The 133,334-nt window shown below is 42.3% G+C and overlaps 4 protein-coding genes across 4 annotated transcripts; 2 read left to right on the top strand and 2 right to left on the bottom strand.

The window, feature by feature from the left end:
- Positions 1-54,436: 54,436 nt before the first annotated feature.
- LOC117557235 (zinc finger protein 232-like) lies at positions 54,437-57,425 on the top strand. The gene is made up of 2 exons (XM_034232960.1): positions 54,437-54,721; positions 55,520-57,425. The coding sequence occupies exons 1-2, from the start codon at positions 54,535-54,537 to the stop codon at positions 56,857-56,859; spliced, it is 1,527 nt and encodes a 508-aa protein (XP_034088851.1). The 5' UTR covers positions 54,437-54,534; the 3' UTR covers positions 56,860-57,425.
- Positions 57,426-88,932: 31,507 nt separating this feature from the next.
- On the top strand, positions 88,933-102,983 carry LOC117557234 (zinc finger protein 260-like). Its single transcript, XM_034232959.1, has 2 exons — positions 88,933-89,417; positions 100,907-102,983. The coding sequence occupies exons 1-2, from the start codon at positions 89,231-89,233 to the stop codon at positions 102,271-102,273; spliced, it is 1,554 nt and encodes a 517-aa protein (XP_034088850.1). The 5' UTR covers positions 88,933-89,230; the 3' UTR covers positions 102,274-102,983.
- A 1,681-nt stretch (positions 102,984-104,664) lies between these two features.
- LOC117557228 (myosin heavy chain, fast skeletal muscle-like) lies at positions 104,665-115,460 on the bottom strand. The gene is made up of 39 exons (XM_034232950.1): positions 115,239-115,460; positions 115,020-115,160; positions 114,784-114,940; positions 114,664-114,691; positions 114,476-114,575; positions 114,274-114,366; positions 114,120-114,183; positions 113,946-114,044; positions 113,750-113,853; positions 113,500-113,638; positions 113,269-113,387; positions 112,903-113,052; positions 112,642-112,812; positions 112,263-112,551; positions 112,066-112,154; positions 111,901-111,988; positions 111,679-111,796; positions 111,470-111,593; positions 110,970-111,106; positions 110,624-110,879; positions 110,296-110,538; positions 110,051-110,227; positions 109,827-109,972; positions 109,648-109,738; positions 109,162-109,551; positions 108,912-109,038; positions 108,704-108,822; positions 108,420-108,616; positions 108,037-108,220; positions 107,763-107,928; positions 106,725-106,849; positions 106,317-106,625; positions 106,036-106,239; positions 105,800-105,925; positions 105,541-105,711; positions 105,351-105,455; positions 105,155-105,250; positions 104,914-105,045; positions 104,665-104,768 (listed from the first exon to the last, which is right to left on the bottom strand). Exons 1-39 carry the CDS (start codon positions 115,443-115,445, stop codon positions 104,748-104,750), a joined length of 5,802 nt encoding a protein of 1,933 aa, XP_034088841.1. The 5' UTR covers positions 115,446-115,460; the 3' UTR covers positions 104,665-104,747.
- An 11,476-nt stretch (positions 115,461-126,936) lies between these two features.
- On the bottom strand, positions 126,937-127,884 carry LOC117557227 (protein ANTAGONIST OF LIKE HETEROCHROMATIN PROTEIN 1-like). The gene has a single exon (XM_034232949.1). The coding sequence runs from the start codon at positions 127,882-127,884 to the stop codon at positions 126,937-126,939; it is 948 nt and encodes a 315-aa protein (XP_034088840.1).
- Between the last annotated feature and the right edge of the window lie 5,450 nt (positions 127,885-133,334).

The raw sequence follows: 133,334 nt of genomic DNA, 5'->3' as shown, positions 1-133,334 counted from the left end.
AATAAATGTTAAGGTAAAATAAGATATGAATGAACAACACAAATAAAATAAGTTACATTAATTTGTTATTGGCTATGGTAGGCTATTGGTTATGTTCACATACTTATTTGATTACATCCACTTGTCTAAGAGGACAACAGAGACTTTCGACCCAAACCCAGCTGTTGACTTGTGGATGCAAGCAGCTAATCGCAGACTCAACCAGAGAGAAAGAAGTAGGCCTACATCATCAGCTACCATGTCTGACAGAGAGGAAGACAGTGAGGAGAACAGTCAGGAGGGTAGTGATGACAGCTTGTAGGATTACTGGTCGTGCTAATGTTGTCTTGTGTTCACCTCTGCATGTGTGTTCTGTGTTCACCTCTGCACGTGTGTTCAGTGCCGTGTGTCTGGCAAATAAAGTCAAGACCCCCTCAAAAGTTACGGTTTATTTCATTTTAAGTATGAGCACCAAGCAACATCTCCAGGTGCTCCTTTGAGAACCAGGGCAAAAAAGTTATGTGCACCCCTGTCTATAATCACAGTATAAAACACAAGTGTTTTGTTAAGTTTTAAGCCTATTATAGTTTATGGGTTTCACTGTTTAGCAGAGGGGAGACAGTTGTCTTCACTCATAGCTGGTCGTGCACAGAAGGTGGCCCCTGGCTCACGTCCAGCCCTGCACACTAGAGGCCATACCCTTTTTTTTCACAAATATGGGTATGAAGGTTTGTCTTTGTTTTTTGTGTCCCTGTGTGAGCATAAAAACACCACCTCAGAGAGTGAAAGCGAGGGAGCGGGGGTTTTCCCCTCTCTCCCTGGTAAGCTCTCTCCTTGGTAGGTTCTCTCAAACTTGGTCAGGTCACAACTGAAGAGGGCAGTTGAAGTTAGCTTTCAATGTCACAACTGAAGTGAGCAGTTGAAGTTATCTTTTAATGTCACAACTGAAGAGGGCAGTTGAAGTTAGCTTTTAATGTCACAACTGAAGAGGGCAGTTGAAGTTATACGTTTAATGTCACAACTGAAGAGGGCAGTTGAAGTTATCTTTTAATGTCACAACTGAAGAGGGCCAGTTGAAGTTAGAATTTTATGTAAGAAATGTAAAACTGTGAATTGTGGAAAAAACTGTCAAAAAGTGTGGACCATTTCTTCAAATAAAACCATCCCACCCATTTGGACTGGGGTAACCTAACTGAATTCTGCGCTGTCCTCTTCTGATTTAGGGTAAGATTGCACGGCTGCCACACTCATATTTAGGTAGGGTCACACCTCAATACAGATACTAGAATCCTACGGGATCGCTGCAGCAAGATGTTGGAGATCTTCTACCAGTCTGTTGTTGCCACTCTTCTTTGATGTGGCTTCTCTTTGGATAACTGGACTTAAACTCACAATGTAAAATATATTTGTTTAAATCTATATCTTAATTGTCCCAATATACATGGCATCAACATGCTCTTTACAAACAACATAATAATCATGCAACGAAAGGCCAGCAAGGCAATCACAACAAATAAATAAATACAATTCCTTGGATATGTCTTCACGTTATTATAGTCTTGAAAATACATCTATCTGTTAGCTATTGTTCCAGTCAAATGTCTTTGTTTTGAGTCCAATGTTCCCACTTTCTGTTGAGTTGTGTTTCTTATAATCTCAATTCTTGAATCAGTTTTTCCATCAAAAATATTTCTTTCATGATTGTTACCCATTGGTTTTTCGTTGGTGGTGCTTCTTTACCCCAATTTCCTAGTGAAAGCTTTCTTGCTGGATATTAGCAGGATTTGGATCAACTCAGAGCTATATAGAGAGAAGAGTTACGACAACGGTAGTCAGGAGCATCACTTCCTAATGTTTGATATATTTAGAGGGAGGGGAGGAAGGCTTCAAAATTCTGATTAGATTCATTTCTACAATTTCTTTAATTCATGGTGGTTTCAGTAATCCCCTGGTAATTGAGGACATAAGTAATCTAAATAAGTAATGTAATCTTTATGACTTTCAGAAAGGACAGGAGACCGACAGGTGCATCAATGATTGTCAACTGACAGTAAATAAATGGAATTCAATAAACATTGAATAGCATGCATGCAGTTTATCTGTGCCTTTTCCTCCGTGTTGTCCTGGCATATAGTCTCCCCCATGGTTTGCTGTGCTGCCGGGGGATGCTCCAAGCGCTCAGAGAAAGGAGTACACATGTAAGGTTTCCCCACTGACACAGAGAGGAGGAAAGAATGGCTGGCTCAAGTCAGAAGGAGCAATTTAACTATCACAAAAGACAACAACAGCAACAACATATGTGAGGTAATCATATTTTTCACAAAACGAAGACCACACCATCGGGAAGCTTAACGTCTGTTTAATCAAAAATAAGGAACAGGGAGAGGCTTGCAAAGCTCTGGGAGTTGAGACTCAGGCTCAGGGTCTCATTGCAGGTCTTCAGGCTCCATTGAATCCCCCTGGGGTTCTTGTGCTGAGAGAGGAGAAAGGGTTAGATACATCTAGCAACCTATAGGATGGGAAATTGCTGACCTATTTTAAACGTACCTTGTGTTTTCACTCTCACTTAAGTCCTTCTCCCTTTGCCATCAATCATAATATGATAATATGACTCTGCTAAACACACTCACCAATCAGTTACGTTTTAGTTTACTGTTTAGAAGTCTCAAATATCCACTCTAAATCCAAATAAATAGCGATGTATCACAAAAATAGCTCTCTTCCTTATTATTGTGTAACGTTAACTATATTATACTAGCTTGAACTCCAAGATGGATATCCTCATTTCACCACCTCCACCCACTACAATCACACGCCCCAATTTTATATTTAACAAATATGTAACTCCCTCCACCCCGGATAAAAGCACGTTAAGAAGCCCCTTTTCTCTAATTCCACAACGTTGGAGGAAATAACATTAGGAGAACGGATTAATAGGCTGTTCATGGTTAACGTGTGTTGCTAACTTTATCCGGCATTCTAGCCTAATCTGTTATCTGTAAACGTTAAATATACTGATTGAAGGGATAATCCACTAACATCCTTTAATACACATGTGTAGTTAATTTGATTCAGATGTTCTGATAATATGCGCAATATAAATCTTTAAACGTCTTCTTACCTTCAAAAGTCCATCACGAACGGTCTATTATGCTGCAACCATAGACTGCTAGCCGCAGATCCTCTCAATCGTTCCCCGGAAGTCAGCGGCAAGCTAACTTCCGGGGAACGATTGAGAGGCTCCACGATCCGCCATTGCTGTAAAAAACTGGTCCATTGGAGTGAACGGAGATGTCGTAACTCTTCTATTATATGGCTCTGGATCAACTATCTGTCACTTGCAATCATTTCCTCAGTGAATTTACATACATAGAGTACCAAACTACTTTTAGAAACCGTATACCCTATTCTTTGACATATTTCCGTACATATAATTTCCCAAAACACAATTACAGTTTTTTTCAGTGGCGAACACTAAAATCTCACATGAAGCAAAATGATTTAATCTCACCCTCAAAGAGCAAAACCTCGGCTCAAATCTCCAAAACTCTAAACACATTTTCTGCTCTGCACCAAATTTGCAATTCAACTTGGCACTTTTTGCAAAACACTGCACACGGTTCTCGAAGTAAGACACAGCGATATGACATATTCACTTGTTTGCCATTTCAACAAATACACATGTCAAATGACCCTGAACACTAAACTGCTTTATTGTTGACTGAGCAATCAGAATGTAAACACTAGAAAAAGCTGTAAGAACTTTTTTACAACAACAATGGATATATGCAGGGGTGCACTTAACTTTCTTAGTTGGTTACTCAAATGAGTACCAGGAGACAATAGGGGTGTAACAGTTCACATAATTCACGGTTCGGTACGCACCTTGGTTTGGGGGTCACGGTTCGGTACGACAAGAAAAAGCAAAAAAAAGTCCCAATTGCATAATTCCAGGTTTGTTTTTTATTTATTTTTTAACAGTAGTGCAAGGAACTCTAACATTTTGAATAATTAACTTTATTACACAGTGAAAAACAAACCAAAAACAGTACCACACACACTCAGATGGCCGTATTATCTATAATGGCTGATGTCAAACAAAAAAGGTTCAATAAGCTGTAAAACTAAAAAGAATGTCTTGAAAATATTACAAAATAAATAATATGATAGTGTTTCAATCACATTCAATCACAATCAATACAAGCCGGGTCCTCTACTATTGCATAAGGGCGCAGTATAGCCGTTGAAAAACACATGCCAAAAGCTTCCGTTATTTATTTTGGTCTCTCTGCTTTCGTGTCTCTTGGCTTCTTAAAAACAGCGGGGATCAGCTGTTGAACTGCTGTTGTCTTTTGCCGGGCTTCAGTGATTGCCAAATCTGGGTGATGCCTTCTGATATGATTTAGCATGGTTGGCGTGTGTTACCATTAGCATACCGCACCGCTGTCGAACAACGCCGACACACCGTCCTCGTCCGATCCACCACTCACACTCCATCGTTATTGTAGTCCACAGGGAACCCGAAATGTTCCCACACAGCTGATTTAAAAGAAGCAGGTGGGTTCTAGCTCCTGTGTGTTATCTAAACTCGCAATACTAACTTTTCAGTGTCAGTGGGGGTGTGGTATTGAACGTTGACGGGAGGGGTGGGCGCTAGTGGAGCGCGCGTGTGGAACTCGCGCCGGAAGTTGTGGCACAATTCCGTTGTGCACATCGACGTTAACAGCCCCGTCTGTGCGAACGGCGACCGGCTCTGTCGTTATGTGCACTCCTGGATATATGGACAGCATCAAGAGGAAGAGGCAGAGAGAGGATGAGAGAGAGAGGGAGGATGAACTGAAGGCAGATGAAGAGTTATTTGCAGCATAACGGTTGGAGCTGTATGACCATCAGGCCTCTAGGTGATGCTTCTTCTGCAGGATGATGAGGAGCTGTATGACCATCAGGCCTCTAGGTGATGCTTCTACTGCAGGATGATGAGGAGCTGTATGACCATCAGGCCTCTAGGTGATGCTTCTTCTGCAGGATGATGAGGAGCTGTATGACCATCAGGCCTCTAGGTGATGCTTCTTCTGCAGGATGATAGAGGGGCTGTATGACCATCAGGCCTCTAGGTGATGCTTCTTCTGCAGGATGATGAGGAGCTGTATGACCATCAGGCCTCTAGGTGATGCTTCTTCTGCAGGATGATGAGGAGCTGTATGACCATCAGGCCTCTAGGTGATGCTTCTTCTGCAGGATGATGAGGAGGCTGTATGACCATCAGGCCTCTAGGTGATGCTTCTTCTGCAGGATGATGAGGGGCTGTATGACCATCAGGCCCTTCTAGGTGATGCTTCTTCGTGCAGGATGATGAGGAGCTGTATGACCATCAGGCCTCTAGGTGATGCTTCTTCTGCAGGATGATGAGGAGGCTGGTATGACCATCAGGCCTCTAGGTGATGCTTCTACTGCAGGATGATGAGGGCTGTATGACCATCAGGCCTCTAGGTGATGCTTCTTCTGCAGGATGATGAGGAGCTGTATGACCATCAGGCCTCTAGGTGATGCTTCTTCTGCAGGATGATGAGGCTGTATGACCATCAGGCCTCTAGGTGATGCTTCTCTGCAGGATGATGAGGAGCTGTATGACCATCAGGCCTCTAGGTGATGCTTCTTGCAGGATGATGAGGAGCTGTATGACCATCAGGCCTCTAGGTGATGCTTCTACTGCAGGATGATGAGGAGCTGTATGACCATCAGCCTCTAGGTGATGCTTCTTCTGCAGGATGATGAGGGTGTATGACCATCAGGCTCTAGGTGATGCTTCTTCTGCAGGATGATGAGGAGCTGTATGACCATCAGGCCTCTAGGTGATGCTTCTTCTGCAGGATGTGAGGAGCTGTATGACCATCAGGCCTCTAGGTGATGCTTTCTCTGCATGTGAGGAGGCTGTATGACCATCAGGCCTCTAGGTGATGCTTCTTCTGCAGGATGATGAGGAGCTGTATGACCATCAGGCCTCTAGGTGATGCTTCTTACTGCAGGATGAGAGGGGCTGTATGACCATCAGGGCCTCTAGGTGATGCTTCTCTGCAGGATGTGAGGAGCTGTAGGACCATCAGGCCTCTAGGTGATGCTTCTTCTGCAGGATGATGAGGAGCTGTATGACCATCAGGCCTCTAGTGATGCTTCTTCGTGCAGGATGATGAGGAGCTGTATGACCATCAGGCCTCTAGGTGATGCTTCTCTGCAGGATGATGAGGGGCTGTATGACCATCAGGCCTCTAGGTGATGCTTCTTCTGCAGGATGATGAGGGGCTGTATGACCATCAGGCCTCTAGGTGATGCTTCTTCTGCAGGATGATGAGGAGCTGTATGACCATCAGGCCTCTAGGTGATGCTTCTTCTGCAGGATGATGAGGAGCTGTATGACCATCAGGCCTCTAGGTGGTGCTTCTTCTGCAGGATGATGAGGAGCTGTATGACCATCAGGCCTCTAGGTGATGCTTCTTCTGCAGGATGATGAGGAGCTGTATGACCATCAGGCCTCTAGGTGATGCTTCTTCTGCAGGATGATGAGGAGCTGTATGACCATCAGGCCTCTAGGTGATGCTTCTTCTGCAGGATGATGAGGAGCTGTATGACCATCAGGCCTCTAGGTGATGCTTCTTCTGCAGGATGATGAGGGGCTGTATGACCATCAGGCCTCTAGGTGATGCTTCTTCTGCAGGATGATGAGGGGCTGTATGACCATCAGGCCTCTAGGTGATGCTTCTACTGCAGGATGATGAGGGGCTGTATGACCATCAGGCCTCTAGGTGATGCTTCTACTGCAGGATGATGAGGAGCTGTATGACCATCAGGCCTCTAGGTGATGCTTCTACTGCAGGATGATGAGGAGCTGTATGACCATCAGGCCTCTAGGTGATGCTTCTTCTGCAGGATGATGAGGGGACTGTATGACCATCAGGCCTCTAGGTGATGCTTCTTCTGCAGGATGATGAGGAGCTGTATGACCATCAGGCCTCTAGGTGATGCTTCTTCTGCAGGATGATGAGGAGCTGTATGACCATCAGGCCTCTAGGTGATGCTTCTACTGCAGGATGATGAGGAGCTGTATGACCATCAGGCCTCTAGGTGATGCTTCTTCTGCAGGATGAGGAGGGCTGTATGACCATCAGGCCTCTAGGTGATGCTTCTTCTGCAGGATGATGAGGAGCTGTATGACCATCAGGCCTCTAGGTGATGCTTCTTCTGCAGGATGATGAGGGAGCTGTATGACCATCAGGCCTCTAGGTGATGCTTCTATCTGCAGGATGATGAGGGAGCTGTATGACCATCAGGCCTCTAGGTGATGCTTCTTACTGCAGGATGATGAGGAGGCTGTATGACCATCAGGCCTCTAGGTGATGCTTCTTCTGCAGGATGATGAGGAGCTGTATGACCATCAGGCCTCTAGGTGATGCTTCTACTGCAGGATGATGAGGAGCTGTATGACCATCAGGCCTCTAGGTGATGCTTCTACTGCAGGATGATGAGGAGCTGTATGACCATCAGGCCTCTAGGTGATGCTTCTTCTGCAGGATGATGAGGGGCTGTATGACCATCAGGCCTCTAGGTGATGCTTCTTCTGCAGGATGATGAGGAGCTGTATGACCATCAGGCCTCTAGGTGATGCTTCTTCTGCAGGATGATGAGGGAGCTGTATGACCATCAGGCCTCTAGGTGATGCTTCTTCTGCAGGATGATGAGGAGCTGTATGACCATCAGGCCTCTAGGTGATGCTTCTACTGCAGGATGATGAGGAGCTGTATGACCATCAGGCCTCTAGGTGATGCTTCTTCTGCAGGATGATGAGGAGCTGTATGACCATCAGGCCTCTAGGTGATGCTTCTTCTGCAGGATGATGAGGAGCTGTATGACCATCAGGCCTCTAGGTGATGCTTCTTCTGCAGGATGATGAGGAGCTGTATGACCATCAGGCCTCTAGGTGATGCTTCTTCTGCAGGATGATGAGGGGCTGTATGACCATCAGGCCTCTAGGTGATGCTTCTTCTGCAGGATGATGAGGGGCTGTATGACCATCAGGCCTCTAGGTGATGCTTCTACTGCAGGATGATGAGGAGCTGTATGACCATCAGGCCTCTAGGTGATGCTTCTTCTGCAGGATGATGAGGAGCTGTATGACCATCAGGCCTCTAGGTGATGCTTCTTCTGCAGGATGATGAGGAGCTGTATGACCATCAGGCCTCTAGGTGATGCTTCTTCTGCAGGATGATGAGGAGCTGTATGACCATCAGGCCTCTAGGTGATGCTTCTTCTGCAGGATGATGAGGGGCTGTATGACCATCAGGCCTCTAGGTGATGCTTCTTCTGCAGGATGATGAGGGGCTGTATGACCATCAGGCCTCTAGGTGATGCTTCTTCTGCAGGATGATGAGGGAGCTGTATGACCATCAGGCCTCTAGGTGATGCTTCTTCTGCAGGATGATGAGGAGGCTGTATGACCATCAGGCCTCTAGGTGATGCTTCTTCTGCAGGATGATGAGGAGCTGTATGACCATCAGGCCTCTAGGTGATGCTTCTTCTGCAGGATGATGAGGAGCTGTATGACCATCAGGCCTCTAGGTGATGCTTCTTCTGCAGGATGATGAGGGGCTGTATGACCATCAGGCCTCTAGGTGATGCTTCTACTGCAGGATGATGAGGGGCTGTATGACCATCAGGCCTCTAGGTGATGCTTCTACTGCAGGATGATGAGGGGCTGTATGACCATCAGGCCTCTAGGTGATGCTTCTTCTGCAGGATGATGAGGGAGCTGTATGACCATCAGGCCTCTAGGTGATGCTTCTTCTGCAGGATGATGAGGAGCTGTATGACCATCAGGCCTCTAGGTGATGCTTCTTCTGCAGGATGATGAAGGAGCTGTATGACCATCAGGCCTCTAGGTGATGCTTCTTACTGCAGGATGATGAGGAGCTGTATGACCATCAGGCCTCTAGGTGATGCTTCTACTGCAGGATGATGAGGAGCTGTATGACCATCAGGCCTCTAGGTGATGCTTCTTCTGCAGGATGATGAGGAGCTGTATGACCATCAGGCCTCTAGGTGATGCTTCTTCTGCAGGATGATGAGGAGCTGTATGACCATCAGGCCTCTAGGTGATGCTTCTTCTGCAGGATGATGAGGAGCTGTATGACCATCAGGCCTCTAGGTGATGCTTCTTCTGCAGGATGATGGAGGGCTGTATGACCATCAGGCCTCTAGGTGATGCTTCTTCTGCAGGATGATGAGGGGCTGTATGACCATCAGGCCTCTAGGTGATGCTTCTTCTGCAGGATGATGAGGAGCTGTATGACCATCAGGCCTCTAGGTGATGCTTCTTCTGCAGGATGATGAGGAGCTGTATGACCATCAGGCCTCTAGGTGATGCTTCTTCTGCAGGATGATGAGGAGCTGTATGACCATCAGGCCTCTAGGTGATGCTTCTACTGCAGGATGATGAGGGGCTGTATGACCATCAGGCCTCTAGGTGATGCTTCTTCTGCAGGATGATGAGGGGCTGTATGACCATCAGGCCTCTAGGTGATGCTTCTTCTGCAGGATGATGAGGAGCTGTATGACCATCAGGCCTCTAGGTGATGCTTCTACTGCAGGATGATGAGGAGCTGTATGACCATCAGGCCTCTAGGTGATGCTTCTTCTGCAGGATGATGAGGGGCTGTATGACCATCAGGCCTCTAGGTGATGCTTCTCTGCAGGATGATGAGGAGCTGTATGACCATCAGGCTCTAGGTGATGCTTCTTCTGCAGGATGATGAGGAGCCTGTAATGGTATTACCATCAGGCCTCTAGGTGATGCTTCTACTGCAGGATGATGAGGAGCTGTATGACCATCAGGCCTCTAGGTGATGCTTCTACTGCAGGATGATGAGGGGCTGTATGACCATCAGGCCTCTAGGTGATGCTTCTTCTGCAGGATGATGAGGGAGCTGTATGACCATCAGGCCTCTAGGTGATGCTTCTACTGCAGGATGATGAGGAGCTGTATGACCATCAGGCCTCTAGGTGATGCTTCTTCTGCAGGATGATGAGGAGCTGTATGACCATCAGGCCTCTAGGTGATGCTTCTTCTGCAGGATGATGAGGGCTGTATGACCATCAGGCCTCTAGGTGATGCTTCTTCTGCAGGATGATGAGGAGCTGTATGACCATCAGGCCTCTAGGTGATGCTTCTACTGCAGGATGATGAGGAGCTGTATGACCATCAGGCCTCTAGGTGATGCTTCTTCTGCAGGATGATGAGGAGCTGTATGACCATCAGGCCTCTAGGTGATGCTTCTTCTGCAGGATGATGAGGAGCTGTATGACCATCAGGCCTCTAGGTGATGCTTCTACTGCAGGATGATGAGGAGCTGTATGACCATCAGGCCTCTAGGTGATGCTTCTTCTGCAGGATGATGAGGGGCTGTATGACCATCAGGCATCTAGGTGATGCTTCTACTGCAGGATGATGAGGAGCTGTATGACCATCAGGCCTCTAGGTGATGCTTCTTCTGCAGGATGATGAGGAGCTGTATGACCATCAGGCCTCTAGGTGATGCTTCTTCTGCAGGATGATAAGGGGCTGTATGACCATCAGGCCTCTAGGTGATGCTTCTTCTGCAGGATGATGAGGAGCTGTATGACCATCAGGCCTCTAGGTGATGCTTCTTCTGCAGGATGATGAGGAGCTGTATGACCATCAGGCCTCTAGGTGATGCTTCTTCTGGCAGGATGATGAGGGCTGTATGACCATCAGGCCTCTAGGTGTATGCGGTCTACTGCAGGATGATATGAGGGGCTGTATGACCATCAGGCCTCTAGGTGATGCTTCTTCTGGCAGGATGATGAGGAGCTGTATGACCATCAGGCCTCTAGGTGATGCTTCTACTGCAGGATGATGAGGGAGCTGTATGACCATCAGGCCTCTAGGTGATGCTTCTTGCTGCAGGATGATGACGGAGCTGTAGGACCATCAGGCCTCTAGAGTGATGCTTCTTCTGCAGGATGATGAGGCGCTGTATGACCATCAGGCCCTCTATGGTGATGCTTCTACTGCAGGATGATCAGGGGCTGTATGACATCAGGCCGCTAGGTGATGCTTCTACTGCAGGATGATGAGGAGGTGCTGTATGACCATCAGGCCTCTAGGTGATGCTTCTTACTGCAGGATGATGAGGGCTGTATGACCATCAGGCCTCTAGGTGATTGCTTTTCTTGCAGGATGATGAGGAAGCTGTATGACCATCAGGCCTCTAGGTGTATGCTCTAATCGCAGGAATGATGAGGGGAGCTGTATGAACATCAGGGCTTCTAGGTGATGCTTTTCTTCTGCAGGATGATAAGGAGCTGTATGACCATTCAGGCCTCTAGGTGATTGATGCTTCTTACTGCAGGATGATGAGGGGCTTGTATGACCATCAGGCCTCTAGGTGCTGCTTCTTACTGCAGGATGATTGAGGAGCTGTATGACCATCAGGCCTCTAGGTGATGCCTTCTTTCTGCAGGATGATGAGGAGCTGTACTAGGACCCATCAGGCCTCTAGGTGATGATACTTCTTCTGCCCAGTGCATGATGTAGGAGAGCCTTGATGACCATCAGGGCCTCTAGGTGATGCTTTCTTCTGCAGGATGATGAGGGGCTTGTATGACATCAGGCCTCTAGGTGATGCTTCTACTGCAGGATGATGAGGGAGCTTTATGACCATCAGGCCTCTAGTGATGCTTCTACTGCAGGATGATGAGGGGCTGTATGACCATCAGGCCTCTAGGTGATGCTTCTTCTGGCAGGTGATGAGGAGCTGTATGACCATCAGGCCTCTAGGTGATGCTTCTCTTCTGCAGGATGATGAGGGGCTGTATGACCATCAGGCCTCTAGGTGATGCTTCTTCTGCAGGATGATGAGGGGCTGTATGACCATCAGGCCTCTAGGTGATGCTTCTTCTGCAGGATGATGAGGGGCTGTATGACCATCAGGCCTCTAGGTGATGCTTCTACTGCAGATGATGAGGGGCTGTATGACCATCAGGCCTCTAGGTGATGCTTCTGACTGCAGGATGATGAGGGGCTGTATGACCATCAGGCCTCTAGGTGATGCTTCTTCTGCAGGATGATGAGGGGCTGAGGTCAGGCCCAGATAGGTGGTAAAATGAGTCATTTTTGGTTGACACATCTGTAACTATGTGTTGTGCATGAATGTAGCACCTTCTCTCTTTTGGAGAACACAAAGTATAACAACAGTATACTTGTTTTTCTGCACATATTTGTGTAGACTTGAACAATCTTTATATGCAGAATTCTCTAAATACAGAACGCCATAACAGAGGAGTGTGCTTTAGATAAAGCACTATGGTGTGTAGTTGGCTGGACAAAGTGTCTTGTACTATAAAAAAAGTGTGTGCCATTTGGTGGAGAACTTTGGTGTTGGTAAGTGTTTCTGTAGTTGTGGGTGCAGTGCTTCATTTTGCAGTATACATGCGGTGTTTTGCACTTTGTGTGTATGGTTTTGTGAATTTTGTTTAATGGTTTGAGAAAATAAGCCCTGCTTTAAAAACAATATGAGAAGCATCATAAGAACCGTAACACTTCTGTTGAACTGCATTGTCTCACTGAACCAGCCCTAAAAATCACAAACTGCCTATAAAGAAACCCAAGGGGCTTCCTTATAGTTAATAAAGTAATTAAACAATAACTTGTCATATAACCTTATATTACCACAAAAGAGTCAATAAGTAATATTAACCCACTATTAAAGAACATGACCTTATAGAGGGCATTACAACCACAACAGGTGACTGAAACAAGTCATACTATAATCAATGACTGTAATAGCTTACTAGGGGGACACTACAACAGGTGTCACATCAAAGGGGCCATAGTCTTATCACCCCCTATTGAGCAACATACTTATGAGGGGGCTATAAAACAATAAATAACAGCTAAATAAGTCATACAATCAGCATTAACTATATTGGTTTTATCATTGAAAATAATGATCTACTAAGGACACTCTAACAGGTTTCACATCAAAGAGGCAATACAGTCTTATCACCCCATATTGAGCAACATCCTTTATGAGGGGGCAATAAAACAATAAACAAACAAGCCATAAAAGGGTCAGGGATGTCAGAGTGACAGGTGCCACATCAAAGGGAATTGGAGGCGGGACAATGGTTTATGAGGGTCATAAATCACTCTCTCATCAGGTACTTCATCTCATTCTGACATTTGCTGCTGTCTTATAACTACTTAAGACCACCATTGTATTGAAAATGGGATCTTACTAAGAGAGAGCAATCCAATATTTAAATGATACAATTAAATTTGTTGGGTATCCTTTTGATGAACTGTCTGTTTAAAATTAATCGAAGCATCAGACTAAAAAAGCGCCAGTGCCAGTGCCTCACCAGCCATGAACATCACTGCAAATCACTGCAGAAGCTTATATATAAACATCTACGTTTTTTGTGCCCCACCACTTTTGGAGATATAAAAACGCCACTGTCTGTGTATCTTAAAGGTTTAAGTATTGTCTAGGGGAAATCATAGCCGCTTTTATTTTGAAGTCCTCTGCTCCGGAAGTGACGGTCCCACTCTTTCTAAAGACCCTGACACATCAAGCAGTCACCAGAGAACTCGCCGACGCCGACTGTTGCGTCGCTGTGTTCTCCTGCATCTTGGCCATGTGTCGCACTGGAACACACCGCAAAGACTTCAGCCGAGCACGTACGAACTGCGCATGCGTGAGTGGCAATAACTCTCCTTACCAGCAGGTGGCAGTAGTGTGTATTCGTCATTCAAAAGAGGCAACAACCGGAAGACAAAGAAGAACTACAGACTGCGTGATATAAACAAACAACAAATAGTGTGTGCGTTCCATTTTCACTCTCGTCCATCGAAAACATGTTTCGTGCGGTACGGGAGCTAACAGCCATTGGAGTGTTGCTTGTGGAAGACGTTCTCAAGCAACCGTTTCGCTTCTCATGCACTGATTCGCTAGCTGAACAGCCAATCAGAGTGATTTCTTTGTCCGACTGCCTGTGGCCGACGCACGGCCGATTCAACATGTTGAATCGGCCATAAAAGGCCAAATAAGGCGTGTCACGGCCGACGGTGCGGGACACTCCAAATTGAGTTTGGGCGACAGGGCACGCTTCGTCGTCCGACTAACGAAAACGGCCGATTTCGGCCTGGTGTGTCAGCGCCTTAACGGAACCAGATCGCCTCTCGTCAGTGCTCTCGCTACATCCATGGTTCTCTCTCGGTGTTCCTGATATGAGGAAGTGGTGTGTGAGCAGCTGATCCATCGTCTGTGTGTCTGGATGAACCTCTGACTTTTGTGCTCTTTCTTCTGAGCCTTTAGCTCGGACTCTAGAAGCTAAGTTAGCATGCTAGCTGGTAACACGCTAGCAACACAGAGTGAGAGAAACGGGAAGTGGTGATTTAGTAAACATGAGTGTTGTGCTGCTCTCGTTGGGTGAAGCAGCGACTCACTGCAGCTGCTGAAGACATCTTTGTTCTGTTTGAAAGAACGATAGCAGAGTACGAGGAGGAACTGTCTCGTTCAAAACAGGAGAACGAGAGACACCGGAAACTACTGGACGCTGTTTTACAGCCTCAGCTTCACCTTCACCCCTCGATTCCACCGGGTCCGTCTGCATCGTGTCACGCCGCCGCAGTTTTCGTCCGGCCTCCTCCTGTGTCATACCCTACCGGGCGCGTTTCAGAAGCATTTCAGAAGCGGAGCGTCTTGCCTGCCGGCTCGCAGTTTTTGCTGATTTGGGCATATTTCCTGAACAGGCTACTTTGTCAAAGTTAATAATAATTTGCTACAAAGTTAATAATAATTGTAATATTCCAGTTATAAATGACATGGATCAAAGATATGTTGCTGTATTTTAGTGGTAAAAATTAATTCATCATCATAATTATTCTATATATATAATTTACACAGTGCCTGTAAACCGGAGGAGAACGCTGGCATTTCCTCCTACTTGAAAGACTACGGAGGGATAGGGTCTGCAAAATTAGTTTATTTTGGGGATGGGCCGGATGCTCTGACCGGTCCACTACCTCTGCAACACCTCTGCAGTAGATAGCCCTCAGTGTCGCTATTTCCATCCTCGGTGGAGAGAATCACATCAAATAACTGACTGAGAGACGGATCAGCTCTCTGCTCCATCACTAACTCACTGCGACGCACAGATAACGAGTCAGGAACAACTACAGAATCCATCTTACTCACCTCTTCACCCTTCTCTGATTCCTCCAGTGCACAGCTCATAGCCCGTGTCACAACACAAGCTACACACACTTCAGGGAAGCACTTTTCCTCTGGGTTAACAGTCACAGTGGGTGAAAAAGTCACTATAGAAGGTGGTGGACCCTCAGCCAACACATGACTGCCAGCCAGGCCGTTCCAAAGGATTACATCCACACCTTCAATCCGCAGTACAGGACGGACCCCCATGATGACCTCACCCTGCACCAAACCAGAGTCAAGCACAACAGAATGCAGTGGAACAGGCACAACATTCATTCCCATACCTCGCATCCGGACAAAGTCCCAGTTCCAGAACTGTCCGGAAACGGCAGCACAGAGCTCAGAATGTATGAATCATACGCAGCAGTGTCTCTCAAAATGTTAGCGGCACGCTGATGTTACTTCCCACCAATGACATGCAGCTGTCTGATACAAATGCAGAAAAATCAGGTTCCCTCAGCTTGCATGGCTCGCTAACCCGCTGACAGGGAGGGATGACAGGTAAAGGTTTCACAGACACAGCACAAGCGGCAGAGTTCAACTGGCCCCCATTATTCCCCCTTCTGGCATTAGCTTTGGGACAGTCAGCCTTCCAGTGCCCTCTCTCCCAGCAGAAGTTACAGATTTCCAATGGGTCAACCCGTGGCTGACTTCGCATCGCACGTTCAGCAATACCCAAATGTGCATGAGCTTTCTCCTCCCATCTACCTGCTGCACGATACATTCCTTCCTCCTGGACCCTGAAGTCTCGACCGCCCTCTGTGTATCAGAACGTAGTCATCAGCCAGTGCAGCGGCCTCTGCAGCAGTCTTCTGGGTACAGAATGTTTGTATTGTTCCAACACAATCATATCTCATAATGCAGCATACAAATTCACATTTAGGGCATTGCACCATCTGCTAAAAAAAAGTACCAGATCCCTGGCAAACTCAACATGGGTCTGTCTTCTAGACTTCTCCCAGGATCGGAACCTCTGGCGATATGCTTCAGGGACTAACTCGTAAGCCTTCAACACAGCAGTTTTAACAGTCAAATAAACCTTGCTCTCTGCCACCGTTAGAGCAGAGTAGGCTTCCTGGGCCTTACCTGTTAGCACACACTGTTAGTGTTGCAGAAAGGTACCGCAATACCCTGCCGTTAAAAACCTTACAATTCCTCCGTTTCATTAGTATCGGTATTTTAAGAATGACATTGTTTTAATAAGAGCCGTCTTTCCTGTGTGTTCAGCCCTCTGCTTCCACTCCCTGCAGCCGTGCCTGCAGTCCCAGCCCTCTCATGCACACTCTAAGTGCCTCCCCTCTCTCGTGCACGCGCTAGCTGCCAAAGCATGTGAAAAAATGAGAAGCATGGCTGCAAGTGGGAGCGCTAATGCCGCTGCGCCTCGGCTTGTTGACAAAAAAGACGCCATTGTAGCTTGTGGTAACGGTATATGTTTAAAAGGTTTAGATATCCCTAACGTGATATCGCTCCCTTACGTGGATAATAATAAAAAAATAATTACTATTTCTATTTATTTATTTCTTCTATTTTGTTTCCACTATTCCACTATTTAGGGATATCTATCTATATATATATATATATATATATATATATATATCAAGCTGTGCATCTGAACGCGTCTTCAGCACATCTGGAAACATCTGCAGTCCTCGGCGTTCTAGACTGACTGAGGAACACTTATGGCGCATTTCCACTGCAGGGCCTCGCACGGTATAGTTAGGCCTTGGTAGGTCAGGCTCAGCCGGGTTTGACACGGCACGCTTAAATCGTGCTACGCGCTGCAGTGGAAATGCGCCATTAGAAACCAATTTTCTTGGCCAAAAATCTTAACAAGGCAAAGGAACTGAATACAAAATGAAAAATAGCCTGCCAGGTTTGGCAAGGTTTAGTCTGAGTAGGGACATAATCAAGCCAGTTACAGTATGCTGCTAAACAGTAGGGCTTTTAATGTTCTATTTTTGTCGGAGACCTCATTGTGTTTAATATACAAATCTATTTTGACGAAAAAGTTGTTTGAGATGATGTTTAATTTGAGTTAATACGGATTCTTGTCATTTATTTTATTGATTGTTTTCATTGTTTAGAAATTTGTGTTATGACTGAAAAAAAAATTCTGGTGTTAGAATTAATTATCTGCACAATAATTACATTTAAGACAGTCTCCCTTTTTTTAAGAAAAGCATAGAAAAACCCAATTCTTGACTTGGCATCGGTATCGAAACCAAAATGTTGGTATCGTGACAACACTACACACTGTAACAATAAGGTACTATCAACATCAGACCACTCTCTGCTTTCAGCCACACGCTCAAATAGGGAGAAAAAGGTATCTGGATCTCGTTCACTAAACTGAGGAACAACCCACAGATTACTGGCATCGTCAAACGGAGTATTCGCTCTACCAGAGAAACCAAAGGCACGGCAAGCACCTCCAGCAGTTCAATTCAACCTCTGCTCCTCTAACTCAGGCCTTTTAATTTCTACCTCTCCCCTCATGTTTTCCACTGCCAGTTTCTCCATTTCTGTCTGCAACAGCAACAACTCCTTTCTCTGCTCAAAGTCAGCATCACGGCAGCCAGACACATCAACACTGTCCCTTCTAGGATCCACAGTGTACATTTTATTTTTGAACAGCCCCAAATCCGTCAGAATGAAAGTCAGGATGCAAAAAAAGTAAGGATTTCAACAAAAACAAATACTTTAATGAAAAGTCAAAATGCATAGGTTTTCTGAAAAGGCCAGATTGTACAGATTTATGAAAAATTCAGCATTTGGGGAAAAAGTCAGGATTTTGAGAAAATTATTCAGAATTTTGTGGTTTAAAAAATAAGTCAATCTTCTGAGGTCATCTGAAAAGGCCAGCATTTAGACATTTTCTGAAGAATTTATCATTTTAGAAAAATTCAAAATTTGGAGAAAAAAGTAAGAATTTTGGGGAAAAGTCAGAATTTTGAGAAAAAAGATTCTATGTATTGTCAAGAGGAAGATGAGGCACACGAGACCCAACAATGCAGACGAGCTGAAGGCCGCTAGTGAAGCAACCTGGGCTTCCATCACACCTCAGGAGTGCCACAGACTGATAGTCTCCATGCCACACCGCATTGATGCAGTTATTCATGCTAAAGGAGGTCCAACCAAGTACTGACAGCAGGAACATTAACATACTTTTCAGAAGGCCAGCACTTCTATATTAGGACATCTCTTTTGTATTGGTCTTATGTATTATTAAAATGTTCCGAGATGCTGTTCCAATTTATTGAGATGCACCTGTATGAGTCCAAGTACAGGTTTAGCAAGGCGGTGAGAGATGCTAAACTACTAGTCTGAGAAACTCCAACACCAGTTCTCAGCTAACGACTCTGCACACAGGTCACAAACTGTTGACATTGCCATCTTAGGCTAGGAATACCGTGAACATAGTTGACAACATGACAAAAGAGTAAATAACACTGTCTGCGTGTATTCCACCGGAAGTTAAACTTTTATTTCGCATGTCCATTTTATCATGGCAATACAGGAAGTGACTTTTAGTATAAGAGTATAAAATAAACAGATTTATATCGTATGATTCAACATGAACGGCCGATGCCTTGCTAACCGGCAGTGTTACTATGTTTTAGATCAGCTACAGTACTGACACTCTCCAGGGCATTTGGGAAAAAAAGTAATTGACAGACTATTGAGCCAAAAGCAATACACAGTGGGCGGGACATAGAAAACAATAGGCAAGCATGTAAAATAAGACGTGGATAATTCTGATACTCTACAGTTTTTCTGAATATGTGTTTCCTGTTTTCTGCAGACTTCCAGCAGCTGGTGGTGGTTAAAGAAGAGGTTCCCCCTGAGCAGCAGGAGTGGAGCTCCAGTCTGGACCAGGAGGACCCAGAGCCCCCCCCACACATCAAAGAGGAACAGGAGGAACTCTGGAGCAGTCAGGAGGGAGAGCAGCTTCAAGGGCTGGAGGAGGCTGATATCATCAAGTCCACATTCACTCCTGTCCCTGTGAAGAGTGAAGATGATGAAGAGAAACCTCAGTCCTCTCAGCTTCATCAAAGACAAACTGAACACCTGGAAACAGAAGCTGATGGAGAGGACTGTGGAGGACCAGAACCAGCCAGGAACTCAGATCCAGAGAGACATTTACAACCAGAGACTGAGGACAACCCTGGAGACTCTTCTGAACCTGAGACTGAAGACAGTGCTGATTGGACGGAGACCAGAGAACCAGGTTCAAACTCTCAGATAAATAAACAAGACCCTGTCAGTGATTCAAGACGTAGTGCAGGAGAAAAAACATTTGGCTGCTCCATCTGTAAGAAAACCTTTAAGCACAGAAGAAGTTTAAAGAGACACATGAGAATCCACACCGGAGAGAAACCATTCAGCTGCTCAGTCTGTAATAAATCTTTTGCACAGAGTGGACATTTTAAGGACCACATGAGAATCCACACAGGAGAAAAACCATTCAGCTGTTCAGTCTGTGAGAAAACATTTGCATGGAAAGGATATTTAAATCTGCACATGAGAATCCACACAGGAGAGAAACCATTCATCTGCTCAATTTGTAAGAAATCTTTTGCAGTGAGAGGAAGTTTAAAGGACCATATTAGAATCCATACAGGAGAGACACCATTCAGCTGCAGTATTTGTGACAAAAGATTCACACAGAGGTATCGGGTCAAAATCCATAAATGTTTTGGTCGTCAGTCCTCACAGCTTCATCAAACTCAGACTGATGAGAACAGAGAGGCAGAGCCTCCAGCCAGCAGCTCGGCTGAACACATAGAAACAGAAGCTGATGGAGAGGACTGTGGAGGACCAGAACCAGCCAGGAACTCAGATCCAGAGAGACATTTACAACCAGAGACTGAGGACAACCCTGGAGACTCTTCTGAACCTGGGATTGAAGACAGTGCTGATTGGAAGAAGACCAGAGAACCAGGTTCAAACTCTCAGATAAATGAACAAGACCCTGTCAGTGATTCAAGACGTAGTGCAGGAGAGAAAACATTCATATGCTCAATTTGTAAGAAATCTTTTAAACGGAGAGGACATTTAAAGAGACACATGATAATCCACACAGGAGAGAAACTATTCAGCTGGAGTGTTTGTGACAAAAGATACACCCAAAGTCATCAGTTCAAAAGCCATAAGTGTGCAGAAAATGAAACATTTGGCTGCTCTTTGTGTGAGAAAAGATTAGGGACTAAGTCAAATCTTAATAAACACATGAGAATCCACACAGGAGAGAAACCATTCAGATGCTCAGTCTGTAATAAATCTTTTGCACAGAGAGGACATGTAAAGTGCCATATGAGAATCCATACAGGAGAGAAACAATTCAGCTGCTCAGTCTGTAAGAAATCTTTTGCACAGAGAGGACATTTAAAGTGCCATATGAGAATCCATACAGGAGAGAAACAATTCAGCTGCTCAATTTGTAATAAATCTTTTGCAGAAAGAGGATGTTTAAAGAGACACATGAGAGTCCACACAGGAGAGAAACCATTCAGCTGCAGTGTTTGTGACAAAAGATTCACCTGGAGTCATATGGTCAAAAGCCATGCGTGTGTTGGTCGTCAGTCCTCACAGCTTCATCAAACTCAAAATGAGGAGAACGGAGAGGCAGAGCCTCCAGCCAGCAGCTCTGAACACATGGAAACAGAAGCTGATGGAGAGGACTGTGGAGGACCAGAACCAGCCAGGAGCTCAGATCCAGAGAGACATTTACAACCAGAGACTGAGGACAACCCTGGAGACTCATCTAGAAACTGAGGACAGTGATTATTGTTAGGTTTAAACTCTTTGCGTAAGTCCCTGTAAGTGATATATAATGTGATACCTGCTCTTAGTATGATAAGAAATTCTTGGTCAAAGTCAAATCTGCATGTGCAATCAAAAAATATGACAATTAATTAGTAATATTCATACATGACTTCATCTAAACTCCATCTTTATCAACAGAAGTCGACAATATGTTTAATGTTTTTCTCATAATGATCTGCTGATTTATACTATAACCACTGACTGTTGATTAACGACTTTATTATTATTAATACTAATAATAATGGACTTCCGGTATGAGCGCAAGCGAGTAAGCCGTGCTTAACCCTGCTCCGCTACAATCCTTTCGAAGTCCTGTATAAAACTACAGAACTGTTCCCAGAAAGTGTGGGCAACTTTTTGTATCGAAGAAGCGATGCCAAATCTTGGAAAGTCAAACAGAGAAAGGGGGAAAACACAGACGCAAGCAAAGTTAACTAACTCCGGGGCACAAAGCATGGAGCACAGAGCTAGCCAAGAGGCTAACACCGAGCTCACCGGGGCTAAAGAAGAAATACTAACAGCAATAGGCAGCTTAAAGTAGGAGTTTTCAAACAGACTGGAAGAGATTCTGACTGCTGTTGAGGAAACTAGGAAGGATCTGACTGACTGTACTGAAAGAATAACACAAGCAGAGGTGCGTTTATCAACAGAGGACGAGCACGCTGAATTACAAGAGACAGTTAAAACACTGATGAAAAAAAACACGTTCTGGAAGATGAAGTCGTGGTGAGGGTGGTGAACCTGCCTGAGGGCGCTGAGGGCCCGGACACTTGCTCATTTCTGGCAGGCTGGATACCGGAGGCGTTGGACTTGGGTCCCCTGTGGTGCCCGATAGTGATGGAAAGAGTGCGTCGGGCCGAAGAGAGACAGCGATACTCCACCGAGAACTTTGATAATGAGATGTCTGAACTATAAGGACAAAGTCACAGTGATAAAGGCAGCTAAGGCAAAAAAAGACATCCTTTACAAAAACCAACAGGTGCGGTTTTAGTACGACCTCGCCAATGAAGTGCACAAACAACGGAGGCAGTACGACTCAGTGCGCCATCAGCTGCGGAACCTGGGCCTCAGACATGGCATACTACCCCCAGCTAGAATGGTGATAACTTAACAGACTTGGTGGTCTGTGAGCCAACGGTGTGTGTGTCTACTTGGGCAGAGACACACACCGTTAATATTAGGTATTTTAATGGAGAGAAAGCAGAGCAGTGTGTAAGACTGCGACTCCGCCTCCTGGTCCCAACTCCAGTTTGTCCACAAAGCTCTGAAATGTTTGCCGAAATGAGATCTGCACCTTCCAGAGTAGGATGAATGCTGTCTCTCTTAATCAGATCAGGTTTTCCCCAGAAGGCTGTCCAATTATTTACGAAGCCCACATTGTTTGCTGGGCACCACCAAGACAACCAGCGCTGAAATTATGACATGCGGCCATACATGTTGTCATTGATCAGATTGGGGAGGGGACCAGAGAAAATTACGGTACGAAAAAAGAGACATATAATCATTTACAAAACATCACCATGTTTTTATTTAACAAAATAATGTTGTTTAATCCACGTTGGCTTACTACAACCACAAAAACAATCGGTTTGTTTTTTCATCAGGAAATGCAGCCTGGCTCAAACAAACGATTTTCAATCATCATCCTCACGATCATTTAATGTATCATATGTTCGCCGAATTGACATGAAAGCACTAACAAATAATATGCTGTTGTCAACTTCATTAAAACTTTATTAACGTGCCTAAACTCAGTAATTCACAAAAAATAGGTTTATTTTTAATGGAGCCTTGTCATCTCACAACAAGTAAAAAATAGCTTAATTTTAATCAGAAATTAAATCATTAGAGCTACAAATATGATTCATTTAAATACAAATCACCAATTGATAGGGATAGACAACAGGTGTGTAATGATCTCAGGTGGTCCTGCCTCCTCTGGCAAGCTGGGTGTAATCACCCTAATCACAGAGCCCAGTGCTGCATCCTGGAGAAGGATTTAAATAGTTGCTGTGTGCGATCTTGGTACACTGAAGCGTGTAGACGGGAGGCATTTCTACCAAGTCAGGACAGGCAGCCGGTACGATCAGATCCATAATGTTGTGTGAGGGCTCCGCAGAGCCGCTAATCTTTATGTTCTGTTAGATTGTTTGCGTGTGTGCCACGTGTCTTGTTAAACTATTTTAAATTGAAATAATTCTGCATGTACACTACAAGTAGTCTAGTTGCTTAATCCGTATAGTCTAGTGGGTAGAAGGGGGTATCATGCACCCCCCTGAAATATACTTTTAATCAGCTTTTCTAGATTGAAAAAATTGTGTAGAAAACGATTAGCTATGTTAAAAAGTTGAAAAATTGTCCCACGTATATTTTTTTCCCAAATTAGTGTTTATTTACCCTAAAAATCGAGTTTCACTCTTTTTACACCTTTCACTATATCTCAGCCATTATTGCAGATAACTGAACAAATAAGGTATCCAGATCCATGTTTTGAGGGTCAAGGAACACAATAAAACTATTCTTAAAGTGATCACATGTGTCTGTGGCATGCTATTATGCTAATTAGTGCCGCCATTACAAGAAAATAGTATTATAGTAATTTTAGTATTGTACCAAGAACGATGTATTTTGCACCGACACAGAAATATTCTTATAATCAGTGTTTCCCAAGTTGAAAAAGTATGTAGAAAATGATGAGCTATGTTAAAATGTTGTCTGGATGTCCCACATGTATTTGTTATGCAAATTAGTGTCACCATTACCAAAAACTGAATTTTCACACTTTTCACTCTATCTCAGCCAATATTGCAGATACATGAACAAATAATGTGTCTCGACCCATGTTTTGATGGTCAAAGATCACAATAATACTATTCCCAAAGTGATCACATGTATCATTGTGCTAGGTAAAACTCTCATTCAATACAAGTAGTCTTTTAAAGATGAATGCAATTACATTTTTAAAAGTTTTAAACAGAACTGTTACAGATGCAGATGCTTTGTCCAAATTCCATAAAATATACCAACCAGTAACGCCACACTCAGACGAAAATGTACAAAGCCTATTCTTCCACTACTCCCACATTATTCACCAAGCCAGCCCATGCTTTAATATAGATATTATGGACCATCCAGGGACCAAGACATCAGATATAAGAAAATCCATTAACACAATAATTTGTGAGTTAAGGCACCAGGTGAAGCGAAAAAAAGAAGATGGACGATTAAATAGGGTACAAGACTGTTTTTGTGGCCCTGTTCCGGACCTTGTTTTAATGAGTGATCAGCTCATGTTTAAAGTTGTCACCAGGTGAAACAAAAAACAAGATTGTTAAATAGGATAACAGACTGCTCTTTTTGGCCCTGTATGAAATAACAATGCATCATTTATTAACTATACCTATACAAAATGTAATACATGTTCCCTTCATTATGTAATAACACCTCCTTTTGTAATAATTTTCCCACTATGTAGTAAACAAGTTCAATGCAAATATGTAATACATGTCGCCACATTTTGAAATATATTATTACATATTGCAGTGGTTATTACAAAATGAGTTGCAAACAATAACATTACAACTGTTTATTTATTTATTCAACCATGAATCATCCTTACTCATAATTAATTTAAAAATATTTCAGTAGAATATCTTTCATTGGCCAAAACTAGATCAAGTGTTACCATATTCATTAGCCAACATGTATATCAACATCCATTTTGGGATGTATTTACAGTTTGGTTATGGTTACATAATGAATATTACAGTATTTTAAAAGGGCAACTCACGCATTTTGTAATAACCATTGAAAAATGTAATCATTTATTTCAAAATGCAGGGAAATGTGTTTTTATATTGCGTTCAGGCTGTTGATTACAGAATGCAGCAGATTATTACAAAATGTGGGTTTTATTACTTAATTACGTGAAAATTGTCTTGAGTCATTACATAATGTGTTGTTTATAGGCCGTTTCTTTTATTCTTTCCTTATCCTTCTTTTAATTAGTATTTTGATAACTGTTACACATTGAAAGAAAAAAACGAATTAAAGTTTTTTTTATCAGAACATGCATTTCTCCTCATAATTGTGAACATATATTACACTCATGTTCGGAATATATATAGTGCATACATGTCCCTATATAATTGTGAATATATATAATACATGTCCCCATATCAATCTGAGTATATAGTAAATGTATGTTCACATATATACAAAACCAATATATTATATATATTTACATATATTACTCAATATATGGAAAGTGGTAATTACTGATGTATTATCCCATATATTAACACAATATATTATATGCATCTTCAATATATTGTAATATATTTACCCAATATATTATTTTATATATCTTCAATATATTTTGTAGATATGAATATATTTTTTTTTCATGTTGATTATTAATCAGTATCAGTTGGTGCTGCCAACAGCAATATTTACTTTATTAAATGTTTTCAATCAACCAGTAAATCAGAACACTAAATAATGTAATATATTGACAGTTAGTATATGAGGAAATATATTTTCTTTGCGTAAGGGAGTTCTCAATCAATCAATCAATCAATGTTTATTTATATAGCCCAATATCACAAATGTTACATTTGTCTCAGTGGACTTCACAGTTTGTACAGAATATCAGTATGACAATACGACACCCTCTGTCCTTAGACCCTCACATCGTACAAGGAAAAACTTCCGGAGAAAACCCACAGTTTAAAAGGAAAAATGAGAGAAACCTCAGGGAGAGCAACAGAGGAGGGATCTCTCTCCCAGGACGGACAGACGTGCAATAGATGCCGTGTGTAAATTGAAAAGATAATACATTTGCAACATAGGTAGTCCAAATGTTTGGAAATGCATGTGTGTATAATAGGAAGATGAATCCACGAGGATATCCATCCAGGACTTATGATCCAGGACCACAGCCACGACTCAAGATCCAGGGCTCGCGATGCAGGACACAGGACCGCAGGATCATCCATGACTCCGGATCCCAGCGTATATAGACACCAAAAATAAATACATTTGGGGAAGCTGGGTTAATCGGAACATGAGAGTACATAGGTATAGACAGAGAGAAGGAAGAAGTAAGATGTCCCCCGACAAACTAAGCCTATATCAGCAAAACTAGGGGCTGGATCTAATCAGCCCTAACTATAAGCTTTATCAAAAAGGAAGGTCTTAAGCGCACTCTTAAAAACGGATAGGGTGTCTGCCGCCCGAACACAAACTGGAAGCTGATTCCACAAATGTGGAGCTTGATAAGAAAAGGCTCTGGCTCCCATTGTACTTTTACAGACTCTAGGAACAACCCTGCATTCTTGGAACGCAATGCCCTAGTAGGACAGTAGGGTATAATGAGTTCTTTAAGGTAAGATGGCGCCTGCCCATTAAGGGCTTTGTAGGCGAGAAGAATCATTTTTAATTATATCCTGTGTTCTATAGGGAGCCAGTGTAAGGCAGCCAGAACAGGAGTAATGTGGTCCCTTTTCCTAACTCTGGTTAGTACACGAGCTGCAGCATTTTGAATCAGCTGAAGCCACTTGACTGACTTCTTGGTACACCCTGATAATAAGGAGTTACAATAATCCAGCCTTGAAGTAACAAATGCATGGACTAGTTTCTCTGCATCGTTTTGAGGCAAGATATGCCTGATTTTTGCAATGTTACGTAGATGGAAGTAGGCGGTCCTTGAAATTGATTTTATGTGGGCGTTAAAGGATAAATCCTGATCAAATATAACACCAAGATTCCTAACAGTACAATAACTTCAGTTTTGGTCGTGTTTAACATCAAAAAGTTTAAGGTCATCCACGTTTTTAAGTCCTTGAGGCAGTCTTGAATGTTATTTAGATGATTAATTTCATCAGGCTTGATTGATAAATATAGTAGAGTATCATCCGCATTACAATGAAAGTTTACAGAATGATTCCTTATAATATTGCCTAACGGAAGCATATATAATGTGAACAAAATAGGTCCGAGCACTGAGCCCTGTGGCACTCCATGGCTAACTTTGGTTTGCGTGGAAGATTCATCATTGACACGTACAAACTGAGAGCGTTCAGATAGATAGGACCTAAACCAGTCTAAAGCAGTTCCCTGTATGCCAACTAAGTGCTCTAGTCTTTGCAATAGGATATCATGATCGATAGTATCAAATGCAGCACTGAGATCGAGCAAAACAAGAATAGAGACACGTCCCTTGTCAGAGGCTATTAGAATATCATTTGTGACTTTAACCAGAGCTGTCTCTGTGCTATGATGTGTTCTAAAGCCAGACTGAAAATCTTCAAATAAATCATTGTTTTTTAAGTAATCAGCTGTTTTGCGACCGCTTTCTCAAGAATTTTTGAGAGGAACGGAAGATTAGAAATAGGTCTATAGTTGGCTAAAACCTCTGGATCGAGGTTGTGCTTTTTAAGAAGCGGTTTTATCACTGCTACTTTGAATGATTGTGGAACATAGCCTGATAATAAAGACGTATTCATAATATTTAATAAATAAGTGCTAATTAATGGAAAAACTTCCTTCAACAGCTTAGTTGGAATTGGGTATAACATACACGTTGATGGTTTAGAAGAGAGAATCATTGAATTTAATTGTTCAAGGTTTATGGCTGAAAAGCATTCTAGTTTACTATCTAGTGTAATATTAGAACTTACGTTTCCGGGAGCTGTTGATAACACTATACTGGTCAAAGGCAAGAGGTCATTTATTTTGTTTCTAAGAGTAACAATTTTATCATTAAAAAAGCACATACAATCATTACTACTGAGTGCTATGGGAATAGAAGGCTCAATCGAGCTGTGGCTCTCTGTCAGCCTGGCTACAGTGCTGAAAAGAAATCGTGCATTATTCTTATTCTCATCTATTAATGAAGAGTAGTAGGCTGCTCTCGCTTTACGCAGTGCTTTCTTATATTCATTGAGAGTAATATGCCAAATTAAACGAGATTCTTCAAGTTTAGTGGAACGCCATATCCTTTCAAGTTGTCTCGACTTTTGCTTTATTTTGCGGGTTTCGGCATTATGCCATGGAGATAATCTATGTTGTTTTATTTTCTTCTTTTTCAAAGGAGCAACAGAGTCTAATTTTATTCGCAGCGCATCTGTAGCACTATCAACAACATGATCAATTTGGGGTGGTGTACATTTTGTATAAGTTTCCTCCCTTACATGCAGACATGCTATCGAGTTAAGTATTGGTGGAATCTCTTCCTTAAATTTGGCTATAGCACTAACAGATAGGTTTCTGCTGCAGGAGCTTTTGACTAATGCTTTGTAGTCTCGTAACAGTACTTCAAAGTTACTAAGAAATGGTCGGATAAAGCAGGACTATGCGGTTCGACTAATAGTTGCTCAATTTCAATACCATAAGTCAGAACAAGGTCGAGAGTGTGATTATAGCAGTGGGTTGGTTTATTTACACTCTGACAAAAACCAACAGAATCTAATATAGAGTTAAATGCAACAGTAAGGCTATTTTTTATCATCATCAACATGAATATTAAAGTCACCTACGATAATTACTTTATCTGTTTTAAGAACCAAAGTTGATAAAAACTCAGCGAATTCTGATAAGAATTCTGAATGAGGACCTGGTGCACGGTACACTGTAACAAATAAGATTGGCTGCAAAGTTTTCCAAGTCGGATGCGTAAGACTAAAAACGAGGCTTTCAAAGGAGGTATAATTTAATTTTGGTTTAGTATTGATAAGTAAACTTGAGTCAAAGATTGCTGCAACTCCACCTCCTCGGCCCGTGCCTCGGGCAATATGAGTATTGATATGGCTGGGTGGAGTGGCCTCATTTATGCTGACATATTCTTCATGTCTCAACCAAGTTTCAGTGAGACAGCATATATCAATATTATAATCTGATATTAAATCATTTACCAATATTGCTTTAGATGCTAGAGATCTTATGTTTAAGAGACCACATTTAATATTCCTGTTTTGTTGCACTGTAGTAGTTGTTACATTTACTTGTATTAGGTTATTATGTATGACACCTCTATTAGGTTTTACCTTAAATTGTCCTTGGGCAGACACACACACCGTTAGTATTGGGTATTTTATTGGGTTGGGGATTCCTATGGATGACTGCCTAGGAGAGAGCGCAGAGAAGCGTGTAAGACTGCGACTCCTCCTCCTGGTCTCAACTCCACTTTGTCATGGATTAAGTCCACAAAGCCCTGAAATGTTTGCCGAAATGAGATCTGCACCTTCCAAAGTAGGATGAATGCCGTCTCTCTTAATCAGACCAGGTTTTCCCCAGAAGGCTGTCCAATTATTTATGAACCCCACATTGTTTGATGGGCACCACCAAGACAACCAGCGCTGAAATGATGACATGCGGCTATACATGTCATCATTGATCAGATTGGGGAGGGGACCAGAGAAGATTACGGTATCCGACATTGTTTTAGCGTTCTGAAGTCTTAACACTGGTTCCTCACTAACACTAAGAAAGAGGATCAGTCCAGTTCTGAAGTCTTTACACTGGTTCCTCACTGACACTAAGAAAGAGGATCAATCCAGTTCTGAGGTCTTTACACTGGTTCCTCACTAACACTAAGAAAGAGGATCAGTCCAGTTCTGAAGTCTTTACACTGGTTCCTCACTAACACTCAGAAAGAGGATCAGTCCAGTTCTGAAGTCTCTACACTGGTTCCTCACTAACACTCAGAAAGAGGATCAGTCCAGTTCTGAGGTCTTTACACTGGTTCCTCACTGACACTAAGAAAGTGGATCAGTCCAGTTCTGAAGTCTTTACACTGGTTCCTCACTAACACTCAGAAAGAGGACCAGTCCAGTTCTGAAGTCTTTACACTGGTTCCTCACTAACACTAAGAAAGAGGATCACTTCAGTTCTGAGGTCTTTACACTGGTTCCTCACTAACACTAAGAAAGTGGATCAGTCCAGTTCTGAAGTCTTTACACTGGTTCCTCACTAACACTAAGAAAGTGGATCAGTCCAGTTCTGAAGTCTTTACACTGGTTCCTCACTAACACTCAGAAAGAGGATCAGTCCAGTTCTGAAGTCTTTACACTGGTTCCTCACTAACACTAAGAAGGTGGATCAGTCCAGTTCTGAAGTCTCTACACTGGTTCCTCACTAACACTCAGAAAGAGGATCAGTCCAGTTCTGAAGTCTTTACACTGGTTCCTCACTAACACTAAGAAAGTGGATCAGTCCAGTTCTGAAGTCTTTACACTGGTTCCTCACTAACACTAAGAAAGAGGATCAGTCCAGTTCTGAAGTCTCTACACTGGTTCCTCACTAACACTCAGAAAGAGGATCAGTCCAGTTCTGAAGTCTTTACACTGGTTCCTCACTAACACTAAGAAAGTGGATCAGTCCAGTTCTGAAGTCTTTACACTGGTTCCTCACTAACACTAAGAAAGTGGATCAGTCCAGTTCTGAAGTCTTTACACTGGTTCCTCTCTAACACTAAGAAAGTGGATCAGTCCAGTTCTGAAGTCTTTACACTGGTTCCTCACTAACACTAAGAAAGTGGATCAGTCCAGTTCTGAAGTCTTTACACTGGTTCCTCTCTAACACTAAGAAAGTGGATCAGTCCAGTTCTGAAGTCTTTACACTGGTTCCTCACTAACACTAAGAAAGTGGATCAGTCCAGTTCTGAAGTCTTTACACTGGTTCCTCACTGACACTAAGAAAGTGGATCAGTCCAGTTCTGAAGTCTTTACACTGGTTCCTCACTAACACTCAGAAAGAGGATCAGTCCAGTTCTGAAGTCTTTACACTGGTTCCTCACTAACACTAAGAAAGAGGATCAGTCCAGTTCTGAAGTCTTACACTGGTTCCTCACTAACACTAAGAAAGTGGATCAGTCCAGTTCTGAAGTCTTTACACTGGTTCCTCACTAACACTAAGAAAGTGGATCAGTCCAGTTCTGAAGTCTTTACACTGGTTCCTCACTAACACTAAGAAAGTGGATCAGTCCAGTTCTGAAGTCTTTACACCGGTTCCTCACTAACACTAAGAAAGAGGATCAGTCCAGTTCTGAAGTCTTTACACTGGTTCCTCACTGACACTAAGAAAGAGGATCAGTCCAGTTCTGAAGTCTTTACACTGGTTCCTCACTGACACTAAGAAAGAGGATCAGTCCAGTTCTGAAGTCTTTACACTGGTTCCTCACTAACATTAAGAAAGTGGATCAGTCCAGTTCTGAAGTCTTTACACTGGTTCCTCTCTAACACTAAGAAAGTGGATCACATCACTCCTGTTCTGAAGTCTTTACACTGGCTTCCTGTGTGTCAAGGAATAGATTTCAAAATACTGCTGCTGGTTTATAAAGCACTGAATGGTTTAGGCCCAAAATACATTTCTGACCTCCTGCTAAATGATGAACCATCCAGAACTCTCAGGTCTTCTGGTCAGCTTCCTGTCCCCAGAGTCAGAACCAAACATGGAGAAGTTCAGTTATTATGCTCCAAATATCTGGAACAAACTCCCAGAAACTCTGATTACTTTTAAATCCAGGCTGAAGACTTTTCTTTTTGCCACTGCTTTTAATTGAACTATTTACATCACACACTGCTCTGTTATTCATGTTTTATCTTTGCTTTTAAATGATTGTTTTCAAATGCCATTATATAAATTGTTTCTGCTGCACTATTTCTTAATTTAATTAAAATGTGTTATATATATTTATTTGACAGGGACAGTGCACATTGATTTACATTTCTGTAAATGTGTCAGAGTTAGCCAACAGGCTATTTTTCGTCTGTAGTCCCTGGACAGATGTTGAAAGTCATCCTAAAAACAAAAATTCACTTAAAATAACAGGTAAATACAATCAGTAAAACAACATTCAACAGAGATACTTATATTATGATAAAAGCATATATAAAAACATAAAAACAGAACTAAAATACATATTCACAAAGCAGACAGATAGCAACAGGTCAAGGCACATGTGTCAGTGTTGACAGAGCTGACTTTCCACTAACCATGTTTTTAAGTTAGATTTAAATAAACTGCAGGTGTTTTGTTCTCTAATCTTTACTGGGATTGAGTTCCACTGTTGTGCAGCTTTAAAATATGTAATGCTCTTGCCTTGTGTTGAAAGGTGCTGTATTAATAGCTTGCTTTGCCTCACATCGCTTATGTTAGTGACTGATCTCAACCTGGTGGTCCTGGGATTAATGGAAGTGTTTATCTTGCTGGATAACTGAGACGGGGGATTCAGAGAGGCCAGTACTTACTATTAGACAAATATCACTCGTCACCGTCTTGAGCTTCAATCTCAGGATCCATGTATTTATGATCCTCTCCAGAATGGAAGTAGTCATCACATACAGAGCATCAACTAGTTGCTGAACAGTGTCCTTCACATGCTGATATCCAAGAGAGGGAGTTACACAGTCACAAGATGGAGGAATAGAAAGCAGTATTCAATGTTTAGTTCAGATTATCTAAGGCCTACCTAAGCAATAAACATGACAGTCATAGGCCTATCTCCCTAGGGGCTGTGTCATCATGTTAATCGTAGGAACAAAGCTATCGTATGTTCAACACAGTATCTCATGAGCTTCATCTATGTAATCATACATCCTGTAATGTACACAGCTACAGTTGGGCCTTTGTTATCATGTGCTACTCTGATATTGAAAGAGTACATCCAGTATTTTCCCAACAGTTACATATCGAGAGTGGTGAGGGGGGAAGACGGAGGATCGAGAGAGGTGATGTCCGTTCAGAGAGTAAATGTCTGCGGGGGGCTGAGCTCTGAACACACTGCACAGCATGGCCAGAGTCTGGACGTCAATCATGTGGCTGTAGTGATCCAGACTGCAGACACACACACACACACACACACACACACACACACACACCACACACAACAACACACACACACACACACACACACACACACACACACACACACACACACACACACACACACACACACACACACACAACACACACATCACAAACACACACACACACACACACATCACAAACACACTGTAGTTTAACAGTCATACACCGACCCTTACTTTGTTCCTCACCGATACTTTTTTTAAATACTCAGAGATACACAAACTGTCTATTTGAGGTTTTTTTAAATGTCCATTTCTAAAACACGTGGATCTCAGAAGCTCCGGTCTCTTTCTTAAAGTTTTCCAGAATGTATTCATATTTTCAGCCTCAGAAGAGAGAACAACATGATGCACCTCCATTACAGATAAACAACACATCAACAGTTGTAAAGACACATCTACAAGCAAATAGCAACATACAAATACCAGCACCGTCACCTCTAAAACTACAATGCATGTTAATAAAAGCACCGAATAGCAGTCAAGGAGGAACAGGCCTGCGTGTTAAGATAACATAAGATGAGATAAGAAGTACTTTATCGATCCCAACTAGGGAAATGTTTGCGTGGCAGCAGCATAAAAAGACAAGACATTGAACATTAGAGAAATGAAAAGACTAGAAATAAACAATCCAACATGTAAATAATACATGCACTTGTTTTTCTGGATAAACTTGTCCTCAAAATATAAATAAAGTTGTATTATTTAAAATATCAAATAGTTGGCGAGCCCCCCCCCCCCCCCCCCCTCAAATGGCATTTTCCCTGTGTCCTTTCTTCTTGGTGACCAACTTCCATGTGAAATAACATCATTTTATTTCTTATTCTATTTATTTACTGACTTCATTCCTTTATTTCTATTTATATAAATATTTAGAGAGGTTAAAACAATATATATCCCCCTCTGCTGCCACCTTCAGGATAGCAAGAGTAACATCAGCTCTACAGAACAGCCTCTACCTAAGGTCTGATACAAACACTCTAATTCATGAATGTGATGCATCTATCTATCTATCCATCTATCTATCTATCTATCTATCTATTATAACAGCATGGTGATGCAGAGTGGGTTCGCCTATCCCTTTAAGAGAGAGAGGGAGGTGTGGCGCGTGCATGTGGCGCGTGCATGTGTAGAGCGAGAGCGAGCGAGCGTAGTGTGTGTCCGGAAGAGAGCGGGAGTAGCAGCAGTGATCAGTCTGTCTCCAGTTAGCTGTGTAACAAAGTCCTGAGGAAACACAGCGACCTCCCAAGGAACTGTCTGCCTCATTTCAGAGTGGGTTATTGAAGCCGAAGCCTGGTGCTTCAGTCCGGGAAGACTGCAGAGAGTCCTCCCCTGTATTCCTCCACTACGGTCTGGGAGCAGCATCTATCTCCACTGTTGCTGTAACCATGTTAATGTCCCTCTGTGGGACCAATAAAGGACTTCTGATTCTGCGACAGACAGAAGAGAGGGGGGAGGGGCGGGTTGGAGAGCGGCCTTCTTCTTTTCCCGGATTTGAAGAGTCCTCTTCCTCGCAGCCCACCGTATCCCAGGATGCAATGCGCGCTGGTGACGAGGAAACAAAGAAAATGTCGGTCCGGTCTCAGAGAGAAGGCAGCACGTGAGGAGTAACTGATAAATGTGAGTATTGGGTTTAACTTAATTTAATAACTGATAAATGTGAGTATCACTTTAGGCTTTTTCGTCATTTCAATCAGGAGAGGCAGTTTTGATGTAACAATATATATGTATTGCCGGGTATACACGGATGAATGGTGTTTGCCGATTAGACCCCGTTGTGCTGGAATATCTTTCGGGGGGGGGGGGGGGACCGAACCGAACCAATTTAGCTCCCCCTGGGGTCTAGACACTGGTGGTGGTGAAGGCATGAAGGGATTGATGGAGGTCTGGAGAGGACTGGTTTAAGCTTGACCCTGGATTTGGGAGGTGGAAGGGGTGGAGGAGGGCTGCGTCCAGTCTCCTGAAATGACAGCTGTCAGGAGAGGAGAGAGCAGATTGAAAGGGTTAGCAATGCTCTATGATAGGCTCAGTTGCGGTAGTATTTGTGTTGGGTAATCTATGGTAGGGCTAACCCATACAGTGGTGGGGCTCAAGTCAGTATTTGCAATGTAATTACATACCCGCCCCCCTTGACGTGAGGTTTAGATTATTTCCCTGTCTCAATCCAAGTTGAACTGTATGAAATAAAAAGGCATGTGTCTTGTAGTAAATAAAAAGGGTGACTGTAATAGTCCTTTATGCTATATAGTTGACCGCAGGTCATGGAGAGTAATCAGGTATCCGTAGACCTTTGTATGAGGTATCTTTATTACTTATCAGGTCTACAGCCATGATACATAGATGCGTCCTAGATGCGGGCTTGCATACACACAGTATCACTCCGCAGCCGCACCCCATCAGTAACGTCCTGATGGTATATGTGCGCGGCACTATATACTACATCCTCCTTTCTTACAATGAAAGTTGCATATAACATTTGCTGTAGTAAACATTCTATAACGGTCTCAATATTAACATTGTTCACTTGTTAACATACGAATATATGAAATTATATTTTGTATGAACATTAACATGTCAACTTAGAATCAGTGTATATCACTCCAACACCCTCATATGAATCCTGTATATAAACAACACACCTTACTCAAATAGAGTAAGGATTTTAACGTATTAACTCTGTCTTAGCACAACCTTTAGCCTGAGCTAATTAGGAAATCTTTGTATCTCTCAGGTGGTCGAATAAGTCGACCACATCTGGTTCTTCTTGTGCTCTGCGGTGATGACATTTCACATTCAACAGTCTCTGACGTGTCTGCATCTGGCGTGCATAGTTGATTGTCTTCAGGTAAGTCAGGTTCTGGGTCCATTTGGGCGTCGTGTGCTGTTTTCCTCAGATGTCTCCTGTTTGCCTGTAGTGCTGACCTGAAGATGTGACAACATCATAGGAACGTGGCTCACCTCTCTGTGCAGTGACCAAAGCTGGACGCCAACCCTGCTCAGTCTCCATGTGAACAGTACTTCCTGGTTGCAGCTCAGGAAGCGGCCTCGTTCCTCTGTCATAATACTGCTGCTGCCTCCTCTGTAGATTCTGGAGAGTCGAGTGAGCATCCTTAGGCACAGCAGGCTGAAGCACCACGTGGAGCTCGGTAAGGTGCTCCTTAGCACTCTCCCCATGAGCACTTGTGCGGGTGAGTATTGCATGCCTGTTACAGGTGTGTTTCTCAGGACGAGCAGGGCAAGGTGAGGGTGTGTGTTCGTTAGTTGTGCTTTTTCAGAACATGTGCAACAGTTTGTACGGTCCTTTCAGCCAGACCATTGGACTGTGCATAGCCTGAGCTGGAAGGAGTGAGATTTATGCCCCATGATTCTGCAAAGTTCCTCGCGAATGGGAACACACACACACACACACACACACACACACACACACACACACACACACACACACACACACCTCTTTTGGTATTCCTATCCTGGAGAAGACTGATTTCATTTTCTTAATGACAGTGTGTGATGTCTTGTCGTTAATGTTAAGCACCTCAGGATATTTTGAGAGGTACTCGACCATCAGTAGGAATGATTGTCCTTTTATTTCAAAGATGTCAGCCCCTATTTTGAGCCAAGGAAGCTCAGGAATGTTGTGTGAGATCAGAGGCTCCCTCTGGTTTCTGGAACTGCTGACATGTCCCACAATTCTGCACCATTTGTTCTCTCTCTCTTGCCACATGTAATGTTTGCAGCATGTCACTTCTCATCGAGCTCGGGAGGATTGTCCTGTCACCTGCAAAACATGATCTCATCTATTACTGACAGAGTATGTCTGATAGGCCAGTATTGAACCAGTTTAGTGTGTACTTGTTTTCTGAGTCGTGGCCAGCCCTGTCTGTGTGTTTCCTGCTGTAGTATTTCATCGTTAGCTGTTCCACTTTTGAGCTTTTGCAGCATCTCAGTGCTCAAAGCGTCTGTTGGCTCCAGAGCATAGACAACTTTCTCATCTGTGATGTCATCAACGGTTGAATGTTCAGCTCGTGAGAGTGTGTCTGCAATCAGTAGGCTTTACCTGGTGTGTAGATGACATTCAAGTCATATCGCTGCAGCTGGAGGAGCATCCGTTGGAGTCTGGAAGGAGCTGCTCCAAGCGGCTTTCTCAGAATGCTTTCCAGAGGTTTGTGGTCTGACTGCACGTCCACTTTCAATCCGTGCACGTACCGATGCAACCTCTTCAGAGAGAAGCCAATTGCTAACAGTTCCTTTTCTATTTGAGCATAGTTATTTTCTGTTTGTGTTAGTGCTCTTGATGCATAGGCAATTGGGTGGCCCTCGTGCATTAGACATGCCCCCTAACCATCTTTGGAAGCATATGCCTGTATGATGAGCTGTTTCTTTGGGTCAAAATAACTGAGTACAGGAGCTGTACTTCGAGCATCTGTCAGTTGTCTGACTGCTTCCTCATGTTCGTGCTGCCACAGCCACACACTGTCTCAGTGGTGCTGATATGGTGGCCTCACCTGGGATGTACTGAGTTAGGTTTTTCACCATGCCCAGCAATCGCTGTAGTCCTGTTTTGTCAGTTGGTGTTGGCATGCCTGTGATGGCCTTGATCTTAGCGTTGTCTGCTTTAACACCCTCTGAAGTGACAGGATGGCCCATGTAGCTGACACTGCTCACCTTGTACTGTATCTTGTCTTTGTTGAACTTCACATTAGCCTCCTTTGCTCTGGCTATCACTTTCTGTAATATCTCATCGTGTTCTTTCTGCAATGACTCATGTCATCTGCAATGATGTGGATCCCTTGGATACCTCCAAATGTCTCACAGTTGCGTTGCTGGAAAACCTCACTTGCTGACTTGATCCCAAATGAAAGACGTTTAAAGCGGTATCTCCCCCATGGTGTGTTAAATGTGCACAGTAGGGATGACTCTGTATCAGCTAGTTTGCACAGAACTTCATCGGTCGTTGGAATGGAGTAGTGCTGCCTGAGTATAGCTTTGTTTAAGTCACTGGGATCTCCAGGCTATTAACCCACGGTGGAGGCTCAGTTACCTGTACAATAACATCAGCTTGGAACAAGTCATCAAGATTGTCTCTCAGTCTGTCCATTACTGCCAGTGGTATCTTCCTACAGCCATGTATGACAGGCGTGGCCTTGGGGTCAAACTCACCTAAACCCTGAAAGACAGTTGGGTGCTGAGCTATGAGCTCCTCTTTTGTTGTGGGATGTTTCACTTCTATTGAGTCAATGCCCACTCTTTTCACCAGGCGCAGTTCTTCACATGCCTCGTTTCCTAATATGGGAATGGATGAGTGCCTGGAAACATCAAATGTCAGACTTGCCTGTGTTTTGGGAGTGGAGCATTTGAGTGTCACCACCCCTTCCGGCTTCAACCTCATCCCTCCATACACCACCAGCACTGTCTTTGTAGGCTGCAGTTTGAGGTGTGTTTTTCTTTCACGTCTGGCTTTTCGGGTCATCGCTGTGAATACTTTCAGTGGCAGGACGTTGGCCTCTGCTCCTGTGTCCAACTTAAACTTCACACACATGCAGTCAACATTTACATTAGAATGCAACGACTTGTCAGCTTTAGACTTTAGCTGATCAATGTTCACTGTCCCAATATGTAGGGTGTCTATTTCCGGAGAAACATGTACGGTCTTGTGTAGGGATGTCCCGATCACCTTCTTTTGCTCCCGATCCAATTCCGATCATTTGATGTTGACAATCTGCCAATACCGATTTTTCCCGATCCGATCTTTATGCAATGCATTAAGAGAAAAAAAAGGTAACAGATAACGGCTGGTCATCCAACGCGATGAATTCAGATATCTTGACTGTTGTGTGTTTGGCCTTTTCACTGTTCTGGGGCAGTTTCTCTTTCCTTTTAAAAGTGTCGGTTGCTTCAGTGCCGTTACCTGAGTGGCCGCTGTGTACTCGTCGTGTTGTTGTTGGTGTTTGTTTCTCAGGTGGCGTATTAGATTGGTCGTCTTTCCACCACGCGGAACCTCCGCCTTGCAAACATTGCATCTGGCTGTTACACTGCCTTCGCTTTCAATTTTATAATACTTCCAAACTCCTGACATTTTCTCTGTCCCATCTCCCGAGTCACCAGCTGAACGTAGCCTCTCGTTAGCTGCTACTATCAGACCCTGCGCCCACTCTGTTGCTTTGAGAGGAATAAGCCACCAGGTCTGAAAGCCTGAAAAGCCCAAAAGAAGAACACATACATGATGTTGAGTCATTTTAAACCAAAACTAAGTCCTCAGGATGACTTTAAGACGTGAACATGGTCATTTTTGTTTTGTAACATTAAATAAAATATTTTATAATTTAAAAAAAAAAAAATTCCCGATCCCCGATTTTTTTTCTTCCGATCTTTTGAAAATCACGTGATCGGCTCCGAACCCCGATCACGTGATCGGATCGGGACATCTCTAGTCTTGTGATGTTGGGCTTTAGCTGACCTACACATTTTTGCATAGTGATTCTGTTTTCCACAATTATGGCAGGATGCTCCGTATGCTGGATGGCTGGTGTGATTTACCACATTGTTTGCATGTTTCATGTCTTTGTCCCATGTCTTGTGTACGTTGTATAGGCTGTGTGCGTGTCTTTTGTCCTTGTCGACTATTCTTGTGCACTGGAAGTACAGACATCTCCTGGGCTGCTGCATTCATAGCTAGCATTTGAACTTTGGCCGTCTCAGCAGCTCTGCAGGTGTCTATGGCCCTTTCTAATGTGAGATTAGGTTCTCTTAAAAGTCTCTCTTTCAGTCTCTGGTCATTCATACTAAACACAATCTTGTCTCCGATCATGTCATTTTCTGTGGTATAAAATTCACAATCCTTGCTCTTTTGCTTGAGCTCTGTCACATATTTCTCAATCGTGGTGTTACCTGACATAGGATGTGCCCAAAACGGATGTCTCTCAAACACTGTGTTCTTCTTAGGCAGACAATAGGCTCTGAATGCTGCTAGAATATCATTAACAGTCTGTTCATCTTCACCATGTGCGATGTCTAGCGTGTTGTAAACTTCAAGAGCCTCCTCTCCTAGTGCATGCAGCAGTATGGCCACTTTAATCTTCCTGTCCTTACCGTCTGCACCACTTGCGGTCATGTAGATTTGGAAGCGTTGTTCCCATCGTCGCCAGTTTTCTCCCAAGTTACCAGTGAGTACGGTAATTCAAATCAATCCATCTCTCTTTTTTCTTTCTTCCAAAAAAATTGCGACTCCCGCTCTCTGGGGACCGCACCTGTTAGCTAGGCTTTAGGCTAACAAAACTTTCATCTGTTTACCTCCGGCAAAGTGACGAACTGGACCGACTTCTGACACCATGTAATAGTCCTTTATGCTATATAGTTGACCGCAGGTCATGGAGAGTAATCAGGTATCCGTAGACCTTTGTATGAGGTATCTTTATTACTTATCAGGTCTACAGCCATGATACATAGATGCGTCCTAGATGCGGGCTTGCATACACACAGTATCACTCCGCAGCCGCACCCCATCAGTAACGTCCTGATGGTATATGTGTGCGTCACTATATACTACAGCGACCTGGTGCCAATCCTGCAATTTCCCCACAGGAGTTGACATGCTGAAAACCCAACCCCTGCAGGGGGGTCTGGGGGGATTCTCCCCCAGGTATTTTTTGAAATACTAACATAAAATACACATTCTGGTACTCTCTTGAGAAGAAAAATAAATAAATCTATTACTACACGACATATTTAAAAAAATGAATGCCATTTTAGTTTTTTGTTACTTTGTTCTGAAAGCTGAACCTGCTGCTCCTCACAGAGAGAAGAGGGTGTGTGAATTACTTTACATTGTGGATAGGGTGGATAGCCCCCATTGTTCTGTGTGTCAAAATGAAAGACAGCCCACACACCTATCAATCATCAAACCGTGGGGTCTTATTTCATTACGTGTTGATAGAAATCAACACGTAATGTTGTATCGATGTATGTAGAGATGTACTACAGCAAAAGTATTCTCCGTCGGGACTTCCTGCAACAACACCACGCCGTTATCTTGATTCTGATTGGCCAGAAGACATTATCAAAGATGTTCTATTGAGAAGACGATCACTACGTGACAAAGGTTTTCAAAACCGTTTCTAGTCTTCGGTATTTCCAGACAAGTGGCTGAAATCAATCTTACTAACTGCTGTCTGTGCAATTTACTGTGCGCGAGTTGGCAGACATTATTTAGCTTACTTTAACATCATTTTTCATGGTGGGGCTGAGCCATTTCTTGGTATGGCTGTAGCCTACCCCAGCCATACCCTGGCGCCGCCACTGGATAGGCTTGTGGGAATAGAGGAGCAGTGATTATTGAGAGTAGTTAGCTGGAAATATGTGAATGAATGACTAAAGACTGTCTTCCTGGTTGAATTTGCGCTAAGCTTCATTTGTACATTACCTACAGTGTAGATATGCCAATGAAAAACTGAAGTCACAGGCTCATCCAACAGTGCAACATCACGGAGCCGCCTAGAGCAGGGGTTCCCAAAGTGGGGGTCGCGACCCCCGAGTGGGGGTTGCAAGATGATTACAATTTGAAAATTATAAAATAAATTATAAATTGTTTTAATCAATTTTTGTTATACATTTTTTTCAATCAATTTTTTCTATTATTATTAATAATAATAACGTGTGCATAGATATTTTTCAGGGGCGGACTAGCCATCTGTATAATTTCCCCGCAGCTAGGCTCCCCCCCTTGACCATCCACTAGCGCAGTGTTTCTCAAACTTTTTCATACCAAGGACACTTAACCAATAAAAAAACACTCACGGACCACCTGACTCAGGGGTGCCCAACCAGTCGCGGGGAGCTTCCCAGTTGATCGCGAGATGTGTCTAAAAATAGAACAACAATATTCTGTTTTATCATTAATGTCCTACAACATAATCTTCCTGTGCCAGAATAATGCACTTGAACGCATCAAAGCTTTGTGATTGGCGTGACCCCATGTGTCGGGGCGTGGCTGTTGGGCAGTGGGCACTAGTTTGCTGACGTTGTCCGTGTCAACAGGAGTGACAGTCCGCACACACACAAGACCGCAATTATGGCAGAAGCAAAAAAGCCGAAAATATATAATTTTCACTCCGAGTGGGAGGATGATTATTTATTTTTTTATTCAAAGTCCATCTGTCTCATCTGCAATGCGAGTGTGGCTTTACCGAAGAAGGGTAATATAGAGCGGCATTTGAAAACGGTGCACACACGCTACGAGACGGAATTCCCTCCTAATTCTGCCCTACGCTCTTCTGTTCGTTGCGTGCACATGTAACAGAGTTAAACATGTGAATACATAATTATAAGTTTGTGAATGTTTAATTCATAATAAGTTGTGACTTTTAAGAGATGAGATTGTTCCATTTCATATTTTAAGTTTTGTTTCCCATGGGAACACCGTCCCGTTGCACGTCTTTTTTTACTTCCGGTATATATTTTCCACCGTCCGCAGACTGGCCATCTGTAGAATCTGGAGAATCGCAGAACAGCCGGTCGTCAAGGGCCGACTCGAATCGCTGACGGCCGTCACCGCCCTTTATTTGTCTCATATTCTCAAGGAACTGCACTACTTCTAACCTCTCTGTAAACCCGCTCCACACATCCGATCACTTCTTCATTTCATTCTCTCTACCCCTTTCCAAACATAACAAACTAATCTCTTCTCATCCTGCACCTGTCCGCAGTAACCTTCGTTACGACCTCCTAACCTATCAGGCTCTCCTCTTTCTCTGCTTCGATCTCTCAGGCAAAAAGCACTTTCTTTCAAGATAAGATCCAATCTTCCTATTCCAATCCCAAAAAACTATTTTCCATCTTCTCCACCCTCTTGGACCCCCCAAAAGCCCCTCCCCCCTCCTCATTTCTGTCAAGCGACTTTGTTAACCACTTTGAAAAAAAGGTTGATGATATTCGCTCTTCTTTTTCTGACTCACCTCTACTCACCGCTGGGTCAACAGACCCTCCTTCCACCAACACACTAACCTCCTTTTCACCTCTCTCTCCAAGTGAGGTTCTTACCCTCATTACCTCTGCCCACCCTACCACCTGTCCTCTGGACCCTATCCCTTCAAACCTCCTTCAGACTATCGCTCCTGATATTCTACCATTTCTCACCCATTTCCTCAACACTTCTCTAACTTCTGGTCACTTTCCAAACAGTCTCAAGGAGGCAAGAGTAAACCCTCTCCTAAAGAAACACACTCTCAACCCGTCTGATGTTATAAACTACAGGCCTGTCTCTCTACTCCCGTTCCTGTCTAAATCACTTGAACGCGCTGTCTTTAAACAACTCTCCTGTTATCTCCATCAGAACAACCTTCTGGATCCGCACCAGTCTGGTTTCAAGGCAGGTCACTCCACAGAAACTGCTCTCATTGCTGTCTCTGAGGAACTGCACACTGCCAAAGCAGCATCCCTCTCCTCTGTCATCATCCTGTTGGACCTGTCTGCTGCATTCGACACGGTAAACCATCAGATCCTCCTTCACACTCTTCAAAAACTTGGAGTTTCAGGCTCTGCACTTTCCCTCCTCACCTCATACCTGAAAGACCGTACCTACAGGGTAACATCGAGAGGGGTCCGAGTCCGACCCTTGTCAATTTACTACAGGGATCCCTCAGGGCTCTGTTCTTGGTCCCCTTGTAGCAAGTGTATTAGCTGTAATTAAATGAGTGATATTCAGAAGAACTAGGAACGACTATGGAGCTCAATGTGTGTGAAAAATACAAACTGAAACCAGGTGTGCGTTACAAAATAGTTGTATTCAAGATATCAACAAGTTCATTTAAATTCACATGATTATTTTCAGGTGCCCAGTAAAGGCAAAAGACAACAAAAGAAAAGCTTAAAAAGTGTAATCCTACTTCACCATGTGGCAGGGAGGATAGGTTTAGAATCTTAGCTCGCCATCAAGGTCCATGAAAGGTCATCAGGTGTGGCAAGCACCTGGCAAAAAAGAAAATATCCAAACAAAAAACCTGACTTGTAAAAGGTCACAAGGAATAATTAGTATCTTCCCCTTTAAGCATTTAAATAAAAATAAATCTCTTAAATAAAATAAATACATCTCTTGTATAATAAATCTCTTAAATAAAATAAATACATCACTTGTATAATAAATCTCTTAAATAAAATAAATAAATTTCTGGTTATACAACATTTCTATATCCATTTCTATACAAAACATTAATCTGTTTAAATTCAGCCAGTAAACAGCAAAGCAATACTTCAGGGCTGATGGCCAAAAGCCCACAAGGTTACACTTAAAGTAATTGGGATCAGTAAAGACCCATGCATAAGATATTTCTACTAGCAATACTATTAGCATGCTAACCACTAGTTGCTAAGCTAACTGGAGCTACTTCAATGTAGATTTCCTATTGAAAATGCTAGCCGCTAAGCTAGCGGGCACATTCCGGGCATTTTTCAATAACATTACACATTTTAAATACATTCTACCAATACAAGACTCACCGCTGATTGCAGCAATTGTTAACAAAACGTTAATCTGTTTAGGAATCGTGGAGGAATCCCTGTGTGTAGCATGTAGCATCAACGTAGCAACCAGCATCACAAACGACCAGCCAAGGAAACAGAAGTGACCTGGCTGCCATTTATACTGAGCTACGGGAGCTTGCTAGGATTGAAGGTTTTTAACCTGGGTTACACCCCTCCTCTTCTCCCTGTACACAAACTCGCTCGGATCAGTCATTAGCCCGCATGGATTTTCATACCACTGCTACGCTGACGACACCCAATTAATTCTGTCCTTTCCCCGCTCAGAGACCCAGGTCGTCGCACGTATCTCTGCTTGTCTAGCTAACATCTCTCAGTGGATGTCTGCTCACCACCTCAAGCTCAACCTTGACAAGACTGAGCTGCTCTTCCTCCCGGGAAAAGATTGTCCCACTCTTGACCTAACAATCAACATCGGCCCCTCTGTTGTTTCCCCGACTCAGACTGCAAGGAATCTGGGTGTGACCCTAGATAACAACCTGTCCTTCACTGCAAACATCGCTGCTACAACCCGCTGCTGCAGATACACGCTTTACAACATCAGGAAGATACGTCCCCAGCTGACCCAGAAAGCCATGCAGGTTCTGGTCCAGGCTCTCGTCATCTCACGCCTAGACTACTGCAACTCCCTCCTGGCTGGTCTACCTGCATGTGCCATCCGACCTCTGCAGCTCATCCAGAATGCAGCGGCTCGTCTGGTCTTCAACCTTCCTAAATGTTCCCACACCACTCCGCTCCTCCGCTCCCTTCACTGGCTTCCGGTAACTGCTAGAATCCACTTCAAGACACTGGTACTTGCTTACCATGCTGCGAATGGATCTGGCCCTTCCTACATCCAGGACATGGTTAAACCGTACACCCCAGCGCGTGCACTACGCTCTGCATCAGCCAAACAGCTCGCTGCACCCTCACTGCGAGGGGGACCCAAGTTCCCATCAGCAAAAACACGTGGGTTTGCTGTCCTGGCTCCAAGATGGTGGAATGAGCTCCCCATTAACATCAGGACAGCAGATAGCTTACACACCTTCCGGCGCAGACTGAAAACTCATCTCTTTCGACTCCACTTCGAGCGATAGAATTACTAACAAAGAACTGCTAACAGAGCACTTATATACTAATAAATCAAAATCACATCAAATCTGTCACTAAGTCTGCCTTCTATCACCTCAGGAACATCTCCCGTCTACGACCATCACTCTCTGATTCCGTGGCCGAGACCCTCATTCATGCATTCGTCTCCTCCCGGTTGGATTACTGCAACGGAGTCCTGTTCGGGGTTCCCAGTAAAGCCCTGGACAGGCTCCAGTATGTGCAGAACTCGGCTGCCAGGGTGCTCACTCACACCAAGCCCTGGCAGCACATCACCCCCACCCTGATCCACCTCCACTGGCTCCCAGTCAAGCACCGTATCATCTATAAACTCCTTCTTCTGACTTACAAATCCCTCCATGCCCTCGCCCCCCAATACCTGTCTGACCTTCTCCGCTACCACACTCCATCCCGGAAGCTAAGATAATCTGGACAGGATCTCCTCTCCACCCCCCGCACCAGGTTGCGGACTTTTGGTGACAGAGCCTTCAGTGTGGCATCCCCCACCCTCTGGAACTCTCTCCCCCCCCGAAATCCGCAGCGCCCCAACCCTGGACATTTTCAAAAAAGCGCTCAAAACGCACCTTTTTACCAAGGCTTTCGCCACTGTATAGTTAGTTTAATAGGTTTATTTTTCCGCTACTATCCGCCACCATTTTGGAGCCATAGCAAGGTAGACAACGAGCTACAGAGTCGTTTTTATCAGAACAGTTCGATACGCGCCGTCATCCAAGCTAAACATCATTCATTGGTCACAATCTGCAGCTGGAGGAGTGAGAGGAGTGCTTAGGGACCATCTACATTCTGCAGCTGGAGGAGAGAGGAGTGCTTAGGGACCGTCTACAAACTGCAGCTGGAGGAGAGAGGAGTGCTTAGGGACCGTCTACAATCTGCAGCTGGAGGAGAGAGGAGTGCTTAGGGACCGTCTACAAACTGCAGCTGGAGGAGAGAGGAGTGCTTAGGGGCCGTCTACAATATGCAGCTGGAGGAGAGAGAGGAGTGCTTAGGGGCCGTCTACAATCTGCAGCTGGAGGAGAGAGGAGTGCTTAGGGGCCGTCTACAATCTGCAGCTGGAGGAGAGAGGAGTGCTTAGGGGCCGTCTACAATATGCAGCTGGAGGAGAGAGGAGTGCTTAGGGACCGTCTACAATATGCAGCTGGAGGAGAGAGAGAGGAGTGCTTAGGGGCCGTCTACAATCTGCAGCTGGAGGAGAGAGGAGTGCTTAGGGGCCGTCTACAATCTGCAGCTGGAGGAGAGAGGAGTGCTTAGGGGCCGTCTACAATATGCAGCTGGAGGAGAGAGGAGTGCTTAGGGACCGTCTACAATATGCAGCTGGAGGAGAGAGAGAGGAGTGCTTAGGGGCCGTCTACAATCTGCAGCTCGAGGAGTGCTTAGGGGCCGTCTACAATCTGCAGCCGGAGGAGAGAGGAGTGCTTAGGGACCGTCTACAATACAGAGTACCCTGCAACAGTACAAAATACAGAGCACTCCGGGCTGAATTCTACTACCGTGTGAGATACGTCTCAGGACAGTCAGTCAGAAGACAGCGCCGAGTATGAACATTGGAACAGCTTAAATACAAATTCTGTGGGAGGAGGCAAGACACTACAGCATTTCAGAAAATGCCACAGCATTTCAGAAAACGCCACAGCATTTCACATTGGACGGAAGGGGTATTCCTTTAGGGAGAACACTTCTTGTTTGTGATTGGACAGAGCCAGCCAGAGAAGCACTGCTGTGATTGGTTGTTTTTGCTGCCAGTCAAGAAATGACGCTTCGTGATTGGTCAACACCCGACAGCGAAATATGTCCCAACACATCAGCCGTTAGCACACACTCAGAACTCACAGCTCCTCATATCTGTTCAGAAACTGGACAAAAGTTAAACATGTACAAACCACAGACTGTCTGTGTCATGGCGAATACAGTGGCTGCTTTATTTATGTCTGTATGACGTTGTTGTGAGTGTGGACGGAGCAGCTACAGGTTAGTTTAGCCTGATGGATCCGATTCCATTCAGAAAACACGCATTTTAAAAGCTTTTCGCCTGCCGTCTTATCTGCAGACTTGTCAAAGTGTTAATTTATGGTTTTTACTAACCTTTATTAGTATGTAGTTGCTTCGGCATCACTTTGAAACGTGTATTACAATTAAATCACGGTCAAATATGTTCATTTTGTTGTAGTTGGTATCTCCCATAGAATTTACATGGAGATACGCCCCGCCCCCTCTCAGCGCCTCTTGTTTGAATGACAGAAGCAAACACAGCTGACAGCCGCGGTGAAACTCGAGCGATTAGAGCGATGCGAATATTGGGTGGTCTACCATAGTATTTACATGGAGATAAGCCCCTTAAAAACCATGAATTAATAAAGCATTAATTCTGTGTTTACTCCTGTCATTCAAACAAGACGCTGGAGAGGGGGCGGGCCATATCTCCATGTAAATCCTATCGGAATCGGATCGATCAGGCTAAACTAACCTGTAGCTGCTCCGTCCACACTCACAACAACGTCATACAGACATAAATAAAGCAGCGACTGTATTCGCCATGACATAGACAGTCTGTGTTTTGCATATCTTTAACTTTTGTCCAGTTTCTGAACAGATATGAGGAGCTGTGAGCTCTGAGTGTGTGCTAACAGTTAACGGCTGATGTGTTGGGCCAATCACGAAGCGTCATTTCTTGACTGGCAGCAAAAACAACCAATCACAGCAGTGCTTCTCTGGCTGGCTCTGTCCAATCACAAACAAGAAGTGTTCTCCCTAAGGAATACCGTTTCCGTCCAATGTGAAATGCTGTTGTGTTTTGTGAAATGCTGTGGCGTTTTGTGAAATGCTGTGGTGTCTTGCACTTCAGGGCCACCGTAAGTATTGGCTATAGGGAAATGTCCCAGCAGTTTAGGAGAATGAAGGTTCTAATCTAGGCTATTACATATTTCTAACTCCTGATGACAGGAAGGCAGAACGTGTATTATACAAATAATAATACTCATAGTAATGATAATAGCAGACATTTTTTAACAATGACCACAATATAATTATTTTAATAAACCAAATATGAACAATTGAGGAAAATGAGGAAGAACTGATGATTCAAATGTTGTAGTACAAGTAGTAATGTCGTTTGTGCATAAATTACTATTGCAACAAATGTGTTCATTTTCTTCATTATTAGTCGATTTTTTTGACGAATGCTCCGGGCCAGTGGTTATAATGTTGGGGCCTGTGATAATTAAAGGGCCAGTGGAATCTTACCCTTAAAGGTGGGGTAGGTAATTTTGGAGAAACCAGCTCGAGTGCGCTAGAATTTGAAAATACACAGCCGGAAGAAATCTGCCACTTCCTCACAGAGCCCCTCCTCCAACACACACGAACGCGCACATGACCAATGAGGGCACGAGATAAGTTTGTGCACAGGTGGAAGGCTGACAGGCAGGTAGGCCATCCAGTTACTTTAGCCGGGCCGGCTCAGATGATTGGTTGTGCTTTCTACAGCGCCACGGCTTCCACAGATGTTTTTTAATGGATTTTTTGTCAAAGCACTTCAGATATTCATTGCTCTCGGGATGTTAAGAGCATTCCATGGAATATAACAAAAAGTGTATCTCGAGCCGGTTTCTCAAACTTACCTACCCCACCTTTAATGTCTACCCCTGTATGTAAGTGCAGCCTTTACATGTTCATAATTTAACTGTAATATGTATTTTCTAAGTGTAATGATTATTATTGTTGTAATATTTCATGCGTGCAATATTTCGTCTTTTATTTTGAAGTCCAAGCTCACGTCTCGTTATGCTGTTCTCGCGTGAGTTAGAGAGCGAGAACATAAGAAGCACCCTCAGAGTAAGATGCACGGATACTTACAGCGCCGTTAGTTTTGTATTCTTATACATATAAGTGAACAGAACTGAAGAATACTTCCCTCTGTTTTCAGAGCATGCAGCCCAACGAGGTATGTTGTTGTGTTTGTATTATTTTTATGTTTAATACCTTGCTAGTCATCTCACATGCTGTGCATGTTATTGTGTGTCTAACCCAAAACTATGTTTGTCATTTATACTGTTTGTTTGTGTAGTTTTCACGGTGGATTCGAAGAGGAATAAACCCGTTATTGTTGTTATGAGAAAGCCACTTGTGTCTGCCTGTGCTTCGAGGGAATTCATATGTTATGTAAATAAGTTATTGAGCTTTTTTTCTTATCAACTTAGATTTGCTAGAAGATGTGGGCTTATTAACACATATATGTTTAATAAGTACAATATAAGACATGCACAACTTTAATTTGTGGGCCATATTTCATTGTACTTTTTAAATTAGCTGAGAGCCGATTTAAAATGGCCCTCTGGCCGCATTTGGCCCCCGGGTCGTAGTTTGGACAACCAATGAAGATAATAATAGAAGTAATAAGTAATGGCAAAACAAGCATTTTGACATTACTGGTTCCCGGATAAAACCATCAGGGCGGCCACTTCCGCTTTATGAGGATGGAGTGGACAGTGTGTTAAATATTGGAAACAGAAATAGCAAATTTACTTTTCATGGCTTAAGATCCAGAGTAGGCCTATCAAGAAGTCTTAAAATATGCCAAACAATTCGAAGGACCAATCACATTAGATTGGAAAAGGACAAGGAAAGAAGGTTCAAGGTTCTTTATTTAGTCATACGAACATAGCTACAGTGTAGTTATTCCGATGAAAATCTTAGGTCACAGGCTTCTCCAACAGTGCAACACAAAACACAGATAAACAGAAAAAATATAGTGCAAGCATGTGGGGACTACAGACCGCAGCAGGGACCTGTTGAAGATGTCTGTGAACACCTCTGCCAGCTGAACTGTACACACCCTGAGCACACGGCCAGGGATGCCATTAGGTCCAGGTGTGTGGGTTAACTCTTTTAAAGGATTTGCACAAATCTGCCCTGTCTAAAACAAAAGGGCAGGGCTCCCGGGCTTCATGTGCTTCCACAGCCTGGCTGCTCTCTATTCGAGCAAAACAAATGTGCAGCTCATCTGGGAGAGATGCGCATGCAGACAGTCCCGCAGTACCCCCCGCTGCTCCTTTGTAATCTGTCATTGTTCTTAGTCCCGCCCACATGTTCCGGGTGTTACAGCCTTTGAAGTCAGACACCACTTTGTCTCTATATTGTCTCTTTGCACTGCTAATTGCTCTACGGAGTTTATACCTACATTTCTAAGTTTCCCCCACATACAGTAATTGGAATATAGATATGATAAATGTGAGTTGCAAACAGATGAATGTAATGTATTTTTTCTTTCAAAAGTTCAGGTGTTTAACAGTCTTATGGCCTGTGGGATGAAACTGTCCCTGAGTCTGGTGGTTTTAGTCCGGATCCTGCGGTAACGCCTGCCAGATGGCAGCAGACGGATCAGTTTGTGGCTGGGGGAATGGGGGTCTTTTATAATCCGGAGGGCTTTCTTCCTGAGCCGCTGGGAGTAAAGATCCTCCATGGATGGCAGCTCCGTCCTGGTGATGTTCTGTAACGTTTTCACCACCCTCTGTAAAGCCTTACGATTGAGGGCAAGTACAAAAGGACTTGTGATTCAGATGAAGACACATATTGGCTTTCTGAACTGACCCCTCAGCCTTTGTCATGAAGCAGAGAAACTTTTGCCAAGTCTAAATTATTTGTTACCTTGCTCCTTGCCCCCTGCATACAGTGACAATGTTTGCCCCCTGCACTCACAATACTACACACAGCAGACTTGATTTCTTGTATACTGATATATGAATACTGGATTTAAAAAAAGATTATATCATTGGAATATACAGTGTTTTATTATAATTTGTTTTGAATAATTATTATAATTTGTTATATAATAATTAGTGGCTGGAATGTAGAAGCTAAAATGCTTGTCTTGCCATTACTTATTACTTATATTATTATCTTAATTTCTGTTTGCATCACGTTGAATTCTTATTGTTTATCACTTCTGGCAATACTCAGGTGTGTGTGGTTTATTGGTATTTAGGATATGATGTAGGAAGAGGGTGAATGGTGCTCTGGAGTTCTATATTGTTTGTTTTCGTCTTTATTGAACACTATGGACTACAAATTACTACAGATTCTTACATGGAACGTGTCACATCAAAGAGCACATTTTAGCCTCTCAGCGGCATAACTCATAGGGAGTTTGTGACGCTACAGTGAGTTTGGGCTTTTAGGGAGGAGCTAAAGCATACCACTGCAAAGGAAAGAGGTACGCTGAATTTACAACCCAAGACAAAACGAGAGCATAATGCGAAACAGAATGCAGCACAATAATCTTTTTATCTGGATTATCTTGTTTTGTCAGGAGCACTCATCGTGTGTCAGAAAAGTGCACAAACCTCTACTCTGTAGTTTCAGATGGAATGACTTAGAATAATTACACTTCAAGTCGTACCTCTGCAAGAACTCCACTATATGATGAGGCTATATACACTGAACAAAAATATAAACGCAACACTTTTGTTTTTGCTCCCATTTCTCATGAGATGAACTCAAAGATCTAAAACATTTTCTATAAACACAAAATAACCATTTCTCTCAAATCTTGTTCACAAATCTGAAAGAATCTGTGATAGTGAGCACTTCTCCTTTGCCGAGATAATCCATCCCACCTCACAGGTGTGGCATATCAAGATGCTGATTAGACAGCATGATTATTGCACAGGTGTGCCTTAGGCTGGCCACAATAAAAGGCCACTCTGAAACGTGCAGTTTTGCTTTATTGGGGGGGTCCGAAAACCAGTCAGTATCTGGTGTGAGGGGTAGGGTTAGGGTTAGGGTAATGTTGTGAATCGAGTGGCCTATGTTCGTCGTCCATAACATACGTCTGCCCATACCATAACCCCACCACCACCATGGGCCACTCGATTCACAACATTACCCTAACCCTAACCCTAATCCTACCCCTCACACCAGATACTGACTGGTTTTCGGACCCCCCCAGACCCCCCCAATAAAGCAAAACTGCACGTTTCAGAGTGGCCTTTTATTGTGGCCAGCCTAAGGCACACCTGTGCAATAATCATGCTGTCTAATCAGCATCTTGATATTTTGTATAGATATAGACATTTTTAAATGCATTCACCATTTGTTAATAAGATGAATACATGTTGTTATTTTTCTCTTGTTTCTCTGTGATTAGGACAATTCTGGAGAACTGGATCTGCTGAGGAAGGAGCTGCCATCCACACAGGACCCCCCCGTGGTGCTGGAGGAATCTAAACAGCATCAGGGACATCATCCTCCCAAACCTCCGCTTCCTGCCGTCCAGCTGAACAGCAGCTCAGGAAGCTTCAGAGAAACAGTGTGTTCAACAGAGACTGAAGCTTCAGAGAAACAGTGTGTTTAACAGAGACTGAAGCTTCAGAGAGAAACAGTGTGTTCAACAGAGACTGAAGCTTCAGAGAGAAACAGTGTGTTCAACAGAGACTGAAGCTTCAGAGAAACAGTGTGTTCAACAGAGACTGAAGCTTCAGAGAGAAACAGTGTGTTCAACAGAGACTGAAGCTTCAGAGAGAAACAGTGTGTTCAACAGAGACTGAAGCTTCAGAGAGAAACAGTGTGTTCAACAGAGACTGAAGCTTCAGAGAAACAGTGTGTTCAACAGAGACTGAAGCTTCAGAGAGAAACAAGTGTGTTCAACAGAGACTGAAGCTTCAGAGAGAAACAGTGTGTTAACAGAGACTGAAGCTTCAGAGAGAAACAGTGTGTTTAACAGAGACTGAAGCTTCAGAGAGAAACAGTGTGTTCAACAGAGACTGAAGCTTCAGAGAGAAACAGTGTGTTCAACAGAGACTGAAGCTTCAGAGAGAAACAGTGTGTTCAACAGAGACTGAAGCTTCAGAGAGAAACAGTGGTGTTCAACAGAGACTGAAGCTTCAGAGAGAAACAGTGTGTTCAACAGAGACTGAAGCTTCAGAGAGAAACAGTGTGTTAACAGAGACTGAAGCTTCAGAGAGAAACAGTGTGTTCACAGAGACTGAAGCTTCAGAGAAACAGTGTGTTCAACAGAGACTGAAGCTTCAGAGAGAAACAGTGTGTTCAACAGAGACTGAAGCTTCAGAGAGAAACAGTGTGTTTAACAGAGACTGAAGCTTCAGAGAGAAACAGTGTGTTTAACAGAGACTGAAGCTTCAGAGAAACAGTGTGTTTAACAGAGACTGAAGCTTCAGAGAAACAGTGTGTTGAACAGAGACTGAAGCTTCAGAGAGAAACAGTGTGTTCAACAGAGACTGAAGCTTCAGAGAGAAACAGTGTGTTCAACAGAGACTGAAGCTTCAGAGAGAAACAGTGTGTTGAACAGAGACTGAAGCTTCAGAGAGAAACAGTGTGTTCAACAGAGACTGAAGCTTCAGAGAAACAGTGTGTTCAACAGAGACTGAAGCTTCAGAGAGAAACAGTGTGTTCAACAGAGACTGAAGCTTCAGAGAGAAACAGTGTGTTCAACAGAGACTGAAGCTTCAGAGAGAAACAGTGTGTTCAACAGAGACTGAAGCTTCAGAGAGAAACAGTGTGTTCAACAGAGACTGAAGCTTCAGAGAGAAACAGTGTGTTCAACAGAGACTGAAGCTTCAGAGAAACAGTGTGTTCAACAGAGACTGAAGCTTCAGAGAAACAGTGTGTTCAACAGAGACTGAAGCTTCAGAGAGAAACAGTGTGTTCAACAGAGACTGAAGCTTCAGAGAGAAACAGTGTGTTCAACAGAGACTGAAGCTTCAGAGAAACAGTGTGTTCAACAGAGACTGAAGCTTCAGAGAGAAACAGTGTGTTCAACAGAGACTGAAGCTTCAGAGAAACAGTGTGTTTAACAGAGACTGAAGCTTCAGAGAGAAACAGTGTGTTCAACAGAGACTGAAGCTTCAGAGAAACAGTGTGTTGAACAGAGACTGAAGCTTCAGAGAGAAACAGTGTGTTCAACAGGAAGTGGTGATTTAGTAAACATGAGTGTTGTGCTGCTCTCGTTGGTGAAGCAGCGACTCACTGCAGCTGCTGAAGACATCTTTGTTCTGTTTGAAAAAACGATAGCAGAGTACGAGGAGGAACTGTCTCGTTCAAAACAGGAGAACGAGAGACACCGGAAACTACTGGACGCTGTTTTACAGCCTCAGCTTCAGATCCACAGAGCAGGTCTGTTCCCTCTTTATTCTCTCTCTCTTTATTCTCTCTCTTTATTACATCGTAACAACAATAACTGAGTATGTGGGGTGCATGAAAAATGTGACCAATCTCCTCTGCCAATGCCAAACAGCAGCCACTCTCCGGCAAGAAAACAGGCTTTCCAACGTTATCAGATGTATTGCCAAGAAGCATTGTTACGACAAATAAATAATCTACCAAACACAGATTTCCTTACTTAGTGTTACGTTTATTTAATTGTACATCAACAGGGGATCGATGTCTGCCGGTGGACGAGTGGCAGTCAGCAAGCTTACACTGACACTGGTCTCAGTGTTTGATATTTTAATGCAACAACTAAATTAACTTTGACTTTTAATATTAGCCTCATTACTCCAACTTCAACATTTTGAGAAAAATAGTGGATTTTTGAGAATTTAAGAAACTCCACATTTTGTGAATAAAGTCAGGATTTGAGATTTGGCTCCTCCATTCCTACCTATTTGCTACGAGTACATTGAAGGGCACAGCGAGCTCTGCCATAGCAGCGCCCTTTTACCTTAAAAACAATCACTAAAATGCACCATCAGCTCATACAGCCAGTAAATGCAGATCTAATCCGATGCAGGATTAGATCTGATTCACAAAGGTGTAATTGACTGACAATTGAGCCAACAGACATACAAAGGGGGCGGGACTTAGCAAAATGATAGGCAAGCATTTGAAATGTTAATGTTGGTAATGGTCATTACATTTTAAATTGTAATACTGAACAGTTTTTTCTTACTGTGTGTTTCCTGTTTCCTGCAGACGTCCAGCAGCTGGTGGTGGTTAAAGAAGAGGTTCCCCCTGAGCAGCAGGAGTGGAGCTCCAGTCTGGACCAGGAGGACCCAGAGCCCCCCCCACACATCAAAGAGGAACAGGAGGAACTCTGGAGCAGTCAGGAGGGAGAGCAGCTTCAAGGGCTGGAGGAGGCTGATATCATAAAGTCCACATTCACTCCTGTCCCTGTGAAGAGTGAAGATGATGAAGAGAAACCTCAGTTCTCTCAGCTTCATCAAAGACAAACAGAAGCTGATGGAGAGGACTGTGGAGGACCAGAACCAGCCAGGAACTCAGATCCAGAGAGACATTTACAACCAGAGACTGAGGACGACCCTGGAGACTCTTCTGAATCTGACACTGAAGACAGGGCTGATTGGAAGAAGACCAGAGAACCAGGTTCAAACTCTCAGAGAAATAAACAAGACCCTGTCAGTGATTCAAGACGTAGTGCAGGAGAGAAACCATTCATCTGCTCAGTCTGTAAGAAAACTTTTACACATAGAAGAAGCTTAAAGCACCACATGAGAAACCACACAGGAGAGAAACCATACAGCTGCTCATTTTGTCTGAAATATTTTACACAGAGTGGAGATTTAAATAGACACATGAGAGTCCACACAGGAGAGAAACCATACAGCTGCAATGTTTGTGACAAAAGATTCACACAGAGATCTCAGGTCAAAAGACATAAGTGTGTTGGTCGTCAGTCCTCACAGCTTCATCAAACTCAAACTGAGGAGAACAGAGAGGCAGAGCCTCCGGCCAGCAGCTCAGCTGAACACATGGAAACAGAAGCTGATGGAGAGGACTGTGGAGGACCAGAACCAGCCAGGAACTCAGATCCAGAGAGACATTTACAACCAGAGACTGAGGACAATCCTGGAGACTCTTCTGAACCTGACACCGAAGACAGGGCTGATTGGAAGGAGACCAGAGAACCAGGTTCAAATTCTCAGAGAAATAAACAAGACCCTGTCCGTGATTCAAGACGTAGTGCAGGAGAGAAACCATTCAGCTGCTCAGTCTGTGAGAAAGCTTTTAAACAGAGAGGACATTTCCATCGACACATGAGAATACACACAGGAGAGAAACCATTCAGCTGCTCAGTCTGTAAGAAATATTTTGCACAGAGAGGACATTTAAAGGATCACATGCGAATCCACACAGGAGAGAAACCATTCATCTGCAGTGTTTGTGACAAAAGATTTACTTGGAGTCATCAGGTCAAAAGCCATGCGTGTGTTGGTCGTCAGTCCTCACAGCTTCATCAAACTCAAACTGAGGAAAACAGAGAGGCAGAGCCTCCGGGCCAGCAGCTCAGCTGAACACATGAAAACAGAAGCTGATTGAGAGGACTGTGGAGGACCAGAACCAGCCAGGAACTCAGATCCAGAGAGACATTTACAACCAGAGACTGAGGACAACCCTGGAGACTCTTCTGAACCTAATACTGAAGATAGGGCTGATTGTTAGTTTTAAACTCTTTGCGTAAGTCCCTGTATATAATTATATTATTCAGGTGCTTTTATTAACATGTATTGTAGTTTTATAGGTGAATGTGCTGGTATTTGTATGTTGCTATTTGCTTGTGGATGTGTCTTTACAACTGTTGATGTGTTGTTTATTTGTAATGGAGGTGCATCATGTTGTTCTCTCTTCTGAGGCTGAAAATATGTATACATTCTGGAAAACGTTAAGAAAGAGACCGGAGCTTCTGAGACCCCCGTGTTTTAGAAATGGACATTTTCAAAAACCTCAAATAGACAGTTTGTGTATCTCTGAGTATTTTAAAAAAGCATCGGCGGGGAACAGTGTGTGTGTGTGTGTGTGGTGTGTGTGTGTGTGTGTGTGTGTGGTGTGTGTGTGTGTGGTGTGTGGGTGTGTGTGTGTGTGTGTGGTGTGTGTGTGTGTGTGTGTGTGTGTGTGTGTGTGTGTGTGTGTGTGTGTGTGTGTGTGTGTGTGTGTGTGTGTGTGTGTGTGGTGTGTGTGTGTGTGTGTGTGTGTGTGTGTGTGTGTGTGTGTGTGTGTGTGTGTGTGTGTGTGTGTGTGTGTGTGTGTGGTGTGTTTGTGTGTGTGTGTGTGTGTGTGTGTGTGTGGTGTGTGTGTGTTGTGTGTGTGTGTGTGTGTAGGTATAACATTTCATTAAGGTTATAATAATAATAATAATTTATGGATTAATGTCATTATGTTTATTACCAGTCAAAAGTTTGGACACACCTCATCGAAGTTTTTTTATTTATTTTAATTTTTTCTATACTGAAGACATCAAAACTATAAAAGAACACATATCGAATTATCTAGTAAAGAAAAAAGTGTTAAAAAATCCAGAATATGATTTATATTTGGCTGCTACTGCAGAATGCTGTGGTAGCCATGCTGGTTAAGTGTGCCTTGAATTCTGAATAAATCACCAACAGTGTTGGCAAGTTATTGCGTTCTATTAATAATTGCATATTTTATTGTTGATTTAAATCATGTTTGACTGTATTACTTATGCTTTGTTGCTTATTGTACATTATATTATATATCTAAAGAGAGATGTTATGAGATGTAAAGTGACTTTAAATACAATGTATATTTCTGTTAGTATTATTAAAATATAAAATCTTATTGTTAATATAAAATTCTAAATTAATAATTCAGGTGCTGCACATTAACAGATCTATGGAGCTATATCAGGGTCATCCGTTTTGATCATTCAAAAACATACAATTAATTTGAAAGTTCAAGTTTTTATCGTGAACTTTGAAAAATACAATGATGTATTGAAAATAAGTATTTCAAATAATTGTTCAGGTTGAATATTATTTTGTTTCGGTTCAGCAATATTTTTGAAAATTGCAGGTGAGGTGTTTGGTTTAACAGCTACGCCGCGGACCGTTGAGTGGAGCAAAATTAAATACACTGAGAGTTAGATCTAACACACTTGGCTAGTTCATCTACTCTGGAACTAGCTATACTAGGTATAAATATGTGTATTCTTTACTGTCGGGTCACTTATTACAGGTTCAGCGAGCTGCACGAGAGTCAGGAGAGGGAGAGGAAAAGAGAGCACCCCGTTTATTTTTCCCATCTTATTATCCAGAATTACTGTATGTGGTGGCTGTACTCTGCCAGCCGCCTCCCTTGTGTTTGTTTTCCCTGTCTGTGTTTGTGTGGGCGTGGTGGCTGTCACTCCTGGCTCCCAGCTCAACCTCCACCTGCTGCAATCAGCTGTGCACCCTCCCCTACTACACACCTGATTCCCATTAGCCAATTAATAATGGTATATCAGCGGTTTTAGCACCGAAAAAATATCACCGAATGTCATAGAATAGGGTTACGTTGGTAACCTAACGTGTTGTTGTGATGACGTAATCAAAACGCGGCTGGCTCACAGCCAACATGTCTGCCGCTTGGAGATATTTCAAAGTATCAGAGAAAGAGGCGCGGATTGCGATTTGTAAAACGTGTTCAGCTGACATTTCTCGAGGGGGTGTAAGGCCCGTCCACACAGCGGCGTGCGTTGACGCTTGCCGGCGGGCGTGTCTGACACTCGACCAACAACCAATCACATGAATCTCCCGCCCCTGACACACAAGCAGCGGTTTGATTGGCTAGAGCTTGTACTGGCATATGATTCGATTGGCTGACGCTTCTGCCGAGGCGTCAAAAGTTGAACATTGCTCAACTTTTGCAGCGAGCCACGCCAGCAACGCTCCGCGTCGCTTCCCACGATGCAGTTCGGCTAAAAGTGACGTCACCCCATTCAAAGTGAATGGGCAGAAACGTTGGAAGCTTCAACGCACGCCGCTGTGTGGACGGGTCGTAACTGCAAAGACTTTCACCACTTCGGGATTACTCTACCACTCGAAATCAAAACACCCGGACAAATATGCGGAGTATGATCAAATCACTAGCGCACAGAAAAAAAAAGTCATGCATTCACAAGAGTTTAGGGGGTCTCATACAGCACAATCCATCTCCTTGGCATTCGCCAATATGTTCGACACATGGCATATCGACCGACCTAAAGTGCACGCAATAGTCAGTGAAAACGCAAGAAATATGACTAAAGCAATGAAAGAAGGCAATCTGAGTGGAATACGCTGCATGGCCCACACTCTGCAATTAGCTGTGAACGAGGGAGTGTTGGCTCAACGCAGCGTAAAAGATCTGTTGGCCGTAAGCAGAAAGATTGTTGGTCACTTCAAACATTCTCGACTGGCCTATTCTCGCATAGAGCCAATACAAGATGAGCTTGGAGTAACAACGAAACGGTTCCAACAAGATGTGAGTACACGGTGGAACAGTACTTATTATATGCTGGAAAGCCTCTTTGCTCAAAAGCTAACTTTGGCTACATACAGCGCAGATCATGATCTCCCCGCATCATTCACTCCAAAACAGTGGATCTTAATGGAGAACATTCTCTCCATTCTTGCCCCATTTGAACAGCTAACTGAGAGATTAGCTCACCTGACGCATCGGTGGCAGACGTCATCCCTTTACATGCGGCTCTAAAGCGTCTTCTAAGGAAAGAGGTTGAAACGGCCCGTGGAGTAAAAACTATGAAAAGTACACTCTTGGAGTCTGTCAACACACGTTTTGCTGATATCTACTCTGATCCCCTGTACTGTATCGCGACTGTACTTGACCCGCGATATAAAGATCATTATTTTGATGCGGGGAAAAAGCAAAGCGCACGAGACATGATCCAGGCTGTGTTGGATAAGGATAACCCACGAGAGGAGGCTGCTGCGCACAGCACAGGAGACGTGACGCAGACCACAGAAAAAAGGGCTCGTCTGTCTACAGCAGAGGAGGAGAGGGGGCAACCACCCTTGTTGTCTGATATGTTCAACGAGATCATGGAAGAGAATACTACCCCAAATAGGTAGGCTACTCTGTTCTGACTTGGTTACTTACTATGTGCTACTGAATGTGATATTTATTAGTACTGTATGTGCTGCTATGTAATATGCTCTTAATCTTGTAATTTTTTTTGACATGTCAGATGATTTTATTTGTCTGCCAAGTGATCTGCATGCGTAAATAAATGTGACTAAATGTTCATTATGCACTGTCCCTATTTTAAATACAATCTTATTCTCTCAAACCTCTCAAATGCCAGGCTGGTGACAAGCTCAACCGCTCAACAGTTCGATGATTATCTCTCAGAAGTACCCATCCCCAGAAGCGAGAACCCTCTTGGATACTGGAGAAACAAACAAGACCGCTTTCCTGACCTGGCCAAGGTGGCACGCAAGCATTTGAGTGCTCCATGCACAAGCACTGCCAGCGAGAGATTGTTCAGCGCTGCCTCTCATGTGCTTGATGAGAAGAGGAACAGACTTATGGCTGATAAAGCAGAGAAGCTACTGTTCATTAAAAAGAACCTCCCACTTTTCCTTAATAAGTAGACAAGGCTGGCTTATCATAGGCTTATCATAAGCTTATCTAGTTCTACATGTCTACTCTATACCCACTTTCCTGAACAATTTTCATTGTGAGTTATAATTCCCCATCTCAGGTTATCATTAGGGGGAAATGACAGCAGCACAGTGTTCAATATATTGTACTTTCGGTATCTAAATGATACAATGTTGTTTTCATTGCTCATGAGGACAGACCACCTTATTTGCAGATTCTTGAAATTGTAATTTAATTTGTAATTGATTGTGGATTTTGTATCCAGTTTTCACTTTATGTATCTTTATACAATGTTTACTACTTTGCTTATGAGGACAGACAGCCTTATTTACAGATTCTTGAAATTCAATTGTAATTTCATTTGTAAATACTATAGTTACATTCATGTGGATTTATCCAGTTTGCACATTTGTATGCACGCACTTATAGGTGCATTTGTAGTTGTTGAAGGCCTGGCTGTTACAGTCTTTATTTACACTATTTTGTTGTAGGCCTACTGGCCTTGATGTTTATGCAGTTTTAAAACACCTTGGCTTTGTTCTGAATGCACTTTGTTGTAGTTATCCTACAGAGAAAATAAAATGCACTTGACTTGGAATGAATGTACTGTATGCATTCAAAAGTGCTGAATAAATGTTTTATGGACCCATAATAGTGATTATTATTTAAGTTAAGTTTTTCCATAATCAGGTAGCTGAACAACATTGGTAAAAAATGTATACATTATATATATATATATATTTCTATTAATCATTTTCGGCATTCGGTTTTCGGCCAACTGTTTCCTATTTTCGGTATCGGTTTCGGCTTTTTCTCCAAGCCAGACAGACAATGGCCAAACTCTCATGTGGATTCAGAAATATCTGGTAATGATTCAGAAATCAAGCAGGACATCACAATGAACGTCATTGTCAAAGATTCATTGAGCCCCACAAACTCTCTGATAAACCACTTCTCATCATGGAGAAAACTGAAGACGGCTGTAGCCTGGCTTCTTAAAGTAAAAACGACACTCTTGGAGCTGATTCAAAGGAGAAAGGAGATTCAGACTACTGTGAATGGCTCTGAAAAGGATCCTAGAAGATTAAAGGAAAAGGTTGAAAGGAAGATACAGGCCTTTAAAGGAACACTCCGTGGACAATGTTTATGTCCTGAAGATCTTGTTCAAGCAGAAAATGCAGACATTTCTTTCAGTCAAAAGCAACGGTTCAAAGAAGAACTATCTTTACTAGAAGCTGGTAAACATAATGTGAAAGGAAGCAGTTGCCTGTACAAACTGGATCCAATATTGGATCATGGACTTCTGAGACTGGGTGGTCGCTTGAAACGATTAGCAATGCCTGAATAGCCCCAACATCCGAACATTCTCTCAAAGGATCTTCACATATCCACACTATTGTTACGACATATTCATGAAGAACTTGGACATGGAGGAAGGAATCAGATGCTGTCTCGACTCCGTAAAAAGTACTGGATAATCAAAGCTAACTCTGTGGCAAGAAAGATTATATCACACTGTACTGTGTGTAAACGGCAGCGTGGAAGACTTGGAGAACAGAAAATGGCAGACTTGCCCTTGGAAAGGATTCTACCAGATACGCCTCCCTTCACAAATACAAGAGTAGACTACTTCGGTCCTATTGAGATCAAGAGAGGACGAAGTCTTGTCAAAACATATGGCGTAATCTTCACTTACATGGCAAGCAGAGTAGTACATCTTGAAGTTGCATACACACTTGACACAGACTCCTGCATTCATGCACTACAACGATGTATTTGTCTGCGAGGTCAAGTTTCCTCTTCCAGATCAGACAATGGCACAAATGTTGTCGGAGCAAATAGGGAGCTAAGAGAAGCACTCAATGGTTTGAATCAAGACAGAATTCAGAGTGCTATGCTTCAGCGAGGAATTAGATGGTATTTTAACCCCCCAGCATGATCCCATCACGGCGGTGTTTGGGAACGATTGATCTGCACGGTTCGAAATGTGCTGCGTTCTGTTCTAAAACAACAAGTTCTGGACGACGAAGGAACCTTTCTTTGTGAAGTCGAAGCGATTCTGAATGATCGACCAATTACAAAATCTTCTGATGATCCGATGGACCTAGAGGCTCTCACACCTAACCATCTTCTTCTGATGAAAACCAAGCCGAAACTACCATCTGGACTCTTTGCAAAGGAGGACTTGTACGTCAAACGCAGATGGAGACAAGTGCAATATATGGCAGATCTCTTTTGGAAAAGGTGGACACAGGAATACTTGCCTCTAATCCAAAATAGACAACGCTGGTTAAAGGAAAAAAGAAGCTTTGCTCCAGGTGACATTGTTGTAGTGGCTGATTCCACTGCTCCATGTGGCTCCTGGTTAATGGGCAGAATACTGGACACAAAACCAGATGCACAAGGTCTTGTGCGCACAGTTCGACTTCAAACTAAGAGCAACGTCTTAGTGAGACCAATAACGGAGATATGTCTACTCCAGGAAGCTGAGACATAAGTACCACAAAGACAAGTTACCCTTAAAATAAGGGAGAAGAAAACTGAATAATCATTAGGAATTAAATACCAACACATAGAACACACCATTTTTTTATTTTTCATAGCTCCTTTATTATTTATTGGTAATTGTTTTTTTTGTTTCATACTAAAGCCAATTAGGGGCTGGTGTGTAGGAGCCATTTTATGGGTGTTGTTGGTGTCTCAGTTTATTTAAGTTATATGTATAGTGCAATATTATTTTTGAACACTTGGTGGCGGGGTTTAGCTGCACCGGGTGTATAACAGGGGTCATAGGTGCAGGGGCGGATCTACCGGGGTGGCAACTGCCACCCTAAACAATAGCCTTGCCACCCCAGCTGCCACCCCAATTGGCATCTTTGTTTTGAAAGAAAAGTTGTGGCTCATCGGACATTTATGAGAGAAAGTCTCTAATGTCCGAGTGCAAGTGAATGCAGCACAATATGCACGTCATGTAAACCCTCCCCCGGTCCTGGCGCGAGAGTGGAAATATGATTGGTGGCGAATTCACTTGGACGGGGGGACGGCGCAAAACGAGAAGCCTTTCGGACCCAAGCACTGAAGGAATGAGGTATTTGCGATCTACACTGACAGAGAAGAGAATGTCAGTGTGGCTGTACTCAGCATTGAATCAAAACGCACTAAAGCTGTTGATCTTAATACGTTTGTGAGGCGTTTTGCTGAACAAAATAGTAATCGCCGCATTCAGCTGTAATAGACAACTTGATGCTCTGCTCACAGATGACTCGATGAGAATAACAAACTGTTAAAATGATGACCTTGTATGCGTGTATATATATTTTTTCTTTGAGGGGGTCTGCCCCCAAAAAACAGTTTTAAGTCCTGAGAAAGTAAAATAAGACGGTGTGTAAAACTACACTGCCCAGCCAACAGAAAGTAACCACTTTGATTGAACTAGGCCAGTAGGTAAGGACCTTCCTGGATAATAACTGCAGCGATGTTTTAGCTGAATACACGTGTTTTAACCCTAACTGATGCAGTTAGTCACTTCTTTAATGTTTGTTTTTTCTGATGTAAAGGCAAGGTTGTAACTGTATATCAATAATGATATAATTACTTGTTTTTCAAATTTGAAGGAGGGTGAGCAAGCATCTTGATAAACATTCATCATTAACTCCTCCAAAAAATATAGTTTATTAAATAATAAATGAATATGTGAATCATAACAGTTCTTCACTATATCTGTAAAGCGTCTTTGAGCACCTGTAAAAACACTAACAAATTAAATATATTATTATTTATTAACAATGATTGACAGCTGACAGGAATAATATGATTGTTAATAGTATCATATTCATTCAGACAAACATCGATGAGACAGTTAATTAATGTACTTATTGCAGCAGTCTGCATAGATTTGGTACCCCTGCTGGTCTAAGAGTGAAACTCATTCAGTTATTGTTCAGTTAAAATTCATTAAATTACGTCTGCCGTATGTAAGGCTTTACTGATGTGCCACAATAATATCACCTACAGTATGTGATTGAGTTAAAATATTAATATTGTGGCTTTCCAAGTTAACATTGATTGTAGGGGTGTAACGGTTCACAAACATTTCGGTTCGGTACTAGGCCTACCTCGGTTTTTAGGTCACGGTTCGGTTCGGTTCGTTACGTTTTCGGTACAGCAGAAAAAATTATCACAAAACATTTCATATTTTTTTTAAATTATTATTAAACTGTGACTAATGTATCAAATAAATACAAAATATAGTAAAATAAACATTAAGGTGCAGCATTTCGATGAACTGAAATAATCTGTATTTGAACTGTACTAGTACCTAAGCAGCCAGCTTGACATTAGGACTTGCTTGTCATTGTATTTTCATGTTGTTTAAAGAAAGATGAACTTGTCCACATTGCTTGCTGAAAGGGCAGATCTGCTGGCACTAACAATGTCTCCTGCTGTGGAGAAAACCCTCTCTAGGGACAGTGGCAGCAGATACAGCCAGGTAGCGCTTTGCTGACATGGCAACATAAGTATATTTGGCGTTTGTAATAGCTTTGGCTCGGTCTGAACTCTCTGCGAGTGGTGGAGGCTTAAATGCTAGTGGGAGTTGGGTTTGCACTTCAGTCTTTTTTCTTTTGGTACCGGTGATATTCACGTTCGGGTGATGCCTTTTCAAATGAGTGTGATGTATTGCCAGCCGCGTAACCAATGTTAGTTGAACAATGCCGACAAACAGCTTTGGTTCGGTCCACCTGTCTTTGTCCGTCATCCTTGTACGTAACTGCGAAACCAAAATGTTCCCAAACCTGAGACTTCAATGATGTTGGAGGATTTTCGAGCTCAACTTTATCTGCGTTCGCCAATTCGACAGTTCCTCAAATTACTGACTACATTTGAACGCATCCCTGTGACCAGCTCTCATAGTATGCCTCTCGTCCAATGAAATGACTTGGTCGCTCTATGATATATACCTGAGATTACTTCCAGAAAGTTGTTCATGTTCTCAATTTTTTACGTTTAACGCTATACCGTTACACCCCTAATTGATTGATATGATTGCGATTTAAATCAGCATATACTTCTGTCAGGGGATGCCACCCCTCAAAATCTCCTGCCACCCTCTTGCCACCCATGAATATTTGTCTAGATCCGCCCCTGCATAGGTGACAGGAGAGGACGAGGACACAGGAGGAAGAGCACACCGATTCTACCAGCCAGCAGATGCTCATACCCCAACCCTTTGACACAGTGTACTTAAACCTTGGTATGTAAAGCAATAAACATCCTTCTAAACTTCATCTGTTTGTGTCAGCGTCACGATCACTAAACCCTCCTGTGAATTAATGGCAAAGGATATAGAACATTGGAACCGTTAAAATTGCCATTACAAACAGTAAGAGTCACTGTTATATGGAAGCAAACAAGAGACTGAAGTATTTGAATTTTATCAGACACCGAATTTATCGCATTGAAAATAATTACTTTGAAAATCATGTATCTGAATTTTTTTGCTCCGAATTTACCTATGTGAAATAAAATGTAACAATTCAAGTTAAAACAAATTAGAATAGTCAAGGGGGGGGGGGGGTGTGACGGTTTGCAAAGTAACGTTACGATCACTTCGGTTAGATAAGTCAAGTAGACCATGCTACACTATACAAATATTCTCTTACAAAAGCTCTGCATTTAAACAGTGTGTTGTTAATGTTACTTTAGTAACAGTATGCTAGTATAATTAGGAAAGTGTTGTTAAAGTATTTAAAGTAGACACAACAAGTTATACTATTATATTATATCATTTGTTTTATTGTTATTACCGATGCAAGAGGTGACTAAACTGTTGTAGTTGGAGCTCATTTTGAACAATGAGCTAACTAATGATTACTTTCATAATGGTTTAATGTGCTGATTATTTTCTACATTAATAGATGAAGGTCTGGTTTGTTCAAACTCTCAAAATAGTAGGACATGCTGTCATAATTACCCAGAGTCTGAAGTGACACCTTTACAATGTTACAGCTGTTAGATCAATGTAGTGACGTAAAAACTAAAATATTCAAGATATTGTCGTGGAAAAGAGATAATGTTTTAAAAATGTGTTACTAAAACAAAATCTCTTGTTTTGGACTGACAGTAATGATTCAAGAAATAGTAGATAAATACACACACATCAATCTGTGTGCATTTGTTGTGGATGGAACACAACACATGGTGCTCTGACCTGTGATGCCTCCTCCAAACATTATAACCAGACTGTATCATTCAAACTATAAGTAACAGTTCTATCTACTTGACTTTAGACAAACAATTCAAAAGACAAAATCAACACAATTTATTGAAAGACCAATCTTTATTTTACGATGCCTCTCTTTTTTTTTTATTATTAAACCCTCAGATGTGAGATATTAGTAATACAGTAGTAGCATTGTCAATCTAAAAAACTGTGCAACTCAACAGTTAACTTTATATTTCTTATTGTCCAAAGCATCTATTACACAATTTGTTCCCCTCTCATATTCACATGATGGATGATTAGAGACTTTGGGGGAAACCTCAGCTTTATGAACATCCTGTCTGTTGGTTTGGCCAGAGAGGGCTGAGGGTCTTTCCCTGTGAGGAGGACCAGGCCTGAGGGAGGAGGACCTGCACCAGCTGCACCTACAGAACTTAGCCCATGCTGGGCATAGCTGTTACCACCTGCACAGGCCTGTCACTTTATTTGAAAAAATGTGTTTACTTAATCAATTAACAGATTAACATTTAGTGTAACGTTATGTATATGACTTTGTTTTATTTAAATAAATTGTGATGGTTCATGCTTGATAACTTTTGGTTCACATTTCAATACATTGTATATGTGTTAAGAACCTTGACAGACACTTGGACTCAAACTCACGACTCAAAAGAAAGTTTGTTGTTCAAAAGGTCTTTACTTTGAATAAGTATAAAGTTCAAACAAAAATCACTCCTGAGAGGCAAAACATAGCAAAGCAAACTACAAACTAAATAAACTTGACTATGATCACAAAGTACAAAATCTCTTGGCGTGACAAGCTGGCTCTCTTAATGGCACAAGGCACAAGACGAACTGGCACAGGACAAAGGGAGACAGGACTATTTATACATGAGGTAAGTGGGAACAGGTGGAAACAATCAGGGGCGGGGCAGACGCTGACGATGGCGGGAAAACACACAAAGGGAGGAAGTAAGGGGACCTGAAATGAGAGACAAGAGGTAAGTACAAAAATAAAACAGGAAGTGCAATGACAGGACTAGACAGGTGAACAAAAAGACTTGACTAAACATAAATCTAACCTGGGCTATGAACTAAACGTGAAACAATAACATGAACCTGATTAACATGACATGAATAACGTCCAGGAACTTCTGGGTGATCCCGATCAAAATCATCAATCATGGCCGGATCAACAATGAAACTCGCTGGGATCCATGATCTCTCCTCTGGACCGTACCCATCCCAGTCCACAAGAAACTGTCTTCCTCGCCCTCGCTTACGAACTGCTAGCAGTCTCTTTACGGCGTAGACGGGACCTCCTTCTACCATCTGGGGGGGTGGAGGGGGCTTAGAGGCGGGCACCAATGAGCTCTCCCTGACCGGCTTGATCTTGCCGACATTAAACGTTGGATGGACCTTTAATGACCTGGGTAGACGTAACTGCACAGACACCGGGTTTATCACCTTAGATATCGGGAATGGACCAACAAACCTTGGAGCTAGCTTTCTCGACATGACGTGGAGGGGTACATTCTTGGTAGCTAGCCAAACTCTTTGTCCAGGCCGATATGGTGGAGCAGGTCTCCGGCGTCGATCCACCACCTCCTTCATCCGGCTGGCACTGCGCAAGAGAGCCCAACGAGCACCGGCCCAGATCCGGCGGAACATAGCATGAGCTGATGGGACTGTGACCTAGGCCTCATTGGCAGGGAACAGAGGTGGTTGGTAGCCGTGCACACACTGGAACGGTGTGAGTCCTGTTGCGGAAGTGGGCAGCGTGTTGTGGGCGTACTCCACCCACATCAGGTGCTTGCTCCAGGATGCCTGGTTCTGGGAGACCAGGCAGCGCAAACAGGTCTCTAGTTCCTGGTTAATGCGCTCTGACTGGCCATTCGACTGGGGGTGATATCCTGAGGAAAGACTCACGGTGGCTCCAAGGAGATGGCAGAACTCCTTCCAGAAATGGGAAATGAACTGTGGGCGGGGTCTGACACAATGTCCCTGGGAAAACCATGAATGCGGAAGACATGACGTAACATGACCTCTGCCGTTTCCTTGGCAGAGGGAAGCTTGGATAGTGCAATAAAATGTGTCATTTTACTAAATCTGTCCACCACCATCTTGACGTTACCTTCTGATATCGGTAGTCTGGTGACAAAGTCCATCGAGATGTGGGACCATGGCCGATGAGGAACAGGAAGTGGCTGCAGCAACCCCATCTGTGCTTCAGTGGAGGTCTTGTTCCTGGCACAGACAGTGCAGGCCGCAACATATTCTGCCACCTGCTTCCTCATAGCCAGCTACCAGAAACATTGCTGGATCATAAAGGTTGTGTGTTTCACTCCAGGATGACAGGTGAGCATAGACGTGTGAGCCCAGTGTATTACCTGTGATCGAACGGAAACAGGGACAAACAACCTATTTCGTGGGCAACCACTAGGTGCCAGGGTCTCACCATTTGCCTGCTTCACCACTGATTCTATTCGCCATGAAACTGCTCCAACCACACGGTTAGGTGGAAGGATGCTCTCGGGCTCTTTGGCAACAGGTTCAGGATCGTACAAACGTGAAAATACATCAGGTTTAACATTCTGTGTGCCTGGTCTGTATGACAATACAAAATGAAACCGATTAAAAAAACAATGACCATCTAGCCTGGCGTGAGTTCAGTCTTTTGGACTTCTTAATGTATTCCAGGTTCTTATGGTCAGTCCAAACTAGAAATGGTTGCTCAGCCCCCTCCAACCAATGACGCCATTCCTCCAAAGCTGTTTTAACTGCTAAAAGCTCCTTGTTCCCCACATCATAGTTCCTTTCTGCAGGTGTCAACTTACGTGAAAGGAATGCACATGGGTGTAGCTTGTTGTCCTGGACATATCTTTGGGACAGCACTGCCCCAATGCCATCGTTGGAGGCATCCACCTCCACGATGAATTGTCTCTGTGGGTCGGCCACTGTGAGGATTGGGGCAGTCGTGAACAGTTTCTTGAGCTTCTGGAAAGCTTCATCTGCCTGTATATTCCACTCAAACATGACATAGGGAGAGGTTAAAGCATTTAAAGGTGCTGCAATGCCACTAAAGTTTCTTATAAACCTCCTGTAAAAGTTTGCAAAGCCTACAAATGTTTGCACTTTCTTCTTGTTGGTGGGGGATGGCCAATTAGCCACTGCACTGACCTTCTCTGGATCCATCTGGATTTGGTTGGCCGAGATGATGTACCCCAGGAAGGAGACGGTCTTAACGTGAAACTCACACTTTTCAGCTATGTAGTAGAGTTGATTCTCCATCAGGCTTTGCAGTACCTGGCGGACATGATGGGTGTGGGTCTCCTCATCGGGTGAGAAGATCAAGATGTCATCGAGATAAACAAATACAAACTTGTTGAGAAAATCCCTCAGCACATCGTTGACAAATGACTGAAAAACCGCCGGAGCATTGCATAATCCAAATGGCATGACTAGGTACTCGTAGTGACCACTGGGAGTGTTAAAACCGGTCTTCCACTCATCCCCCTCTCGTATCCTAATGAGATGGTAAGCGTTTCTCAAGTCCAGTTTGGTGAAGAGTTTTGCATCCTGCAAAAGTTCAAAGGCTGAAGACATGAGAGGGAGTGGGTATCTATTTTTAACTGTTATTTCATTAAGGGGACTATAGTCAATGCATGGATGGAGGGAACCATCTTTCTTATCCATCCATCCATCTTCTCCCGCTTATCCGTGGTCGGGTCGCGGGGGTAGCAGTTCCAGCAGAGAGCCCCAAACTTTCTTTTCCCTGGCGACATCAACCAGCTCTGACTGGGGGATCCCAAGGCGCTCCCAGGCCAGCGAAGAGATATAATCCCTCCACCTGGTCCTAGGTCTACCCCTTGGTCTCTTCCCAGCTGGACGTGCCTGGAACACCTCCCTAGGGAGGCGCCCAGGTGGCATCCTAACTAGGTGCCCGAACCACCTCAACTGGCTCCTTTCGACGCGAAGGAGGAGCGGCTCAACTCCGAGTCCCTCCCTGATGACCGAACTTCTCACCTTATCCCTAAGGGAGACACCAGCCACCCTGCGGAGAAAACCCATCTCGGCCGCTTGTATCTTTCTTATCGACAAAGAAAAACCCAGCGGCCGCAGGGGAGGAGGATGGTCTGATGAGTAGTCAATATAGGCCTTCATAGCCTCCCTTTCCGGTGCAGAGAGAGAGTAAAGTCTCCTTTTAGGGATCTGAGAAACAGGCAACAGGTTAATGGGACAGTCATACGGTCGGTGGGGAGGTAGAGACATGGCCCTAGTTTTGTTAAATGCTTCCTTTAAGTCCTGATAACACAAGGGCACTTTAGTCAGGTCGAAGCCAGACGAAGCGTTGATCCAGGTGGGGTGGTGTGATCCGAAACAACAGCAACAGATGGTGGATCTGGCATTGCTGGAGTAGGTGCAGAGGAACCGGCTTTGAGGTGGGAGAGAACTTGCTGCATATGAAGTGCCAGGTGATTTACTGGTTACTGGTTACAGCTGATTGGAATTCAACCTGACGATCAGTGAGGTCAATCATTCCTCGGTTGATGGAAGACAGCTGTTCAGCATGGAGGGTTAGCTTAGCTTTCTGCGCTAACACATCAGCCTTGAAGGAACCGGAGTCGGCTGAGTCCATCTTTTGGCCAGTTCGTTCTGTTAAGAACCTTGACAGACACTTGGACTCAAACGCACGACTCAAAAGAAAGTTTGTTGTTCAAAAGGTCTTTACTTTGGATAAGTATAAAGTTCAAACAAAAATCACTCCTGAGAGGCAAAACTTAGCAAACTACAAACTAAAGAAACTTGACTATGATCACAAAGTAGAAAATCTCATGGCGTGACAAACTTCCAGGTCATGTGACCTAATGACTCAAAATCAGTGCTGGATAAAATAACTAAACTTGCTGCATATGACACACCTCTTTTTATTCAATTGTAATACTTTAAATATTTTATATGAATATTTTGATGGAAAAATTAGCTTATTTCTTCAATACCTTCCAGGTCATGTGACCTAATCACTCAAAATCAGTGCTGGGTCACATAACTATACTTGCTGCATATGACACACCTCTTTTTATTAAATTGTAATACTCTAAATATTTTTATATTAATAATTGTATGTGAAAATTAGCTTATTTCTTCAATAACTAATGACTCAAAATCACTTTATGAATTGAATACTAGTCTGTACACAATAGAAACAGCTCTTTATATCGGATGATATTACATCCTCTATTTAATATTAATATTTCTATAAAAAATGCAGGGGTTTTTCTAGAGCTTCCCTGTCATGTAATACAAACAAGGCTACACAGGACACATGTTTTACTAATCGTCATCATTGAGCACATTTCAAGTATTACTTGCACAAAGGACATTTCCAATATCCTGTCTCTGACTTTTTAAAGTCTCTGCTGTCCATTGCCAGACACTGGGCATGGTACCATCGTTCAGTCATCACACTGAACCTGTTGAAGTGAAAGAAATAATGTATTTATATATTTGTACCTTAGATTACCATTCAGTTGTCTTAATACTTAAGTGTTAGTGAGGAATCAGCTGACACAATCATCTGCTCCTTAAAACACACTGCCTGTGTTTTAACATGCTCTATTGTTTTGTTTTATTTGTTTTTGTTTTATTGTTCTTTCTTTAAAATTGTTTTATTTAAGTATTCCAGTAATGTGTGTTGCATGTTTTAAATGTATTGTATTTAATTGTTTAAAATTAAATGTGTTTTAGGTTGACTTTTAAAATCTGTCCAGGGACTACAGATGAAAAATAGCCTCTTGGCTAACTCTGGCACATTTACAGAAATGTTCATTAGTGTGCACTGTCCCTGTTAAATAAATGAATAAATAAAAAAATAAATGTAGACATCACAATTACACATTTTCATCACAACAGTTCACCCAGTCTGTGATGGGAGATCCAGATCCTGGAGGCCTTAAGGCAGCACACATAGCACAATAAGTGTGCTCATCAAAGACTGAAACAAGATAACAATATATATATATATATATATATATATATATATATATATACATATACATGCAGACACACATATACATATATTCATATTTACCCGATGCCTCAAGGATTTTTCTTCTTTATTGTATAGTAATACAGATGCAGACAAAAACATGACACATTAAAGAAGGCATCCACCCTTGACTAGAATGCCTCCCAAAACTTTTGAGTATTGATATAGACCGGTCCTATTATTGGAATTTTGAGATATTCGGAAGCAAAGTTTTGTCAATGAAACTTTCTGTGTTCAAGTGAATACTACATTAGTGTTAAATAACTGTTAATTTAAGTTCAGCAATGTTGTGTCATAATCCAATTGTTGTCAGTTGTGAAAAATACAATAAACAACAACATCATATCGGCATTATACTGTCTATTGTCCATTGGCCATTGGCTAAATATTATGGGGATCACTATCGGCCTTTAAAAAACCCTTATCGGTCGAACACTACTTTTGACAGCTTTTTTAATCCGCCCTTGCATTAAACTGTCTTTCACATTAAAAACTCTGCTTGTTAACTGGATGAAAACAGAATCTCTTCAGCTCACCTTCACAACAACGACACCACAGCTACATCCATCCTTTTGAAGTGGGTGGCCCATAACGCTTCCCTTCCACCCAGTCTGTTATGCTGTGGCGTGTCCTCCTCATCCTGAAGTACTCCCTGAGAAAGGATAATGTTAACACACTTTACATTTCTAATGATGTGGCTCCTAAAGATAATGTAAATTCATACTGTTTGTATTCACCATATGACCATTTATTTATATAAGGGGCACACTGTTGAGAATTAACCCCCGCAAGGCTGCAGGACCTGACAACATTCCTGGTCGTGTGCTGAGGGACTGCGCAGAAGAGCTCACAGATGTTCTCAAAGACATTTTTAACATCTCCCTGAGCCAGGCTGTTGTTCCCTCGTGCTTCAAGGAAACCACCATCATTCCAGTGCCAAAGAAGTCATCTCCATCCGGCTTCAACGACTACCGCCCCGTCGCACTAACTTCCACCATCATGAAGTGCTTTGAAAGGCTGGTCATGAAGCAGATCAAATCCACCCTCCCCCCATCGCATGTTTCAGTTTGCCTACCGAGCTAAACGGTCCACAGAGGATGCAATCTCCTCCGCTCTCCACCCAGCCCTCACACACCTGGACACTAAGACTGACACTAAGACTAAGACTAAGGACCCATATGTCAGAATGCTATTCATAGACTTCAGCTCAGCATTCAACACCATCATCCCCCAGCAGCTTGTACAAAAACGTACAGACCTGGGCCTCAGCCCCTCTCTCTGTAACTGGTTGCTGGACTTCCTCTCAGAGAGACCACAAGCTGTACGGGTCAACAATAACACTTCAAACACCCTCATACTGAGTACGGGGGCCCCCCAAGGATATGTGCTCAGCCCACTTTTACATTACATTGCATTTAGCTGACGCTTTAATCCAAAGCGACTTACAATAAGTGCGTTCGACCAACAAAATACAACTTGAAGAAAACAGAATCATATAAGTACATCAGGTTTCATAGAGCAAAAACATTTCAAGTGCTACTCAACCGGCTTTAGATAAGCCAGTCCTTTATTAGTATAAAAGTGCTTCTTTAATAGTTCTATCGCTCGAAGTGGAGTCGAAAGAGATGAGTTTTCAGTTTGCGCCAGAAGATGTGCAAGCTATCTGCCGTCCTGATGTCAATGGGGAGCTCATTCCACCATCTTGGAGCCAGGACAGCAAACCCACGTGTTTTCGCCGATGGGAACTTGGGTCCCCCTCGCAGCGAGGGCGCAGCGAGTCGTTTGGCTGATGCAGAGCGTAGTGCACGCGCTGGGGTGTACGGTTTAACCATGTCCTGGATGTACGAAGGGCCAGATCCATTCGCAGCATGGTAAGCAAGTACCAGTGTCTTGAAGTGGATTCTAGCTTGGAAGCCAGTGAAGGGAATGGAGGAGTGGAGTAGTGTGGGAAAATTTAGGAAGGTTGAAGACCAGACGAGCCGCTGCATTCTGGATGAGCTGCAGAGGTCGGATGGCACATGCAGGTAGACCAGCCAGGAGGGAATTGCAGTAGTCTAGGCGTGAGATGACGAGAGCCTGGACCAGAACCTGAGTCGCTTTCTGTGTCAGCTGGGGACGTATCTTCCTGATGTTGTAAAGCGTGTATCTGCAGCAACGGGTTGTAGCAGCGATGTTTGCAGTGAAGGACAGGTTGTTATCTAGGGTCACACCCAGATTCCTTGCAGTCTGAGTCGGGGAAACAACTGAGGTGCCGATGTTGATTGTTAGGTCAAGAGTGGGACAATCTTTTCCCGGAAGGAAGAGCAGCTCAGTCTTGTCAAGGTTGAGCTTGAGGTGATGAGCAGACATCCACTGAGAGATGTCAGCTAGACAAGCAGAGATGCGTGCGACGACCTTGGTCTCTGAGCGGGGAAAGGACATAATTAATTGGGTGTCGTCAGCGTAGCAGTGGTATGAAAAACCATGCGGGCTAATGACTGATCCGAGCGAGTTTGTGTACAGGGAGAAGAGGAGGGGACCAAGAACAGAGCCCTGAGGGACCCCTGTAGTTAATTGACAAGGGTCGGACTCAGACCCTCTCCAAGTCACCCTGTAGGTACGGTCTTTCAGGTATGAGGTGAGGAGGGAAAGTGCTGAGCCTGAAACTCCAAGTTCTTGGAGAGTGCGAAGGAGGATCTGATGATTCACCGTGTCGAATGCAGCAGACAGGTCCAACAGGATGATGACAGAGGAGAGGGATGCAGTTTTGGCAGTGTGCAGTTCTTCCGTGACAGCAATGAGAGCAGTTTCTGTGGAGTGACCTGCCTTGAAACCAGACTGGTGCGGATCCAGAAGGTTGTTCTGATTGAGATAACAGGAGAGTTGTTTAAAGACAGCGCGTTCAAGTGATTTAGACAGGAACGGGAGGAGAGAGACAGGCCTGTAGTTTATAACATCAGACGGGTTGAGAGTGGGTTTCTTTAGGAGAGGGTTTACTCTTGCCTCCTTGAGACTGTTTGGAAAGTGACCAGAAGTTAGAGAAGTGTTGATGAAGTGGGTGAGAAACGGTAGAATATCAGGAGCGATAGTCTGAAGGAGGTTTGAAGGGATAGGGTCCAGAGGACAGGTGGTAGGGCGGGCAGAGGTAATGAGGGTAAGAACCTCACTTGGAGAGAGAGGGGAAAAGGAGGTTAGTGTGTTGGTGGAAGGAGGGTCTGGTGACCCAGCGGTGAGTAAAGGTGAGTCAGAAAAAGAAGAGCGAATATCATCAACCTTTTTTTCAAAGTGGGTAACAAAGTCGCTTGACAGAAGTGAGGAGGGGGGAGGGGCTTTTGGAGGGTCCAGGAGGGTGGAGAAGATGGAAAATAGTTTTTTGGGATTGGAATAGGAAGATTGGATCTTATCTTGAAAGAAAGTGCTTTTTGCCTGAGAGATCGAAGCAGAGAAAGAGGAGAGGAGAGCCTGATAGGTTAGGAGGTCGTCACAGTGTTTGGATTTCCACCGTTTCCGCTCTGTTGCCCTAAGGACGGTTCTATTAGCACGCAGTGCGTCATTTAGCCAGGGAGCAGGAGGGGACTGACGAGCCTGCCGAGATGTGAGAGGACAGAGAGAGTCCAGAGAGGATGAGAGAGTAGAGAGAGGAGAGTTTCTGCAGCAGAGTTTGGAGGCAGGAGTTGGAACGAGTCAGAGGAAGGGAGGGCTGAGAGCACCGACGAGGCAAAGGTAGAGGGGGAGAGGGAGCGAAGGTTACGGCGGACAAGTGCAGGATGAGAAGAGATTAGTTTGTTATGTTTGGAAAGGGGTAGAGAGAATGAAATGAAGAAGTGATCGGATGTGTGGAGCGGGTTTACAGAGAGGTTAGAAGTAGCGCAGTTCCTTGAGAATATGAGATCAAGGACATTGCCAGCTTTATGAGTCGGTGGGGACGGAGACAGTGAGAAAGCAAAGGCGGTTAACAGAGATGTTAGTTCGTCTATCTTCCCCGTCTGGAGGTTGAAGTCTCCGAGAAGTACAGCGGGAGGGCCAGTTTCAGGGATGTGTGAGAGGAGATTATCTAATTCCTCCAAGAAGTCCCCCAAGGCGCCTGGTGGACGGTAGAGAACAACAATGGTTAACTGTATAGGATGGGTTACTGTGACGGCATGGAATTCAAAGGTAGAAGGAGTGAAGTTAGGTAGCTTGAAGAGGGAAAAGCTCCATTTGGGAGAGAGCAGCAGACCAGTGCCACCTCCTCTGCCAGTTGGTCTGGGTGTATGGGAGAATGAATATGCTGTGGAGAGAGCTGCTGGGGTGGATGTGTTGGATGGAGGAATCCAGGTCTCAGTGAGAGCAAGGAAATCCAGAGACTGCAGGGAGGCGTAGCCAGAGATGAAGTCAGCCTTAGGAACAGCTGACTGGCAGTTCCACAGGCCCCCTGAAACTAGATGTTGGATCTCAGTGGAGCATGTGGGATAGACGAGAGCAGGCCGGTTATATCGATTAGGAGATACACGGGGCCAGTGATAATTGCGAGAAGACACATGAACAGGAATGGAGAAAATACACATGATTATAGCATGAGTAGCTAAACAACCAAATAAAATAAAACAAAAATAAAAACACCAGCGATACTTAGCTCAATCAAAGTAGGATTTGCCTCCTCTTTGCCTCCCTCGTGACTCCTGTAGGACTCTAATGTCTTAGCCTGTCTGACGCTGACGCTCCAGGAAAGTGCTACCTAAAATGGACACCTGATTGCTGAGTTCTCACAGCTGTGGGGCCACGCCCCTTTAATTAGTTAACTCTGCAGCTGGTGGCCCTCAAAAGGAAATCTAGACTGGCTTCCTCCTGATTTCTTATTGTCTTTTAAGTCAATTACATGAAACCCTAAGTTATAAAGTTATGAGTTTAACCCTTAATACAGTTACACCTACTCAATAAAGCTCTTAGTATTCTACAAATGTTTAAATCAAAGTTAACCCTAGCAGTCAGTTAGTTCACTTTTAAGGTTTCAGTCAAATGACTTTTCCCAAGTTTGACCGATACTGTAGCGGTTTTGAGTTTTAAAAACACAATTTCAGTCAGATCAACTACAGAGCATTGATACAGAGTACACACACTGAAACAGAGAAGTCTAAAAACACAGTGTTACTCACACAATTCTAGAAGTCTCCAGTAGCTTTCTTGTCAAAATCGAGTTGCACACTTCTCTTCACTCTGCTGACCCATGACTGCAAACCCAACTTCAGCACCAACCACATCGTGAAGTTTGCAGACGTTTACCATTTTACCTTTTACTCACACCCACACTCAGTATATTCAAGGCTCGATTATCTGTTTATGTATCAGAAAGATTTTTACAGGGTCCAAAATTGCAGTATAGGGACCATGGACTTATCAGACCATGCCCCGGTCTCCATGGCACTAAATCTAGGACTAGAAAGGAAAAGCACAATCTGGAGATTGAACACAGGAATTCTTAACCAAATTAGGCCTCAAATCAGGACCGATATAAAAGATTATCTGAACGACAATGACAACGGAGAAGTGTCCCCAATAATCTTGTGGGATGCATGCAAAGCTGTCCTAAGAGGAAAAATAATTGGCTATTCCTCAAACATAAATAAGCAAAGAAAAGAGAAAACAAATCAGCTTCAAACAGAACTAAAACATCTAGAAAATATACATAAGAAAACCCTAAATACAAAAACTAAAATGGAAATAGATAAAAAAAAGAACGAACTCCATGAAATCCTCTCTAACGACATAAAAAATAAAATGATCTTTCTAAAACAAAGTTACTATGAGGTAGGAGGTAAATCAGCAAAACTATTGGCTTACAAACTAAAAAAACAACAGGTAGAAAACACAATTTACAAAATAAAAGACCCTGAAACAAGTATTATACATAGTAATCTAAAAGACATACAACGAACGTTTGTCTGTTTCTATAAAAACCTATACACACAGCCTAAAATAGATAAAACCAACATCAGGAGTTTCCTTGACTTGATCACTTTCCCTAAAGTGAGGGATGAGCAAAATCACAATTTAATTAGAGAAATTACGGGAAAAGAAATAGAAAAGGCAATCGCTGATTTAAAACCCAATAAAGCCCCAGGCCCAGATGGTTTCCCTTCTGAATGGTACAGGGAAATGATGGATCTACTGATCCCAACAATGAGGGATGCTTTTAACCACGTGCTTCAGACAGGTATAGCTCCCCCCTCATGGGGCGAAGCAGTAATCTCCCTGATACCAAAGGAAGAGAAAGACAAATGTGACTGTGGAAGTTATCGTCCAATAAGTGTGCTAAATCAAGACTATAAGATCTTTACCCACATTTTGGCAAAAAGACTCGAAGAAATCCTCCCTCGGATAATAAATCTAGATCAGACAGGATTTATCAAACAACGGCAAACTCAAGATAATATCCGCAGAACTCTACATATAGTTGAACATATATCCAAAAACAAACTCCAGGCAGTACTTTTGAGCCTTGATGCAGAAAAAGCCTTCGATCGAGTTAATTGGAAATTCCTATACCAAGTTCTTGAAAAGTTTGGCTTTCACAAGACATTTATTAATACTGTTCAAGCATTGTACGACAACCCTTATGCAAGAATAAAAATAAATGGAGCCATATCAAATTCTTTCAACCTTGAGAGAGGGACACGACAGGGATGTCCAATTAGCCCTCTGTTATTCGCAATTTATATCGAAGCTCTGAGTTTGGGGGTTACTCAAAATAACAATATTACCGGCATAAAAGTATATGGCCAGGAACATAAATTATCATTATTTGCTGATGATATATTAATATACCTGTCAAACCCAGATGAATCATTCTTGAGTTTACTGACCTTTTTGGATACTTATAGTTCTGTCTCAGGGTACAAACTCAATATAACAAAAACCCAAATACTGAGCTTTAATTACAAGCCAAGCCAACATATAAACTCGACCATTGTTCTTAATTGGGAACTGGACCACTTAAAATATCTGGGAGTAAACATCTCTAAAGATTCAGAGGACTTGTATACACTAAATTTCAACCCTCTAAATCAGAAAATAAAAGAAGACATAAATAGATGGAACTTGATCCCAGTGCTGAGCTTTGAATCTCGAATAGAATCAGTGAAAATGAACATCCTACCTAGACTTTTATACCTTTTCCAGAATCTACCAATTGAAATCACAGACAAGCAGTTTAACGAATGGGATAAAACCATATCAAGGTACATTTGGCAAGGGAAGAAACCAAGGATTAGATTCTGTACTCTTCAACTAGCAAAAAACAAGGGAGGAGTAGCGCTCCCCTGCTTGAAGGACTACTATATATCAGCCCAATTAAGAAGCTTGTTCTGCTGGTGCAAGCCAGACTACAGAGCTAGATGGAAAGAAATTGAGAATAATGTATCAGGAGAAGTACCAATCGAGGCAAGGTTAGGGGATAAAAAACATATTAAAAACTTACTGGAAAAAGATAACCGCTGGATCAACCTCTCTTTAAAACTATGGCTGAGGGCCATCACCAGGAGTGACTTGCTGGAGGAAATGAAGATATTAAGATGGTGCTCACATGATCTTGATTTCACCCCAAGCAAGCTAGATACAACATTTAAAGGCTGGGCCAAACATGGCCTTACTTCATATTGCACATTTTTCAGCAAAGGAACTATGTTTGATTTTCAAACATTAAAAAAACGATATGGGTTGAATAACGGTGATTTTTTTAGATTTCTACAGGTACGCCATTACTTAAATAGTTCCCTGTCAGACAGCCAGAAGGCCCTTGAAAACCCTTTATTAATAGTTTTCACCAGTGCATACACATCAGACACAGGGATGAAAGTAATCTCCAAACTTTACCAAGCTCTTCAAGATATTAAAAAGGAAAATACTTTCTATATAAAACACAAATGGGAAAACGAAACAAAAAAAACCATCCCTGACGAAGTTTGGACAAGCTACTGTACTTTTCAATGGAAGATCTCTAGCTTAGGCACCTACAGAATGTTTAGTTGGAAGATGCTGAGCAGGTATTTTTTCAGCCCTGCCCAGTCATCACATCAGCTAGGGCCCCCCAGCTGCTGGAGGAAATGTGGTTCTCAGTTAGCACATCACTACCATTTGTTTTGGACTTGCCCTTTAATAGTAACTTTTTGGCAAAAGATCCATGTAGAAATTGAAATAATACTACAGGAAAAAATCCCATTAAACTGGGACGAATTTCTATTTGGGCTCGTACATTCAATCCCCTCAAACTTAAAAACAAAACAATTATTTGGAATTCTTACTGTTGCAGCAAAAAAAGCAATAACTAGAAAATGGCTCAAAGCAGACATCCCCTCTCTTGACAACTGGTATGACAAAATCCATGAAATCTATATCATGGAAAGAATCACATTCTCAATGAGGCTACAGGAAAACACATTTGAGGAAATATGGAAAAAGTGGAGAATTTACATATCCCAAAGACGACCATCCCTTGTTTGACTGTTCCTATACACCGATTGAATGTATATAGATGTGTATGTATGGACACATGTATGTGTGTGTGTATTGTATGCATATATGCATGTTGATATGAAATAGCAAATGTCTACATGTGTAGACATTTGCTATTTCAAACAACCCCTGTGTACTTTTTCGTTTTTATTTTATTTTGACTAATTTTGTTTGCTATTTCATTTGTCACTTTTGGGTCTCTAAAAATATATGATTTGAAAAAAAACTGTACTTGTATTATAATGTGACCCCAAATAAATAAAGAATAAAAAAAAAAAAGAAAGAAGTTTGCAGACGACACTACTGTGGTGGGTCTCATCAGCAACAACGATGAGACTAACTACAGGAAGGAAGTGAACCAGCTGGCCCTGTGGTGCCAAAACAACAACCTCTTCCTCAACCTGGAGAAAACAAAGGAGATAGTTGTTGACTTCAGGAGAACCCACCGTCGACCCCCTCTCCCCCTGACCATCAACGGTGCTGCTGTGGAGCAGGTGACCAGCACCAAATTCCTTGGGGTGACCATCACTGATGACCTCATCTGGAAAAACAACACCACCGCACTAGCGAGGAAAGCCCAGCAGCGCCTGTACTTCATCCGGAAGCTCAAGCAAGCCGGAGCATCGCCCCTCATCGTGCTGTCCTTTTATCGAGGCGCCACTGAGAGCATCCTCAGCAGCTGTATCACGCTGTGGTTTGGAAGCTGCACCGCCGCCGACCGCAAGAGCCTGCAGCGCATAGTGAACTCTGCCCAGAGGATCATCGGTGCCTCACTCCTATCACTACATGACATATACAACACCCGCCTCACCCGCAAAGCACTCAGCATTGTGGGTGACTCCACCCACCCCTCCAACAGTCTCTTCAGCCTCCTGCCTTCAGGAAGCAGGTTCCGCAGCCTCAGCTCGAGCACCATCAGGCTGAGCAACAGCTTCCTCCACCAGGCGGTCAGGATGCTGAACTCTCTCCCCCCCTCTGACATCTCTCCCCTGAACTCTCCACCCTGCCTCCGAGCTTTCTCCCCTGCCCCAAATGGTCCTGGACTCTAACCACCACCCCCCCCCCCCCCACACACACACACACACACACACACACACACACACACACACACACACACACACACACACACACACACACACACACACACACACACAACCAACCAACCTCCCTCATCGAGCACCAGTCATTTTTCTGCCCATCTCCGCTGCTAGTGCACTGAAACTGTACTTTGAACACTTTAAATATATTGTATTATTAACATTTTAAACTGTATACCCCGGTTATCTAGGCACTTTATTTTGTTTAATGTATACCAAGTTTATCTAGGCCCTTTTTGTTTTTCTGTTTGATGTATATATGTCACACTGTAGGACTGCGATAAATGATATTTTGAGATTTCTGGATGTACAACATGTAGAATTCTTGACAATAAAGCTGACTTTGACTTTTTGACTTTGACTACTTGTTAGACGCTTTTATCCAAAGCGACTCACATACTCAATACTGTGGACAATCCCCACAGGAGCAATTTGGGGTGAAGTGTCTCAGGGACACAACGACATGCTGACTGCAGTGGGGTTTGAACCTGTGACCCCATGATCCAAACACCTACGTGCAACCCACTGCGCTACCCGTCCCCGTTTCACCTCTGCACCAGCAGCCATCAGATTATTCCTCCTTGGAAGAATCTGATCCGACTTCCCTCTTCTAACAGTCCCTTAGTTGAAGGTATCTATAGAATTCATGTGTTCCCAATGTGTGTTTTTTTCTCAGATGATCAAAACCCTCCAGCTCCCCTTCCTTAACCAAAACACACCAAGCTGTTATTCCTTTCTCTACCCATTGTTTAAAACCTTGATCTTATTTTGTAGGTTTGAAGTTTCCATCTTACGCTACCCATTGTATTATATTTGCATCATTTTGAATCTTATATATGTTCAATACTTTAAACCATAGATCCAATGTGCACTGTTATTGGACCCATTTTAGTTTTGAGTTCCTTATATCGTTTATAATCCCCAATCATATTTTGAATTGGAATCTGGTTTACTTCATTTTCCATATCCTTCCACTTTGCTCTAAATTCCGGTTCACACCAACAGTAAATAGGTCTTAGCTGAGCAGCATAGCAGTACTCCAGCAATTTGAGCAAACCCATACCGCCTCTTTCGTTGGGTGGCTGGAGAGTTCTGTTCCTAACTCTTGGCCTCTCCCCCCAAACAAATCTGGATATCAGTCCGTACCAATGTATAAATGGACCTTGGGGGCCCTCTACTGGTGAAGATTGGAGTAGATAGAGACATCTAGGTAGAACATTGAGTTTAACGATTTCAATTCTTGAGTTTAGGTCGAGTGGTAAGGTGGACCACCTTGTTATATATTTTCTCTTTACAAATCAGAGATGTTTTTAGCACAATGTACATTTTACATTTACATTTCATTGTCCATTCCTTACACACTTAATGAATATAATATCCTACTTTATATTTGGTTTACTATAAATTGGTATTTCAAAATGTATATTTTCTTCTCTTTTAATGCTGTTTTATTTCTGTTTGGAGATGTTTACATTTTAGAAGTATTTATTTCTACTCTTTTAATTTCTCTCATGTGCAATGCCTTGTCTGTTATGCTGCTGCAACGCAATCATTTCCCAGATTGGGATCAATAAAGTGCATTTCATCTTATGCATTGGAAGCTATCTGTTAGCCGCCCATGCTAAGTCACTCCCTTTCCGGTGGACCTCCATGGGACATTATTTCGGAAAAATTATGTATTGAAGTCAACGGAGAGAGAAAGGTCCCATGGGGCAAACAAACCGGTTTCTCTCCGCAGCTCCATGTCTGTGTATCTTAAAGGTTTAGGCAGAGCCATATAATAGAAGAGTTACGACAACGGAAGTCCAAAAACGGTTATCGTCACGTGGTTCATGTAGACGAGGATCGTTCCCCGGAAGTTCATGGCGGGCAATGTAAATGCATTGATAACAGGAGATAGAACTACGATTTTTGGTAATTATTAGTGAATAAAGGTTTTGATTTGCAATATTTATACAACAAATCGATATGTGTATGTATTTACATCAATATGTTTTTAAAAATAAAATAGAATTTGCTAATATTAAGTGATAATATTAGGATTAGTGTGAACAACTAGTTTACATGTTAGGCTAACAGTGCCTTGGTTAAAGAGCCTGTTGCTGTTTATTTATAGCTTTGAATTCTTTAAAACCAATATTATCTTCTTAAACTTGTATGGTAGTCAGGAGCATCACTTTCTAATGTTTATTGATATATTTAGAGGGAGGGGATCTAAAGTAATGCTTTAAAATTCAGATTAGATTAATGTCTACCATTTTCTTAAATTCATGGTAGTTTCAGTAACCATGGTAACTGAGGACACAAGTTATCTAAATGACTAATGTCATCTTTATGGCTTTCAGAAAGGACAGGCGACCGACAGGTGACTATCAAAGGACTAGCAGCAGCAGCAGCATGATGATGATGATGATGATGATGATGATGATGATGATGTTAAATGTGTTGTTTTAGGAACATCCATTGCAAATACATGGAATTCAATAAACATTGAATAGCATATCATGCAGTTTGTCTGTGCCTTTTCCTCCTTGTTGTCCTGGTGTGCTGTGCTGCCTCCTAGTCGCCACCATGGTTTGCTGTGCTGCCTGGGGATGCTCCAATCGCTCAGAGAAAGGAGTACGAATGTACGGCTTCCCCACTGACACAGAGCGGAGGAAGCAGGAGCAATTTCACAACCAACAGCAAAAAAATATGTGATTTATATACAAACACTTTATTTGCACTTTTTCACAAAACGAAAACCACACCATTGGGAAAGCTTAATGTTTTGTTTAATACAAAAAACAGGGAAAGGCTTGAAAAACACAGAGTTGAGACTCAGGGTGCAGGGTGAGGCAGGGGCGGACTGGCCATCGGGACTTTCGGGACGAATCCCGTGGGCCGGTACTGAAGTGGGCCGGTCGGACGATGTGGGCCGGCCGGTAACCCTAAATGGCCCGCTGGCCCGGAAGCACTATTTTAGACACCCCGGCCAGCATAACGTAGCCTACTTTCCACTTGCCGGCTCGGGCCACTAAAAATATTTCTTTAAAAAAATTGTCCTGTGGTATTGGTATTTTGACTAGCAATTTAGTTAAATTGTTTCGTTTATCAACGCTACAACATAGCGTTCCGTGAGTCGGTTGTCGTTGTTGGGTGAAAAGCAAACAGCTGTTTGCTGCGGAGCGCAGCGGGAGCAGGCTCCCGTGAGCCGGAGCGCGCTCCTTCACTACAGACTATCGCGCCACCTAAGCATTCGCCAAATGTTTTTAATACCAGCGGTAACCGGCCAAGCGCCGTGCAAAAAACAATCTTCAAATAAAAGAAAGTCACCGGAGGAGTTAAAGGAGAGTGACAGGGAGCATGAGAAGAAGAGGGAGAGAAAGTTTCAGCCAGCTTGATCGATGGAGTTGGCTGCAGTGACGCGTCCTAAAACCTTTTGTAATCTATCTATTAGATTTATGATTCGATAATTATAAAAGTAGGGTAGACATGTGGAGATTATCTGGCTGAACAAAACATGCATTTATCAAACAGGTTTGTTTTCCACAGACCTTATTTCCAGCTATTTTCCAAAACCCTTATCGAGGGAACCAGCACCTTACTTCCTGGTTTTAGGACGCGTCACTGGCAGCACCTCTCAATATGATGCCAATATAAACAAGGTCTTCTGTCGGCTCTGTACATCAATGCCGACCTATGCTGACAAGTAAGTGAAGAGTAGACCATATAAAGGTATTGGCAAAATGTCCCAGCAGTTTAGGATAATGAAGGTTCTAATCAAATCAATTACATAGCCATTACATGTCTAACTCCTGATGACAGGAAGGCAGAAAGTGCATTATACAAATAATAATAGGCTATACTCATAATAATAGCAGACATTTTTTAACAATGACCACAATATCATTATTTTAATAAACCAAATATGAACAATTGAGGAAAATGAGGAAGAACTGATGATTAAAATGTTGTAGTAGCCTACAAGTAGTAATGTAGTTATGCATAAATTACTATTGCAACAAATGTGTTAATTTTCTTCATTATTAGTCGATTTTTTTTTGGACGAGTCCACCGGCCCGGAGGTAGACATTATTTACCCTTAATGTCTATCGCTAGTAAATTGTCTACCCCCCCCCCCGTCGACAATTTACTAGCGATAGACATTAAGGGTAAATAATGTCTACCTCCGGGCCGGTGGACTCGTATTATCACTGGCCCCACCATTGTAACCACTGGCCCGGAGCATTCGTCCAAAAAAATGGTTTACTTGCGGTACCGCGGTGGGCCGGCGGTACCGAAGTGGGCTGGTCGAGAGTCCCGGGCTGATTTGTAGTCCCAGTCCGCCCCTGGGGTGAGGGTCTCAGTGCAGGTATTCAGGCTCCATTGAATCCCCCTCTGGTTCTTGTGCTGAAAGAGGGATAAACAGACAGGAGAAAGGGTTATACACACCTATATAGCACACCTATTGGATGGGAAATTGCCTTGGGGAGATAAGGTGTGGTCTTTGTTCCCAACTGAAGTTATGGAACTTTATTATTTGTGAGTTTAACAAAGTATGACAAATGGCATCAGTAACATATGTGATATGAATTTCTATAAAGTTGTCTCACATTCTTGGTCATATTGTATATACAGTATGTAATGAGTATAACATGTCCAGTAAGTATAAAGTGTTTCCTAATACTGTGTATTCAACCACTATGGAATATGTATGTGGGCAGACAAAACTGAGTTGTTCTGTGTGTGAAGTAACCTCAAGTCACTCCGCAGGCACATTTTGATGCAGACCAGTTTGTCAAGACAAAAAAGGGCAAGACTAGGCTGAGAGCAGAGGCTATACCCACCATCTTCGTGCATCGCCCTGTGGTCAAAAAGAGAAGGGCCCCTGCACCACGATTCACCCCGGGACCTGTATGTACAAAGCCCATAGCTCATGATCACAGCGATAGTGTGAAAGGTGACACAGGTATAATAAGTATGAATTCTTAGTAACAAAAGTAATATTTCTTATTTTTAAGTGGTATAATATTTTAAATGTTCGAACATTTACAGTGCCATGTCTTCTACTTACATTAGTCTCAAAGATTGAGGGAAGAAGGGAAGGGATCACTGCCCTCCACCTGCCAGAGGAGCGCAAACAACAAAAACAAGCAAGGTGTCCCGTCATGTACCTGGAAGTTTGGGTTGGCAAAATGGAGTAAGAGAGGGACTTGAAAAACCTTGGTGGCTCTCTACTCATGTTGTTACAGTTGTCTTGGTTACAGCTCTCAAGTTTTTTTTTGTGCCATTTCCACATCTTTAGAAAATATGAAAAAATTGAAGTGAAATCAACCTCATCTATGGAGAACAAACTTCCATTTCTCTGTCTTGTGAGTTTGCAGTCTTGCAGTTTTGCTCCTCCACCTGTAACATCACTGCCCCTCCACCTGCCATACAGTAGGTTACTAACAAGATTACTTATATAATACAGTGATAGAATACATGTTTAGTATGCTTACTTATATAAAACAGTAGTATTAAACTTACCTTGTGTGTTCACTCTCACTTAAGTTCCTCTCCCTTTGCCATCAATCCAAAATCAGCTGAGCTGCAACATTATACAGACAGGTAATAATCAACATAATCACAAGGACACAATATGGCTCTGCTAAAAACACTCACTCTTACATGCACCAAAGTTATATTTATCTAATATTTAACTCCCTCCACCCCTGCATACAATCCCGTTTAGAAGCCCCTCTTCTCTAATTCAACAACGTTGGACCAAATGACATTAAGAGAACGGAATTCACAATTAAAAGGCTGTTCAACGTCTGTTGCTAACTTGCTTCGGTATCCTAGCTTAATCTGTTATCTGTAAACGTTCCCTAAATCTACTAATTTAGGGATAATCCACTGACATCCTTTAATACACATGTTAAATTGAATCAGATGTACTGATAATATCCGCAATATAAATCTTTAAACCTCTTCTTACCTTTAAAAGTCCGTCACGAACGGTCTATTATGCTGCAACTCCACAGCTCTGCTAGCCTTGGCGCTAACTTCCGGGGAACGATTGAGAGGCTCCACGATCCGCCATTGCTGTAAAAAAGTGGTCCATTGGAGTGAACGGAGATGTCATAACTCTTCTATTATATGGCTCTGGGTTTAGGTAAGGGGAAATCATAGCCGCTTTTATTTTGAAGTCCTCTGCACCGGAAGTAATGATCACGCTCTTTCTAAACTGGGAACCAGATCGCGTCTCGTGGGTTCTCTCTCTACATCCATGGTTCTCTCTCGGTGTTCCTGAGGAAGTGTGTGTGAGCGGCTGATCCATCGTCTGTGTGTCTGGATGAACCTCTGACTTTGTGCTCTTTCTTCTGAAGCCTCTAGTTCGGACTCTAGAAGCTAGCTTAGCATGCTAGCTGATAACACGCTAGCAACACAGAGTGAGAGAAACGGGAAGTGGTGATTTAGTAAACATGAGTGTTGTGCTGCTCTCGTTGGTGAAGCAGCGACTCACTGCGGCTGCTGAAGACATATTTGTTCTGTTTGAAAGAACGATAGCAGAGTACGAGGAGGAACTGTCTCGTTCAAAACAGGAGAACGAGAGACACCGGAATCTACTGGACGCTGTTTTACAGCCTCAGCTTCAGATCCACAGAGCAGGTCTGTTCCCTCTTTATTAACTCTTTAGACTCTCTATTATCACGTTAGACACCGCGGTGAAGTTAGTTTACTCTCCATTATCACTTTAGATTATTTATTAAATCTCTCTTCATTGTTCTTCTTCGGTTGGCAACCAACAAATGGGTGCATTACCGCCACCTACTGGACTGGAGTGTGGAGCAGTAGATTGGCAGGAAAAATAAAATGAATAAATGCAAATAAAATAAAAACAATAAAACCTAAACTCTTTTTATAATTACAGTTCTTTTTAAGAATTGTTTCAGCAGTTTAAAGACTTCCTCTGATGTCCCCAGCAAATTCCCCACAGTGTTTGACAGTTTCCGGTTTATTGCAATCTGCACAGAGTCCAGTGGGGTGCATGCCAATTATGTGAGTTTCTGGTTTAGTCCTGTGTGTCCTTAACCGCGTAACTACCTTTTCTTCCCGTGGGCTCCTGCTTCGTCTTCGACCCCTACATGTTTCTGGATGCTGTAGAGATGCCTTCCTGTATCGCTGACATCACAGTATTCTTGCCAAGTTTTCCGTAAATGAACATTAATAATGGTTTTAGCTAATTTGTATACTTCCTCATTCCCTTCTACCACAAAATGAGCAGGAACTCAAAGGAAGGACATTTCAAGCCCCCTACATTTTAACCCAGCATACTGACCTCGCAGATTTCAAGCTCCACAGAGCTGCTAGGCTGTCAGATGCTGCAAGAACTCTGGGCTGGTTGTTCTCTTCAACCCATTTCAGTGCTAGCCATATTCCCACTAATTCTGCAGTGAATACTGAGAGATGATCTGAGAGTCTCTTTGTTACTGCTACTTCACATTGAGGGATAAAGAATGCCTGTACGCCCACTCTCTGGGTCTTTTGAGCCATCTGTGAAGATAAACACTTTATTTGTGTGTTGGTCAATATGTTTTTGTGCAAACTGGTGTTTGTTTTGGTTTATCTTTTAGTTTAAGCTGCAGACTTGTGTCGATTGCTGGATATTAAATCTCCACGGAGGTATAGGCGATGATGAAATAGTGGGACTGACTTCTAACCCGCACAGAGATGCATTTAAAGTGCTAGAGCATTTCCTATCCACCCAAAGCTGTTAGTTGTGGAATGATTATGTTCCCAACACTCCAGTACGATTGCCATTGCGGGGTGAGCATTACTATGCCCTCTAATGTTAACCCAATATGCCAACAAAAGCTTGATCCTCCGAATCCGCAGTGGAATTTCACCCACCTCAACCTGTATTGCTGATTCAGGTGAAGTTTTCTAAATGCTCCACTACATATTCGGAGAGCCTGAGCCTGTACCACATCACGTTTAAGGTTGCTTTCTGCAGCAGACATATAAGCAATGCATCCATAATCCAGGGCTGCTCTCATTAGAGCCCAATATATATTTAGTGATGAGGTTCTCCTTGCTCCCCAATCTTGCCCAGAAAGACATCTCAGTAAATTATTAATCTTTTTGCAGTCGTCTTTGATTTTGTCAATATGCTTGCCCCAGGTAAGTTTTTCATCACATAGGATTCCAAGAAACCTAACCACCCTAACCTGTTCTAGGACTTGTCCATATCGTTTAATAAATACAACTAGCAAAGCATATGACTTGGGTTTTTTCAATTGATATTTTTAAATCCCATTTGTTTGCTCATTCTTCCACCTTACCTACTGCAGCTTGCATTTTCCTTTTTAAGAACTCTATATTACGACCAGTGTTTCCGTCGGACCAGCGAGAGGGGGGGGGGGGCGCTTGAATTTTGACTTGAACCGTCCCTTATAGATACTGTCTTTTTACGTTAGTGAGCCGGATCATTTGGCTCGGCTCTCTTAACCAGTTAAGCCCTGAGCCTGTTTTTCAGGTTTCAGGCTCGAAAATGCCACTAACACAACAAATGATATATCTTCACTTCTAAAAGGGGTAAATTAATAATTATTTTTCTCAAAGCAAGGTTACATCTGTGAGTTGGATGTAGAAGTGTCAGAATCAATATAGATGTTTTTATTTTAAAGTAAATTCAGATGGAACATAGTAAAAACATGTAAATTCTAATGTCCACCTAAAAAAAAACCTTTACTTATAGTGAAAACCACCCTTGCATGATGGGTTAGTAGACTAAAAGCTTTAGGAATCCAAACTATAACATATAATAAGTACCCTGTATCAAGATTGATACAAAACAAGTGACATTTGACCTTTTTAGAGAGATTTAGAAAAATAAAGTCTAAGCGGACTCACCTCTGGGTAATTTGGGAACCATCGGTTCCATTTGAACTTTTTCACTGTAAAAATCATTTTATTACTTTGAATTATCACTATAGGTATGCATTCCATCCAAATACAACTGTTGTGAAAAAAATAAAAAATAAAATAGGCCTACTCTTACAGTGAGCCTCTGAATTAGCCCCGAGCGAAAAATGCTAACCTATTACAGCACCGAAAATCACTCCTCGCTCCCTTATTACTTATCCTAGCTGCACATCCAACACATTGTTTATGATCGCAAGGAGACACAGAATCTAACGGTGCCCACCTGAACAGCCCAACACTGAAAGATACAAACTCGCGACGTTATCAACAAAAACGTACATCAAAACAAATGGCGCTAGCGCTAATGCGCTAGGCTAACAATGACTTACCTTCCTCGTTGTCTGGTCTAAACTGGTCTTCAATGGCATTAAAACGATAAAAACGATGATGTAGTTAATCCATAGATTAATATCCAATGGGGCTGTGTCCCCTTTGAAATGTTCTGATAATCTATAAGCAATAAAACTGCAATTCCGTTATCTGCTGTCCGCTCTGTGCTCCGTGCGCTCTGGGTCCGGCTGCATTTCCTGCTTCGTTACGTTGTAAACAATAAATGAAGTCGGCTGCGTAATGTACTTAAGCTGGCTGCCATTATTTATAATTTACGCAGGACCATATCTCTGGAACCCATTGGTCGATTCGTGTGATTTACACCTTTTTCTTAACCATCAGAACCAATAGAATCGATGGGCAGTTCCCAAATCTACGTAAACATTACCATAGCGGACGTAATAGAGAAGCAAACGAAGCATATCTGAAAGTGCAAGCCTGGACGGCAATACTTTATACCGAGTATATTGCCATAAATATGATGATTGATTATCAGTAACAAATTATACGTGACACAAAGACATTGGATTAACCTTGAGATGCGTTTTTATTCCGTTGAACACAACTTTTGATCACAAATCAAAAAAGGTAAGACGTAATTATTGTAATATTTTTGGAACCGGATGTTGTTTACTTTCTCTTTTCTGGCTGATAGATCCAGGAATTCGAGGTCGGACAGTGATGACATTACATGTGTGGAATCTGTGGAGTCTCAGCTTTAAATCGTATATCTTGTTTGTGCAGTTAAGATAGTAATAAGGGCATTTCTACCGTGTGTTGTGTGTAAAAAAGCGTTAGCATTAGTTAGCATTTTTTCGCTCAATGCTAATTCAAAGGCTTGGTATTACTCTTGTGTTTTTTTTAGCTAACAATTGTTCTTATTGTCAGTTAGCGGAGTTTCTTACCTTTAAAATGGTATGAAACATTAATAGTTTCATAAATGTTAAGAAGCCCTGAGACATGTGAGAGAAAAAAAACTGTGGGAGGGGTCCACTGGGGGGACCTTCGGGCTTAACTGGTTAATGCGCCAGCTCTTTCGGCTCCCAAACGGCTCTTCATGTTACCACAGTTTACCACGGAGCCTCAGTTTTCGCCGCTGGGAGGCTCCGGTGCTCGCAGCTCACGCGCGTGCTCAACTAGCACGGCTCATCGCGTCCAAATCGTGCACTTTCCGTGTTGTCCTGTAGCAGTAGTGCTGCACGATTATTGCTCAAATGTGAATCACGATTTTCCTCCATAAGAATTGAGATCACGATTCTCATCGTTTCAATGAAAATATTTATTGCACTCTTACTCTTAGACGTCACGTGAGTACAATGAATTTAAACAGACAACATTTGTCTCTCTTGTAACAAAAACATAACTTTGTCTTTAGTCTGTAGTTGCTGAATACTGAACGAACATTACTACATTCAAAATGTGGCACCTGGAGCCAACATTTGTCTCTCTTGTAACAAAAACATAGAGTAACTAAAATGAATTTGACAGCCAACGACTGTGGCTTTAAACAAAGTGCTTGACTTAATCTCAAGTCTCTCTGGTAACAAAACATACAGTAACTAAAATAAAGATATTGCTGCTGCTTGAGTGCTGAACATAAAAAATAGAATTTTTGCAGCTTTATAATAACACAATGTAAACCTTGCAGTAGCACCTGTCCACAGTGGACACCCAACTACTGTACAACAACACCAACCTGTTTGTTACAGGGTGATGGCTTTCGTTATCTCTTTGTGCCTTCGTGAGCTGTGTGAATATGGTGTTCCGTTGAATAACGTTTGGCTTATGGATGTTAGCGTCGTTGTCTGGGGGTTTGATTTTTTTTTCGGGTTGTCCTTCTTTGCTAAAGCATACTGTATTTTATGGTGACATTGCAGGTGATTTAATAGGTTTGTGGTGTTACCTGACATCGTTGCGACGATGCGAGAACAATGCTTACAGTGATCAAATCCAAAAAGGTTCCACACACTGGATGAATGTGGTCCTTTTTTCGCCACAAGCACAACTTCCCTCTCACTCTCGCCAGAGTCACCACCGGGATTTTCATCGGTGTTGTTGTCATTGTCCTCGACCTCCTCGTCACTCATTTATGTTTTTCTTGTACTACTAGTCGCTCTCGTCACTCTTTGCTAATCAGTGCTAATGCTAACGCTTCTGTAAACATACTGCCGGCTCCTGCAGTCAGTGAGTGTTGCCAGGTATACTTATTATAAGCCACATTGGGCTTATCTTTCTGTAAAGTTGCTTGGTAGTAAGTAATAATGGTTGTTGCGGTTGTGAGCTTGTAGATAGGTTATTTTCAAATAGCCGACCCGACATATATAGGTTTAAAGTGCTCATGTTCTTTTGCGCTTGTTTTCATAAACCTGGTTGCTTATTCCTTCCGCAAAAACTGGCAACACTAGTGGCTGCAGCGTTCACACTGCATGAGAGGAGGAGAGACAGACAGAACACTACCATTTGCATGCGATCATGGTACTTTAATGTTAAATGTATAGAGTATATTTGCTTTACATCCTTTAAGTATGATTGACATTGCAAGTTGGTATTATTCAGAAGCAAAATAATATATATATATATTTTAATTAAAAATTAAATCGCCGATCATAGGATCGTCGTAATTTAGAAATGAGATCGCATAGGTGTCTGAATCGAGATCACGATCTTTTTTCGATTAATCGTGCAGCACTAATGTATATGTATATATGTATGTATATATATGTGTATATATACATATAGATATATATAGAGGACATAAAACGGATAAAATAGTGCAATAGAATGTTTTGAGATGACAGATTTGTGCGTAATTCTCTCACAAAGGAAATGTAAGATACACGTTTATGTATGCAAACATTTCAAAATAGAAAAATGAAATACTTTGTCAGGGAAGAATGTGCTCTTATTGGCAGTTTTTGATTTAAGTAAGACATTCCAGTTAAACAATGTAGTTTTTGATGACTACTGATTTTTACTTTTTTCTGCTAAGATACTTCTAGATACAGTTTGTAAAACTTTACAACTGGTAGAAATCACTTGGTAACACATTTAGTTTCTAAAAGACAAGTTTGGGATTTTCTTGCAAAACCTTAAAAACTAGAACATAAAATACTTTGTCTGAATATATTTTCTTTAAAGGCACTTTTGATTTTAACGCTATTTCAGTGGTATTAATATTTCAGTATTAATAAGTGTTTTAGAATGACTAATAAAGAGCCAATATACTGCTAATATGCATGCTAATTAACAACTACTTGATGGTTAATTTGTGTACCTTAATATAAAGTGTTACTGTGGGGTATTTCTATTACTTTGTAAGAGTAAACCCCAGCTCGGTTCAATAACCAGAACCCAGTGAACAGAGATAACAGGACTCATGTTTCAAGTTTACTTGCTGCAAGGAGAGTCAGCGAGTGACATGTCATGTCAACTCCTTAACCAACTCCCAGCAAGGAGAGTCAGCGAGTGACATGCCATGTCAACTCCTTAACCAACTCCCAGCTAGGAGAATCGGCGAGTGACATATGCCATGTCCACTCCTTAACCAACTCTCAGCTAGGAGAACCAACTCTCACTCGCCTTCTCTCAGTGCAGTCTTTTTATTTCAACAAACAGTAACATGAGACAATCATGTGGTGTTGACCAACGCCTTATTTGTTAGTGTGTGAATCTTGTGACTGTCAGTCATGTGAATCTGTGTGTGTGTGTATGTGTGCCATTTGACAGAGAACAGACTGTTCTCTGTTGCTACATAACACATTTTATGAGAACACATTTTATGAGAATACATTAATGAAAACACATTAATGAAAATAGTATATACATTATGAAAACACTTTTATCCTTCAATAAACTCTAACATTCCCTCCTGTTTTTCATAATTACTAGCTGGTTACAGTGTCTTTATAGTCATTAGCGTCAGACCCAGCAGGGTCACTACACACAACACCTTTCCCAACATAGTCTAGTTGTGATAGTGGTTCTGTTGTTTTCTTCACCGGGGTTGAGACCAGTATTTCCTAATGAAACACCGCCCTTTGTAGCCGGACTTCCACCACTTATCCGTCGTTAAGTTGGAGAGGTATTATCTTTTTGCAGTGGCTCTGATGTATCCACGTAGTTCTTTCGGCGATTTTTAGTGCAGTCGGTGTTGTCAGCAGTACCGTGTAGGGGCCGTACCACCGTGGACAGTGCCAATGCTTCCTCTTAATCACCTTCACGAGGACCTGGTCACCAGTCTGCACTCGGGTATCCTGTAAGGGAGTAGAAATGTCTGGCAGGTTATTTGTTCGAGCTATCTCATTGCTTCTGAAGAGTCTGCTCATCCATTCAGCTAATGTAGTCTCTGCCTCAGCATCATCCTCCTCCCTCACCTCGTCTGTGATTGGTAGTCTGAATTGCCTTCCTGTTATGATCTCAAAGGGAGACAACCCTTTTGCCGTGGGCGTGATTCTCATGCATGTTTCTACTTTCCTCTCTGTGGTCGCTCATTGCCTTGAGCATTGTCTGCAACATACTACACAGGCTCTACAAAAGTTTTTAGAAAATGTAATATAGTTGTATGTATGGAAGTGTTCATTTATTATTGTCACCATCCCCTCCTGTTGAGACATGGCACGGCCCATGACTCAAATGAGCTGCTGTTTAATAGAGACTAACAGGGAGTACTATCTTGTTGTTTATTCTGAATACTTCAGAAAGGTCAATGTGATGTGTGTGGACGTCCTCTTCTTCCTTTTCTACGTCTAGTCAGTTGTCATAACTATGTAGGTTATGTGAAGGGGGGGGGGGCCATGTCTTTCGTCTTTGTACTGTCCCTTTTGTCCCCCTTCTTTGTTCTGTGGTCTCTGTTCCTCACAGTCCCTCGCCATGTGCCCCTCCTTTCCGCACCTGTAGCAGATACATTTGCCTTCTGCGTTTCTGCCTCCTCCTCTGCCTCTGCCTGTTCCTCTATCATTCCCTCGTCCTCTGTTAAACCCGCCTCTCCCCTGTCCTGGTCCCACAAAGAAAATCTGATTTTCTTCCCCTTCTTCTCCTATGAAGAAAGCTGATGCTGATGCTTTCTTATGTCTTTTTTCTTTGATCTGGAATACCTCTTTCTCTTGCTTCCTTTTTATTCTTTGTTCCTGCGCTTTGTGTTCTTCCACTATCGCTCTCTCTTTCTCGCGGCGTACAGCGTCAACTGACCCTGAACGCCCTGTCTCCTCGTCTGCTTTCACTGAAACAGCCGCTGCTATCATACCTTCTTCTGCTCCACCTGTCCTTTTATGGGCTTGTTCAGCCCATAAAGCTGCAACTCGTAGTTGAGCTTCTAACTTCTTTCTTTTCTTGCCTTGTGTTGTTCCAGCTGTTGCTGCTCTCAATTTGTCGCTTAATTCTCTTACTGCTGTTTTCTCCAACTTTCCTCGGAAGCCGTACAGTTTATACCATTTGCTACAATAACTGGTGCTGCCATGACTATATATTTCCATATATCTCATGTCCCCTGTAGCGGCAGGCTTACTCCCATTGGACCCCATGATTCTAGCTTGGTGTTCCTACTGTACAACGTGCCGGTCAGAACCTAATTCCTAATTCACCACTAGTGTACTTCAACAGACCACAGAGTTTATGTTATCACCGTTAGGTTTCCACTCTGTGCGCTGATTCCACTGGTGACACTTTTACACACTGCTTTCACTCAATCACTCATAAGTGTACCCAAAGGCACGTCGATCCTCCTCCTAGGCGGAGTAGCCTTTCTCTATCAACGTTTTATCAACCTCCTTAATGGCGGAGTAGCCTTTCTCTATCAACGTTTTATCAACCTCCTTAATGGCGGAGTAGCCTTTCTCTATCAACGTTTTATCAACCTCCTTAATGGCGGAGTAGCCTTTCTCTATCAACGTTTTATCAACCTCCTTAATGGCGGAGTAGCCTTTCTCTATCAACGTTTTATCAACCTCCTTAATGGCGGAGTAGCCTTTCTCTATCAACGTTTTATCAACCTCCTTAATGGCGGAGTAGCCTTTCTCTATCAACGTTTTATCAACCTCCTTAAATGGCGGAGTAACCATGTATATCAACTTTTTATCTTACCCGTTATCTGTGGTCACTGGTCCGGTTGGATTCCGTCAATCGTGCCTAGGATGAGGGAGGTTGGACATATAAGCACCGGCCCGGCCACGAATTCTGCGTCCCGGGTCTTTCTCGGGGTCGGCTGATGATCCCGGCTGTCGACAGACTTGCGGCGTGTCTTTTCCCTCCTCCTTCCCGTCACGATGTATTGGATTCCGGCTCGAAGGACCAATTAATGTGAGGTATCTATATTACTTTGTAAGGGTAAACCCCAGCTCGGTTCAATAACCAGAACCCAGTGAACAAAGATAACAGTACTCATGTTTCAAGTTTACTTGCTGCAAGGAGAGTCAGCGAGTGACATGCCATGTCAACTCCTTAACCAACTCCCAGCTAGGAGAATCGGCGAGTGACATATGCCATGTCCACTCCTTAACCAACTCTCAGCTAGGAGAACCAACTCTCACTCGCCTTCTCTCAGTGCAGTCTTTTTATTTCAACAAACAGTAACATGAGACAATCATGTGGTGTTGACCAACGCCTTATTTGTTAGTGTGTGAATCTTGTGACTGTGAATCTGTGTGTGTGTGTATGTGTGCCATTTGACAGAGAACAGACTGTTCTCTGTTGCTACATAACACATTTTATGAGAACACATTTTATGAGAATACTAGGGGTGTAACGGTACACGTACCCGTACCGAAATTATTCGGTACGGGCCCTTCGGTTCGGTACAGGTGTGTACCGAAGTGTACCGAACGAATATAACGTTAAACGTAAAAAATTGAGAACGTGAACAACTTTTTGGAAGTAATCTCAGGTGCTGCGTCGCAGCATTCAGAGTAATTTGGTCACATTGGGTTCAACGCGTCATAGAGCGAGCAAGTCATTTCATTGGATGAGAGGCATACTATGAGAGCTGGTCAGAGGGATGCGTTCAAATGTAGTCAGTAATTTGAGGAACTGTCGAAAATTAATGGCGAACGCAGATAAAGTTGAGCTCGAAAATCCTCCAGCATCATTGAAGTCTCCGGTTTGGGAACATTTTGGTTTCGCAGTTACGTACAAGGATGAAGGACAAAGACAGGTGGACCGAACCAAAGCTGTTTGTCGGCATTGTTCAACTAACATTGGTTACGCGGCTGGCAATACATCAAACTTGCACACTCTTGAAAAGGCATCACCCGAACGTGAATATCACCGGTACCAAAAGAAAAAAGACTGAAGTGCAAACCCAACTCCCGCTAGCATTTAAGCCTCCACCACTCGCAGAGAGTTCAGACCGAGCCAAAGCTATTACAAACGCCAAGTATCCTTATGTTGCCATGTTAGCAAAGCGCTACCTGGCTGTATCTGCTACCTCTGTCCCTAGCGAGAGGGTGTTCTCCACAGCAGGAGACATTGTTAGTGCCAGCAGATCTGCCCTTTCGGCAAGCAATGTGGACAAGTTAATTTTTCTTTAAAAAAACATGAAAATACAATGACAAGCAAGTCATAATGTCAAACTGGCTGCTTAGGTACTAGTACAGTACAGTTCAAATACAGATTATTTCAGTTCATCGAAAAGCTGCACTTAATGTTTATTTTATTATATTTTGTATTTATTTGAGTGAATATTCACAGTTTAATAATAATTAAAAACCCAAAACTAATAGTTTATGTTTTGTGAGTACTAGTACAGTAAAGTTCAAATACAGATTATTTCAGTTAATCGAAATGCTGCACCTTAATGTTTATTTTATTATATTTTGTATTTATTTGAGTGAATACATTATTCACAGTTTAATAATAATAAAAAATATATATATATATATGTTTTGTTCTGTGAAAAAAAATTCTGCTGTACCGAAAACGTACCGAACCGAACCGTGACCAAAAAACCGAGGTACGTACCGAACCGAAATGTTTGTGAACCGTTACACCCCTAGAGAATACATTAATGAAAACACATTAATGAAAATAGTATATACATTATGAAAACACTTTTATCCTTCAATAAACTCTTAACAGTTACCAAAAGATTCTATGTACTGTCAAGAGGAAGATGAGGCACACGAGACCCAACAATGCAGACGAGCTGAAGGCCGCGAGTGAAGCAACCTGGGCTTCCATCACACCTCAGCAGTGCCACAGACTGATAGTCTCCATGCCACACCGCATTGATGCAGTTATTCATGCTAAAGGAGGTCCAACCAAGTACTGACAGCAGGAACATTAACATACTTTTCAGAAGGACAGCGTTTCTATATTAGAACATCTATTTTGTATTCGTCTTATGTTTTATTAAAATGTTGAGATGCTGAATTTTGGCTTTAATTTAATCATCAAGATTAAAACAAATACACGCTGGAAATAATTCACTTTGTGTGTGATGAATCTATGTGATGTATAAGTTTCAACTTTATAAATTGAATTACCGATATTTTCCATGATATTACATTTATTGAGTCCAAGTACAGGTTTAGCGAGGCGGAGAGAGATGCTAAACAACTACTCTGAGAAACTCCAACACCAGTTCTCAGCTAACGACTCTGCAGACAGGTCACAAACTATAAGGCTAAGGCCTCACACTCCGTGAACGGCAGACGCCTTGCTAACTGGCAGTGAAACTATGTTTTAGATCAGCTAGAGTACTAACTCACCTGAAACTCTCCAGGGCATCTGCAAAAGCATTTAAAATAATTAATGGATAAGGGCTGCAAAGTTAAAGAAGTGTTAATCGTGGTTAGATTTTAAATTCTAATACTCTACAGCTTCTCTGAATATGTGTTTCCTCTTTCCTGCAGACGTCCAGCAGCTGGTGGTGGTTAAAGAAGAGGTTCCCCCTGAGCAGCAGGAGTGGAGCTCCAGTCTGGACCAGGAGGACCCAGAGCCCCCCCCACACATCAAAGAGGAACAGGAGGAACTCTGGAGCAGTCAGGAGGGAGAGCAGCTTCAAGGGCTGGTGGAGGCTGATATCACCAAGTCCACATTCACTCCTGTCCCTGTGAAGAGTGAAGATGATGAAGAGAAACCTCAGTCCTCTCAGCTTCATCAAAGACAAACTGAACACATGGAAACAGAAGCTGATGGAGAGGACTGTGGAGGACCAGAACCAGCCAGGAACTCAGATCCAGAGAGACATTTACAACCAGAGACTGAGGACAACCCTGGAAGCTCTTCTGAACCTGATACTGGAGATTCGAAGGAGCCCAGAGAACCAGGTTCAAACTCTCAGAAAAATAAACAAGACAATGTCAGTGATTCAAGACGTAGTACAGGAGAGAAACCATTCAGCTGCTCAGTCTGTGAGAAGTCTTTTAAACAGAGGGGACATTTAAAGGAACATATGAAAATCCATACAGGAGAGAAACCATTCAGCTGCTCAGTCTGTAAGAAATCATTTCCAAGGAGAACAAATTTCCATAGACATTTGAGAACACACACAGGAGAGAAACCATTCAGCTGCGCAGTCTGTGAGAAAGCTTTTGCCCTGAAAGAACCTTTACAACGACACATGAGAATCCACACAGGAGAGAAACCATTCAGCTGCGCAGTCTGTGAGAAAGCTTTTGCTATGAAAGAACCTTTACAACGACACATGAGAATCCACACAGGAGAGAAACCATTCGGCTGTTCAGTCTGTGAGAAATCTTTTAAACGGAGAGAAAGTTTAAAGGAACATATGCAAATCCATACAGGAGAGAAACCATTCAGCTGCTCAATCTGTAATAAATCCTTTCCAACGAGAGCACATTTCCATCGACACTTGAGAATCCACACAGGAGAGAAACCATTCAGCTGTACAGTCTGTGAGAAAGCTTTTGCCCTGAATGCAACTTTACAACGACACATGACACACCACACAGGAGAGAAACCATTCAGCTGCAGTGTCTGTGAAAAAAGATTTACACAGAGCTATCAGGTCAAAATCCATAAGTGTGTTGGTCGTCAGTCCTCACAGCTTCATCAAACTCAAACTGAAGAGAACAGAGAGGCAGAGCCTCTAGCCAGCAGCTCAGCTGAACACATGGAAACAGAAGCTGATGGAGAGGACTGTGGAGGACCAGAACCAGCCAGGAACTCAGATCCAGAGAGACATTTACAACCAGAGACTGAGGACAACCCTGGAGGCTCTTCTGAACCTGAGACTGAAGACAGTGATTATTGTTAGGTTTAAACTATTTGGGTAAGTCCCAGTAAGTCGTATATAATGCGATACCTTGACGTTTTGTGATGATAAATGTTTTGGTCCAAGTAAAGAGAGGACTGTGGAGGACCAGAACTGTCAACATTTATAACCAGAGAGCGAGGAGGTTTCCATATTGGGATATATAATTAAAACAAAAGTTAATATAATCAAATATAATTTTGTAGAATCCACAATGTAAAATGCATGATGTCACTCTATACTTATATACTAAATGTACACGGTTTGTTAAACTGACATGAAAGAGTTTAAGTTCTGATATAGTTTATCACTAAAGGTGTCACTATTCAGCAGAGGGAAGACACCCTTACTCTCACAGCAGGAGGCCCCTGACTCAATGGGATATTACTGTAAGCTTTAGTTTAGTTTTGAGGCAAGTCTGGACATGTCCAGTCTCACACCTGGAAGCAATGACTCTTCTCCACATACATGGGTCTGTTGGTGTGTATTCACTTCTGCTTCTGTTGGTATGATATAAAAGCAGCAGCTGAGAGAGGAAAAAAAGTCTTAGGGTTCTTAACTTGGAATCTCTCCCTAGATTTTATTTACTTGCTGTCATCATGAAGACATTTCTCTGGAGATGTGCAGGGGGTTTTAACAGAAAGGAAAACATGTTAACTGGTAAATTAATCATTAATACCAGAGAGTAAGACATTGTATAACTGTCACATTGTAACCAGATAAATTAAAAAAAAAACGGTGTTAGAGTGTGGACCATTTCTTCAAATAAAACCATCCCACCCATTTGGACTGGGTTAACTTAAATTCATTCTGCGCTGTCCTCTTCTGATTTAGGGTAAGATTGCACGACTGCCACACTCACACTTAGGTAGACCTCATAACAGATACTAGAATCCTACGGGATCGCTGCAGTAAGATGTTGGAGGTCTTCTACCAGTCTGTTGTTGGAGATCTTCTACCAGTCTGTTGTTGGAGATCATCTACCAGTCTGATGTTGGAGATCTTCTACCAGTCTGTTGTTGGAGATCTTCTACCAGTCTGTTGTTGGAGATCTTCTACCAGTGTGTTGTTTGAGATCTTCTACCAGTGTGTTGTTGCCAGTGCACTCTTCTTTGATGTGACGTCTCTTTGGACAACCGGACTTAAACTCACAATTTAAAATATATATAATTTTAATGTGTATCTTAATTGTCACAATATATCGCATTAACTCGTAACAACAACATAATAATCATGCAACGAAAGGCCAGCAACAAAAATAAATTAAAACTGCGGTCACAGATGTGCACGTGGCCTTCGAGTCCGTGCGCCTGTCGTCCCGGCATCAAGCAGACCCGCGCGAGTCTTCCGAAATGAGCCGTTTGTCATTTCTATGATTTTCGCGTCCCAGGTCTTCCGGCAGCGACCCGGAAACGGATGTCGGCGCGCCGTCTCGAAGGAAAACAAATTTCTCTCATGGGTCGTCGAGGATCGATTATCGAGGAGGCTGTCTGGAGGAGCCGTAACCGAGGATACACTGATTTAGAGGAGAGAGGAGCCTCTGGAGGAGCTATAACCGAGGGTACACTGATGTATCCTCCAGAGTCGATTTCAGGCAACAGTGATGTTTAAAAGAGGCGTGACGCATGGCTGGACTTAACAACTAGTTGCTGAACGAAGCGCAGCTCTGCAAACTGTTGCCGTTGTGATTATACGTTATGTAAGATGATCAAATGTGCATCAGACTTTCTGCCCTTTACCGTTTGTTTACTCACTTATCACATCTCCCCTGGATGTTAGGCTACTTTTTTTTTTAATACAACTGCTTTCATTCAGACGCGATGTTTACGGTGAGAACAGCAATAATAAGAAGGTTATCACCAAACATTTTAAAAATGTTTTTAGAGACCGCTATCCTACCTTTCAGAAGAACGTTCTGGAAACCAAAATAAAACTTCCCACTGAAAACATTCCTAGAACAATGAATGTAACATTCTCAGAATGTTTTTAGAGACAAAAATGTCTAGCTGGGTCACGGGTGCCTTAATTTACTTTGTTGGGATCCCTCTCACCCCTCGTCACCTCCATCCACTGGTAAGCCTCAGCATCCCTGAATTAAGATTCCCCCCTTTATTTCCAGTGTGTATGTTGTTCTTACTGTGTTTTTAATGATATTTTAATACATGGAATAAAACATTTGATGAATTGGAGCCACGTCTCCTTCCCCTCAGTATTACAAACGAGTGCCTTGTTGGTACCTTGAGTAATTATTTCCTTGAGTGCAATTCCCAAGGTAGCGTTGTCTGGCTTTTTGGTTAAATAGGATTTCAAACAAACACTCCCACGTGCCGCCACAAAATCTCACATCAACTACCTTTCATAGTAAGCAGAGAAAAACAAGAGAGACAGACATAATTCAAGTTTAACAGCTTGAGCTTTATTTCAGCATGAATTGTATCATATTATATGATTCAACACAGGGAAACACTCCTTGTGCTTTACTCTGCTGCTTCTTTTCCCTGTAAAAAAAACAGATACATGGTTTTTGTGAGTTTTGAATAAACCACAAAGAGGATTATAAACAGTTAATTTCATAGTAACTAAAGCTTTGTGAAGTGAATGCAAAGATTCTGCTTATTTTGCCCTAAACCGACATATAGTTACCTTGCCAGAGTCACGGCCCTTTGCTCTCAGTTTGTTGACCTGGGACTCTGCAATGTCAGCACGCTCCTCAGCCTCCTCCAGCTCATTCTGGACCTTCCTGCACTTGGACAGATGGACATTGGCCTGCTCCTCCTTAAATAAAAGAAGTATAAACATGTTTCAGTGTTTAAAATCATCTTTTGTGAATGAAATGAGACATGGAACCAAGTTCCCAATGTGTGGAATATATATGTGTCCTTACCGCCTCCTCAGCCTGCCTCTTGTAGGCCTTCACCTTCAGCTGCAATTTGTCAACCAGATCCTGCAGCCTGGCAACATTTTTCTTGTCCTCCTCAGTCTGAGATAGAACATTTAGATTTGCACGTTTTAATATTTTAAAATGTTAGTTTGTAGGATAATATTGGTACTGTACATGTTAACTATGAAAGTGACTTTACCTGATAGGTGAGCTCCTTAACTCTCCTCTCATATTTGCGAACACCTTTAACAGCCTCTACTGCACGTCTCTGTTCAGCCTCAACCTCTCCCTCCAGCTCACGCACCTTTTGAATAACATGAAAACATTAAGTATCCAGCCTTTTTCAAAGTCTTTCTTCAGATATGTACATTTTTGTGTGATTCTTTTACCCTAGACTCAAGTTTCTGGAGCTGCTTCTTGCCACCCTTCATGGCCAGGTTCTCAGCCTCATCCAGACGATGCTGCAGGTCCTTAACAGCAACCTCCAGGTTCTTCTTCATCCTCTCCAGATGAGCACTAGTATCTTGCTCCTTCTTCAGCTCCTCAGCCATCATAGCAGCCTGGAGGAGTCAGCAAAACATGTTCATTAGAAATATCTAGAACAAAAACATTGCTGTTAAAGTAAGAACACATGACATTGAAACCTACATCAGTGATGGCCTTCTTGGCCTTCTCCTCTGCATTCCTTGCTTCCTGAACAATGTCATCCACTTCACCCTGGATCTGGACCAGGTCTGTCTCAAGCTTCTTCTTGGTGTTCACAAGGCTTGTGTTCTAAAAGGTTCAAAGATGTAGCCTCCTAAGTCAACAGCTGTCTAATATTCACAATATGTACGATCTCATTAGATTCTTGAATGATTGAAAACATGATTGTGTTTGTTCACCTGAGAGTGCAGGAGTCCAACACGCTCACTGGCATCAACCAGCTCTTGCTCAGCAATTTTGCGACTTCTCTCTGTCTGTTCCAGAGCAGCTCTAAGTTCCTCAATTTCAGCCACCATAAGACCGTTTCTACGATCCACCATAGCAGCCTGCTCCTTGAAGTCCTCCTGGGCTCTGACAGCATCATCAAGGTGCAGTTGAGCATCCTAGTGATAAAACCATCAGAAATATATCCATGAATGCCAAAAGTAGCCTTATGTAACACTTGTGTTTTATACAATACCTTCAGCTGTGCCTGCACATTCCTGAGCTGCTTCTGGGACTCAGCAGCCTGGCGGTTGGCATGGCTGAGCTGAATCTCCATCTCATTCAGATCTCCCTCCATCTTCTTCTTGATTCTCAGGGCATCGTTCCTGCTCCTGACCTCAGAATCCAGAGTGCTCTGCATGGAGTCAGTCACTCTCTGGCTGTTCCTCTTGATCTGTTCCATCTCTTCATCTTTCTCTGCCAGCTTCCTGTCCACCTCACCCTTAATCTGGGTGAGCTCCAGCTGAACACGAAGGATCTTAGACTCTTCATGTTCCAGAGTTCCCTAATGAAATCAAACAATGAAACACTCATCTTTGCCTTCAAACACTGATACATTAGTCAATGAATTTTAATGTTATAAACTCCCAGAAAAAAACAATACCTCAGCCTCTTCAAGAGCTGTCTGGATCTCAGTCTTCTCTGTCTCCACCTGCTTCTTGGACTTCTCCAGCTCATGGATGTTCTTGCCAGTCTCACCAATCTGTTCAGTCAGATCTGAGATCTCCTCTGCAGAAAGATACATGTGTTTTATCATATTGTTGAACCTTACAACAGATAGAGCCAGAAATCTAGGTGTAGTCATGGACTCTGACCTGAGTTTCAACAATCACATTAAAACAGTTACTAAATCAGCCTACTATCACCTAAAGAACATATCTAGGATTAAAAGACTAATGTCACAGCAGGATTTGGAAAAACTTGTCCATGCTTTTATCTTCAGTAGACTCGACTACTGCAATGGTGTCTTCACAGGTCTCACTAAAACATCTATTAGGAAGCTGCAGCTGATTCAGAACGCCGCTGCTCGAGTCCTCACTAACACTAAGAAAGTGGATCACTCCTGTTCTGAAGTCTTTACACTGGCTTCCTGTGTGTCAAAGAATAGATTTCTAAATACTGCTGCTGGTTTATAAAGCACTGAATGGTTTAGGCCCAAAATACATGTCTGACCTCCTGCTAAATTATGAACCATCCAGATCTCTCAGGTCTTCAGGGACTGGTCAGCTTTCTGTCCCCAGAGTCAGAACTAAACATGGAGAAGCAGCGTTCAGTTATTATGCTCCAAATATCTGGAACAAACTCCCAGAAACCTGCAGGTCCGCTGCAACTCTGACTACTTTCAAATCCAGCAAGAAGACTTTTCTTTTTGCCGCTGCTTTTAATTGAAACTGAGCCGTTGTTCATCAGTAAAGTGGAACTTCTGTGTGAACTATTCACATCTTAAACTGCACTGTAACTTTTTATTCATGTATTTTTTCTTTTAATGTTTCTTTTATTATCTTTTCTTTTTAATGACTGTTTTTAAATGCCTTTGTCTGAATGTCTTTCATTTTTGTAAAGCACCTTGAATTGCCTTGTGTTGAAAGGTGCTATATAAATAAACTTGCCTTGCCTAAATTGTACATTATGTAGAACTCACGTTGCAGATTCTTGTTTTCACGCTTCATGGTCTCCAGATGATCAAGAGCCTCCTCATAAGAGTTCTTCATCTTGAACAGCTCAGTGCTGAGAGAACGAGCCTCCTTCTGTGCTCCCTCAAGCTCTGCCTGACCCTCCTCGTGCTTCTGCTTCCACTCTGCCAACACCTGAATAATACAATTCATACAGTTCATTTGGTTATGTTCACGTAAGAGGGCGAAATAAATATTCATGTCATTGTTTGTGTGGTTTGGCCATAAAGTAAGTTGTGTTACCTTGTCAAAGTTCCTCTGCTTTTTGTCCAGGTTGGCAGCAAGGCCATTGGCCCTCTCCACATCAATCATGAGGTCCTCCACCTCACTCTGGAGCCTCTGTTTGGTTTTCTCAAGAGAAGCACTCTTGGAATTCACTGCCTCAATCTGTTCCTCAGCCTCCTGAAGGCGCTGGGCAAGCTTTTTCCTGTTTGGAAATTGAGGTATTTGTGGCTCAGTTAAACTCGTAAAGTTACAAGTTATTTTCTAATTATATTTGCATATATGAAAGTAAGAAGCTATACACATTTTAAAATACTAATATCATTACCAGCAATTCAGGAATCAGTAGAGTTGCTGCTAGAATGCTACACTTCTGGCCATTTAACAGTTTGAATGTCACTCACTTGGATTCCTCAAGCTCCTCAGTGCGCTGGATAGCATCAGTTTCATACTTGGATCTCCACTGAGCCACCTCGCTGTTGGCCTTGGACATTCCACGCTGCAGCTCAGCCTTGGCCTCCTGCTCCTCTTCAAACTGCTCCCTCAGCAGATCACAGTCATGGCGGGTTGATTGCAGGCCATGGGCAAGAGCATTCTTGGCCTGTTGTAAGAAATATTATTAACCTTTACACCATTTCTAAATCACAAACAAATGATACAAATACACACTATCTTAATGGTTTCTTACCTTAACCTCCTCCTCAATTTGTCTCTTCAATTCATCAATCTGCTGTGTGGAGGCCTGCTTGCCTCTGGTCAACTGAGAGACAAGAGCTTCCTTCTCTTCAACTTGACGGCTGAACTCACCTTGTGTGAACAATATTATAATACGTTAGTTTGTGCAACGTTTCTCAATCATACACTCCAAAGACCGTTCACCAAAAACATGTAGATACCATTTTCTGTCAGGAGACGTGCTTTCTGTGAACTTGTGTCATTGATCTGGCGGACGTTTTCATCATTCTTGGTCTTCAGTTCGCTAAGTTGGTCCTCAAGAGTGCGGCACATCTTTTCAAGATTTCCCTAATGAGGAAGAAATAAACAAGATCAATGATCAGATTTTATTCACAAAATAATTTACGTGATGTACTATATTCATATTGGTAACATCATATACTAATACAAAAGCATGTAATGCTAGTGTACCTTTGCCTTAGCAACATTCTCCATGTTGCTGGAGAGGTCATCAATCTCCATCTTGTATTCACTCTTTTCCTTCTCAAGCTTCTGCTTGACACGCTGGAGGTTGTCGATCTGCTCTCCCAGCTCAGCAACACTGTCAGCCTGCTTCTTGCGAAGGGCAGCAGCAGTTGCTTCGTGCTGCAGAGTGGACTCCTCAAGGTCACGACGGAGCTTCTGGAACTCAGCCTCACGCTTCTTGTTCATCTCAATCTGAGCAGCGGTGGCACCTCCAGCCTCCTCCAGCCTCTCACTGATCTCCTCAAGTTCCCTGGAGAGGTCAGCTCTCTGCTTCTCAACCTTGGCCCGAGCTGCACGCTCAGCCTCAATCTCCTCTTCCAGTTCCTCAATACGAGCCTGTTGAATAGATGTTTTCTCTTTTAGCAATCTTTCACTTTATTACACATAATAGCAAATGTATGCAGTATTGTTAAGTGTAACACAATATCTCACCTGGAGCTCCTTGATCTTCTTCTGGAGCTGAGCACCCAGAGACTGCTCATCTTCAATCTTGCTAAGGAGCTGACTGCATTCAAAGTCCTTCCTGTGAAATTGATAAAGTGCATTGAGTTCATGCAATTGAACACTTCTTTAAAAAAATGTATGTTGTGCAAACAGAAAAACTAAGTTACTTTTTGATTTTCTCATCAGACTGCTGCTTGTCATTCTCAAGATCCATGATGGATTCCTGGGCCAGTTTGAGATCTCCCTCAAGCTTTCTCTTGGTTCTCTCAAGGTCCATACGCAGCTTCTTCTCTTGCTCCAGAGAACCCTCAAGCTAAACAAAGGTATACATTTTAAATGATCATGTTCAAGAATAATCTTGCTTTTCCAAATCAAATGACTGTAAACCTACATCATCCACTTGCTGCTCAAGCTTGGTCTTGGCCTTAGTCAGAGTGTTGACTTTGTCTTCCTCTGCCTGCAGGTCATCAAGAGTCTGCTGATGAGCCTCCTGAAGGGCTTTCTTTTCCTTGGTCAGCTTAGCAATGCTCTCATCCTGAGAGGCCATCTCCTCGGTCAGGTTCTTCACCTAAGTGTGCAAGAAATGGTCAATACGAAGAACACTATCATTTCACTTAATGCACAGATTATCCAAACCTTGTTCTCAGTGGCATGTTTCTCCTTCTCCACTTTGGCCAAGGTAAGCTCCAGGTCATCAATATCCTTCTTGAGCTCAGAGCATTCATCCTCCAGCTTTCTCTTCTTGGCAGTGAGCTCAGCATTCATTTCTTCTTCATCCTCCAGTCTCTCAGTTGTCTCTTTGAGTTTGGCCTCCATCTGAATCTTACTCTTGATAAGTCCCTCACATCTTTCCTCAGCATCAGACAGATTTTCTCCTTCCTAGACCATTTGTATGAAAACAGACGTCAGCGCTTTCATATTCACGAACATGAAAAATCGTATTTGTCTGTTGATGTTTACTTACAGATGAGACTTGCAGTGTCAGATCATTCTTCTCCTGCAGAAGGGAAACCATCTTCTGCTCCAGTTCCTTCTTCTTGGCCAGGGCAGTAGCCAGGTCACTTTTCATTTTTTCATAGTTCTCCTTCATATTTGCCAGCTCCTTCTCAGTTTCAGCACTCTGCAGCAGAGGCTTAATCTTGTAGTAGACCTTCATCCATGGCCAGTGTTTCACATTCATGAAGGAGCGCACGTTGTACTGGATGGTATAAATGGCATCCCTGTGGAAAGTAAATTGCTGTTAGGAACTAAATATATACTTTATTATTAATGTCATGACTTTTCACTCAAACTTGCTGTTTTCAACATGCCTCCTTGCTGCCATCTCCACAAATGACCTTCTCATGAGGAAACCACGGCATATAGCCTGAGTCATGGTGACCAGAGATGCCAGTTTTTCATCTCTCATCTCCTCAAGGGTACCAAGCAGACCAGCCTTGAAGAACACCTGAACACAGAGAGAACATAAATGTATTCTATTTTCCACCAAGTCAGACTTGCAGTATGATAACCAAGTAATGGTCAATTAAATAGTCATTCAAAACGTTTAAATCTGAAGAACCCCCTTAGACAGGATGTCATAACATTTCCAGAATCACTTGGTGTATAAGGCAATATTTAAAATACCTATTAATGGTCACTTGGGGGCGACATTTCCCCACTTCCATGTCTTAATCGTTTCTTCATTCATGGCCTTAATTTCCGTCACAATAATGTGAGACGTTTTGGAGATGTCATTCCATCAAGCAGGAATTCATTGACAGCCCTTGATAAGAACACTGAAGTATATAAATGCAATCAAGGTGCTTACCTTTGTGTGTCCGAATCTGTACTCATCATGAGGAACATCAATTGACCCAAGCAGCTTCTCTGAAGCCTTCTTGTTGTCCATGAACTGACCCTCAGGGATGACACTGGCATTCAGTATCTTGTATCTATATAAAAAAGTTTATGTTAAGTGAAAGCATTTTATTTGTAATAATTTTCATTAAAAACATATTTTCAAATAACTATTGATACCTCTGCTTGAAGTCGGCATAGGGGATTCTGCTGGGGAAACCTTTTCTGCAGATTCTAATACCCTCCAGGACACCATTACACCTGAGCTGGTGGATAACCAGGAAGTTCTCCATCAAACCTGAACAAACACATCATGTCTAAGTTGAAGCCATACAAAATGAATTCCGTGCAAACAAAACCTAACCCAGCCATCAAGACTATCAAGGTCTGTTGTATATGTACCTGGAGTCTTTGTCTCATTGGGAATCAGACAGCGCACAAAGTGAGGATGGGTGGCCCTCAAGTTAGTCATCAGCTTGCCCAAGTTATCCTGTAGATCAAAAATGGTAACATATTAGTTTGATTACAAACCGACATATTGTAAGATGAGATTGCAGTGTACCTTACCCTAAACTGTGAAGACACAGTCTGCATAGAACCACCCTTCTTCTTGCCTCCCTTCCCACCCTTCTCTGTTGATGTTTTGTTAGAATATCACACAAATTGCATAAACACAAGTAACAGTTGATATAAATAAATAATAATACAAATATATGGAAATGAGTTTGAGTTAACTGTAGTTAAAATCATACCTTCAACTACTGGAGGATACAACAGACCCAGCAGTTTCACTGAGGATTTCTGGTACAGCAGAATGACAGAGTCATTCAGGGGATCCTTGTTCTTGTCCAGCCAGCCAGTGACGTTGTAGTCCACGGTACCAGCATAGTGCACCATGGCGAAGTGGGCCTCAGCCTTGCCCTTTGCGGGCTTTGGCTTCTCAAATGCTCTGTTTTTGCCAAGATGCTGGTCATACAGCTTGTTCTTGAAGGATGAGTCTGAGGCCTTGGGGAACATGCACTCCTCTTCAAGGATGGAGAAGATGCCCATGGGCTTGAACAAGTTGAAAGAGGTATATCATTTAGTGATACATTAGAACAAATAAAAAAACAGATACATATGATGACAACATGAAGTGTTTACCTTTTCAATCAGCTCAATGCAGGCAGCCAAGTCCATACCAAAGTCAATGAACTCCCAGATAATTCCCTCCTTCTTGTACTCCTCTTGCTCCAGGACGAACATGGTGTGGTTGAAGAACTGTTGCAGTTTCTCATTGGTGAAGTTGATGCACAGCTGTTCCATGCTGTTGTACTGCGTTGGGACAGATAATCAGAATGATCTCTTGCAACAGGCAATAATCATGATTTTGACTTGAAAAGTAGCATTTTCAGAATTTCTTACATCAAAGATTTCAAAGCCAGCAATATCCAGGACTCCAATATAGTACTGCCTGGGTTGTTTGGTGTCCAACATCTGGTTGATACGGACGACCATCCACAAGAACATCCTCTCGTAGATAGACTTGGCCAGGGCAGGCACTGCGTTACTCACCTGAATAAAAACAAGCATATCATTTCATCATGATTGCTAAACAGTTTTTATAAAATGCTAGATAACTGGTATTTCGAGTCATTTGATACATAAATAAACTTCTTAAAAGTAGAGCTAACTTTCATACTGCATCTGGCGTTAAAAACTATAACTATATAATATAAAAACACATCTACTGAACATTTGAATGAAGGGTTACCAGTACATCTCTGTTACCTGAGGTACAGTCTGTCCCTTGGTGACATAATCATTTCCGACCTTCACTCTAGGATAGCACAGAGCCTTCAGCATGTCAGTGGAGTTCAGACCCAGCAAATAAGCAACCTTGTCAGCATCTGAAAATAATTCAGAAATGTCCATCATAATTTGTGAAGAACACAATGTTGTGAAGAAATGTACCAATGTTGTTTCCAAGCTCTAAGCTTTGAGCTAAGATGAAATACTCACTCTCTGTGCCATCAGGCTCAGCCTGCTCCTCACGCTGCTTTTGCTTGAACTTCATGTTACCGTGGTGAAGCACAGCACCGGTCATCTTGTAAATGCTCATCTTCTCTTCATTAGTGAAGCCCAGGATATCAATAGCATTCTGATTTCAAAAGAAGTGCCCACACAAAACATAAACCCTTTTAGAAAATGAACTTGAAAGAGCCGTTTTGATTTTGCATGTCAGCACAAAATAAATGTAAACATCACTTACATCAGTGGCTTCCAGCTCAACTTTGTCATCAATGCTGGCCACAGTGATATGACCCTGACTGCACATGGGGAAGTCGTAGGGGTTGGTTGAAATGAGTGACAATTCTGCAGATTTAACAAAGGGGAAAACATGTCAATAAACATGTTTCATATGTAAAGCTGTAGGATAAAACATATGCAATATTTGAATCTCTTACCAATCAGCTCAGGTATGTGGGCAGTCATCATCTGGTAGAAGATATGGTAGCCTCTCTCATCAGGAAGCTGGAATGTGACTCTAGACTTCTCCAGCAGATCTACAAGTTGTGATCATGTCAGAGCCAGGCTACATCTTACTTACAGTAGTTTGTACTATAAGGATTGTTACTTACAAGTCTCAATATCAGCACTAGCCAGTTTGCCAGATGCGTGGAAATGGATTCTGATGAATTTACCCTGTTTGGAATGACATAATCATTAATGTCCCTCCACATGTGCAATATGTAAAAATCATCCTCTCGTGTGTAGAAACGGTTCCATACTTACAAAACGAGAAGAGTTGTCATTCCTCACAGTTTTGGCGTTACCATAAGCCTCCAGCAGGGGGTTGGCTGCAATAATCTGATCCTCCAGTGAACCCTATAAACCAAGTTTGGAACTGCTATCAGGAAATTACTTTATTTCTTAATCCCTGGACAAATGATAAAAGTAAAGAATCTTGATTTGTAATCATCATAGAGTTGCATACCTTTGATGTGTCTCTCGCCTTGCCTCCACCAACTGAGATGGTTGCAAAGTACTGGATGACACGCTTGGTGTTCACAGTCTTTCCGGCACCAGATTCTCCACTAGGTATAGAGAGACATTATATAACATTTAATCAAGATATTTGCCGTTTTTGAACAAAGTCAACAAATGTAAATGTAGCAAACTTACGTGATCAAGACAGACTGGTTCTCTCTATCTGTTAAATGAAAAATAGAACAATTTAGTGTGTGTAGCTGAAACAGCAACCTTGTTTCTGATCATTTCTACATTGGTGTAGTAATGACTTACCAATAAGCATGAACTGATAAGCGTTGTCAGAGACAGAGAAGATGTGCGGTGGAGCCTCCATACGCTTCTTGCCTCTGTAGGCATTTACAACTTCCATATCGTACACTGGGAGCATCTTGTAGGGGTTCACAGTGGCACAGAACAACCCAGAGTAGGTCTACAAGGGATCATAGATCATTTGAGTCACTTCATGTTTCCCGCATCATTTTTTAATGTCATTAGGCAAATTGTCTTACGTAGATCATCCATGCTGCATAACGCTCTTTGAGGTTATACAGCACAGAGGCTTCATTGAGATGGGTCATCATGACCATGTCCTCAATCTTGTCATACTTGGGAGGGTTCATTGGAAAGATGTCCTCTTCTTTCACTACCCTCTCCTAGAACAAGAAATGTTTTAGAATGAGAACTCATCAAATTGAATTCCTTGTACACACTGATTTAATGATACAAACCTCCTCAGTGGTCAAGACTTTGACAGTGACTTTGCCACCATCTTTCTTGAGGATCGTTCCCTTCAAGAACAGCTCCTTGACATCAGACACATAGCAGGCACTCTTGGCATCAAAAGGTGCGCTTTGAGCCTCAATTCTTTCCCTCTCTGGTTTACGGAGGTAAATGGAAGCCGCGCCATACTGGGCCATCTCCGCGTCTGTACTCATGATTGCGGTCTAGGTCTGGGTAGCAAGTCAAACAACATCGATTTTAGAATCATGTCAGCTCATGCCATTGAACATTGAATACATTGTATGGTGTTGTACTAAACAGTTCATATATCCACATCAGAATAATTTTCATTGCATTGCATCATTACAAGGGACCTTTACTGTAATTCAGGGATGGGCAAATAGCGTCCCGGCAGCCCTCAGATTAATTTATAAACAACGTAATTAATAAAAATAAAAATAAATAAAAATATTATTTTTTTAGGTGTAGTACTGATACTGCCCACTTGTCTCCAAGTTACGTCGCGAGCTGCGTACATGATTTCGTTCGGCAGCCAAATACCGGGAAATAATCTGTGACGCTTTTGTGTTTCCTGGAAACACTCACAAGAAACACCGGTTGTTGTTACGCCTGCTGCTGTGACGTTAAGTTACCGCTTGTAATGATTACATGACATGTCACTTGTTAGACGCTTTTATCCAAAGCGACTTACATACTCAATACTGTGGACAATCCCCACAGGAGCAATTTGGGGTGAAGTGTCTTGCCCAGTGGGGTTTGAACCTGTGACCCCCTGATCCGAACACCAATGCACTACCCACTGCGCCACACACCTCCCAATTATGCCTTTACAAGCTTAAAGGTTGTATTTATCATCTGAATTTAGCGAAACAAGTTTAATATTCTAAAAACAAAGACTTTGTTTATTTGAAATCAGATGAAAACAAACTGTCATGGACTCTGCCGTGTTATCTATGATTACTATACGCTTTTCATTCATAATGTCAGCGGGAGGGAGGGGGGGTGGCGCTGCGGAACAGCAGGGAGTTGACAGGTGTCTGTGTGGACACTCCCCTTATTGTGCGTCAGCAGAGGCTACAAGTGTCTCAGGTTCAAGTTAGACAACTAACGTCTGGGTTAGTGTTCATGACTTCATGTTTATGTCATCTTAATGGTTCATCTCAATGCACACACATTGTCCGTGCTTTCCAATAGTTTAAAATAGTTGTATTCCACTGTTAAATAACCTGTTCAATACAAACATGCCACTTGTAAACATTAAATGAACTGATGTTTGTTTAGTGGCTTATTAGAGGATGCTCCTGAAAGATTGTAAAATGTCAATGAAGATGCCAGACTTAGTATATTTCTTAATAATTACATACAACACATGGAATTTGTGTGTGTGTGTGTGTGTGTGTGTGTGTGCGTGCGTGTGTGTGTGTGTGTGTGTGTGTGTGTGTGTGTGTGTGTGTGTGTGTGTGTGTGTGTGCGTGTGTGTGCTCCAAGTGAATCTGCGGCCCCCTGGTGGCCAGTACATACATGATGTGGCCCCCACCACCATCCAAGTTGCCCATCCCTGCTGTAATTGTATTAAGTTGCTCAACTCTGCACACCAAATGTCTATTGCATGTGTGTCACGTGAGGTCCCTCCTCTGTTTCTATTCCTGAGGTATATTCCCTTTCCCCCCATTAAAGAGGTCCAACTGGCGTACAGATTGTAAAGACTATTCAAGCTCATTTTTTATATTTGGCTGTATAAATAAAATGAAGTTGACTGATTGAAGTAAAAAATGAACACTAGCTTTTGCATTTTAAAACCTGAGATCACTGATGTAAAACAAACACTTGAAAAAAGAAAATGAATGGTAAAAGTTGTACATACCTTACTCTTCCCACTTGTGAAAAAATGTCGTATTCCACAAACCTAATGAAAAAGAAAATAATTAGTCAGTGCAGGAAATAAAAAGAAATATTATTATTATTAATAATGATTCATTTGAAAGTTAAGTGAAAAGTATATATTACAGTTTGTGTCAGAGGAAAGCAACGATTGCTTTGAATATCAATAAATACATTATTATGACATTTTTAACAGATTTCTTAAATTACAAAGCATAAGACAAGACCCCCTCACCACAAGCAGGCACTCCACTGGTCATCCACCACACACCTCAAGCAGTCCGTGGACCCCTTATATTCAGTCTGGCTTGCTTACATTGCAGAAGTTCAACAGACTGATGTGCCAAATATGGTAAGGATGACAGATGGGTCATGAGGTATTTAAAATATTTGCTGATACTACATTTGGGAGAATCCCTACCTTATGTGATGAGTTACTAAGGTAGATAACAGTGGACATTATTTTCTAATTCTTTTGTAATTGTGCTTGTTTGGTAATTTGTGCCTTTAAATATTAGTAGTGGCGGTTCATTGTGGGGAGCTTTGAAATCGCTTCTTAAAACCCACCCTTCTACTTAGCGTGTTAACATCTGTTGCTTTGAGTGTTGCTTTTATTGCTTTTAAATTGTCTATTGTTTTTACTTGTACTTGTTTTATGGTGTGTGAGCTGTGTTGTGTGATTTTTTGTATTTTTTGTTTTGTTTATTTGACTGTACAGCACTTTGGTCTTGGGGTTTAAAGTGCTTTATAAATAAAGCTGTATTGTATGTATCTGAGCCACTTTTGTTAGGGACCCACTGTCATACTCCATCAGGTCATTTGAGTAGTTCCCAAAGAAATGTGTGTGGAGGTGAAAGAAGTGGGCATGTCATCAATGAGTGGGAGGTTAGAAGGCTCGCCGTGGATAGGTTGACTGTCTATTGATAAATTGAAAAGAATAATCCAACCAAAATGGAATAATTTAAGCAGTAGGAAACATACTGTAAGCACTTTTTTCTTTCTTTTTTTCGCCATGACACTGCTTTGAGATGTGCCTTGGATGTCAAGAAATGTATTTAATCAGTGTTTCTAACATCTACCGAATCTATCAAGCGAGGGAAAGCACTAATAAAGTAAAATAGTAAGGTCACATCAGGGAAAATGCATCACATAGACATTTTGTCTGATAAAATCACATTTCTGCTGACTATTCTGAGAATTTTAAAACATTGTCAAATAGTAAATGTGTGAATATAAAATATGATGTGATTTGCTCTACCTAGCAGGGCAGTGAGAAATCAGCAGATTGATGGCTCTCAGTAAAGCCCTCCCACTCCATAGTCGTGCTGTGTCAACAGTGTCTCATTACACCAGCTCAATGCAATTAGATAGGTGTTGGTGTACTGAGAAGGAAGAGAGAAGATGGGAGGTCAAATGTTGGGTGTTGTGTTGAGGCACAAGACAGTTGTTGAAGCCTATGTAAAAAGCTTGTATGCTGAGTTACCAAAGTTGGATTGTATGGTGTGAAAACGCTTTGACCACTCATGGTATAATCTCTTTGTGTCTTCAAATATGAGAATAAAAGGGTCTGCAGCTCAACAAGGGTTGAGAGCCTTATAGCATATAGAATAGACTTGTCTTTAGTCAGGCTCCCCAACATCACTCACTAATTTGAGACTCGAGAAACAATTTATTTCAAGAAGCAAATCAGATCACAGCCAAGCAAATATGTGTTAATGTGGCGGATTAAATCCAAGCTGCATATAGCACAATTTGAGACATACTGTACAGCTCAAGAGTCCCCACCACTTACTGTAGTGGATCCTGATTGGACTGGGATTCTTCAACTAAGCAGCATAAGGCACATGGCAGACTGCCAACCGAAGCTTGAACATGTGCCTTTTACTCTGTTTCGCAGGATGTAACTCACACCCATCTCCCACTCACTCACTGGCCTTTCAGCCAGACTTTCTAGATGTTACATGAGTCATCACGTTATTTAAACTGTCTTTTATAACTTGTTGCTCTACTAGTTTTACCCTTCTTTCAACCTTTTTGTTATTTTTTTTACATTTATTTGGCTTCTTTGTGCCAAATTGATTTTATTTTTTTAAATGCTGCATAAATAAATTAAATATTATTTGGCTAACCCCTACTAACCTCTAAGAATCCTGGAAGCCTTTCTCACACAGACTTGGAGTAATGGTAACGGGATTATCCTCTTAAGCCCCAAGCCTGTTTTTCAGGTCTCAGGCTCGAAAATGACATTCCCAGAACAAATGACCATATCTTCCCTTCTAAAAGGGTTAAATTAATAATCTTTTTTTTCAAAGTAATGATAAACCTGTGAGTTGGATGTAGAAAAGTCAGAATCAATATAGATGTTTTTTATTTTAAAGAAAATTCAGATTGAACATGGTAAAAAACTGTAAATTATAGTGTCCGTCCAAAATATATTTTGTACTTATAGTGAAAACTAACCTTGGATGATGGGTTAGTAGACTACAAGCTTTAGGAATCCAAAGTACAACATATAATAAGTACCCTGTATCAAGATTGATGCAAAACAAGTGATATTTGACCTTTTTAGACAGATTTAGCACAAAAAACCTCTTCTGGGGTCATTTGGGTGGATTTTCCATATCTCTGGCCCCCCTTCTTCGATTGTGACATGTGACATCTCTCTCTGACCGTTAGAGCCAATAAAATCGAAGGGAATTCGTCCCGCACACACTCATGTTAAAAAAAAGGTTTCGTATTTGGGCATTCAATCTTTCTACAGAGCGTAGGAATGGCCTGCTCTGATATTTGAAAACGGAATAGTCTGTTTTTTCTCATAACAGAGGACACATTTTTGATACAGAACATTCTGGTTTATTCCTACTAAGGTTTTTATTTTGTCTTTCATAATAATCTTTAAAAAAAACGTATTCATATATATATATATATATACATATATAGAACACGTAAAATATAAGACAAGCAAAAGTTTCTGGTATGGGCCATATTCAATCATACTTTTAGCAATTGCTGCGGGCCAATTAGCAGTGAGCCGTAGTTTGGACACCCCTGCCGTAGGGGAAGTGTGGGAATGGCAGCTTTGCCAACGTTTTTGGTACTTTCATGTAATCTTTTCCCATTTATCATTGAAATAACTTATCAGCGATGTAGTTAAATAAACACACATGCTTTCTAACCATCCACTGTTTCTGGCTTTCGTGAATTCACAATGACTGTGTCTGCGCAGCTCGAACTCAACAACAAAACCAAAACAAAAGCCTTTCCTTTGGTTTCGTTTTCAAATAAATGTCCTGGCTGCAGAAAGGTGCAGTCTACGATCACAGCGGTTGGCAAGTGCTTATTTTATATCAGTTTAAAGCGGGTTTTATTGAACTATTAAATGAACAGAAACTATAATGGTTGAATGCAGCCTAAAAGCTTTGTATGCAGCTGCAGAATAAAGACTCTGTGATGCTCATTACCTTAAATGACCTTAGCTATAATACATTTCCGGTCAGGCTGGAGGTCAAAGTTCACATTCCGTCAATACTTCATACGACTTTATATTCAAACTTAAGGCATTAAACGATGTTTACCTTGCAAAACAGGAGTCATGTGATATATAATCATGCGCATTAATACAAACACGCATTCAAAATAGCTGCGCCATTGTAACTTATATTGACTATACTGTATATTCTTAATTGACATTTCCCATAATAATACACTATATCAATGGTTTAACAGAACTCTTTTATAATAGCATATACAAGTATCTTATGATTTGATAGAAATGGATACATTGCATGTGAAAATCAACCAGAATACGTGTTTGTCACGTTGTAAATAATTCAGATATTACAAATGAAAGTAAATATCTCCATGAACTAATTGAAAGAGGCGTAATATATCAACAAGGTGTTTTATCTTTCGTACGAGATTTAATGTTAGTCTTTCATTTGGTCTTAATCTGCACTGTTCCTTGTAACAATGTAAATGTACCGGCTGTGGGAAAAAATTAAGGATTTCTGATTCCTATCAAGAAATTAGCTATTTGGAATTGGAAATGGAGCACTGCGAATAGTAATATATTTACTAGTATTACTTCCCTTCTTGTACTTTGCCAACAATGGCCTTCTGTGTTATGATAAGGATGTTTGTTGTTCAAGAGAAGAGTTGGTAGAAGTACTCAGATCTTGTACTTGAGTAAAGGTAGAAGTACCAGAGTGTAGGAATACTCTGTTACAGTAAAAGTCCTGCATTCAAAATGTTATTCAAGTAAAAGTATCTGGAGCTCATGTCAGTGGCTGGAAATGCAAATAGTAAGTATAAAAAGATGCAATGTGCTTCAGTGGTCAACTGACTACTGACCATGTGTGTGGCGCAGTGGGTAGAGCCTTGCTGTTGCGATCGGGGGGTCACTGGTTCAAACCCCACTGCAGTCAGCATGTCATTGTGTCCCTGAGACACTTCACCCCAAAGTGCTCCTGTGGGGATTGCCCACAGAACTGAGTATGTAAGTCGCTTTGGATAAAAGCGTCTAACAAGTAACGTGTAATGTAATTTAAACAAACATTGAAGTTAATAGGAAATACCGCCTCAATGAATAATTCCAATATGTTATTTCCATGGCTTAGAAAAGTTAATTCCATCTGAGAGGACACAAACTTCTCTTTTTCAAAACCAGAAGACACAGATGTAAACCTGAAGCTGCTCTTTGAAGACCAACATAATGCTTTTCATTATTATACCAAAATGAGTTTCATTATATTGTAGTTTTATCCATTTTAAACTTATTTCACTACAGCCCAATTCATTGACCTTGGAGCAGTTCCACAATTTACACGACAAGAGTAGTGTAAAATCACGTCTAAAGTTTAGTCAAGGGTAATTCAACAACGATGATACAGGGCATGATTTATGGCTGCATTTCTCTCTACGGTTTGAAGGAAGTGTGTAATGGAAAGCACCTTTTGATTTCGGCATTTATGGGGTGTGGCCAGACGCCACAGTGCTGCAGTTTAAAATGTATGTGGTAACACATTGTTCCGTTAACAATTAGTTTGTTGGTTGATTGCTGAAAGGGGCACACATACAGAAGTATATTTTAGATGTAACCGTCATAGTCCTTTTTTTACGTTTAAGTACACTGAACAAAAATATAAACGCAACACTTTTGTTTTTGCTCCCATTCTTCATGAGATGAACTCAAAGATCTAAAACATTTTCTATATACACAAAATAACCATTTCTCTCAAATATTGTTCACAAATCTGAATCAGTGATAGTGAGCACTTCTCCTTTGCTGAGATAATCCATCCCACCTCACAGGTGTGGCATATCAAGATGCTGATTAGACAGCATGATTATTGCACAGGTGTGCCTTAGGCTGGCCACAATAAAACGCCACTCTGAAACGTGCAGTTTTGCTTTATTGGGGGGGTCTGGGGGGGTCCGAAAGCCAGTCAGTATCTGGTGAGGGGTAGGGGTAGGGTTAGGGTTAGGGTTAGGGTAATGTTGTGAATCGAGTGGCCCATGGTGGTGGTGGGGTTATGGTATGGGCAGGCGTATGTAATGGACGACGAACACAGGCCACTCGATTCACAACATTACCCTACCCCTACCCCTCACACCAGATACTGCCTGGTTTTCGGACCCACTGTGGTCATTAGGATGATTATGATAGTTTACTTAACTATTGGAATTTGACTATTAACACATGTGCAAGGATGACTCGGAATCAGCTGGTGAGCGTAACATTTGTTTATTAGAAAAGGGGAGCTGGGAGTGGAGGTTGGTTATGGCAGCAGTGGGAAACAGTTGTTCCAGGGTGGAGAGGCCTGGCTGTAGTGATGTTACGAGGCTTCGGAGCGTCTGTCGAGTAATCCCCGAAGCTTGTATCGAGGCTTGTATCGTTTTGGGCCAGTGACGTCATCGATGACAAACGAAGCCTCGCTGCCTGTCGATACCACGTGACTGCTTCAGGAAGCGATTCAGATCGGTTGAACCGTTGAACCACAGCGCTCATAATACCTATGGATGTCATAATAAGAACCATATTACCCCTCCTGTACCCGGCGGGCCCGGTGACACGATGGAATCAAGAGAGCTCAGACCCTCACTTATAGAGGTCGGAACATATCATAATAAATAGCTACAAGCATAAATAAATGTAGGAATAAAAACATCAATAAATACAGGAATACATATGTTGCAGTGTTTTCAGGGAGTTTTAGTGTGTGTGCTGTGGCTCAGCTGGAAAGCAGTTGACTCATGGTTCCCTGGTTCAACGACTGAACAATACGTATTTTTTGTTGTTTATAAAAGCTACAGCTAAATGAGATAATGTAGTTAATAAATGTATTCTTTGATATGGTTTAGCCTTTCTCAGGCTACAACATGGTTAAGTTTATGAATATTATTAAGGAATACAAATCCCTCTTTGCAATGTTTACCAGCCTCCTTAGGCTTTTCAATCACAATCATTAAACTGGAATAAATACAATATTGTTAACATGAAAATATGATTTAATGTTCGTTGTTTAGAGGTATTCTAAGGCTTTACTCATTGGGAACTCGGTATGAGATAGAGCACACTGTTGAGATGTCCAACCTGCCTGTTTTACACACTTTGACCAGCAGGGGGTTTGTGTTCAAATGAAGCCCATGATGAAGCCTCATGAGATGAACCCTTTTGCGAACCAACCCACTAACAGGGGTTTCAGGGATGGGCAGTGATAGTCGGTCCGTTCTTCTATATGTCTGTCTTTGGTTTTCTAAGTGTTATTCGATCCATATGACCATAGAGATATGTGCATAAACAACAAAAACACTTGGGGTATAATGTTCGAACAATGTTATCACCAAACATTTTAAGAATGTTTTTAGAGAACGTTATCCTACCTTTCAGAAGTACATTCTAGGAACCAAAATAATTAAAACGTTTCTTTAAACCCTTATTCGAACCAATAGGTAACGTTAGCCAAAGTTGTGAGAACATTCCCCGCTAGCTGGGATGCATGCTAATTAGCCACCTGCTTTCTGGGGCTCAATCTTTATCGTAAACTGATTTAACCGGTAAAAGTTCCTTCAAAATAAGAGTCCCGATCTTATTACTATCAAAATAAAAAGTGCAAAACGAAAACTTTACCATAGGAAAATATTGGCATACAAATGTAATCACTTCTCTAAAAGGTAACTCATTTTAAATATAGTTAGACATATTAAAGGTCATTTACAATAATAATAATAATAATAATAATAATAATAAGCTTTATATTTGTATAGCACCTATTACAAGAATTGTAGCCAAACTGGCTTCACAGCAGTTCAACAGACAAATTAGTATAACATGACAGGATAAAAGCAATGTAGAGGAGCAGCTACATTTCAACACATATATCCACGAAGATTAATACATGAAGACTTGTGACTCGCACTTGACTTGGACACTTCTTAGGTGACTTGGACTCGGACTCGAACACAGGTAATGGTGACTCGGACTCGACTCGGACACTCCTTGGGTGACTCGGACTTGGACTCGGACTCAACTACGACTCTCCCTTGGTGACTCGGACTCGGACTCGAAGAGTGGTGACTCAAGAGTGAATTGGACTTGTGAATTGGTGACTTGACTACAACACTGGCTAACACCATAAGTTTTCCTTTTCTAGAGTTGTTGTTGCTATTTAGTATTGTGCTGCAGTAGTTTGTGGAAGTCATGTTGCTGTTCTAAATGATTACATTGGGACTAACGAGGAGGAACAGTCCCGACCAATGGGGGATGGCAGTGTTCCGTCCTCAATATCAACTGAAGAACAGACTCCAACTCGACCACAGACCCCAACGTCGAGTGCCAGCACGACACCGCAGAGTGTTGTTCTTGGTAAGAAATAGGCATGGCAAAATGACTGGAATTGTGACTTTTTTTAAACTTTAGATCATCCATTGTCAGTAAGTAAAATAAGCTATACCACTGTGTGGAAATGCTCTGTTACAAGTAAAGTAAAGCTAGTAAGCAGCTAGTACAATTGTGTGTGACATCCTATCATATACATATATTTATTAACAGGCTGGACATAATGTAATTCACTTTCACAATCATTCTAAACATCTAGGGCCAGAACTTCCTTTAGTTCATCCTTACTGTTGTTCTGTTTATAAATGTTATTCTTATATCCTTGTGTGACCTGTACCTGTCCTGTGTTTTTCATTCTTATTGCTAATTGTTATTTCTATAATCATCTTATTGTCACCCAGGCAAGAGGAAACGAGGAGGACAGGACCTGGCCCAGCAGGAACGGCACCATGAACAGAACCTGGCCCAGCAGGACCGGCACCTGGCCCAGATGGATCGGCACTTTGCCCTGAGCTTAGTGGCTGCTGCCCGGACAAGGGAGATGGATGCGACCTTGAGAAGGGAGGAGGCCGCTCAAGCACAGACATTTAATTTAGCCTTCCTGCAGTCTTGACCAGGTGCTAGGCGGAATGGGCAGCCGGCGTGGCCCGTCTCCTCAGGAAGACGAGCCTCTGTGATAAAACAAACAAATAACCTCTGGCTGAGAATATATTGTTATTATATTGTTTATATATTGTTCATTTGTAAATGCAACATTTGTACTTTCTTGTTTATTTCTTATCTTTAAAATGTTTATTTGTATTGTACAATGCCATGACTTTTTATTCTGCTGCAACAAAACACTTCCCAAAGTGGGATCAATAAAGTACTTATTTGACTTATCTTATCTCTTGTTGATAAATGATTGCACCCAACAGCGATCACACAGAAAGATGGCATCATCTAGGCGTCCCTCTGCAGTGAGAAATATAATAAACACCATCATCTGAATCAAATTCAGATTCACATCATCTTGATTTTGAGAAGATATAAACATGAATTTATAAAGCAATAACAAACACCAGCAGTTAGGAAAAAGCCCATAAGATAAAAGTTAATATTAAGAGATTTAAAGCAGGACATTGAGTTTGCTAGCTTGAGGTCATCCTCTAAAACATTATTACATTACATATTTATTTTGTAATGGTATTAAGAATAATACATGATAAATAATACATGTAGTAAAAATGGCTCAATCTTAATACCCTCGTTGTGCGAGACTCAAACAACACATTCCTTATTTCAAAGAGAAGAGAGAACACAATAAAAAAACCTATACAAAGAGAGCGGTGCACAGCGCTCACTATTCACTCTTTACTTGCACTATATTTCTGTGTATCTGTGTTATTGTGTTGCTCTGTTGGAGGAGCCAGTGACCTAAGATTGTCATCGTCATAACTATACTGTAGCTATGTACGTATGACAAAATAAAAAACCTTGAACCTTTTGGCTGTGACTTTCAGACATAAACCATCATAACAAATACAGAGAAGATGATTGCCTGCGCTGATCAACTAGGCAGGCCCAGCTTTCCACATGTCCAGATAGAAGAAAGATTGAGGTTATATTCTAATATATTATTTTATGTTGTGGACACTTTAGCCTCCATCCATGTTTACACATTTCCACACTTATTTTCCACTTGCATTTATGAATATAGTTTTACTGTGTTTTACACTTTAGTATTTATGTTTATAGTTAGCTTTGAATATTCGCTTAATTTATTAGAAAGATTTTCTTTTCATGATCTGATATTTTCTCAAATGTTCTTATTTAGTGGCAGAACTTACTGGTGCTTGAAATTCAAATATTTAATAAATAGTCAATTCTGATAAAAAATGTTTTTGTTTAAATCATTTGACAAACAAATGTATGTGAAAAAAAAGATGTACTTATGTTCAATACAATGAATACAATACAATGCATATTTAGGTATTCAGGTAGCGCATCAAACCCTCTCTGATGTCAGTGCCCTCCTCCTCTGCACCTTGAGCCACTGCTACCCCAGGCTCTGCTGCTGCTGGTGCATTCCACCCATCATCATAGGCCTCTCCATGACTCTCGCAGAGGTTATGCAGAGCACAGCATGTCAGCACCATTGATTTAACAAGTTTCACATCACAGTCATTTCTTTTCATGAGGCAACGCCACCTTCCCTTCAGTCTACCAAAAGCGTTTTCAACCACTACCCGTGCTCTGCAAATGTTCTTGTTGTATACCACATGTTCTGCTGTCAGCCGTCCAGTGTCAGGGAAGGGTTTTAAGAGCCAGATTTGCAAGGGATAGGCATTGTCTCCCAGGATGTAATAGCCAGCATTCACCCCACCAATGCAAGGGGGAAAGTAATTGCCACGACTGGCCAACTCCCACAATGAGGACAGCCTCAAAACCCGAGCGTCATGCAAGCTCCCAGACATTCCTGCAAACACATTCCAGAAATGTCCCTTTCCATCTACAACTCCTTGAAGGATGATGGAGTGCCAGCCTTTCTGGTTGAAATAGTCACAGTGGTATTCCTGTGGTGCCAAGATGGGTATGTGTGATCCATCAATAGCACCTACACACTGTGGGAGCCCCCACCGGTTCTCAGTGTAGGCAGCCATTTCTGCAAACTTCTCCCGGTCTGGTGAACAAATTAGTTCCGGTACTAACAACGTCTCTGCAGTGGCACAGAAGTCTTGCACACACCGGCACACAGTGGTGTTGCTCACTCCGAAAAGATGTCCAATGCTTCTGTACTCTGAGCCGGTAGCAAGCTTCCACAGTGCGATGGCCACTCTCTTCTTTAGAGGTATACACACGCGGAATGTTGTGTCCTGTCTCTCCATCGCTGGCCGCAGTTTGTTGCACAGGTAGACGTCGGTTTCCTCAGACATCCTGAAGTTCTCCACCCACTGAGTGTGTGTGAAAGATGGAACAATCACTCCCCACCACTCGGTTGCTCTGTCGAGCATCCAAACACATGGTCTACGGCGGCAACGTAACTTCTGAAATACACAAACAAAAGCATACATATGTTAATACGTAAAAGTGGTAGCTACACTTATTTAAATAATTGAAACACTTTGGTCGTATAGTGAGCGTGAACCTAAACACATTGCTAGTTAGCGAACGTTAGCTTACCGAGTAGCGCTGTCGTCTAGTAGTGATTAGAGTCGTCCTGTAGTAATCTCTGCCTCGTTGTAGGATTGCCAAAACTCTCCCGTCAGCTTCGTCTGCGTTTCGTCTTGCTATACGCAGCCTATTTCGAAAAACAAAGTTTGCCTACTTGCTGTGAGAAAAAGCCACATACCAAGAAACAAGTAAACAATCGCCTCCACATCCTCCATTGTTTTGTTTTGTGAGTTGTGTCGCAGTTTTAAGCAGCGTTGCTCCGCCCACCAAAAAAGCCAATCGCCCCGCCTACACTTCGTTACTATAGATACTACCCCAGTTCCTAAACTGTAATGGAAATGCGCCATAAAGTGAGCCAGTCCTAACGAGGCCTAACGAGGCCTAGCCAAACCGAGCGAGGCGGAGCGAAGCCGTGTAGTGGAAATGCGCCATAAGCCACTTTGGATAACAGTGTAGGCTAATTACCAATCGTTTCTTAATTGATGTCTTAACTGCATGCGTCACTCATTACACAAAGCTATCAGGCAAGCAGCAGATATTCTTCTTTCCAGCCGACCCCTCCTCGCCATGTCGTCCCTCCCTGGAAGAGGAAATTACGACATATTGACAGATGGAACGAATGGTAGAGCCCAGCCAACTCCAACAGAAGCCCAGATACCCCCCGCCCTTACCCAGATCTACCTCACTGTGCTCTGTGCATTCCTCAGTCGCGCGACCCTGACGCAAAAGAGTGCAACGAAGGGTCAAAGGCCACGTCACTTCCACAGAGTAGAGCACTGAACTTTAACGCCATTAATAACCTCTCGGCACTCCAGAAATAACATTTAATTTCAATCTATTTTATTGACAAAGTTAATTCAGAGTCTGATCTCCGGTTATGAAAAGCATTTTGTACAAAGGGAACTGGAATCCTGCGAAATTTCTTTCAAACAAATAAAAAACTGTCCAACCGAATAATCCAGAATCCAATCAAATTCATAAAAATCAGCCCACCAGGGATACGAAATGGCCACATTCTGGTTAAAACTGCAATTTTGGATCCTGAAAATGGCAGAAATTGATTCAGCATCCTCAATGACCCCAAAAACCACACCAATATCGTCCAAAAAGACAGTTTTAAACTATTATCTGCATAGGCTATAATGGTAATGAATGCAAATTAACGCAATCTGGCAGTTGCTATGTGCTCGGGATCCATACTATAAATATCTAATATACAACTATGGGGTACTCAACATTTCCATGTTCACAATACAACTCTATGAGCTGTCAACTAGATCAAACTCTTGGCAAGATTTATGAGCACAACAACATCAAAATGTGTCCAGAGAAAGCCACTAGTGCAACATGTTCATTTAATGAGTTAATTTCCAACAGTTGCATCTTCTCATCATCATTCATCATATAAAGTATCAGTGCAGCAGATGTTTTTTTATTATTTGTGTTTTCTGTCTCTGCAGTGTGGTGTGCACTCTGGGTCGGTACCGATCTGAGCCAGTTGGCCTGGAGAGGCGTAGAGGAGAGCAGGATCCTCTTTATGAAAGAAGACATTTCTCTGGAGGTCTTCGACTTTTCTATCAGGACAGGACTCTTCTCACAGGTCACAGGTTCTGAAACTAGGGGGCGGTATTAGTTGTGTAGGGAGGCAGGGTTTTCAGGGGGTGGGGCAGAGGGTGGTGTATGTGTCTGTGTATTTTTTGGGAGAGCATCTGTCGCCACACTTTCTTTAAACCATAATTAGGTTTGCTCAGTGTGCAACACGTGTAGAACACATGTTCGGGAAGCTTGAAACATGTTGTCACTCAACATTGGAGGGGAATACTCATGCATTTGTATTTGGAGTGAAATATGATCCGCTTTACCTTTAGTGATGGGGTACCTGCACTATTCTATAGTATAGACAACCACAATCAATCCCTCTGGAACAAACTTTGGGATTTTAGCCTTTGCAGACCATTATCTTGCACAAAAACCTGTATAACACACTACAGAAAGGGAAAACCCCAAAAAGCATAATAGGGCACTTTAAAGCTAGTTTTGATTCAGGTATAGCTCATATGATGCGACTACCTGTGAACTTTGAAATCGCCTTTGCACACCTTCACATGTTTTAAATGATTCTAATTGACCTCGACCCTGCATAAAGCTTGGCTTCTAGAGGAGTCTAGAGTTGTAAAAGCTTTGGGGACGAAAGAAATGGGTTTAAAAACAATTGACCGTAAATAAACCTCCTCTTTCTACTGTGCTGCCCCTGGGTTAAATTCTCAGTAAACACAACATTCCCTTCCACTGTTACGCAGACGATGTACAGATCTATCTGCCTCTCAAAGCACATGTCAATAACTCACTACAGCCGTTAATGGACTGCTTAACAGAGATCCAATCCTGGCTGAGCAAAAATGTCCTTAACAACGAGAGCAAGACAGAGGTCATCTTTTTTGGACCCCGACCTCCAGCCTCTCTGGTTGATATTCTGGGCTCTCTCATTGAAAACTTCCTCCCCTCTGTCAAGAACCTTGGTGTGACCTTCAACAGCGCTTTTAAATTTGATAAGCAGGTCAGCACCGTAGTCAAAACCTGCTTTTTTTAAATAAGACTATTGGCTAAGACCAAGTCGTTTTTATCTTTTAAAGACCTAGAAAGGGTTATTAACGCCTTTGTTACCTCGAGACTGGATTACTGCAACGCTCTGTATGTGGGTATGGACCAGGCCTCAATTAGACGCCTGCAGCTAGTTCAGAACGCAGCTGCACGTCTTCTCACTGGCCATAAAAAGCGTGACCACATCACCCCAATTCTGGCTTCATTGCACTGGCTTCCAGTTCGGTTCAGAATAGATTTTAAACTCCTTTTATTTGTTTTCAAAGCCCTAAATGGGCTGGCTCCGGCCTATATAGCCGAACTCCTCCATCGCTACACCCCAGGCAGAGCCTTAAGATCTGCTGACCAGCTGCTGCTGGTAGTGCCCAAGACCAGGCTCAAAACCCGAGGGCACCGAGCCTTCGCAGCAGCTGGCCCCAGGCTCTGGAACACTCTGCCCCTCCATGTGAGGTCGGCCCAGACCCTGGGGGTTTTAAATCAACACTTAAAACTCACTTCTTCTCTCTGGCCTTCTAGTCAGAGCGGAGCAGGACACCTGACTTTTCCCTGTGTTTTTGTTTTTATATTTCTGTTGTAAATTATTGTCTTTTTTTGTGATTTGTAGTAAAGTGTTATTACATGTGCAGCACTTTGGCTCGACCAAAACTCGTTTTTAAATGTGCTATATAAATAAAACCTGATTTGATTTGAATAGACAGTTAACTTGTTAAATAATACAGACTAGAAAATAATGCTTGTGTAAACTCCCTAAAATGGGATTATTGAACATATTACAATGTATTCAGCCAGCCAGTAAGCAGAAATGATTTTTTAAAAATATATATTTGACAAATGAAGTGAAGGTTGCATCGGCAGCTATCAAGGAAACAGCGAGAACAAAGCAAATGTGTGTGACTCAAGTCCCTTTAATGCTAACCGGTAAAACGGGCACAAAAATAGAAAAATGAATGCCCTAATCCAAGACAAGCTTTCCCTTGTGAGCTATCTTTGGAGGCCGCATGCAAGACTGAGATAGTAGAATACACTCTGGTATCCATATCATCATCATATATCATATCATATCATCATCATCATATATCATCATCATCATATATCATCATCATCATATATCATCATCATCATATATCATCATCATATCATCCTCAAACCAAAACTTGTATCATTGGTAGTTATCTCCATCTAAAGCAGCAGCTGAACCTGCTGAGAGATTATTATTATATAATAATAATAATAATAATAATAATAATAATAATAATAATAATAATAATAATAATAATAATATTAATGCATATCAAGCACACCAAAGCCACACATTGGATAAACCTGAGTTTATATTTTGGATTGACATAAAAGAAAAACTAATTAAGTATGACATTGTGTCCGCTCAAAAACCCAGTGTAAGTGTGATGTGAGCGATTATTTTGGAACACTTCAATTTTAAAATAAATGTAACATCTTTGAATGTAAATATTACAAACAGGAGATTGCAAATTACAAAATATTGTCATTTTATTGGGTGACAATTCAAAATACACAAAAGTATTTTTCACACTTTTGCCAGGGACATTTGAAAATAACTTTGGTCAACAACTGGAACAAGGCTGACATTCAAAGCGCACTGCATAGAGCCAAACATTGACTTGAAGATATGTCTGCAGTCAGTCGAAGTGTTGATAGCGTGACATAATGAGTGTGAATACCACAGCCATATCTCCAACACCTCAACACAAGAATTAGCTTTATCTTTTCCCTTTTTCTTCACAATTATTTTCAAAATAATAACAGCATTTTGCTCCTTGTAGTATTTTTAATTAAACAATCCGTCAGATGGATTATAATGTATGTCTTCTATTTCCTTGAACTAAAGAAACCTATTTTAAGTACGGATTACTAGTTCAGGTCGTGCCTTTGCTGAAGGAAACCCTGAAACATGAGATGTGTGTGATAGCAACATGGGGATTAAAGGAGAGCTTCCACTTTAGCATCCACGGGCCTCACCTGCCCATGACCCACTTGGTTGGCTAGATAGGGGACAGTGGCCTTTTGACTTACTATAAAAGGTCATTATTTTCTTGTTGTACTGTGAACCTTTTAAAGAGTTAATTTGTGAAAGTTCTTCATAGCTGACTGAAGTACTTTTATGTGTTTGACCTGTCAATGTAAAGTACATGGGGTGGGCTGGCGGGGCCAAACAACTACACAATAAATCACAAATGTCATTGCACCAGAAAATGGTGAGCAACTCTCATTCCATTTAAAATATTGTATCCAGTTTCCATAATACATCCAACTAAAAGTGTCTTTGAGTTTTCTCTTTGCATCTGCTCATTTGAAACATTATGTCCTTGATGCTTGACATGAAGCTCTCGCATTTCCTTGACAGAATTATTAGTGTGAGTGTGGCTTGCTGCCAACATCAAGATGTAATGATAACATTTGAAATGAGAGGAATGAGATGTTTCCATTCCACAGTAATGTGCAAATGTAAAGGGGTTACTGGCATCGTAACTCTGTTTCCTTTACTGAGTATCATATTACCAATGACAGCCGGTTCTCCAGTTCAGATGTGCTGAACCAAAACAAGCTTACTTGACTAAGAGCAACATGATCT

This window comes from Gymnodraco acuticeps, unplaced genomic scaffold, assembly GCF_902827175.1.
Source record: "Gymnodraco acuticeps unplaced genomic scaffold, fGymAcu1.1, whole genome shotgun sequence".
NCBI lineage: Eukaryota > Metazoa > Chordata > Actinopteri > Perciformes > Bathydraconidae > Gymnodraco > Gymnodraco acuticeps.
The sequence above is the reverse complement of the archived record's forward strand: the minus strand, read 5'-3'. Positions and strand labels throughout refer to the sequence as shown.

Excerpts from the sequence above, each read along its gene's own strand:
- LOC117557235 (XM_034232960.1), top strand. The coding sequence starts at position 54,535 with ATGAGTGTTGTGCTGCTCTCGTTGGTGAAGCAGCGACTCACTGCAGCT. Across the intron at positions 54,722-55,519 it reads GCTTCAGATCCACAGAGCAG|ACGTCCAGCAGCTGGTGGTG; the intron begins GTCTGTTCCCTC and ends TGTTTCCTGCAG.
- LOC117557234 (XM_034232959.1), top strand. The coding sequence starts at position 89,231 with ATGAGTGTTGTGCTGCTCTCGTTGGTGAAGCAGCGACTCACTGCGGCT. Across the intron at positions 89,418-100,906 it reads GCTTCAGATCCACAGAGCAG|ACGTCCAGCAGCTGGTGGTG; the intron begins GTCTGTTCCCTC and ends TCTTTCCTGCAG.
- LOC117557228 (XM_034232950.1), bottom strand. The coding sequence starts at position 115,445 with ATGAGTACAGACGCGGAGATGGCCCAGTATGGCGCGGCTTCCATTTAC. Across the intron at positions 110,539-110,623 it reads TGACACTGCAAGTCTCATCT|GAAGGAGAAAATCTGTCTGA; the intron begins GTAAGTAAACAT and ends CAAATGGTCTAG. Across the intron at positions 109,039-109,161 it reads AGAATGTTGCTAAGGCAAAG|GGAAATCTTGAAAAGATGTG; the intron begins GTACACTAGCAT and ends CTTCCTCATTAG.
- LOC117557227 (XM_034232949.1), bottom strand. The coding sequence starts at position 127,884 with ATGTCTGAGGAAACCGACGTCTACCTGTGCAACAAACTGCGGCCAGCG.